General features: G+C 40.0%; 3 protein-coding genes across 4 annotated transcripts; 1 reads left to right on the top strand and 2 right to left on the bottom strand.

The window, feature by feature from the left end:
* Positions 1-1,837: 1,837 nt before the first annotated feature.
* DESI2 (desumoylating isopeptidase 2) lies at positions 1,838-18,464 on the bottom strand. Of its 2 annotated transcripts, none has more exons than XM_062572118.1 (5): positions 18,384-18,464; positions 10,336-10,408; positions 8,393-8,486; positions 7,531-7,672; positions 1,838-5,511 (listed from the first exon to the last, which is right to left on the bottom strand). In XM_062572118.1, exons 1-5 carry the CDS (start codon positions 18,420-18,422, stop codon positions 5,278-5,280), a joined length of 582 nt encoding a protein of 193 aa, XP_062428102.1. In that variant the 5' UTR covers positions 18,423-18,464; the 3' UTR covers positions 1,838-5,277. The 2 variants fall into 2 exon arrangements, with proteins under 2 accessions (XP_062428102.1, XP_062428103.1); XM_062572119.1 differs by lacking the exon at positions 18,384-18,464 and adding an exon at positions 18,056-18,099.
* Positions 18,465-23,595: 5,131 nt separating this feature from the next.
* Positions 23,596-63,820, bottom strand: CATSPERE (catsper channel auxiliary subunit epsilon). Its single transcript, XM_062571396.1, has 22 exons — positions 63,748-63,820; positions 61,773-61,821; positions 57,417-57,486; positions 55,688-55,776; positions 52,992-53,022; positions 51,621-51,698; positions 50,399-50,505; positions 45,435-45,927; positions 44,550-45,021; positions 40,351-40,790; positions 39,068-39,205; positions 37,599-37,657; positions 32,321-32,374; positions 31,577-31,610; positions 31,406-31,485; positions 30,962-31,061; positions 30,154-30,240; positions 28,881-29,002; positions 27,424-27,484; positions 25,953-26,083; positions 24,722-24,775; positions 23,596-23,746 (listed from the first exon to the last, which is right to left on the bottom strand). Exons 4-22 carry the CDS (start codon positions 55,720-55,722, stop codon positions 23,596-23,598), a joined length of 2,727 nt encoding a protein of 908 aa, XP_062427380.1. The 5' UTR covers positions 55,723-55,776; positions 57,417-57,486; positions 61,773-61,821; positions 63,748-63,820.
* Positions 63,821-64,171: 351 nt separating this feature from the next.
* ADSS2 (adenylosuccinate synthase 2) lies at positions 64,172-102,965 on the top strand. The gene is made up of 13 exons (XM_062572120.1): positions 64,172-64,526; positions 80,828-80,930; positions 82,044-82,112; positions 82,873-82,923; positions 85,221-85,287; positions 89,302-89,409; positions 89,638-89,719; positions 91,478-91,604; positions 94,382-94,536; positions 94,966-95,090; positions 96,691-96,788; positions 101,465-101,614; positions 102,404-102,965. Exons 1-13 carry the CDS (start codon positions 64,230-64,232, stop codon positions 102,454-102,456), a joined length of 1,485 nt encoding a protein of 494 aa, XP_062428104.1. The 5' UTR covers positions 64,172-64,229; the 3' UTR covers positions 102,457-102,965.
* Positions 102,966-144,179: the final 41,214 nt, after the last annotated feature.

The raw sequence follows: 144,179 nt of genomic DNA on the forward strand, positions 1-144,179 counted from the left end.
AACCTCCCTCTGGAAGGGGGAGCGGGGAGCAGCCCTCCACCGTCTCGAGGCAAGCTGCAGCTCAGTCAGCACGGGAATCCAGCGTTTCTTCGTGGCCGCATCCTGTTCTGCTTTGTGCTATGCTGATTTTAGCGGACTAGATCATACAAAAAGCGAGGGATTCCTACTAAAAAATGGAGTTACCAGTGGAGTACAGTTGCTTTCTCAAAGCGATGCCCAAGGCTTCCCCGACAACAAGCTAAAGGATATTAGAGAAAGACAGAAACAGTTCAATAGTCATTTTTAGTGCATTATATGAAGCACTGGGGAAGGGCACATTTATTTTGGGGGACAGACATATTAAGGTGCCTCTAGCTGTAAGAAAAGTTGTCCAGTAAGCTGCTCTGCTGAAAAAAATTGCATGCCTGAAGAAATTGTTTTAGAAAAATGAAACTTCATTTGAAAAAAAATGTGTAATTTCTTCAAAAACAGTTCAATAAAAAACTCACTCACCCATTAAATAAAATCAACATGTATTGCTATGTACAGCAAAAGCACAACTTTAAAGAATTCAGAGTAGGAAATCCATAGGCAAAACAGATCTTTATACTCAAATTACTAGCTTTAAGTGATGAACTGCCAAATTCATCAAATTCCACTTCAGTAAATGAGAAGTTTGCTTCAAACTCTCTTGCAGCTTTATTAGTGATTAGGGATCTAATGCCGTTGGAAAAAGGAACACAGTTGTATCTCAGCAGCTTCTCCAGGAAGCCCAGCGCCCAGCCACTCTTCATGATCGGTGTGAACAACGATGCCAGGCTCAGCGCCCGAAGCTTGGCAAAACACCCCCCTCCGGCCGCTGTTGGCAGGGAGGGGGGGAGAGGGGCAGCGCAGCATCTTCTCTGGCAAGGTTTTCCAGTTTGTCAGGGCCCAGAATTTGTAGAGGAATAGCTATCCAGTTAAAACACGTCCCACCCACGTTTTGCAGTCTCTTACAAAATAAAAGCTGGATTCGGGCGACTGAAGCCAAGGGCACGGGGTGCTGACAGCGCCCGCCGCCACAGGCTGCCCGCAGTCTGGGCCGGAGCGCGGGCACGCAGGCCAGCCCCCACGGCTGGCCGCAGAGCTGCCAGGGGTTGTGCAGGCAGCCAGGCTGCTGCCCTCCTGCCAAACTGGTCTGACTGGGGAACAGCCCCACAACGCGTTTAATTTAGGTAAACAGCCAGGGCAGTTTCTCCAGTCTGAGTCAGTGCTGGGCAGCACGGCCGCCGCAGAAGCAGCGGCGTAGCACAGGCAGCAGCGGCTTCGGCTGCTGTTGCCATCGAGCACTTCGGCAGAGCCGAGTCCTTTCCATTCAGCTCGAAGGAATCAGCCAGGCATCCCCGCAGACCCGAGGCTGCTCGCTGCCCACCGCTGTGGGTGACACAACGGCTGTGCTCCGGGGCAGCTCAGTCCCACGCAAATCCAGACTACCGCCCTGGGTCTGCAGATCACGGCACGTCACTTCTGCAACGCAGCCCAAACGCAGCCCTGGTGCCTGGATCCCCCCAGTACCTGCACTTAGCACACCAAACCTGAAAACTTTTTGAAGTTAGTCTGTTAAAAATAATGGCTCTTACCAACGCCTTAAACAAATCAAACTGAATGCAGGTCCGATGCCCAGCCTAGGGTACACTATAGCTTAAGTAGTTATAGTGCAGTTACCCAAATATTTCCTATCCTTTGAATAAAGCATTTTTTCCCCAAGTCAAAAGGTCAGCTTGTGCGGCACTGGCAAAACACAACTATAGGTATCAGAAGAAAAAGCAACACAGCCAGCAGTCTTTTTTTTTTTTTTTTTTTTTTTATAAAAAGTATTTTTAATAAACTGATGGATTTAAGATGATAGACAACTTGTTGCCATGTACAGGTAACAAAAGTCAAAATTCTTTGAATTTTATACAAATACTATGAAGTACAGTAAACTTGAATACAAGTTTACAAAATTGCGTCAGTGAATATTCAGCTTGTAATCAACTTCCAACAGTGAAAATTATCATGTATCAATAGTGATCAGAATTGCATTGCAAGTTTTAGAAATAATCCAACTGTATTTTTTTTTTTTTTACAAAGCCACTCTGAAGTTACTGGTGCACACTGACAGTACATTTTTTTTTTGGCTTGCTGAACAGAAAGTGGCATTTAAAGAAAATGACTGAGTTAAAGAATATAATACATATCAAAAGTCTATCTTACAGAAAATTAAACAAGAATGAGAAAGTAAACAGAGCAGAACCCTGAAGTAGTGAATTATTTTTCTACCCGTTTTGATGGAAAGACTCCGCAGGCGTCCAGCTTTCTCACAGCATTTTGGAGTGTTCTCGTCCTAGCACAGTGTGGTCATCAGTAGACTACAGTAATCCCTGCTTGGCAGTAATGCTGGTGAAAGGTAACTTGCTCTATTGCTAACAGATAGGAGTAACCACTGGCTGGGTGACTTCTTTCAGGCACCCAGCGGAGGCTGGGTTTACAGCCCATGATGGAAGTCACAGTACCGCTCACTTTGCTCCAATACCGAACAGCCTCCAGGGTTCAGGTGTCAGTTTCCTCGTATGATTTACAAATGGGTAGTTTTGAGAAAACAACAACAAAGCATAAGACAGAGTTTTCACCTGTACAGCTATCAATAAAACAAGTATTTTTGTTACAAACTTTCCAGTCTGCTTTATAAAAAATATTCTTAAGTTTTACATCTAAATAAAAACTGTGCTGTGATCTGTCACCGTTTCTTGCATTGTACATGCTGTAGTTGTGTGTGTGTGTGTTAATGAAAGTGTAGAGATTTGTGACCTAGCGCTCTGGATATATTAGAAGCCTATAAAGCTGATTTTGGTACATAAAAGTTAGGTAGCAATGAAAATTAATTCTATTTATTCTTCCTAAAACCTAGGAAAAGCTACAGTACATTGCTAGATCAGTGGCCTCAACCCTGAGCTGAAATAAAGGACCTGCCTTGGCTGAGAGACTTAGTCACATTACTACCACAACTGCACAGCAGAGGCAAAATAACCCATCCATGGCCTGTTGCCTTAGCTGTAACTGGTGCAATATTTAATTCTGTATTAATTAATGCTTGAGAGTCAACTGGAGACCACCTTATTCATTTTCACTACAGGGAAGGAAGAAAAAAAAAAAAAGAGAGAGTGTGAGAGAGAGAAAGAGAGAGAGAGAGAGAGAGAAAGAACTCAAATCCAGAGATTCAAGTGAAAGGGGGAAAAAAAAAAAAAAAAAGAAAAACAGAGAGTCAGTATGTCCACTTTCTGGAGATCAAACAGATACTGTAATTAGCAGCAGACATATCGGTTGATCTCTTTCACTAAGTGGGAAATGAGTATTAGACACATATCAAACTACAGTTAAAGAGACTTTTACTATTATTCCACTCTTCCTAGAGTCTCACTTGATTTTTTTTTCTCCTCCTGTTACTACACTGCATCACAGAAGATCAATGGAAGCTTAGACAGGTTTACGAAGGATTCAACCTAACTGCTAGCAGAAAAGTTTCTGACCATTTCTAACATGAACTGGAGTGGCCATCATAAGAATTCTTACTAGAAAATAGTCTAATGCACCTTTTTGAGGGTTCAATGGCACTGACTACCCAAGGCTAGGAGCATTCGTAGCATTAAGCATTCTTGCCTCCTAAGATCTCCCCCGCTCCCCCTTTTAAATAGCAGAAACTGTAGAGTTAGTATTTCATTCAGTGGAGGGAAAAAAATAAAGCTCCTAAGAATCATTTATACTTCCAGTAATGCACACTTCTTTGTGAGCTGATCAGTTTACAGACGGTGTGGTTTTTGTTATAGTTTAAGGCAGCAAGTCTTAAAAAAAATACACAAGCTCACCTCACTCATGGTTGTGCTACTGTATCCTTATATGCACAACAGAACCTCACTAATTCACACTAATGACTGGAAGAACCATTAATTCTCTTGATAAGTGAACAAGAATAAGGCATTCATTATATATTCTGATCACTAATTATAATTTAGCTCTAATTATAATCTACCAGCAAACATACTTCTGTTTTACAAAATAACATCTCCTACCTTCAGATATAATTGTGTGCAGATTAGTGGGTTCTGCTGTGTAAATATACAGGTGCCTAAGCAATTTTCAGGTTTTTCTTCATTACATCTGACAAGAAACTTAATGCCACAGACAGAGGCAACGGGAAAATAAATTCTGATCTCTGTAATTTGTGTGGGTATGCACAACTGGTTAGTAACTTGTGACCTGTTTTTTGAGCTGTAAGTGTTTACAAACTCAAATGAAGCATAATATCAGCAGAAAGCAAGGCCATTCCCCAACCATAAATGGCTTGTGTATTACACTAGTTTAAACTACATAAGAAAAAAAAACAATCCCACACCTTTGCAAAACACTCCTCCTCCCCCCCAAGTACTAAGTTTCAAACAGCTTTTAAATCAAGTAAAACAAACAATGAAATTTGCTGATGTTTGTAACAGGTGGAATTCACATGTCTAAATCCTGATTGAAGTAGACTGTAAATACCAAGAGAGGATAGGATGCCCATCTGAAACAAGACACCTGCCTGGCTGAGCTAAAAAAACAAAACAAAAAACCCACACCCCACACTTAGGAGTTAATGTGCATTGTAATGAGATTTCCCTTCATATGTGCAAAAATCCACAGTTTCATTAATGTAGAGGTCATACTTCTAATAATAGATCTTAGACAAAATCAGTCTCCCTACATCCTGGAATCTACCTGTTTACATCACCCACTTTAAGTGCGCAGTACCCTGTTCACATATATAGTATTCAGCAGTTTCTGGCATTCTTCAGAAATCTAAAGGTCACCTGCCTCAAATCTTTAAAACAAAAGGGAGAGTTCATCCAGGGTATAACATCACTGCCTTTGAGTTACACCAGCAGTTAATCAAACTTGTATTCTCTCTTCTTTCATCGTGGCAGGGGTCCTTACAGGACTTGTAAACAGCAGTAAACAATACTGTAAACAAATAATTTAAGTTCTGCTTTATACAAGATGTTAAGTAACCCAGGCCTACCAAACAGGTGGAAATGAAAAGGGTGGCTTCACACAAAATCCTTCCCTTTTCTCCCAGCAATTCTTTTCACTACATAAATAATCCTGAGCTGAAACACAGGTTGACGAGAGCCATTTTTGCATATAAAGACAATGTTCTAGAGTCAGCTCTCATGTTCTGTCAGGAAGTCAATTGCCAGAGAGATTAAATTGAAGTATTTCAAACCATTTGTTACTTTGGAGGAGGACTTATAATTTGGTGTGACGTCCAGCTCTAGAACCAGATGCTGAGCTTGCCAAGGAAGCTGATGCCGCTGCATCCTCAGCTTCCTCCAGCTCATCATGAAGCTCCTGGCTAACACTAGACTGGAGCGCTGCAGGAGTTAGCCACTCTTTCGGCAGACAGCTCTGGAGAAAGGGTATGCAAGAGCTGAAGTATGCAAGACGATTCACCCATCGTGGAATATCTTTTCCACACAGAATCTAGGGAGAAAGGAGGAAGAAAGGATTGTATTTGTATTATGGATTCAGCAGCAACAAAACTGCATTGCTGTACAGAATAACAAAGGCTGCAAATTTTTACAATTTGTATTTCACAAACACCAGCACCTAAGTTAACTGCACTAAGACAGCCTCATATTAAGCAGCATCCCATCTCACACACTTATTTTTCACTGTGAGAGTTTGCCAGGTGGCTTTATACTTAGAAGTCCTAAAAATCCCAGGACCTCACACTTTTTTGATATTTTCCTTAAAAAGCACAGAAATAGGAGTTAACAGAAGCTTTGCATTCACAGCTAATTCCTCAGAAACAAAATTTTAAGGAGAAACCTATTGTAAAGAAAGTACCCTGAAATCACACACAGTCAAAAAGACAGTGTCAGTACTAGTTACCTAGAGTTAAGCATACAGTCAGGGACATTCTTTACTGTGAGGGTGACTGAGCACTGGATCACGTTGTGCAACCTCCATCTCTGGAGAATTCAAAAGCCGCCTGGACAGGTCCTGGGCAACATGCTCTAGGAGACCCTACTTGAGCAGGGGGGTTGGACTAGATCTCCAGTGGTACCTCCAACCTCAACCATTCTCTGATTCTGGGACATTTGCTTTCATGGCCTCTGATGACTTTGGATAAGAGGTCAGTATCTTACAGCACACAGGCCAAGCACTCGTATTTAAGTTCACTGGAACAAGAGAAGCTGTACATTGCACAGCTAGTTTCAACCCCTGCTCAAAATACATAGCTGTATTAAAAGCTTGATTTTACCATAGATCAATCATTGTTTTCACTGTCATTATTCAAGGAGTGAGCTATTTTACTTAACATCCTCCATATTCGCATCTGATATTATTTACTCCAGTGTAAAACTGGAGAAAATTCATAGCTACTGGGAACACTACTCTGTTGTAACTGAATAGCATTTAACTTGTAATTATAGCCTTGTTTTTATAGTCAACTTGAACACAAAATAGGACAAGAGATAAAAAGAAACAAGACAATCATGGTTGAAGAGTATGGCAAAAGCCTGGCCCTTTAGGCCAGAATTCATGCCAACTGCAGTTTATTCAGTCTCACCCTACCTACACATTCCAGCATTGCATATGAATCATCATTTCCATGTATTTTTCCAGTACCACTAAGAGATCAAACACAGTCTGTACAAAATGTAGTCTTTTTTTTTGGGGGGGGGGGGGGGGAGGGAGAACAAAAGTTGTACAGACATTTGAGGAAAAAATATCCTTCTTGCTTGAACGAGCATGAGAATAGATTCTGATACACACAGTCGTGCATTTATAAATAAAAATACTACTGCCATTCCCATCTTTGTCCTGGGGTACTTGTTCCTGCCCCTTTCCCTTGTGCAGGTATAAGCATGCGAGTGATCAGGCATTCAATTGTATTGGCAAAAAACAAAGCCCATTCAATTCTACAACTGGATATTTTGCATGACCACAGAGGTGTCTACGTGACCAGGGCACAGTTGTTGGCACAGAAATAACTTGATAAAAGCCTCTCCAACAGAATAGCAAGGTTGTCTGTGAAACTATGATTGCTTTGCTTTTCTTCAACAGTATGATGTAACTCTACAAAACATTTTTAGCTGTGAGGGAATTAGCTGTACAATGTACAGCCAGTTTCTGTGAGGGATTTCTGATAAAATATTAAGATGTAGTTCTGTCTTTGGAAGCGATCTGTGCAGTATCTGAAATGGTTTTGAACACTTGTGTTATGTTAATACTTGCTGTACTAGGTCGCCTGATTAAGAATGCAGCCCTGCTGAAACACAGACTATCTATAACAGCAATATTTAGTTTTCTGGCAGCACAATCTTGCATTTTGAACATAAACACAAATAAAGCTGAAGAAACAGTGATATTTTCCAAAGGTATCAGAGATAGGAAGTTGGAAATTAGGCCAAACATAATCCAAAAGACAGGAAGGAGATGATACTTTGTAGCCACTTGGGAAGCACCTTTCTATAAAACCAGGTGTTTGTTTACCTCAGATAAAGCTGATGAAAAGTGATTGCAGTTTTTGTGCATCAGATGATAGGCATTTCCTTTGAATTCTTTTCCAAGCTCTTCTATTATTTTTTCTACATCATCTTCCATAAAGTCAGTGCTGCCTAGAACCACAGCCTCTCTAAAAAAAGAGAAACACAGTGATTAGAGGATAATCGTGCTTCCGTGAAATAGGTGGATCACTGCTCTCCCATTGCCCCAAATCACCCCACTGTGAGCGGTGAGATCTTTCTGCCCTCCTAGAGTAACAGTTTCCATCTTAGAGCACCACGTTAATCTTCCTCATATGAGATGATTTCCTTGCTGACTGTCTGCCTGAAGCTCACTTGAGTTCTTTGTAACTTAACACCTAGAGTGGTGGATACAGTTTTTCCCTCCTCTCCAAATCATATTCTCTAAGAGACAGTTGAGAACAGAGGAGAGTTGGTAATGCAAAGAAGGGTCACGGCAATCACACTGAGGAAGAGAAAAGGAGACTATGGGAAACCTCAGAGAGCAGGGTTTTTCAACTTTTTCTTTGAATCAAGATTTCACTAGCTTGGGAAAGTTACCTCATCGTATATATTGTATGAATAATGAAAGCTAGCTATAAATCTACATAATTTGTACACATTTAAGGAATCTGATATGCTAAAGACAATATTTTTGCTGTAGACACTTTTCACTACCTCACCGCCTCTTCCCACCTTTTGTTTCTCAGGTAAAAAAAATCACACTAACTTGTCATCAAGTCAGAAATCCTGGCACGCTATTCAATATGTCTACCCTCAAAAAAATAAATGCAATAAATAGCCTTTTTAACATGCCTCCTCCAAAGCAACAAAATAAGTATCTTTCTTACTTAAATTTAAATGTTTCTCCTAGCTCAGAAGCGTTTCCTGGCGAAATTTCAAATATTCCAGAAAAAGGGTAAGGATGACCACCATAAGCAAATTCTGAAAAAGAAAGCTCACATTTAATAAAGCCTGCATAACATAACAGTAAAGAACAGCAGACCTCCATTTACTGGAAGATCACTTTGTAAGAATCTAAAGCTGGAAACTGGACATCTTATTTATATGGGCAAAATATGCAAAGAAGTGTATAGTTTTACTAGCTAACAGTTAACCTATGTAAAAATCTGAGAGACACGTTCTGTGTCAATGTAAAGGTTTAACCATTTTCATTGTGTAAGTGAAGACATACAAATTAAATCAGAAATCCAACCAATGTTCTTTATATAACCAAGCTTTAAGCGTACGCTTACATATTTACAGATTAGGGACTCAAATTACTCCATCTTCAAGGGCCCAACAGCCTTACTATTCAGTGCACACTCCAACTCTAAGTGTGGCAGCTAGCACTGGCCTAATATGTTTTTGAATTTCTTAATTTGTAGGAATTAAGCTGTACTTGTAAGTTCTTTACTACAACAACAAAGTAAACTAGTGTATGGATCTGAAGTCTGCATATAACATCTACTGGCGTAAGTACCAACAGTTTGGGAAAATATCACAGCGTGCTTGAACTTCCTTCTGCGTCTGTAAGATAACACAATGTGCCACACCCACATCATAATAAAAGTTTTAAGGCTAACTTCACACTTTCTTTCCTCAAGGTTTATAATATATCATCATTCAGGCCTAGAGTTCACTTTTGTGGAAATCTCTTTTACAATGGGATAATAAATAAAGTTTGAAGTGCTTAAAAAAAAATGCATGTCACTGTTCTAGCACTGGTATGGCCCACAATATGAAAAAGACATTATAATCTGAACAGGAAGGGAGGTACATGTATTTGGCACAGTTCAAGAACTTGGTTTCAGGCATGACACTCAGGAAGCATTCTGGTTTGGATTAGAAAAAATGCAAATAAGTTTTAGTAACAAGCCCTGTATTTTTGTCAGTTCTCCAATATTTTGATAACACTTGCAAATCCAGTTATAATGCTACTATTATAGTAGCCAAAATATATATATTTTAAGACAGTCTGGTCTTTGGAGCATATGACACTACTTATGCTGCTTCCCCTCATTCCCAACCACATTCCAAGAAAAGAACTCAAGTAGATTTTTCTTTTTTAAAATGGAATACTTTTAGCAACACCATCACCTCAGAGTGTGCCTTTACTGCTGAGTAGTAACACCTCACATCTGAGCTTGTGCTCCATCTCTTCTGGCAACAGTGGGGATTCCAAGGGGCCTAAGCAATCAGAAAGCTGCATTCTCAAACTACAGCCTATTTAGCAAAGTCAAAACATATTGCTCTCTTTATCAGAAGTATATCTTTTGTAAATGCACAGTGTACATGTACAAGAGATCCTCCTTAAAAGAAACTCTCTCTTTAAAACAAACCAACTAATCTACTAGTAAGCATTCAAAATGGACTGTTTTTACTGAGCATCAGGCACTTCCAGGTGCCTCTCTGCAACAGGTTACTGTTTCTACAGTTAAAAATTAACTTCTCATATTACGCGCCAGCAGAATACTGAGGAAACATGATCTAACCATGCTTAATTTGTTTTAACAACAGGTATTTGGAAACCTAAAATAAATATTGCTATGGCTAGCTGAATAAATTGTACACTTCATAGCTGTGTAGCTGTACACAAGAATGCAGGATGATGGCCAAAGTATTGGTATCCAAGGTTTTTTCCCAGAAGCAAAAAAGATGAGAACTTTAAGAAAAAAAAGTGACAGGCAGGTTTTGGGAGCCAGACTTTTCTGAGGGCATACCTGAAAGATGTTTTTAAATAATAATAGCTTAACCAGAACAAAAAGTAAATTTATGCTTTTCTTGTACATACCTCGGCCGTACACCTCTATACCTGAATGGAATACTCCAATTCCAAGGGAAGAAGTATATTCATTCATCCAATACTAGAAGAAAAGGAAAAAGGCTGCAGTTAGTTTCTAATACAGATTTGTCTTCTGATTGCAAACTGATGGATACTTGTCCCTCACATCGAAAGTAAAATAGCTAACTACAAAATGAAACTGCATGAGCTATTTTTTTTTTTTTTTTGAGAACAGAACATGCCAGGAAAACTATCCAACTATACACAGTCAAACAATTCCATTAGGTTTTACTCCAAAACCAGAAAACCAGAACAACTTTGTTTTGCTAGTTACAGCAAGTCACAGCTTATCAAGCTTTCCATCAGGCAGAACAGATACCAGAATCAACTAAAGTTATTTTGTAGGTGCTTTTTTTTATTTTTTGTGGTGGGGGGAATGGAGCATCAGGAGCATCAGAAAGTAGGAATGTAGGATGCACACACTAGTTATCATTTATAGCAATGACTGCACTTTGCTCACAACCAGGTGAGCATAAGACACACTCCTAGATACATGAAAGATGAACTGAAATTACCTTAGTGTATTTTGTCTTTGAATGCTCAATTAACGATCATCATACATAAGACTAAGTGGTCTTCAGGCTCCTGATGCATCTCTCTCCAAACATCAGGTGTAACAGTGTTTTTACAAAGTCTAATATCAGTCTCCAATATATCACTTCTATGACAGCAAAAAGATCAGAGCTGCATTTCAAAAGAAACTAGGAAATGAAAGACTTTTAGCCAACCTTCCCCTTCCAAATCCCTTCCTTGGTATTATCTCTTCCTCACCCAAATAAGCAGCAGCGAGTGCCTATCAGGAGCTAACAATTACTCTCGAGACCATAAAGGCTCGTAGAGTTCTGAAAAGGGAAAAATCTCAAAATTGCTGTCTTTCCTTGGCTGCATCACTAACCTCAGAGTACCAATCTCCAAGCAATAACAAATTCCAAGTAAATCATTTAAAGAGGAATCTCAAACAAAGGCTTCAAAAAGTCTCAGCTGTGTCCTTCTGTTAAGTATCTTAAAACTGAGACAAGCTGGCAAGAAAAGGTCCTTGAAAATACAAGAAAAACATTCCTCCATCAAATTATTACTCCAGAAGGGCTACTTCTCCCCCTCACAACTAATTTGGTCCCAAAGTACACGACCATGAGTTTCTATAAAACAGAATTCAAAGAGGCAGGTTGCGATGAGGATACAGATTTGAGGCAGCATCCTCAGTAAATTAATATTTGTTTAGCAAACAGGAAGAAAAAAAGAAAAAAGCTATCTTATTTAAACAAACCGTTGACATAAGAACTTTCTGATGTGAAGTCACTGTTAAAACAGCACAACTGATGATAAAAATGTAAAAGGCCACAGATGTCATGCTTTGTTTGTACGAGCTAGCTACAGTTTGTACATAATTTACAGGGCCATTACAAACATTATGGCATTCAATGTGCTTTTCTGCAAGCCTTTTTTTCCCCCATTAAAAATGATCGACTAAGCTTCGGACTGAGAAGCTATTCATGAAAATCAAAACAAATTAGTAGGTCTCAGACAAAGAGACCTATTATTTTGTGTGAAATTCTATTCACAACACCTCCATAAACACTGTCCATTGCTGCACATTTTGTAGCTATCCAGGGAAACAAAATAATTGCCCTACTGATGTGAGTTGTTATCGATGTAAAAATCAAGTTACGATCATGAAGATCCATAGGGTACTCCTACACAGAGGAGTAACCAAGTTTCTATTTATTCTCCCTCATGTGGAGTTAAACAAACTCTTGATTTAAAAAACAAAAAACAAACAAACAAACAACAAAAAACATAGGCATACTCAAAGAGTTGGCAAAAAGAGATCAGCCCATAAAGTGCAATTTTTCAGGCACTAGAAAGGAATATACTTGGCTTTTACAGAGTTCTTATTCTAAGTATCTTCAAACCTAAAGCTAACAGTCCCTCAGTTACTAGTAGTAGTCAAAAATCTGCATACCAGGTTTCCAGAGGAAACTTCCAGTTGTGCTAGCAGGCACCGGACACGAATGACTACCTGGATAACAGGATGCTAAGAATTTGATGATCTGTTCTTCAGACATGCCAGTTGCAGGAATTTTTGTCAATACGAATTAACAAAAGTCAGCTTTTGCTCTTCCTACAAAGCTAAGGTCACTGAGATCTGTAGATGACTGCATCATTATAACGCTGGAACAAGTGGGGTTTAGACGATTACACCAAACCACCACCTTCATCTATTTAAATGGCTTACTAATTCTCTCCTTCCTGTGCTCTCCCCAGAAAGCAGCAGAGAGCTGGTCCATACAGAAAGACATATTAAAGAAAAAAAGGGGGGGATGGAGAAGGAAGGACAAAGATTTAAGACTACCTCATTAACAGGCATGTGAGTATAAAAAAAAAGGATTCTGTTCACTGAAGTGAAATCAAGGCCCACATGAAAATGGAAGAACTATTTAAACATAAATCCACTTCAGTTCTGAAGGCTGTACTATTTCACACTTTTCCAGCTATTTCAAAATAGCTTCAGTTTTATAATCAAAGTCATAGGAACACTCAACATTCAGTTTGTTAGTGCAGGAGAAGTATGTTGTCTCATGAGAATATGTATCCAAATAACCTAATCCTTATCACAGCTTTTTGAAAACGGAACAAGAAGGTTACACAGGATGTTCCATAAGCAATGGAAATAAAGCTTCGTTTGTTACTAGGCAGGAATAGAGAAAAATTATTCACACTCCTCCCCTCCTTCCACCTGTGAAATGTAATGCAGGGTACATGGAGACAATAGAAAAGCAGGTCACCAACCTTCCCATCAATTTATGTAGAAAGAGCCTGGTAGGATGAAAAGCTGGTATAACAACGCATTTGGCAAGTTCAGCGTTATTCGGGTATATGGTCGTTACTGCTGTTAGCGCATAAATACATGCGGCTCACTAGACTACAGATAGTGAGCAAAGGTGGTAAATAAAACAAGTGTTAGCAGCTTTAAAAGAAGTGCCTAAAGCAAGACGGCACTTCGTTTAGTGTTTCCAGTAAGAACAGAAGAGGTTAATTGAAGATAAAAAGAATTTCAATAAGGCAGAACTACTTTCCCCCTAGGAACAGTAATTAGATATAATTATTACTTAATCTGGATCAGCTATTGGAAGGTTGGTCACACTTTCTCATTGAACAAAATGTCTTATCTAACTGAAGAAAAAAAATGCAGGACAACTGCAACTTGAAAGTCTTAATTTGGCTATAGCTGAAAGGCTTATGAATAACTTACAAAAAGACTGTAAATTAAGAGACATATATACAGCTTACTGGTTCAGTAATATCCAGAAGTTCTGGAATCCTAAACTGATCCCCAAAATTACTACTTTGCTTCCATTACACAAATGGGATTTCTCTCATTTAATCTTAATATACACTTTACTACAGTAGAATCCGTAAGAGGCACAATTCCACATCCTAAGCATAGTGCAATAAGTCAATCCTGTAAAACGGGAACTCACATTCAATGCAATTATCAGAACAAAAATATTAGAGATGTATTTTCCTATGTGCACAGTAAAGTCACATGCTCCAAAAATACTTTCATTATTTTCTTCAGAGCTTTCATTTATGCTAACACTTCAAACTGTTGCAGGCATATTCGACAGGGGAAAAAAACAGCATGTTACTTTGGACACAAAAAAGCTAGATTCCTAAAAATAGCAGTTAGTTATAATGAAAACAAAGCAAGTTCTTCAGTTCTCAAAGCACAATCTATCAAGGTCTTCAACTACCCTTTTAAATGAGGTATTTTCAAATGCATGAACAGCAGCACAAAAATATGCCCTTAATTTCCTTTCCCACCATAAAGTTAGCAGTACTTGAACTTTTGCACAACACCCCCCTCATCTCCATTTGGTTTTCTGAAAGATTTTCTCCTTTTCAAATGAGAACTAGAGCTAAGGAAAATGGAAAGGTCTCCATTTCAAAACTGACTGACTTAGTTCTGCGAAGAGCTTCACCAGTAGCAAGGTCAGCTAGTATTCCCCCGCATATGTACACAGTTGCGCTTCGGAAGACAGATTCATGAAGCACCATTAGCAGAACCAGTGACAGATTCAGTAACAGCTCAGTCCCTCTGAGAAGAAAGTGGAAACATGCATCAACCTCATCTCTTTTCCTATCAAATTCCACAAAAACATCACCTTATGGGTTCAGTTTGATTCAGAAGAAATCAAGCAATTAGCTACATGAATTTCACCCATAAACTGAGAGAAAAGCTGAGACAGAGAATGCAAGCGGAAGGACTGCCAGTGAGGACAGTGGTAAACTACTGTGGGTTAGGGATCAGACTTTGAGATCCAACCAAAGCAGCCAGATACAAAACTGAAATTCTTTTTTCAGCGCATTTTCCTGATGAGGTCTGCAAATATTCAGTATGAAAATTCTTCTTTTGCTCCAAGTAAGCTGACCCTGAGATATGTAATAGTGTAATTAAAAGTTACATGAGAAAAGAACCTAAACTGCATTGAGCTTTGTAACATGGGGCAGAGGGGGGGAGGGGGAACAAACAAACAAAAAACAGCCCAAACCAAAAATCAGATGTCTTTTATTCTTAGCAAATGCTCACCTTCTGTGCCTGCAGAAGTGGAGCTACAGCTAACATCTTAAAATGAAACCATTCATACAACAGTTGCATTTATAATGTTGATTTCTCCAGCCAGGTGGCTAATGCTGATCCTTCACTCATAAGAAGGAAAGATATATATCCTAATACATCTTCCTCAACAAAAACTAAATCACCTCCAAATGATGTGAAAAAGTCAGGAGGAAGCAGTATATTGAGACGCTAGCAGATATATAATTGGCAGCATTTGATGAACAAACAGAACTACAAAACAGCTTTTATGAAAGGCTCTTCCTTTCTTCCCCCCACTCTTAGGGCCCCAAAGAATATGTTACCATTGATGTCAGTAAGGTTTCTATATGCAGCAATAAAACCACTATGCAACATGAAAGGGAAGCTTCGTTTACGTTCCTGTTTCAAACGTGTTTAACATGGATTCAAACATCATTTAGTAAAAGGGTTCAAAGATGTATGTTGACAGCATCTTTCAGATACCAAAAGAATCCCTGTCTTCCTTCCCGGTTTAAAGGAAATTTGTTTTACTAGTGGTCAAATAACACATTTGTCATTATAAAACAACAGACATAGGCAGGGTATTTGCTTAATAGTCTCAGCTTGCACAATATATAATTTGCGGTGACATGCAACTTCAAGAAGCACCAAAACTACAAGCCAATACACAAAAAGCCATCCTGACACATGATCGAACACCTTCAAATTAAATTTATTTGTTTGCTCCTTCTGGTAAAAAAGCTCTTTGCACAAATAGTGTCTTTAGATACTATTCTATTTATTAATGCAGAGACAGCCCTATTAATCCCAAGAGGACAATAAGCAGAGTCCCCAACATGTCCTAATGAAAAGTACTGACACTATATGAGCACAACCTTCCTGTTGTTGCATTAAAGAAAACGAAACAAAACAACAACCCCTGCCCCTATCCTAAGGTGATGACTGCGTTACCGAAAACCAGGGGGATTTTACCCAAAATCAGTAAAACTGATCACTAATTCAACTCTAGAGAAATAAGAGGGGAAGATACGCATTGCAGCAAGGAGATCTGAAGAGTAAGTGATGAAGGAGAACCATGTGAACACAGGAATACAACATGCTTTTGCATTTTAACAGTCTGAAGTCACAAACCACCCACCAGTTACCCAAAATGCTATCATATCCAAAATGAATTTTCTCAAATGTTTTGTCATATTTCTTTTTAGGCAGGTATTTATCTATGAGACACAGTCCACTCTGCTAGTTTTCACAGCCAGTCTTTAAAATGGGCCCACAGGATACTTCACACAGCTAAGGCAGTGTTCATAAGAAAACTGAATCTTCCATGTTAGTGAGTTAGAAGTGCATCAAGCCTTTGACATTTAAAAAGATAATGTCTTAAGAAAAGTCACTACCCAATCCATGCAATATTTCTATCTTCTGATCATTTAACAAAGCATATTTTCCTCAGGCTGCAGAACTCCTGAAACTGAAGTCCTATTTTCTTTTCTGTATCAATACTGATGATGAATAAATGTAAAACTACCTCTTTTAATGCTACCAGAGTTTCTCCTCTATGTATTTTTAACCTGTAGTCCAAGAAAGTCTTTATATATATATATATATATATATATATATACACACACACATACATACATATACATATATATATATATATATATACACACACACGCATGTGACAGAGCATTCCCCCCCCCCCGCCCCAAGTCTAATATAAACAAGGCATAGTGACTTTTTGTTGTATTGGCATCACATACATGCTAAACCAGGTGGGCAAGGACCTCAAGGTTTTCCTCTCTCAGAGGGAAAAAAAAAGTCACAGTGAAAAGATTGTTTTTCCTTCACTATAAAGAGTGATGGGAGACTGGAGACAGGAACAAAGTAGAAATAACAGGTCTCATCACTGCAGACGGGACTCAGACACCAGGTTGGGGAGCAAAAAAGAAGAAAGGAATTCTTTGACTTCTAGGGCATTTGTTTCCGCAAATATTAGTAAGTGAGAAATAAATTACAAGAATCAGACTAGCTACCTGATATCATATATAATTTTAATTTCATGTAAGACAGCTCCCCATTAATACCATTGATTACCAGCTTGTTACACCAGCACTGGAGCCCAAGTATTCCCAAGCAACAAGCTGCATTTCCTCTCTGCCAGCAATCATTGACTCTACACTATTCAAGTTCAGCCTTTTAACATGCCAAAAGTTCACTTTTAGAACACTGGTAACAGTAAAGCCTATCCAAAATACGATGCACAATGCAAACAATATTACCTGAAACTAGTTGTCAATCTTATCGTCCCTATATCAGTAGACTCAAAATACAGTCAGAAGAGAACTAGTGGTACTTGTTCTAATTTCCAGTGATTGAAACGCATTAACGGATAATATTTTCCTAATGTCACTTATCCATATCTCCTATCCTATGCAGGTTCTTACATCTCATTTGTTACCATGGTATTTGAGCAGCTTCCAGCTGAACTTGAGAGACAATACAACGATTGCCGTTGGTGTCACAGAAAGATTACACAGAAGAGAGGGAAGGTGAGCTCACTGGATTGCACAGCAAGCTGAAGCACTTCATTAATTTCTACCAAGTTGTAGCCATACCAAAGCTGTTCAAGAATTCTGGTCTAGAAAATAAATAACAGTTAAAATACTGACAGAGTACTAAGAACTTTCATCCCTTCAGGGACAGGAGTTATCCCTGGTTATTATCCTGTTGAAAAAATGCCTCAGACACTTTGAATTTGTTTTTTAGAAGCACAAAAGGCAGGGCTTTCCCCCTGCCGAGTCCTGGGAGCAATAAATGAAGAGGAAGCACAACTGAGAGAGAAACCCGCGTTTTCCTAGTATTCTGCTACTCACTAATAGCAGCTGTCAGGTAGAGCTATTTCCATCACTGCACGCGATTAAACGAAAGGGCGCAGATCTGTGCGTGACTGGAGGGACCACAGCAAACTTTTGTCACAGATAATAATGCACTTACAGCAATCGACAGGCTGCCCGAAACTATTCCTCCCTCCTCCCCCCAACCTCAGGTTGCCTGTTTATCCCTCTCTTCTACCTCCTTCCAAGGCAGGGAGCCCGCGGACCGCTGTCCATCTGAGCGGGGCACAAGCGGAGGGAACGAAGGAAAAAGTTTCCCGGCCCGCGGCCCGCAGCCCCGCGCGGGGGCCGCGGCCCCGGCCCGCAGCCACAGGTGCGGCCCCCAACGGCCCCGGCCCGCAGCCACAGGTGCGGCCCCCAACGGCCCCGAGCGGCCGGCGGTGCCGCGCTGCCCGCCCGCCCGTCCGCGGCCGCCCCGCCCCGCCGCGGCCCGGGCAGCCGGGGGGCGCCGCGGGAGCCGGGCCCGGCGGCGGGGCGGAGCGGGCCGGGCCGGGCCGGGCGCTCACCATGTCGTAGACGTTGAGGATCACCAGCTGGTTCGCCATCGCCGGCGGCACGCGGGCGCCCCCCGCCCGCTCCCGCGGCGGCGGCGCTGCTCAGGCCGGCGGCGGGGCGCTGGCGACCCCCGGGGGCCGCTTCCTCCGCGTCCTGCCTGTTGCTGCGGGGCGGCGGGGGGCGGCGGGCACCATGGAGCCGCCGCCGCGGAGCGACGGGGCCTCGACGGGGCCCCCGGAGAGGCGCTCGGGCCGCGGCCGGCTGCGGAGCCGGGCCGGGCCGGGCCGAGCCGGGCCGGGCCGCGGGGCGGCGCGGTGGGGGGCGGGCGCAGGCCCCGCGCCGGCGGCGGCGGCGGAGCGCGGCAATCAGGGCGCGGGCGCGGGCGCGGGGGGGACGCGGGGGGCGGCTCGCGGCGCCGCCGGGGCCCCGGGACCGCCTGGGAGCCCCTCCAATGGGCGCAAAATGGAGCCGCTCGAGCCCGCCCCCATCTTCCGCGAGGCGCGGGGCCCGCGGGGACTACAGCTCCCGGCGTGCAGCGCGGCGGCGGGGGCGGTGGCTCCCGGCGCGCCACCCCCGGCCCGCGCTGGTAGCGCCTTGTGTTACGGCGCGGCGTGTCGCGCCCCGAGGCGGGGCGGCCGCCGGCGGCCCGTGCGGCCCGGAGCGCGCTCCGCTCGGGGGGCGGCGGCGGCGGCGGCGGCGGCGGCGCGCGTCCGGCCGCGGCAGCGTGGCCTCGCCTCGCCTCGCCGCGCCGCGCGCAGCCTGCCCCCGGCGCCGGTAAAGCGGTGGCCGGGGTAACGCCGCTTGCTGCTGGCGGCGAGGGCTGAAATTTTCCCGTATGGTGTCTCGGCGGATGAAGTTGCCATGAATATTCTCGTGTTTTTGTATTTCGCAGGTATTCGGGTGAGCCAAGTTAGCCCTGCGGTCTGGGTATCTACCGAGAAAACAAAGTCTCTTCCGACAGGCCGCAACAGGGACTGTGCAGTCAGGCCGCTCGCTGCCTCGGGGGCAGAAAGCCCAGCTGGGGCAGTCCTGCATGTGCGCTGCAACAGCCGAGCGTACTGCTTCCTAATGCTTTCAGACGGCGGAAGGCTGTATCTGTGTGGCACAGTCTCAAATACGTTAAGCCTGTTAATTTTCAGTGGTAAGAAGTTCACGCCTGGGTCATGTGTGGAGAATCCCCCAAACCCACTGTTTGATACCTCAGTTCAATGAAAAATGGGAATCTGAGCTAGCTTTTGAAATGTAAGTTTTAGTCTTTTGGATTTGCAGATAACCTACAGGTCATTACCGGTGAAGGAATTACTGTTTCTAAGACTGCAAACATCTTCAGTGTGTACAGTACCCCTTCAGCAGGCACAGTACACAACCTTGTCAAGCAATAGAAAAATTAGACTCTGGTAGCTGTGCCTGCAGGAGAAAAGATACTTTTTCAGCAGCTGACCTGAGTTACAGACTCAATTTTGTAAAGACAAAAACTGCCCCTGTTGCAGCTTCTTAGAAAAGATGCTGTTCACAGGAGTCTGCAGATGCGCCTGCAAGAAGACAGATCATATGGGAAGAAAGGCATTTCTCACCTCAGTAGTAGTCTTGCTTCTATTACAATTTCTAGTGGCAGAAATACTGCAAGCACACGCATGTTTGCAAGTGGCGTCCTTTAAAAACATGCCTTTAAGGAACATATCCCATTTCCAGTGAAAAAATTTAAGGGCATCTTCTTTCTCCCTAATTATATCCCTTCATTTATGTTCTCTTAGATGTTTAGCACATCTTTCTTGGCTGAAATTTCTCGGGAACACTAGGGCTGCTGAGCACTGCATCTTGGGCTCTTGCCTGCAGAATAGCTCCATCCCTCCAGTATTGCAGCACAGCACAGCTGATACAGACAGTTTGGAAAGCACCAGCTTATTTCCTACTTTGCAGAGTGACTTTTGGTTAGAGTAAACTAATATTGTTGCAAAAACCTTTCAAAAGTTTGACTACTATTTGTCAGAACATGTAATTCAAATGACAAAGAGACAGATTTGTAAACTTCAGGGTCATCTGAGCTGTGTGAGGACCGTTGGCAGTAATGCCTCATTTCACCTTTAAACCAATAAACACGTGGTCAGGATTTGTATGACTCCTTTGGGTTGTGTTCTTCATCTGATTGCTCCTTCAGCTGGCAGCTTGGAAACAGACTGCCAGTTACTAAACCAGAAAGTTTTGTGAGAAGAAGGTGCTTCTACATCAGGGAATACTGAGGAAAATGTGATCATATCTTAAAAACTGCATGGGACAAAATCCTGAAAAGGAAGAGCTCCATTTCCAATTAACGCTATGCATTAACTGGAAAAGACTAATACAAAGTGCTGCAATGACTTTACTAATCTTCATTCTCTACTGCTAGTTGCCTGCCTAGAAGATGCACTGGGAAAAAAAAGAAGAAAAGGAAAGAAAAATACAAGTTTTAGCCTGTAGTTACAGAAGAGAGAGAAAAATTCATATTTATATGAATATTAAGTTGAAGAGTAAAGCCTCAAAGTGCCATTTATTTGACTTCTGGTATTTTAATACTAAAATTACTATATGGTGTAGTAGCACAATAAATACATCTTGCTCAGTGATGCAGTTTATCTCTTCATGCAGTTACCTGCAAAAGACAGGAAAATCTTCCTTTTGAATAAAAAGACTCAAAGTAAGACTCAAAGTAAGATTAGCTAGATGCCAGATGCAACACTAATCATGTTTGAATGCTATAGAAAGTTATGCCTGACATACTTGGTATATCTCATGGCAGTTTGCATTTATCTTAGTAATTTAGAGAGTGGTTGGAGAGTGGGAAATTACTGTATGGGGATACTCTCAGATGCGTGTGAGGACCATTTGGATTTTTAAATAATAGCAGAGGTCAGCAACATGACTTTCAAGGAGGTCTGGTTTCAGAGTTGTATCAGATCTCCATAGCTTGCCTCTCTAGTGATGGAGACAATGAAACCCTTGGCTTAGTATGGCCACAAACAAGGACATTATTACGGACTCCACAAGAGTGGAAACTATGGGGATATGCACTGTGAGGATGATAAAAGATGCTTTGATCTGTGATACTACAGTATGTGCCACTAAATATAAAAAAAATCTCTTGCCAACATGTAAATCTCTAGCACACTTAGTACCAAAGTAGAAGTGCCACAGAAGTGTCTAGCAGTTTGGAAGTCATGCATGAGGAATCAAGATTTTACTGATAAAGCAGTAGGTACCAGGTTTGAAGGATGTAACTGTACCAGACCCTGTCTCTGTGCTGATGGCACAGAGGAGCTGAAGCTCTTGCTTCTACCTTGACATGCAAAATCAGTGACATCTTGTCTTAGTAACTGTGATGCCCAACATCCTTGAGCTCAAGAGATTTTCTTTTTTTCCTTGAAGATGACTTCTAATCCTAAGTAGTTACAGTTTAAAAAGTCTTCTGAGAAGGACAGGGAGAGGAGGCACACCAGCTCAGCCAGGTGTGGCAATAGTCACATTCAAAGCCAAAGCTGTAGGGGGACTTGCAGCTGCTACTACTTCAGAGTGGTTGGTCAAAATATAGCAGACAGTGCTTAAATTACACCTGGAAGGCATAACTTCCAGGACATCTGAGTCTTTTTAAAAAACCTGCAAGTACTATATTTTTCCTTGGTTTATCCCCTTTTTGGCATCGTAGGTAAGGGGGTAGTAAGCATTAGAAGGCACTGTTACCTCAGAAGGAGTTTAATGTGGATCCAAGTGGAAGCCAACCTGCTTGAGTGCCAGAAAAGAACACAGAAAATCCTTTCAGAGAAAGAACACAAACCTGTACCACTGTCTGATTACTAATTTACATACACCTTATGCCATGAAGTTTTCCTATCTTTGGGAGAAAGCCCCTTAAAGAGCAACATAGTTTCTTGTCTTTATAGAAAATGACATTGCCTTTTTTGTTTTCAAAAGTATAGAAATAGTAAAGAGTAGGGGAACACCAATTTTCAGCAATAAGAGAGAAGACTAAGGCAGCCCAGATTCACAGAGCATCCCAGACAGGTATTGCTACAAAACATGCTCTGTGGCTAGTATACTAGGCATAAACACAGCTCAGGTAGGACACAGATTTCAGGAAGAACAGGGGACTTCTTGGCTCTTACCTGTGTTTCAGCCCATGAGACCATCCTGTACTATTGGGAAGGCAATATCCTTGATGTGCTGTTCAGTAGGAACAGACTGCTTTCACTTCAGGTGAAATTTCAAAATTGATTTCTGATTTTTTTCCAATTTCTGCTTCAGTACCAAATGTACTGAAATAGATAGGATATGAATCATGCAACATGAATCAGTAACAAATGTTTAAAATGTTCATATATTCTTCATGCCAGATTTCCATAGTTTCTATAGTCTTTACAATTTTCATAAACTATGAACGTCAAATGAAATGATTATAAGAAGTTCAACCATCTATTTAAATATGGAACTTAATTAAACTTCTAGTTTTAGGACAAATAGAACAATTGCTACTAACAACATAAATTTTGCAAGGTATCTTATCTTGACAATAAGAAAATTCTGGCTACAAGTGCAAAACTGTCTTCAGCTGGAATTAGAAGATAGAATCAAATACAGTTTTGAACTATTATAACAAATACCACAACACTTAAGGTAGAGAATAAGCTTGTGAGAATGTATAATGACCCAACTACGTATTTTTAATATAGCATATATAGAATTAATATTTATTAAACAGAAATAATAAATGGATTATCAAAAATGTCTTCAAGAATGTCTAATAGTCCTTCTGTGCACTGTACATTATGGGAAATTAATTTGCTGGCTGCATCCCTTGGATAGAATGGAAATTTGCAGTGTTCTATCAGATATTATATGGAAAATATGTTCTAATACCTTAGGTGAGTAATTCAATGAAAGCCATAAAAGGTGAAGCTAACTCAAGCATGAGGCTCACAGCTATAGCTTAGCTTAGTTTGACTTGAAACATGTCTATTAAAAACTGTAAGCCACTACTGACCTGTACACACAAAATCAAAGTTGTACTGAACAGCATGTCCTTTATATTCAAAACTAAATACATGAAACATATATATGTGATATAAAAACTACTTATGAAAACAGACCTTAATAAACAATATTTCAATCGACTAAAATGCCTCCATATTCTGACAATGTGTTATATAGGATGCCATCAGTGTAACAGTAAGATACTAGTCTTTAGGTCTTGCACTAGTCCTCTTGCAGGTCAAGTGATGTTTGTGAATCAGTATAATTGAGCTCTTGAAAAATTTTTTTGTACCTGAAGTAGCTTAAGATGAGGAAGGCCCAAAAAATGCAGAGTATGAGGAATGAATAAAGCAGAACTGTAGATAAATCTGACCTGAAATGCAAATAAAATTGGATTAAAATATAATTACTTTTTAGATTTCTGCCTTAGTCAGGAATATCTCAGATTTCATACTAGCAGTACATTCATATGGTACAGAAATTCATGACAATGTAACTGACTAATCATTAGGTAGTTCTTTTAAAACTTATGGTCATAATAGGAAAACCTAAATTATTTGCTTTGTCAGTCAGTGGCAAGATTCCTTTGATGAGGGATGAAGAATAAAATGTGACTTTATTGGGAATATTTAAAAGTTCATTTTGGTTTTAAAAAGATTCTTGATTCCAGGTATCTTGTGTTCTCAACACAGAAAATAAAATGACACAAAAATTGGAATGAAAACAGTTATTACGCAGGTTTACCCTCAGTCTGCAGGTTGGGATCTGAGTAATACTTCAATATTTTTCATCTAGCTGAGTAAGTGCATAAGCCTAGCTAAAGCAATTCTTTTTAAGTTTCTAGGTATGATGGATGTAAAATACGTTTATTCTAGACTACAGTAGTGGCTTGCTTTAGAAGTGCTAAGGGATAGCGTCCAAGTTTCATTTTCATTTCCATCAGGGCAAATCCTATCTTATTTCTGCAAGAACAACATTAATGGATGGAAATGAATCCAAGCAGTTGCAAGAAAAGCATCCTTTTTTGTGGATCTTGTAAAAGCACTTGTATTACATCATGGAAAACCAAGCTATGTTTGGCATGCTGGCAAACTTCCTGTTTGCTTTCAAATAAGAGATTTTAGAAAAACTACATCAATGAAAACGTGGAGGAATTCTTCTGTCTTTATCTGCAAACTATGTGCATAGAAGAAGAACATGATATCTCATAACTTTGTAACTGTTTTTGTAATCACCTCTGTAATTTTAAGTATATTTTCATACAATTATTGAATAATAAGACAGGAGCATAAAGAAAATTTAATATATTAAATAATGATTAAGTTTAGCAACATCTAATAGCTTTTACCTTTCAATTATACCATATGTACGGACCGCAAAGAATGCTTTTAAATCACAAAAACTGAAATACATAAAAAAGACTTGTTATCTTCACATCTCTAAAGACTTGAGAGCAAAACCAGAGTATCATATAAAACTGTCCAGTACCCAGATTCATCCATCATTGCATATTTATTTAAAAAATTAAGTTATGCATAAGTAGATTAGAATTATTAAATCCCTCTACAATATGTAACACTCACAACGAACTATATTGTCAATTTTTAATACTAGCAATTACAGTTAATTATTGTGCAGTACTGTTGACTTTTGTGAGCATTCAGGCATGTATGTTAGGTCTTTACAGGTTCTCTGCTTTGGAAAAATCACATTCTACAGGAGTCATTCCAGCAGTATCAGTAGGGCTAAAAAGGAGGCAACATGTCTCCATGAAGTTTGGGCTACAAGGGATAAATTATAGCTTTGAGGTAGGCTAGAAATAATGTGAAAAATGTGTTCTATTTCCTATAGGCTTTGTGTAAGCAGGGATTATTGGAGAAACTACAATTTATTAACCAGCCCTCACTATTTTCAGTCTGACCTCTGTGCCGATGTTTCAAGCAAGCAGGTTTGAAAGAAGGGGAGAAGAAAAGCCAGAATTCTCTCCCATGGCAGGACCCTACTTCAGTGTCAGATTAGCTAGCCCAAGTAAGCTACCAGGATGTATCAGTTATTTTCATTGATTTGTTGTTGGTATTTACTGCTCTGTCTACATTTCCAAAATATATGGGATATGTGGTACCACACTGAATATTATATAGGTTAATTTCTTTTTAAAATTTTTGAATGCATAAAAATGTTGACATTCTGAAATTGTTAATTTGAAGGAAAAGGAAAACAAATATTCTTGAATAGAAGCTACGCTCTCAAAAGTTCTTGTAAAACGTAACAACGTGTAACATTTCTAAAGATTTTCAGCTAACCTATATTTATTTACAAATAGTATGATTTTTTCCAAATGCCTTGGATTATTTATTCAGTATTTATGCTGTTGATTAGTTTGAAAAATGGAAAAGTCAAGGATTCTGGGAATCACATTTTAATAATTTTTAAGTTAGATCTAGGCAGAAGGGGAAAATATTGGTAACACCAAAGTCAAAGGAAATCCTGAACAAAAATATTTTCAAAATATCAGTAGTAGGCATTTTATCCATGTTTACCCCACACTACATTTTTTTCACATTAAAAAAGAAAATAACCTGTAGTTTGGGTCTAATATCCTCACTCTGAACACATAAATGCCACTATGACTAGTAGCCCAAACAATGGAATTGGTAGAGGTCATGTTTAAAATCTGATACTGCTCATGCAGTCCTTCATCTGTACTGTTCTGATGAAACACAAAACAGGATCTGTAATTCTGAACAGAAACAATAAAGGAGATATTTATTTTTGAACTAGCTTTGAAAAGCAATCAGACACAAACACACACAGATTTGGTATTTTTTATGTGTGTATAGTGGCTAAAAATGATAAATAGATTCTACTGTGTACAGGTTCAATTAAGTACAAATTAATTCTTCATATGAACATAAATTATCTAATTCAGTCCCCTGATAGTGCTATTAAGAAATTGTCTATAATTTTCCAAACACAATTATCAGTTCTTAAAATAACTGTATTTCTCCTACAGACATCATGTTATTAGGGAACTTGCTGATCTTACCTTTGCAAGTCAGTCTGTATTCGGTCTGTATTGTATTCAGTTTCTAAATACAAGGCTATTATTAGACAAAAGAGACAGAATATAAAATATAGAGAGAAGTTTGAATTTGCCTCAGAATTTATTTTTGATGCCTGAGAAAATACTTTCATCAGTCTCAAAGGGGCGTGAAAATGCTTCATAATTATGATTGAAGTCCAGACAAAAAAGTCCTCGAGAGACAGGACAAAGCATTAGCTCTGTGGATATTATATAACATATTCTGTCTCTTGCCATTCAGCTTGGGTGCTTGAAGGTATTAAAAAAAAAAAAAAAAAGACATGTCATGGTTCATACATTCTCTTTACAGTCTTTCAAACTCATAACACTTGTAGGTTTCTGGCTTGGCTTCCAATGGCAACTTGATCACTCCAAAAGCAAAAAATAAAAACAACTTGCTTATCTGTAGGTGCAATCTCAAGATGTATTGTCTATGTATATGTCTACATTCACACTATCAATATGTATATGTAAGCTCTGCTAGTCAGAAAATTGTCCTGTTAATTTAGATAGATAAGGCACACTAGGGTGTAAAGGGTTGCTTTTGCAAAACAAGAATGAACTTCAGGAAAAAAAGATGCATGCATGGATTTCCTGGGCTAAATAAAAGTCAAAAAACCATCTTGATTAAGAATTTTGTGTGTGTCCTAAAGGTCACATTATCTTCATAAAAAACTGTTAAAAGGTCAAACTTTGAAGATCAAAGGGTCAGCTCTGAAGAATTGACTCTTACCTACACCAAACGGCCAAAATTAATGGTTAATGAAGTGGACAATTTGAGAAAAGACTTGCAGTCACATATTCAAAAGATTTTCTTACTAAAAGTGGCAGAAATTAAATTAAGCTTTATTAAGAGAACAGGAGAGTTGCTGGCGGGAGAATGGAGTCTGCTTCACTCTTTCAAAAGTCTACCAGAAGGAGGGTGGGAAAAGCAGATTAATCTTCAGATAGAATAATCTTTAATTTACCTGTGCAAAGCTAAAGCCTGGTATGAAATCAGCTATTACAGCTATTAGAGCTCTAACAGAGCTAATAGACCAAAATTCTTCAATTTGAATAGACAGTTAAGAGAAACTGCTTGGGAGAGTGGAGAACATTATCTTCAGGAATAGCAAGCTAAAAGAATAGCAAGCTAAAAGCCTGTTCAGCTCTGTGTAGACAGAACTTCTGGATTCCTTTCTCCCTCCCTGTGAAGGGCAAGGTTGTATCAATCCCAGTAGCATCCACATCCAAGCAGTTAGATGAAAAAGCATTTTAGAGGACAAATGTATTGCAAGTTGGTATAATAACAATGGAACTATCCCAGTATTTTGGACTGAAAGACTCAGAAGATCCTGAAGCTGAAGTTGATGATGCAAAATTAGCCTGCTGAGGTCAGCAAAACTGCTTGATCTTCATCCTACCTTACCACGAGAATCTCCTGTGAAAGGCAGGGAAGTGGGGGAAATGTGTACATCAGCCTTTCTACCTGTATGATCAGGAATGTGTCAGATGCTGACCTGAAAACCAAGCCTGGAAACTAGGGCAGACTGGACACATATTATTGATATATTGAAATGATGAACAGAGTTGTTTACTTCTAAGAAAATCCTGTAAAAGCTCTAAAGGCTACAGTGCTGGCAAACCTCACCAGGGATGGGATCTGTGCAGTGTGCTGTGCCCTGTCTAGAGGTCTGTCTAATGCTGTACAACTTGGGGCTCCCAGCATCTGAAGGGACGTAAGAGTATGTTATTCCCCTTCTCCTTCTTGTGTCATCTCCAATAAATGGTATTTTAAACAATACTTTAAGGAGTCTGAGTACCTTTCTTACTGAGATCCATAACAAACATTTGCACTGGTGGTTACAATATTTCCTTTCTATGTCTTCAGACATAACACCAAATGACACTGAGTTTTGGCAGATTAGATGGGCAGGATCTACTGGCAATGACAACTTTGAAGTCAAAGTTTGATGAAAGGTTTTCCATTAAAGATTAAGATGTCTCCAAAAAAAAAAGTCCAAAGGACTATCCAATGAAGATGCCAATTTCTTCATTAAGAATTTATAGTCATCTTGTGCCTAATGGGAGATGCAAGATCTGCCAATACTGAAGGAAGTTCTCTTGAAAGGAGAAATCAGAGAGTCATAGATAGAGAAGTTAGAAGAGAAGGTTCCATCTGTTCAGGCTTCACATTGGATGTCAGAATGTTGAACTTTAGTGATACAGGAAAATGCAAAGGACCCACTTCATGTAGAGTAACAGCTGTCTGGATGGTCAGAAGTAGATGGTTGAGAGTCAGTAAATCAACAATTGAGGAGTATCAAGTTACATACTCTGCTGGTGGTACAAGTTTTTGGTATTCAGATAAACCTTCTTCTCCGTGCTTTCCTTTCCTGGTGACTTGGTAGGTTATAAGAAGTATTCAGAATAGAAATTATTGGACCCTGAATCAGAGGGCTCAGATGTTTCTTTTTCTTTCCTCCTTCCAAAAGCCCTAGACTGTGGCTTTTCCAAAGAGGAAGGATACATTTCATTTGGTTGTTGGGCTGTCTCAGATACAATGATCTATTTGAAAAAAAAAAAAAAAAAAAAAAAGAAAAAAAAGGAAAGAAAGATTTGACAAAGTGGAGAAAAATAGAGTGGATACTGTGCTTAGTCATAACTGCAGGTTACCTGATTTGGGAGCTTGAGACAAATGTCTGCCCAAGTAAATAACTCCAGAGAAGCTGCAGCCTATCTTTTCTGGCTCTGGGTTTAAATGACAAACATTTGGCTGCAGTATGTTCTAGCTAGCATTATATATAGCTACATTACAATAGCTAGTGTTAAAAGTGTCCTTTTCTACTTAAAATAGCTGTATTTAAACCATGTCATGAAGATTTAAAAGTATTTTGCAAAGAAAAATAAATTTATCAATAGTTATGTTTGTGATAAAAATTAGATTCTAGCAACAAGAAGGATACAGATAGGTCAGATTTCTTAAATATAAATTGATGGGTAAAAACAGCATTTTTTGTTTATGAATAATAAAAGTATTTGAACAGACAAATGTAACTGTAGTGATGAAATAGGGGTCAAAAGATTCACCCTAAATTTAACTATAGTTAGGTTTCTACCATGGATGGATTGCTAAAAATGCTTGCCAAATTGTAATTATTTTATTGCCCCTTTAAGCAGAAGCCCACATATGGGGTTCCATGCAACAGTTTTGTTCAGATGGGAAATAAACACTAAAGTTGATCTAACTGCCATTGAAACAATTCCTAAATAAGATATTCTCTAGGATAAGATCCTAGAGAAGTCCTGTCCAAATTGGCATCAGTAATAAAATGATCTCTGCATTTGAGGAAATTTTGGGGGGTTCTAACCTCCCTTTCTGGCCTCCTGTCTACTACTCTTCTTTGTGTTTGGCTATTTCGTATAAAAATACTTCCAGTTATTCCTACTGTTAACCACAAGCAAATAATGCTTTAATGAATGCTTTGCCTTTCTTGCAATATAATAATTGACAATACTAACTAGGTATTTTCAGCATATGAAACCATACTTTCAGAGTATGGTTAGATCAATGCTGTATTGTCATATAAGTTTTATTCAAATGTCAGTATCAATGCTTTGCTATGCCCCCATCCTCCAGGGATACTAGTAATGTAAAAATATGATGTAAATAACTATAGATGGAATAACCAGCTATTTCTAAACTTGTATTTTCATACCTGTGGTCCCCATATTTCATCCAATGTAGAGTTTTTACTTTCATTAAGCATCATGGGCCAAGACTGTGCTTTATACAGGCAACCTTCCTATTAAAAATACAAGTTTAAAACAACAGGTTGAAATATAGATTAAAAATGTGTACTTCAAATGCATATCATTTGAAAATATGAAACACAAGGCTACAGAGGTAATTTTGTTTATCAGGGTTGCTTATAAATAAGAGTTATGTCCACATCTCCATCACAGCTGTATATGCATACATAGAAGGGTATGAAAGAGTTGAAGGAGTTCTTTTATAAACAGTGCTGTCAGAGGATGCTACCAAAGTTCCCATAACACTATATATACATGAAGATTCTCCATAAGTATCCTTTATCTATCTACTGAAAAAAAAGGAAGTTATGTTCTTGTTTTATTATATAGAAATTGGGCAAAATTTGTTTTGATGAGACCAAGTGGATAAGTGGATATAAGTTTTTTTTTTTTTTTTTTTTTTTTTTCCCCCCCCCCCCCCGTTTTGGACAGAAGGCAGTCTGAAATTTCAAAGTGATTTTGGTTTCATTTCCCAAACCATATTCTCCTGGGCAGATTTCTTGTTCTTCTCCTTGTTTACTGTATTGTTTTTATGCTTCTCACATGCTTAATTTTGAACAGTGTACAATGTTAAGACCAACTCATGAAATGTTAAAATGTTATGCAACTAAATGCATCCATTCAGATTAAAGAGGACCACGCATGCATAAAAATAGCCATACTTCATGTAGACCATTGTGCATATTTAAGTTCCATTCTCAGGAGCTGGCTTACTTCTTTCATGGATGAAGTGTACCCATAGTCAGTTCTGCCTTTCAGCTCCCATAATATGAAATTCGTTTCAACCCTTCTAACATATTTATTGCCATCATACCTGTAAAACATATGGAATGTGACAACTCAATAAAACAGCACAAGCACATAAAGAGCATTAGGATTCAGAGCTGTGCAGTGGATCAGTAAGCATATAGAACTGCTGCTGCTGCAGCTATAGGGGAGAGCAAAAAGGTAGGCTGCTTTAAGGTAACTTGGAATTACACCATTGACATGGTGCAGCAATACCCACTGGGACAAAAGCATGTGTGAAAAGGAACATAAAAATTTGGTAATGTTACTCTTGCCATTGGGCTGCGATCCTTTCCTCAGCTTCACATCTCTTCATAATGTTGGTGGAAGAAGTCTTCTTCTTGCCTCACAATGTATCAGCAATTTACTTACATGGAAATAACAGGCTGGAAATACTGTTCGTAATGAAGTTCCATTAGGCAACCATATTTATCCCAGTCATAATAGGCTATCTAAAAAAGAAGTTTTATTCATATATTGAATACTACACTCTGCTTCTCTTTTTACATGCAGCCCCACTACAATGAAAACTATCATGCTCACCTTGTCCTCAGCTGTTGCATTCCACATAAATTTCCTAATGTAAGGAAAAATGATTAACAATCATTTTGGTAAACCTCTTAAAACCTGTCTTAAAAATTTTTCTTTGTCTTGATAAAACACAATTTAAGTTGTTTAGATAGAAAGATTTCAGACTGCCACTCTTCTTTCTGACTTAAAAAAATAAGAAAGCCTTTCTTTTTACTATACAGTTTTAAACTTCCTTACGTTATTAATTTATTTAAAAAGTCAACTTATAAGTAACACTAGTTTCTAAATATTTGTAGCCAATTACTGCTATAAGCATTACCCAGAACTAGTAACTAAGAATTTAGAGGCCAGAACAATTACTGTCCTCAGTTCCTTTCATTGTTAATTCAACACATTTCAGACTGAGTGAAATCCTGAACTATAGCAAATCTCCATTAACTTGTTAGGATCAGGGGCAGATATTGTTTTTGTGGATATTTTAAACAGTAACCTGACAGAAGAAAAAATATTTCAATAGTTCCTGCATTGATTCAATCACACTTCTCTGGCAGAGAATTCTTAGAATACTAGTTTGCTTTAAGTTTGTAGATACTGTGTGTCTGTGCTGTAACTGAAAAGCAAATGATGAAAGGAACATCAATATCAGGAAAGCCTCATTTTATATTAAGTGGTGTATATTTATATAGAGCACTTGACTTTCATAAAACAGTATGTCCAAAATGTCCTAGTCTTTGGACTATTAATACAGTGTCTTACCCGGGTATTCTGTAAGTAGTAAAATTATGCTTTAGGCAGACCACATCTGAAGGTCTAAAAGACAAAAAAAGAAGGAAGAATTTTTTGAAAGACATTAAATATACAGCTACATATATGTATTATACAAATGCCTAAATATTGATCTCCTACAGAAACTATCCTTCAATTACATTTAAGTATGGCTGCAGCGTGTTGTTACTTGAACCAGCAAAACAGAGTTCCTGCGGGTTCCGCTCTTGGACTATTTAACAAATAACCTTATTTTTGCTTAGTTTCATAGAAAAAAACATTTTTTCTTCACTTATTTTTGATAAGATTTTTTTAAGGATATTAATTTTTAAAGAAAATATGAATAACTGGCTTTTGGGGGTGAACACTAGGCTATTTTTTGGTTTGAACACTAATCTATTTGATTTTGACATGAGAGATCTTCTGGATATGCTGTTACTTTCCTAAACGCTCTAATATATATCAGAAGTCTCTATGTGAGAAAGAAGTTGAATTGATAATACTGTACTTCCCATCATGGATGTAAAACGTTAGCTGAGTTATAGGAAAATAAGGCTGAAAGAACTGCAAAAGATCATCTTGTCCATCTCACTGCCCCAAGATACGATCAACTATATCTATATAATTCCATCCTTCCTCAGGAAGATAATGAGAACTGATAATATTATGGAAAGTGAGATTTTTTTTTGCTAGATATTTTTCTCAGAAATTATAAGCTACATAAATCTGTGCATACTTTACAAGCTGTACATACATTTTCAAAGATAAATCTTTTAATTATTTTTATGTATTTATGCAGAGAAAGAAACATTTTATAAATGTAATAAGCCATATATATGAGGCTTAAATATATTTATATTAGCCTTTATTTCAACCGCTATTGTCAAATTGCATAATCCAGAAGTAAAAAAATGATTTAAACTTGCCTCTCAACAATAATACGCCTTCCTGGAGGGCAGCCAACAAAAAAGTGAGATACCTGAAAGTAAACACAAACTTTAGTTTTTCCCAGGAAATCTTCCAGAGACGAACCTCATCCTTGGGCTTTGAGGAGTCTGGTCACTCTTCATGGGAGTAATAGCTACAGTAACTACAGCAGCAGCTTTACATCATGGTTTATCACTATGGCTCCCTTCTTGTCCACAACCTCTTTCACGTCTTGTTCACCTTGGACACTTTTTCATCTATATGGTACTATGAAATTTCCTTTTTCTGCCATTCTACTTAAGCAATGTTTATATGATTTTACATGACATTAGTGAATTGGAATGACATGAACTGGAGTGAAATCTTGGCCATCTTGACCCCTGGCTCCCAGTGGGCCAAGATTTCCTCAAAAGAATCTGAGAAGCATAGTTACTGTATTTTATCCAAATTACCATATCAAGCGACAGTGCCTACCTGACAGCGTAATTTACATGCAGCTTCAAAGACACTAGGCTGCAGTTCAATTGATGTAACACCGCTGGTTAATTCCCTACAAAAGAATCCCCCCCCCCCCAAAAAAAATGCATGTTAGAATTTATTTCAAAATAAATTAGTAGCACCAAACTATTGAACTGCAACCATATCAAAGTAATTTCATTTGGAGATCAGAGGCACTGGTTATTATTATTATTATTATTATTTTATTAGCATATCATCTAAAAGTCAGGTCAGCATTTATTCCCACTGTATAAATATTGGTAATTGTTGTAGTATCACAGATGGATGTTTGAGACACTAAGAATATGTCCTAGTTGTCTGGGTTTTTTAAATGCTTATTGATTTCTGAGGGTCAAATTTGACATTGGACCTCTTGGTTACTTTGTGAACAATAGAGCAACTAGCCAAGGACAGGCTGCGTTCTTCAATATCAGCTAATACTTCTTTTGAAATACTGAAATAAATATTGCTTTGGAAGGATGGATTAATGCTTCCTATGAAATGAGTCTTTAATCCATAGACAAACACAGATCAAAATAAAGCAAGCAAATGCAGACAGCTTTGAAAATGCGAGCAGCGGAAATACTACTTTTTTTCTGAGTTGCCAGACAAACCATGTTGAGGAATGCAAAAAGGTTTGGGTGGGAGGTGATCTCTGTTGTGGAGATTTAGACCTATTTTTGAGGCCATTAACCAATTCAGTGTATCCTGGAATAAGGCAGAGGGGAGTGAGCAGAATTATACAGATCCTATCTGATTTCACCTTTTGCAGAACTCTGGTTTGTGCTGAGGTAAGATGGAAAGCTTAAGAAAAGCCACCTACTGTGGCACTGAATCAGAAATCTATCAAACAGAGACTGTTGATTCAGGCAGTCCCAGAAAAGAATACTCAGCCAGCCTTTTCTACTGTAGCTTTTCATAAAGGGATCAATTTCAAAGTATCTTCAGTCCCTGAAAACAATGTTGAAGACACTTGATTGTATTTCTCACCTGTGATCTGAGATTCTGAAATGGCAAGGATTGCTCACCAGCATATTTAGAACCCCTGGAAGGAGAATTTTAGAGTTGAATTGAAAGCTTGATTCAAAACTTTTAAAGATCAACCACTTCCGACAAAGGAAAAATCAGGCTACCCGTGCTTTGATGCAGAGTATAGTGATGATATCATCAGATGCACATAGAGGTCTTTACGGCTCTATACTTTAACACACTAATGTCAAGACCTTGTCCTTGAATCTTGGACCAAAACCAACTGCATGAATTCTACAACAGGGTGGAATGACATGTCCATGCACACATCTTCAGGGTCCTGCCACCATTACAGGTAAGAGGTGATACTGAAAGAGAAGCTGAACAACATGTTGGTGGGTGGGAGCAGGGAAGAGAAAATCTCTAGGAATAAAACATCCTTTTATGAAGAGCTCAAAGATAGATTTACATCACAAAAGTCACTACAGAAGGCATATGCCTGAAAGCTACCAGATTTGACTGCACAGTGGCTCTTGAACAAGACACAAGCAGAATTATCTGAAAAGCCACAACTAATTTCCATTTATACTTTGCAATGTTGGCCTGAAAAATTTGCTAACCTGAGTTGGAAGTAGACAGAGAAGTATGTGTGCTAACTCAAGGCATCCAGTTCTTTTCGGTCCTTCTCCCTAAGTGCAAGGAGCAACTTTAAAACCTTTTCAGCTGTTAGCTTTCTTATACATCAATGTTACTACCAGTAACAAAGGTGACATAGGTGACTGCTATTGTAGCTGAAGAGAAATTTTGTATTCTCTGCCATGTCCTGATATTTCTGGAGATAGAGGTATTTCACCATTCAGTGTCAAGGTCTGCAATTAAGATTTCTTCATTCATGGACAGTGAGGTCCTCATGAGTGACGTTTGGTGGAAGAATCCAGAAGACTACATGACAGCTTTCCGAAGTATAAAATCTGCTAATTGCTGAAGAAGATTTTAAAATCATCCGGTATCCTAAGGTAATGGTGGACTTCCTCAAGAAAATGAAAGAGGCATGCCCAATGTTTCATTATTCCTGACAAATAAATGAGCATCTAGATGAAAAATAAGAGTTGCCATGCCAGTGATTTTACACTGAATTGCAGCATCACTGATTCAAAAATGAAGTCAAACAAGACTGTCCATTTTGGGTGTTTAGCCTTCTTTGTGGATCATCTGCCAAGATCTCTAGGTGGCCATTTCATCTAACTGAAAATGCAAAAAGCTTGTCTTGGATGGGAAACAAAAGAAGCTATTCAAAACAAGACACACTATTGTTGTCAGACCAATTTAAAGGGACATATTAGAGTGGCAAGACAACTTGGAAAAGATAACAAGTGTATTTATGGAAACAAATACAGGAAAGCTCATAGTGAAACACACAAAACACAATAGTTAGGACTACTAGACACCTAGTCTTGACTTTTGAGTATCTCAGGACATTTTAAGTACATTCAGACTCTTCTAAATTGAGCATAGTAAATTCAGTCAACTAAAGCATTTCAGTCCTTAGGTGACTTTGTTGCATATAAAGGTTTGAAACTGCTGAAATATTAGGGAGTTGTGATTAGTTTTAAACATATGTGCAAGGTCCAACCACCCATACATCTTTAGATGTTGAGGTCAATGACCTCTTTCTCTTATTAAAACAAAGAAAACAAACTGATCATCTTAGGCCTCACACTGTAAAACATTTCCACTCATTGGATCCCTTTTGTGTTCTTCAATTCCTTCTCAGTATTTTTTACATTCCTTTTGATCAGGGAATATCAGAACTAGACACAATATGTTAGTCTCAGCTGTATAAACACTACGTATCAAAGGAAATATATTTTCTTAGTTCTCATTCATATTCTTTCTTTTACATACAAAAATCCCATTAGCTCCTTTGCCAGAGCACTGCATTAAGGCTACATGTCGAAGTGATTATTATGACAGTAGCTGAAGTCATGTCCCACAAAGAATGAAGTGGCTTAGTAACTACAGGCTAGTATTGTGCCACAGTTACCGAACTTTCGTGCATCTTTGTATGAAGAGCTTTTGGTATATATATGTAGCTCTTAGTTTATGTATCTTTTTGGAATATAAGGTTGAGAGTCTGGAAAGGCTCTACACTGACACTTGCAAATAGGCTTACCACTTAAGAAAAAAAAAAAACACATCTTTTAACCTTCAGAAGGCTATCAATTTGCTATTAATTCATTCATGTACAAAAGACAACAGCCTCTTGCTTGTCAAAGGAAAGTGTTTAAATGTCTGGAAGAAGGTCAGAACTGTCTCCTGAGTAACCTGAGGATCAATAACACTTTTGGAAGTGAGAAGATTTGAATAAAGCTGTATGCAAATCTAGGACAAAGGTAAAGATAAAGAGAATTAGGATTGGTCTCCAACCCAAGATCCTCTTCAGGGATGTAGATTTGTTCAACAGCTGGATGCTCACCCAGGAAACTTTGAATTCTGAAAAGCCTGTCAGCTAGAATATAAAGAGTGAAAAGAAACACTGGAATGAACCTAACTCTTTTGTGAAATGTGCATGGTTTTCTGTCAGTTGGACCTTTATAAACCCTTGCAAATGGTTCATCTATTTTACACTTTGTAAATACTTTTATTTGCTTTTCCTAATCTGATTCATGTCCACTTGTAAGTAAGAGAGCTGCATGGCCCTTCTTGAAGTAGTAAAGCAAGAAGCAGTATTCTCCCATTAACAACTCTGTTATTTAATTTGTGTAATAACTTTCATGGCAGTTATTATAGTCCTGATGACACTTATAATTCACACTTGTCAAAATTACATTATCAACTTTATCCTATATTTATCTTTAAATTTCATGATACTTACAATGCTTGTGTATAATTGGATTCTAAAGTATAGTCCATTTCATGATAAAATGTAAATGTCTAAAAGAGATAAAATAAAGAATAAAACTAATTAATACATTTTTTTAAATTATACAAGATAAATTATACAATTATAAAAAGATTAAAATCTTTTTAAACCACAGAGATACCGCTACTGAGATGAAAGGTATCTTCATGATATCTGAAGCACCTGAAAAAATGCCTAATTCCACTTCTGGCGTTCATTTTTTTGTGTGTCCACCACAATATCTATGTTATGTAAAAGGTTGAATCTTTTCTCCACTCTTGTGGTTCTGAGTTGCCCAAAAAGCATAGCTGGGATTATCTACTCTAATTTAGATATCTAAACTATAGGTGGATACATCCAACAAACAAGGAGACTGCATTTAGTTGAGACAGATACCCCAGCACAAAACGTACAACACAAGGGAAGGAACAGCACCTAAAAATATCACAAGTTTCCTTCAATAACATTTCCAAACACAGTAAAAACAAATGATCACGGATGAAGAGCAGCTCTGGCTTTCTGCACTGGCAAACTACATGTGCCTTGTTGATCCAAAACAGTTGCACCTATGACAGGGAGAATCATCTCCTTGAACTGCTCATGGAACCAGTTAACACATTGAAGAATAAATTTGTGAAGGACACCAGCATCAGAGATGCATACTGGAAGAGAACCAGAGTCAACGTATACAATTTTTTGTGGCCATATTTGTTGAGTTCAGAATATTACTTTCTACTGAGTGTCTTGCTGTCACCTGTGCCTATGCTTCATTGTTCCAAGGTTGTCAGAGGCGAATAGTCTGATCTAGTTCCTGGGTCTGTCTGGCTCTCCCACTTTAGGAGGCTGTCTCTTCTTCTGTTTGAGAGGTTGTCCCTTTTATTCGTTTAGATAGTGACAGATCATGCTTAAGGGACACATTTTGGAGAATGCCAGATGCCATTAAGACAGTGTTAACCCAAACTGCATGGTATCCTCAAACTGGCAGAGCCAGTACTATCAGTTTTGGAATACTGAAAATCCACCACAGTCGTAACACTCCTCAGCATGGGCTCTTAAGTTCTCAAAAAGGGGGAAGAGCTAAAGGGGGAGAGAAGAGAACTGTTTTTTTATGGAGAGAGCAGAGAGGAAAACTTTATTAGAATTCAGTGCTCCATGTGTCTGCAGAAGCAAGCCAGATAAGGTACAGCACCTGCACAGAGCCTCTCTCTGCTGTGTTGGTTCAGATGGAAGTGAGTTTTTTTTTGTGCTTACCAAAGCAGTCAGGTCTTGCCAATGTTGCCCAAACTGAAGAGTATGTTGTGGCCTGATGGGATGTTTGCATCATGAACAAACTCAGGCACTTGCAAAGATGTCTATCAAGAGGAGATGCTGAAGATGGTTGTTATAGAAACCCATTGTCTTCATGTAGCTGTTTTACAGGCTAGAAACATATATGCTGGTACTGTTGGTGATTTGCAGATGTTGAAGTTTGTCTCATGATCTGCAGCATTCTCCATCGATCTTAGAATTTGTGTGAACTGATTTTGAGATGATAGGTCCATAGGGGGCTCAATAAACTTGCCCAAGGCATCAACAAGCTTCTTTAGGATCAACAAGCAATGACAACAGACAGTTTTGTCATGAACTGAAAGCTCACAATGCTTAAGGTGTTATCACATTTATCTTGAGGAAGATAGTGATGTCTGTGACATGACTGGAAACAAATCTCTCTCAAGGAAGGTTGCAAAGGTACATCATGGTATTGAGATAGCGCTGGAAACACTTTATCCATTGTTCTCATCAGTGAGGGCAACAATGCTGCATCTAGGAGGAAGTTCAGGAGCATGCCATCTGAATAGCAACAGTTGTTTCTGCCTCCAGCCTCCTCTCATCAGATCCTCTTCATCTACACCATCCCCACTTGGTATTTTCTAGCTCTTTAAGGGCAAGACATGTCCTCAGCCTTGCCAGAACAAGCCTGCATAGCTCAGCATTTTTATACCAGTGGTTTGGCCTCAATTTCAGCCTTCATAAGGAAGCCTTATTTCTAAGAACCCTGGAAAATAGTGAGCCTGCAGAGGGTGATGGAAGGACTTAAACTTTTACAAAACACAAGCTGCTTCACAACATGGTACGATTTTGGTATAGACATCTAAATTAGCAGATTGGTATAGCACAAGAGAGACACTTTCAGTATCTATAGGTCATCAGACATGCAAAAGTTGACACCCATGAAACACAGCAGCAGGAAAATGGGCAGATAAACAAGATGAAATGTTGATACACACTTAAAATGCCTAAAACAATTCTTATGCCTAAATTAGGGCAGATGGTTTCCAGTTTATGTGACTAATTGTCCATCTTTATTAAATTTGCATTCTTAATACTGCAGAATTGTGTAGCTAATTTCCACATTTACACTGCAGACCTGAGATGATGAAACTTAGTTAATGTGGTATTCTAATTCATAGTTAGAAGTACTGGTTTCTCTTACTGAATTATAATCCAGGAAATACATTTAAATAATAGTTCTCTTGGCAAAAAACTAATCTGCATGGATCTCTGTGGGCTGCAAAGTCTTAGTAGTAGTGAATGCATGTGGAAAAAAGCCTTTCCTCACTCCTTCAACATCAAAAAATGACTCTCCCAAATAGCATAGAAATACTGCAGAATATGGAAGTGTATGGCAAAATATAATAGAATAAATTTTAAATTGGACAGAAAGAAACTTTCAAACAAAACTTACCTCGTTTTTTGTACAGATTCCACGAGCAATTTCATATTTGCTGCTTCCTTTTAGTAGTAATAAGTCTGGCCTGTAGACCTTCAGGTATGTACTTATATCCACATTTTCCTCAAAAACTATCTGAGACCAAAATGTGAGTTTATCTCCCTTGTCCAGATAGTAGACATTGAAATCCATGTTGTGCTGAAAAGCTATAATTGAGCAATAAATTTCAGATCTAAATGTAGAACTAAATATTTCAATTTCCAAAGGATAGGTCTGGCGATATATGCTAGAACCATCAATTAATAATATGTATACACTAGCAGATGGATTCAAATAAAGAACCATCTTTTTCATTCTGTTTATCCACACAGGAAGCTGAATTAGTTCTCTCAATTCATTTTTTGTATAAAAGAAAATGTTGTTTTTCATTTTTATCAATATATTCCCAAGGTAGTCTGTAAAAAAAAAACAGAAAGAATATACTTTTGTGTAATTTAAATTTACAAAAGATTATGACTATATTCATTTAGCGTGCCTTTTTCTTACAACTGGTATCTTTTGCATACGGTAGCTACATGTACTCCATTCATATACATCCCATATTAGAAAGAAATCTCTTGACAGCAACGCCCAGTGGCTGACACACGTATCTTTTGTCCTCTCAATCTCACTCCCACAGAAAAAAAGAAAAACACACAGGATCTTTCAGGATCATTTCCTTTGTCATCTGGAATCCTTTTGCTTTAGAATTTTGATATTTGACATGTTTGTTATGTCTTTCCTTGACTATTGCAAAACTCTGTTGCAGGTATCTACCCAATCATCTTTTCTTGGAGGATCACCTTTTATTGTATCTTGTCATCTATAACAGCATGGCTTAAATACTGCTTCTCAAAACAGCTAATGGTGCATTTGTTTAGGTTGACAGTAACTCCAGCACACCATATGGACTGTAGGATGGATGACAGTAGATCTAGATGCATTTTTCAGACTTCAGTGGGAACTATTATTATTATCTGAACATACTGGTGTGTACTGGGCATTGCCTTTCATGTTTTAGTCTATTACCTTCTGAAAATTAGTGGTGGCTTGCTTAAGAGAGTATGATCTGAAAGGGATGGTGAAAATAAACTCATTTCAACGTCTCACTTCAAAGGGATTATGTCCAGTTCTCCAGGTTATCAGTTGTTGCCCCCAATTTAATATAATTCATGAATCTATTGAGGGTGTATTTTGTCCCACTGATGAAGATGTCAAATCATATCAGCCCCTGTTATCAACCTCTGCCAATTAGACTTTGAACTATTGACCCTTTCGGCCCTATAGGTCAGCCAGTTTTCCACCCACCTTGTACACCCCCTGCATATCAAATGCATTGCTAAGGTCAAGGTAAATGAGATCCACTGTTCTCCCTTTGTTCACCATGCCAGTCATCTCATCACTGAAAGTGATCAGATTGGTCAAGCATGATTTTTCCTTGGAAAATTTGAGGTTAGGCTGACTGGCCTGTAGTTCTTCTAGTCCTTCTCTCTTTCTTGGAGTGAGATGCCTGCCTTTTTCCCCTGATCACCACAACTATATATAAGATAATGGGAGAGTGGCCACACAATGACATCAACAAGCTCTCTCAGTACTCTTAGATGCATCTTGTCTGATCCCATGGACTGTGTATGTCCAGCTAGTCTAAACAGTTTCTAATTAAATCCTCCTATACTGTGGATAGTAACTCTCTCCCATAAAATTTGCAAATAGGACTGGAGACCTGGTAAGCCTGAAAGTGGTTTGCCAATGAAGACTGAGGCAGGAAGCATCGATTGCTTCAGCCTTTTCTGTATGCCTAGTCACTAGTCTCTTGCCCAATTGAGCAGGAAGCCCATGTTTTCCTTTTTCTTTCTTTTGCTCCTGATGCACTCACAGAAGCCTTTCTTTTTATCCTTCATACCCCTTGCCAGTTTCAATTCCAGCCAAGCTTAAGCTTTCCCAGTTCTATCCTTTCACATCCAGGCAATGTTTCTGTATTGGTAGCCTATCCCTGCTTCCATCTCCTATACTCTTTGTTTCTGAATTAGAGCTCAAACATTATCTCATGTTGTCATGGCACTGTCGCAAATGTGAAGCATATTGCTGGGCCTGATTTTGGCTCATGTAAATCTGTTTGTAACTAGAGTCACTGGAAGTGCATTACTGTTTCAAATGTCCCACAGTCTCCCAAGAAAAAGGCCAGAGGCTCAGCCTGTCTTTTCATTTGGATAGAGCTGCCTGGAGTTTATGCCAGGGAGAGCAGTGCAACCTTTTTCAGGACCTTAGTCAGAGGCAAGGAAAGTTGCGTGGCTATGAGGCAGAAACTCTTTCTCAATAGAGTCCTAGAAGCTTGATTAACCGGGTTCTCTGTCATGCTTCTCCTTCTTGAGCCATTAGGGAAATGGTACTCAGGTGTAATCTTTCATAAGCCTGACTTACACTTATAAATCCAGGCACTTTCTTTAAAAAGAACCACTAAGAAAATTGTTTCAGTACTATCACTTGGCCTCCTCTCATAAAGACTGTCAATAGACTTGGCCCCTCTATAGACAACTTGAGGTTATTTTAGTAGAAATATTTAGCACGTCCTCTTCAGAAGTCTTCTTGCCAGTCATCTTCTTGCCCTTGGCCTGCCATCTGCACTGTGCTGTAGCTGGCTGGTAGTTCTGCTATGATCTGCCTAGCTTCTTCATGTTCTTTGCAAGTATTCTCTCAGCTTTTGCTGTATTTGCACTGAGGAGCTCGGCTATAAAACCATCACTGCATGTCCTCTTAGGATCCATCTTCTACATCACATTAGATGCATAAGGAAGTAGGATTTTGAGTATGTCATGAGCCTGCTAGCTTCACCTTGTAAGCCTAGTCCCAATAGATATTTACCATGGTCTTTGGAGGTAGCTATTTTTGCCTGAGAGGGCTTTTCTGTATGATACTGCACTTGCAGAAGGGTTTTGTTTGGAACAACAGCTCACAGCTGTAGGATCAGATCTTCCAAGTTTTGGGAACAATTTTGTAGGCTATGGCTGTGGTAGAGTCCAGCATGGATCCACCGAACTTTACATTTTGTAGAGATGGATTCAGATTAGACTTTTGTACATTCAACAGGTGACTCAAGTAATTGAACAGACATACCATTGTCTGTAGAGTGAATGGCACCTGCTTAGTTGAATTCTTCTTTAACTGCCTACTAAAGATGAACAGCTACCATGAGAAGAGACTTGATGAAGTTTCTTAAGGCTGGAATAACAAATGAAAGGACTATGCCTTAATAACAGTGATAGCCTACTTGGTAATCGCAGGTATTGTCAGTATGATGCTGTGATTGTAACGTGAAAGTGGATGCATTAAAAAGCCAAAAAGGTGCAAAATAATCTCTTTGAGGTAGTGAAAAAGTTTTTGCTGCCATGCCATTTTAGTCACCTTTCCTTAAGAAACAGCATTTCATGCCACTAAACTTTCTATCAAGCAGAACAGGACAAAAACAATCATATTCCTAAACAGTCAGACAGTAGATAAAGCTATCCTGCTGTAACAAACACTAAGGCTAAAAGCTGTTCAGTTTTCTTAGTAGAATCATACTGAATGATAGCATTACATGAAGAATAAAGATTTGTTTGATATGCTGTCCATCTAAAGGTAATAATTCTTAGTCTTAATCATAGAATCAGTAAGGTTGGAAGGGACCTCTGGAGATCATCTAATCCAATCTCCCCGCTCAGCAGGGTCACCTAGAGCATGTTAGACACGACTGCATCCAGGCGGGCCTTGATCTGGAGAAGCATCATTTTGTTCCCCCAAAATAACACATCCTTGAGACATTACTTCAACAGTTTCAAGATACATTCTTTTATGCACAGACGTCACCCATGTTCAGGAAGTGAAGCCTTCCACCCATAGGCTAGCAATTCAAATTCAGGATTGCAGTGATAGCAAATATTTAGCAATATAATTCTTTGGTGAATAACATCAATTCAGTGACTTCAGTGCACTTAAAGATAATATCTGCATCATACAAAACACTCTCCTATGGCTTTAATTTCAGTAGAGAAGCTATTAATAAGCCAATTAAATTAATAACTATTATTCTATGACTATTATGTACAAAAAGATTCAGTAATCCCTTCTTAAAATTTTTTACTTTAGCACTTAATTAAAAATTACTTGATAACTACTTAAAATAAAATATACTTAACCAAGAATAATCTGATGAATAGTGCTCCCATTAGACAATTCTGACAGAGACAGATTTGATCCAGCTACTTGAAAAAATCCATTAGTTGTGTTGTTTTTGTAGGTGTAGTAAATGCTTTCATTGTTCCACAGCAGACCACATGATAATGCTGAATTCAGATATATCATCCTCGAAACAGAATTGCGAGCAACAGGTAAATAAAACTCTCTTAAGCCCCAAAATTGTTTGTCTTCACTGTAAAATGCCAGATAAAACAGTTTTGAGGAGCTGCAGCCACTGCAAATCAGCAACATTGTAATTTCAGATGGGACTGAGTCATAACTAACAGTCTCTATAGATAAAGCAGCACTGTCTGGAAAATCTAAGGACTTCACTAAATTTGCTGTATCTGCTATTTTATTAAATATTTCATTATATGCAAGATACAGCTCATTAGATGTCCATGCTACCAAAGTACTTAGTTGTTTTCCATTCTGTTAAGAAAAAAAAGAAAAAAGAACAGAGTGATTAGGTAAACAATACCTTCCCTTAAAATTTACATCAAAGATCTACACTAGGAAATCAAAATGTGTTGTAATCAAAAATCAAAATAGGAAATCAAAGTATCTTCAGCTAATGTCATCAACAGAGCTCCACTGGAATGAATTTACAAATTTAACCTGTGATCCTAGAAATGGTTCGATACGGCTACATGAGCTCATGGAGAGTCACTCATCGTATCCAGATCTTATTTTGAAATGTTCTGAAAGTAAACTTGTTCCTATCTGGTCATTTCTAATTCAACCTAGAATTAAATCAGTAAAAATTACATCTAAAATAGATTCACCCAGATTTCAAAAAGAGCATCTGTATTTTAAATGTTAAATGAGAACTGAAGGTAACCTACCTGCACTGGATAGATAGATGAACACCAGTATCTTGAACGTATTCCAGTTATTTTTGCTTCAGGAAGCTTGTGTTCAGTCCCAAGTTTTAAAAAACGATTAGATTCTCTTTTATAAATAGTGCCATTTATTAAAAATAAGATTCCATTATCTGTTAGAGTCACATCAGTTACATTTTTACTTAGGTCTTGGGTCAAAGCATCTGAAGGAACTTTGATTTCTTGGTAAGTTTGGAATCCATCATTTGTATAGAAAGTTCCAAAATCTGATAATAAAACAGCTGTTGTTGGAAAACATGCAGACCATGTAATGAAGATTTCACTATTATTGGGGGAACAGAGTGAGATATCACCTTCCTTGCTAGAAAATGATTGTTTAGGCCTTGGAATTATAAAGGGAGTATCTAGAACAAAGCATTCCTGAAACGCTACTGCCTTTCCACGTATATTTATTATGATATCTTCTGACAGTGCAGGTACAGTGACTGTCCATAATCTGAAAATGGTAGAAACAACAGATAAACTTGCAAGATGAAACCTTATCATTGATGTCACTCAAACAAATTCAGCTATGTGATTAGATTTATGTCACATTCTTATAAGAACTGTACCTACAATCAAGGTCCTGAAGTAGCTAATTGGGTAGTGGACTTGTTTTCAGGATAGAGAGGCTGCACATCCACAAAAGCGCTCTCTTCCAGCTATAGTGGAACAAAATTATTTCCTAATTTTCTTCTAATTCCAAAAGATAGAATGTGAATAGGGAGAAAAACACCAGAATTTGCCAGTAGTTAAGATTATAACTTCTAAACTTACACAAGCAGGTATATTCCTTATCTCAGCGTTGTCTGGAAACAACATTTCTGAAAGATCTGACTAAGAAAAGCAAGAATATCTGGGCTTAAAAAAAAATGAATGGTTATAATGATATAACTCCATGGAATAATACAGCATTCACTACTACTGAGGCCACCTTCTCCCCTAACTTCCCCATAACCTCCTCTGAGCTACTTAAAATGTCTAGAAGAAAGTTGATCAACAAGAACTAGTATCAAGTCCATAGATATTGCAGATGGTGATCAGGGCCACTGATAATCAGCTAGAGTTTTGCTGATAAGCAATTTGAGAAAATGGGGCTTAAAAGAGAGGGCCTACTTGTAGAATTAGGCTCTTCATAAATTATGCAGACTGGCAAACCTGGTAACAGAAATGATCATGAATTTTGAGATTTTCTAAGTCTTTCTGAAGATGACCTGTTTTGGTGTCAAACAGAAATTGCATTTCATTGCCTTTATCTTTCTCCAGCAAGAAATGGAACAAATCATCTCAACAGAAAAAAACTCTTAATTTCTTACTGACTGAGTGTGTGTGAATGTATGCATCACATTGACAATTACATAAGCATCCCTGGTGCAGAAGTTCAAGCACTGAGAGCAAAACATTTGAGCAGGCTGCTTGGTAAACAACTAGCTTACAGAATCAGATTGAAAAGAAAAAATAAATAATATCATGTAAATCTATATCCTTACACTTACATGTTTCATTTTTCTATGGTCAGTGTATTCCATGGAATCATTAATGAGCTCTATTAATCCATTAATTAATGGATTCCATACAGAGACCAACAACCTGTGTGATTCTCCCAATGATGATTATGTAGTGTATTTGCCTCTGTATTACTGCCATTTTATTAGGATATACTATGATATGAACATATTTCTAGTAGCTCTAGTATATGAAGTCTGGAGCAAGTTTGAAAGTTAAGAGGGTTCCTCCTCAAATCCTCCACAGTGACTGACATTCCCAGGAATCACAGAGTAGATAATGCTAGCTAATCAAGACACAGAAATGATTTTTGTTATTTTAAAATTAATAGTAACTTCATAGCTTTCCAAAAGTAATTCTCTAATTTCAAGTGGCATAATATCACTAGCTGATGAAATACAAAGGATTATAATGAATCAGATGTGGTGCCAAAGGCAAGCCCCTCTGAAGATGATGACATTTTTCAATAAAAGGTTTTTCCCAAAAACAACCAGGGGTATATATGAGAAAATTCAGATTAATCAATAGATTCTCTTCCCTATTTGAAAAAAAAAAGACTTCATTTATGAAGCAGATTTTACTTTCTCTTACTCGATCACTTTGTACTTCAGATATTGAAAAGGAAGCAGCTAATGAGATAAAAAAGTTATACCAGCACTCACATCATTGAGAAAAAAATTACTGACATTGCCAGAATGCATATATTCTCTTTCTTGGGGGAAAAGGGGGGAGGGGGAGATTATTCTAGCTCTTCTGTGAAAAATGTGATAGAAAAGGCCCTTCTCCGGTTACAGTAGCTTTTGATAAGAGATGTTGCTATGCTGCCATCTAGCGATCAAACAGAAATATACAACTGATGGAGCACAAACCGAAGCTACATAATAGCAGCTATTGCCCCTGTTACAAGTCATAATCATTTCTTGCGGAATCATAAATAGTATTAATTACAGGCTAGGAGTAAACTTAGAAAAGAAGGAAAGGTCACAAAACAGCTGTGTTACTTGCTTTAAATGGGTATTCAGAGAGCTTATAAAACAAGGGTAAGTATCTAAGAGACAGATGGTAAATATGTTGCAAGAAACATAGGCAGAAAGAACTCCTCATAAAACATAAACCAGAGTCATTCTCAGTACCTCTGTGCCAAAATTCAGCTCTGATCTATTTGAATTAGCTTCACAAAAGGCTTATGTAGAATAAAATTTTATTCTCACTGATCACAAAACCAGTGACAAATCTATTTGCTACACATACCTCCTCATATGTACATCACTAACATTTAACCATTTACTCTATTATCTGATCAACTCACAATCAAATAAAAAATGAATTTATGTCACCGCAGGGCTGTTGTGTTTTTACTTTACATCGCAAAGCACTGTGTGTAGTAAATACTCTTGGAAAGGAAAAGAAATAATTGTCATAAAATGTAGTAAGCAGTGATAGAAGTAGAGAAACAGACAGCTGGAGAGTCCTTACATTAGAACTAATACTTATTGTTCTAAAATACTAGAAAAAACAGTGCAGAAGTGTTTCTTTATGGGCTCCAGCACTACAGAAAGGTCACTACAGAAAGGACAGGAACTGAAATAGGACGGTATTGTTTCAAGAAGTTCAAGTGTCAGGTTTGTCTGGATACATGAATTGCCTTTTTGTGACTATCCAGACCAACAAAATGTTAACATAATACCTTTATTTATTTATTAGAAAATGGACATAGCTGCCTGTGAAAAGAAATTCATTCATGCTTTGAAATCCTGTACAATACTCTTAAGAAAAGTTCCTATGAATGTCATCCAAGAGTGGATGCTGTAGTATATGAAGGCACTGAGATTTCCTCCTCTTTCTGCTCTCCTTCCAAATACCACTTCCTTGCTTTTCTGTTTCTCATGCAGAACACACCCCTACCCCCACCCCAGCCAGAGCGTGACTGCAAATAAACAAGCATTAAAGGGAGGATTAATACTTTGGATATAACTTTTATCCCATAGACTTAGAATCATATTACCGCTCCATTGCTCCACTACTGCTCATCACCACTCAGAGTTACAGTTAGCTAATCCTTCTTGGAAGGCTGGCAGAGAAGGGCGAACTCTTCAAAGAGGTGAGAGACAATGTCTAACATGTCTAACATTTCACACATACCGTTTCACATAATGAATTAATTAAACTCTGAGCAAGCTAGCAGAGATACTGGAAGCAGTTTAACTGAACCTGATAGTGCACCTGAGTGATCTTACTTCCTTTTTGAAATTAGGCGTGAAATAACAGCGCATAACAGAAAAAAGTGAAACCTCACTTAGAAGTCTAGAGAAGGGTGAAGAGGAGTATCTGCCCAAGCTTTTTTCTTAATGAGGATGATGTGCACAATACCTTACACAATCTTTGAACTTCAGGAGTATAATGCCTGAGCAGGGGTATTTTGAACTTTGAGCTGATACAACTTAACAAGTAAGACTCAAAGACCATTACAGTAAAAAATTCAGTTGATTTCTGAGTTCAGTCTTGGTCCTTATTCTATGGGCTTCTATACATATGAAGTAGAACAATAACATGCAGTGAATTGTACAGACTGAAAGGCCTAGATAAGAAGTGCTTGAATATAAAAAACAACAATAGATATTTAGCTTTGTAAAATAATAAAGTCTATCTTGTGTAAGAGTGGCTACTTAGTTTTAAGTAATGATGAAATGAACAAACGGCAGATAAACCTGGCTATCAGATGACAAGCTCTTTCCTCAAGGAAAAGGAAAAAAAAAAAACAGGTAAAAATGTTACTGAAGCACAAAAGTTATTTCAGTGTAGAAACAGGAGGCCCAGATATGGCCACAGTCAGCCATATGAAGACACTAAGAAAACTTTCAAAGAAAATTTTGAGTTTGAAGTGATCTCATGCTGTACAAGTGCTAAAAGGATATATGGGTCTCCTTGCACTTTCCAAGCCAGGTACTTAAAAGTTGCCCCAAATCTGGAAGTTGTTTCTGATTTCTTATCAACCAACAGAAGTGCTGCGTAACCATAAAAATAGAAAAGACATCTTCTTGCAGAGGTCAAGTTTTTCCCTAAGGGACTCTGAAATGTGCAGGATTGATTCTACCAGTTCCAAGGCTTGGAAGCATCTGTCTTTCTGCAATTATCCTACTCCTTCCACGCTGCAAAATTGTTAGAAAGAAACTCAGAAATTCTTTCAGAACTAGGTCCTTCTTTCTTAAACTGTGTGGTATACAATCCTTATTTATAGCTAAATTAATAGGAATCCTAACACCCTTCCAGTATTTTACAGTGTAATTTTTTTAAAAAAGACCCAACTACTTTATTCAAATGCTATTTCTGTATCTACTTATCAGCAACTGTCTATACAGTCATCATTATAGAATAATTTTAAACAGAATTCCATTAAAATAAATAAATAAGATATACTGTACCCTAAATTTGGATGCTCGTTAGAATAGTATGCGTCTTTTTTCAAATAGGTATGAACAACAGGATCCTGACCCAAGTTCCAGAACAGCTTGCTGAGTTTCTGAGAACTCTGTTTAAATAAAATACAAATTATTATTTATCACATATTTTTCACCCAACTGGTTGCTGTCTGGTCATTTCTAATTTCAAACCCACCATTACATGAATGAATGGCAGATCTAAAATAGATTCAGCTGTTGCTGAGAACCTCTCCCTTTTGAAATTCTGACATTAAAATGAAATTTAGTATTATAAAATACATTTTCAAACAATAACACACTATTAATTTTTAGTCAATCTATTCATTTTAGAATATACTGCATTCAGAGCCAAATTCAATTTTCTTTGCATTCTTTCCATAGCAGCAGATGGAAAACAGACACTTGCCTAACATCTAGCAATCTAATAAAAATGCCTTAGTGATACCATTAATATTGCCATATTAATACTATATAAATACTAAAAGATATAATAATGACAAAATAAAAAAGCAATTTCTAAAATAAATGGTGGTGTTATGCATGCATACCTCATGTCAGGCACCATATCAAAGACTAAATACTTTCTGTCATTCATTTAGATCAGAAACCCATTCCTGACAAAATTTATTGTACACATTAATCCTTACAATTAATCTATGTGGAATAATTCCTTGAATGGTCGCCCTTCACCCTCAAGATCTAGCTGTACAGATGAATTTGTACAATAGGTTGTTAAATTTTTTAGGTCTTAATAAAATCAGTGAGTTACCATCCCCGTTTATCATGTATCAGTACTTCAACAATGCTTTTGCTTAAACATTTTTTCTAAGTTTGCTATGCAGATGCTGAGGAAATCTGGAAAAAAGAGACTGGTAATAATGTGTGGCAACTGAACACCAGTTACAAATTCTGAATGTAATTTTTGCAAAGATCAAAATTTGACTGAATTATTCCACCTTGCTAATTATTCTGTCTCCATAAAACAGGTAACAGATTTTACCTCACTTTTTGTACCTGTGTTACTGCTGCAGTATTAACAGGGCAGAAAATCCTACAAATTTATTTTCCTCAACATAGTAAAGTGAAATAAGTGAAGACATGTATAAGGCAGTGTATTTCAATACAACATTTCCACTTTTGACTGGTAAATTTTCATGAGACATGCATTTTAACTCTTTTCTTAAGTGGCATCATTTCAACATACTTGTGAAGGACGAATTGCAGTGCGGTTCAGCTCAGAAGCATCTGCAGTTTCAGGATCATATACCCATAAAACTAACTCCTAAAAAGTTTAAGAAAAAGAAAGGGAAAAAAAAAAAGAGATGCAAGCTAGCAGTTTACTAACAAACATTAATATTCTGTCATTGTGATAACTTTGCTTCTCATGGCAACACATAAGATAATGTAATAATTATATTAAATCAGGCAATGCCTATGTTGTAAGCTTTTTTTTAAAGCTTTGCTTCCTGTTCGTGTCAACAAGCAACGAAAACTTAAGGGAAGTAGCACCTCCTTTCTCAGAAATAAAGAGGAAATGAGTAAGAGTTCATGCAAAAGATTTTTTTTCCCCTCTGAACCTTTCTTCAGTTCCTCTCATCCACATGGGCTATGCAGATATATACAGCCTATGCTGCCATAGCACAGGACAAAGGATAAGGAGAGGTTACTCCCTGCTAAAAACAATCAGAAATTGTTTTGTCTAGGAAATGTTACAAAGCTTTTATTAAAATATGCATCATATAGCCACCTGTTTGGCAGTCATGGAGGCATATATTACTCTCTCAGTCAGGAAGAGGACAACATACGGCATTTCCATCTCATGGTACATGCAAACGGAATCATCATTCAGCGAGGCACATTCACCACATTTACCACAAAGTACTACAGTATAAGGTTATATCACAAAGCAGCTGACATGCTGAAAGTTCACATCCTACAGTTCACATCCTGTGGTTTTTTAATCATCTACTCAAAAGTAAAAATCTGTCTTTAGAATAGGGCAAGCTAAGTAATCATACAACTGCTTTCTCAGACGTAGCTGACCAGAAGAACTTACACAGGGAGAATACAAGCTTGCTTCCACAGCTGTGGAGTTCAATTAGGTTGTACATTTTCAGTAGACTACACACTCCTTAGGCAGTAGCTCCCTGACTTCAATTTGCAAGTAATAACCCTCTCTCTTCTTTAAAGTTTCCTTAATATGACCACACTCTCTCTTCATAATCTCCTCCACAGTCCAACAAAAAGGGGATGACATAGGAAATAAGTTACGTTATAATCTGTTTACATTAAATTTAGCAGATATTGTGAAATAACAGATTTTACAAAGAAGATGATGGGTCATAGCAGTTTACTGTACCAATGGAACGTTTAATCAGATTCACTGTATGACACACACTTTAAAAATCTCAAACAAGCACACAAATTCAAATAAATGAATAATAGGTTGGCCAAAATCTCCCTTTAATCATCCTGAATTCATGGCAAAATTTTATTTCATGAAAGTAAGAAAAGATTTGGAGACTATCTAGATTAAGATATACAGCCAAAGGACATGGTCAAAACTTAAATTTACCTGGCTTTCATCTACCGAGAGTGAATCTGTTCTACAGAAACAAAATAAATTGCATATTACTTTAATTATCATTAAAAAGTTTTTATCTAATACAATTATTTTACATAATTTAAATTAATCTGCTTGTAGGAAACATATATAGTGTCTATAATATAGTGTGTTTAACGTATTGGCTTTGGGTGATCCACTGCATAAATATTTCAATATTTAAAGTGAGACATCCATATTTGCTGATGTTTCTCATTTGAAACATACTTTATGCAACTTTCATACGCTTTTTAAAAAATAATGTAGCTTTTCCCTTACAAAAATATGTATTATTTAAAGAAGTATGTTCTTCTGTTAAATTTCATCTTATTTGAAATTATCAGATTAAAATAAAATTAGATTGCAAGAAAGGATACCTGCTGTATCAAACTGCACTATGGAGACAATGTTGTGCCCTGTAGCAGGGGAACATTCCCTCTGCCCAATACTGACAGAGGACAGGTCCCTCTTTGTAATTGCACGACAGGGAGCAAAGCACTGCTTGTACTAGAATTAGGGCCTGAGTCTTCTGCATTCTTGCTGCAGCTGGAATGGGTAAGTTCCAAGAGCTGTGGTTTGAGAGGCAGAGGCAGGGCAATTGCTGTGTCTTGGATGCCAGAAATACAATAGTATTAGAATTGCATGAAATCAAACTGCGTTAAACGTCCTGGACAAAACTTTAGTTCTAGTGAAATCAATGATTAAAAAAAAAATATAGCCTTCACAAGAGGTCAAGAATCCACCTACCAGTTTAGGTTGAAAAAAAGAAACTGTAGACAAGGATTAGAATTTATACTGTAGAAACAACTTTAATCGCAGCTCAAGTAAAATGCTAAAAACCTACCAGTTATCTTCAAATTTGCTGAAAGAAATCCCTGCGGCTTCAAAATTAAATTCTCAATTTTCAGGCAAAGACATAAATAATTCTAGCTAGCGTGGCTGAAGTAGAAGAGAAAAAAAAGTTGTCTGGTCTTTAATTCTTTTAGGATGGGAGATACTGTTTGCTGTTGTTACATCTGTCTTTGGCTTCTTGTCAATCACATTTTATTTCAGTTTGATAATTGTATTCAGTGCCTTGCTTCCAGCAAAATAATAAAAAAAACACATTTAATTGCTTCTTTATGCAATAATATCTGGAAACTATAGGCAGATACTTCCAGGCAACATTAACAATAATCAGAACAGAAAACATGCAGGAAAGTTTACCCTGAGATTGACAGGAAAAAAAAAAGAAAAGAAAAAGGAAAGGGAAAGTAAGAGACTGATCAGCCTATTACACAAACAAAAAGAGATTAAAACAGTTCTGTGAGGATAAGCATAGATAAAACTTAGCAGCATACAGGAGTTTACCAAAACAGTTCAAAAATTATGAAATAGCAAGTTATTGCTATTTATTTCTACTATGTTTAAAATAAATTGCTATTTATTTCTACTATCTTTTGTAAGCAAAATATGCCATTAAAAATATTTCTGACTAGCATTACAGGCTTCTCCTCCTAAATAAAGTAAGCTGAATACTAGCAAATTCCACGGGTCAAACAGGTGAAATACAAGTTTCAGCATTAAAAATACTGGTTTTATTCAGAAAAATCTATAAAACTTTTTCTGAGAAGTCTGAAAATAAGTTTTATAATAATAATCTCCCAGTACCTTTGACTGTAAAGTGACTGATTTCTGGTATGGCTTCCTAGACTGACAACCACCAAGGTTGTCTGTTTAGTTAACAGAAACTGTTTAGTTTCTATGTTAAAATACGTCCTCTTAAACTTCACTAATCCTTTTTTTTCTTGATCTGCCTAGCACACTTTAAAATCATAGGCTCTCTGTATGCAACAACTTCACATAAGTGGCACCTTCTGTTCAATTATTTTTTATTCCTATTTTTCTGAGCACACGCTTTCCAGATACAACTTCATTTTAATGTATACTTCTGCATGGACATGTGAGATGGAACAGACATGTTTACTTTATATTGTTTAAAAATCATTACTTTCTTTAGTGAGCATAATAAATACACAATAGAGACAAAAGTCCCTGCCTCATTTTCCTACCTTCTCCTGAACGTTCTTTGGATTCCTGTAGCAGCATCCAAGATATTCTTACTTCTAAATGGACTCCTTCGAAGAAATGTGTACTTCCTTCTGGCCTCTGCAACCAAAATCCTCCTGCTTTCTACACTAGATAGGAGGCTCTTCTTTAACTGTTAGGCCTCTTAGACATATGTCCTTCCAAGTCTACTTCTCTAGGTGAGTAATACACACCTTTCTTTCTAATGTACTGTCCATTAGGACTCTTCTGCAATTCTGTGTTGAAAATCTGCTTTACCTTGGGCAATGGCTACATTTTTGTTCAGTCCTATATCTGAATTGATACTTCAACATTCTTATTTTTTAGACTTGTGCTGAGTACAAAGGCTTTTCTTTTCACTTTCTATAGACTTTTGTTCAACAAAGATGCAAAAGATAGCAAAGAATTCAAATGATAGCAACATACAAAATGGAGTTCTCATTTTGAACCATACATAACACCCAACATTTGCTAAAATCTGTAAATTCTACCCTGACAGATTTTTTATTTCTTCAGACAGATCATTAACAATATCACCCTGTTAGAAAATATTATCATTAAATTATATGTTTCCAAAAATATTCACCAAGAAAAAATATTACCTGCTTGGTTGTGAGGCTGTTGTCACATACCACATGAAACAACTAGAATGGTCAGAAGCAGGCAGATACCTTTCTTTATCCTCAGATGTCTAGAAAACAGAAATATGTTTACTTTCCATATACTGTCTTCCTAATACCACTGGTTTATATTTTACTAATATCTATATATGCATTTATACAATGCTTTATTACTTACAGAAAAAACTTTGATTTATGACTAGCCTAACTGAATTCACCGAGACTATTTACAAACATGCACACATGCTTGGAAACAGGAAGTCTGAAAAGTCTTGGCCAATCATTGCTTATGTAGGTTAAGGTTCATCACAGCATTTGCTACCTCTTGTTCAACCAGTAGTTCAATATATGAGCAGCAGAATCTGTTCTGGAATGGCTCAAGAGATACTGGGGAGAAATGTAAATATCGAAAAGAGAAGAGAGCTTGAACACTTGGGTAAGACTTAAGATCATTTAAATGAAAAGGGCGAGGTAAAACATGAGAGACAGAACTGAGGTTTTGCACTAGGAAGAGTCATGGGGAAAAGAGACAGTTACAGAACACAAATGAATTAGGCAAAAATTAGCTATGATGTTTGTGAAATAACTTGCAGCAATTCCGTATTAGAAAACTTAAGAGAGGTTTCTCACATGATTTTTGTTTTAATGTCTGTATATTAGATCAATTCTCATTAGTATACATTGTATACATGCAGCCTATCTATGTTTATGTGGCACCTTAAATGGAGGTATACAAGGGGATATAGTCCCAATATCATTCACTTCTTTTTAACAGCCTTATCCAATGAATAGAGATTCAACAGCATATTGCAAACTTCCTTAATCCCTTAAAAAGATATTGTGATTCTTTCTGGGCATTTAATTGACAAACTGATTATGCTGAGTTTTGTTAATATATTTTCTTCTCTCCATCATTCTACACGAGCACCTTTAGTTCCAGTCTCCCAACATACTGATTACCCTCTCTACAAAACACTGAAAAAAATACTAGTTAGCCATATCCTAAGATTTTTGTGGTAAACATGATGGTAATCTGTGACAATATTCACATAATATGTGCCACTCCGATGCAAGAGACAGGAAACTCTGTTCTTATTCCAAACATATTTAAAAATGAAGAGTTCTGCTGAACTTCATAACAAAACGAATAGAATCTGCATTATAGTTTCTTATATCTCATTTGAGAATAAAATCATTTAACATTGTTTGATAAGTTTTTTTGCTTTTATCATGCTACAGAATTTGTTACTAAAATACTCAATGGTGGTGAGAAAACCTATTACGAAAAAGCTGAGTTTTTTTACAGCTATATGGGAAGCAGCTGCTTTTTATCACCAGAGAAGATTCAGGAAGCACACAAGTCTGCAGAGCAAGCAGAATGACTGGATGTTTAAGGGATATGTGTTAAATATTTATCATTTCAATAAAATAAAGATACTGATTGCTATCAGTAATCTCAGAACTCATTGATTCAGCCTGCAAGGAAAGAAATCATTACTATCCAAACCCATTCTTATTTGGAAGTTTTTCACCAAAACCTTTACAGATACAGACTTAGGTTATTTTATAATTAGCATATTTAATTCTGGAGCTCCATTACGCAACAAGCTATGGATGCTGTGACGTACCTGTGTCCAAAGACTCAATGATCAGTCATTACACAGTCATCACACCACAATTAATTTTCTCACAATTTCTTTTCACTGCTTACCTCATTTGTTACTTTTGGTTTAATTCTGTAAGTTCCAGGAGTGGGACAATTCAGCGTTGTTGTTGGTGAACTGAAGTTATTTAAAAAATAAACATCATACATGAAACAAAACTTTAACTAATCAACATCACACACACACACAGGCATCCGAGCGATCTACTTAGACTAAATTTTGAAAACTTAAGATTTCAGGGTCATCTTGAAGGCTCTGTGCAAGAAAAGATACCACATTTCTGCTAAACATAAACAGAGAATACAATCTAACAGTTCAGTACTAGGGTGACAGACAATCTACATCTCTAAGACTGAAAGATTATCATTTCTGAGCATTATTTATAAGCACACTGGACCAAATAAAAGACTAAAAAGTAAAAGTGTTAGAGAAACTTGAGACAAGGAGTGTATAAAATATTCATTAAGCTTTTGCCTTGTTTCTCCTTGCATGTATGTGAGACTACCTAGCTGCTGTAGAGTATCAGAGTGACACTTCAGGAAAAGTGAGAACTAGGAGACTACTCTCTCTCAACAGCTGTATAAACAAGCTCCCTAACAATAGCCAACTGGCAGCAAAGTTTCCCAGTCCCCATGCTTTTTAAGTATGCGGTACAGTACGGATCACTCCAGACTGCATATCCTGATCACCTCTCTTTAAGGTCACACTTCACCCTGTTCACTGTTTACTCTTAATCCATCCTGTCCCAAATCACCAGATAAAAGAAAGAAGGACTGATCAGGACTCAGGTATTACAGGTTACAGTTAAACAGATGAAAGAAAGAAGGACTGATCAGGACTCAGGCATTACAGGTTACAGTTAAACAGATAAAACAAAGACATAAGTCTTTATTCTAACCTAAACTAATTCAGGGAACTATTCTGACAAAAAATGGCCCTAGAAGAACAAAAAGTAGTTTTCAGCCTTTCTCAGTAAAATATTGAACAATATTTGGCTTCTTATTTTAATGAACAAAACCAAGAATTCACACATTCATTGTTTGGGGAGGGGGGACAGGACTTCCCCTACGTATCTCTTCATTTCCCCTGCCCCAGAGAGATAAAAACCTGCAAAACATGTATCATCCAAATTATCTAACACTCACACATACTATTAAAACTTTCAATGGACAATGCTGTCAAAGGTATGCTTTGTACACACTTAACATGTTGCAACACTCAGGAACATGGAATTTATTTACATATGCCTTTGAGAGCAAGCTGCTGTCTGGATCACAATAGGCAATAAAATTTAGGGGAACACTGTAATTAAAGTGAATTTGTGACATATATGTCTATTTTCATTTTTAACATTTTCTAAGTAAATATTTAAATTGCAATATAATACAAAACTCAGTTTCAATTCTACTTTGTAAAGGCAGTAATTTATTTGCCATTTCTTTTAGGGAAGAATGAAATATGCAGATTTGAATAACTGACTTCATATTTCTTTACTCTTTTTTCTTTAGTAGTATTACACAACCAAATTGTCTTTGCAAGTCATAATTTAAAAATCTAATTTCAGTGTTGCAGTTCTGACCTTGAAACTTTTCAAAGAACAGAAGATAATATTTTTTTCCGGTGTATCTCTAGTCCTGCAGCTGCTATCTTATTTGCATTTGCATACATTGGTAAAAAAACAAAAGAAAACAAAAAACTCTATAAACGATCGTTGAAATTTCAAAAGTATTCTGTATTACCTTAATTATACACTCACTGAATTCAAAGTCTTACTTCTGTGGTGATGTTTTTCATTTGTGAAACTCTTACCTTTTATTTTTAGCAGTACATACATCAGGAAATTCCCACACAGTAAATGAAGTTCCTTCATATTCTAAATATATCTAACCAAAGAGTTGAGAACACATGCTAGTCTATACAAATGTATTGACTGTGACAACATGTACAAACATTATTTTAAAATTATAAGGTTCTTAATCTAATTTTTATCATGATTAAAAAAGATTAATGTCTTTAAATGTAACAAAAAATAGTTAAGAAAAAAATTAACTGGAATAGCTATTTTAAAAACAGTAATAACCAGCAACAAGTAGATCAACTACATTAAGCACAATGTTCAAATAAAATGATGAGTATCTTACAATACTAGCAAAAAAGCTTTGCAGCTGACGTAAACGATGCAGCTTAACAAAGAATATTTTGTTTAAAGAGACCTTGTTGGCCTTTGGTAAACAACTCCTTAGAATGCAAACTAATGCCTATCTTGCTTTTCTCTTTCTGGGAACCCACCAGGATCTAAATTTTTTCACCATGTGAAAAGATCAGGTACTATAAGGACAAAAGCCACAATAAGTGTGTACTAAACAAAACACAGCATACTAGAAATGTTTTCTTCCCCAAGGAACTTGACATACAAATAAAACCTTGCATCTGCCCAGCATGATACTCTGATATTTGCATCATCATCACAATCAGCTGCTCTTGCTATAGCACTCTAAAGAGTGCTGACGGCACTGTAAATACATTTTTAGGGAAAGAACCATCTATTTTACTCAAAGATATGAAAGGTATTGTATTTTGTAATGCATTTCTTTTCCTATGACTTACAGATTTTTAAAAAGCTTCTTGTATATTATATTTTTGTTTACAACTTAAGTAACACTTTCTTTGTCTTTTGTGTTCTATGAGAGACAATATATCTAATATAACTTCCCTTAGAGAGGCTGAAAGCTTCTATAGGTTTCCTTAAAATATAATCAGTTCCCTTCCTCCCATGGTATCCTGAAGGCATTCTGGAGAGTATGATCTGCTACAGATGCCAATCTTTCCTGGCACAGTGATTCTTAAACTTCTTTGGACTATGGAACACTATCAACACCAAAATTTCTTGGAACCACTGTAACATCAAATTTAAAGCAGGAAAATGTTATTAAAAGGTTGTAAATAATCAGGAAGTAAAATTATCTTACTTCTTATTGAATATTTTAATGAGATCTATGTGATAAATTTCAACATTTTCTTATTCAACATAGATCTATAGAATCCTCAGATTAGCTAACCATGGCCTCGCAGACTGCATTTCTGCAACCACTGTTCTAGAGTAGGAAACATCTTAGTGTAAAATATATGAATGTATCATTGTCATAGACAGAATCACTGCTAATAGAGAATCCATCCCTTGGACTATTTGCCCTGACGTGTTAATTGTCAAGAGCTGTTTCTTCTTCAATCGATACTTTTCCTAAAGGAAACTCAGAAGTTGCTCACAATAGAAAATTTGTACCAGAATGGTATTACAATCCTTCAGTTGTTCTTCATGTTGAATAGAAAATATTACAGAAATGAAGAGGAAATAACACTGTATGACCCGTCAGCCATGCTGAGCATTAGCTAGCAGTCCAGCTGACATTCTTGGCTTTGTTACAGCATTTTCGCTTCATTTGTGCTCATGCTTTATTTTCTGAACTACTGAAGTTCTTACCAAAAATTCTGCTCTAAACAATTTTAGACCGATTTATGTGTTTCATTTTTAAATATATAATCAGAATATGTGGGCTCTTTCAGTAGAACAATTGGAAACATACAGATGAAACAATTTTACAAATCTCATCAGCTTATTTGAATTAAATGCAGAAATTGTGTCACACTGCTGCTGCTGTCTAAGTCTCTTGCAATTTATTGGGAGGCAGAAAACAACAGTCATATGAAAGTCTGAATATACCCAAATTGAAGTGATATATGTGATAAATATAATTGCTTCAGTTATTCACCTCCTATCAATAACACTGAACAATGCAAAAGACAATACAGTCTAAACTTCATCATTTCACACTGCTGCTACAGGTTTAGCTTTACAAAGTCAATGTCATCTAGCAGCTTACTAATGCCAAAAAACATACACTCTTGCCAGTTTGCACCTCTAAACACTTACCTGATCGCTCAGATGGTAGACTCAACATGCCAAACCAGCAAAACAGTTAATAGTTTCCCCTACATGTTAGAGGAAAAAAACACTATTGCTGGTTCTCTTCCTTACAGAAAACAAACCAAAATAAGTGCAATTGGGCACTTCTGCTGTTTTATTGTAATGTCTTATACTACAAAAGAAAAAAAAAAAAGACTTTGACACAGAGCATTAGATGCCAATTGCTTTTTGTACCTTGGTAAAGAGCTAGCTTTTTTTATAACTATGCTGTATATATAGTTATTGAATCATGTTGATTAAGAACATTTAGTATCTTTTAAAGTATTAAAATTAAAGCTTCCATGTCGCAAGGTTCCAGTTTACAAAGAAAAGGAGGAGGGGGAGAAAGAAGGATCCAGAACAGCATATTTGAAATAAAAATTCCAAATCTCCTATTACCAACCAGTATTAATTAGCATGATCTCCATTAAATACTTACAGTTGTTCTAGAAGTAAAGAGCTTATAGTTTTCCTCAGTAGTTCTGTACCTACCAAGAAAGCATACCAAAACATAAATTTCAAAACTCTTCTACTCCAAATAAAAATAGCAGAACAATGAAACTGTGTGTCTGAAATCTATTTGGAAAGTAGCATTAAACTAGTATCACATTGCTAGAATACTGCCCTGATAGGCTAAAGTAGTTTCAAATTTATTTTGAGATTCAAGGGACTATCTGTGTGAAAACTTAAAATCATAAACAAACAAGCTAACTTCAAATAATCTTCAGTTTATTAAAGATTACTGAATTTAAAATGGTATATATATTGTATCTTTATACATAGTAGTGAAATCGTTCTTCGATTTCACTAACAGTGAGTAAATCAGGTTATACAGCTACACCAGAAGTGAGTTGTGCGGTGTTTAAGAGCATAAAGAGTGCAAGATACCCAATAGCTTATGACAAGAGGCAGAAAGTAAGTCAAACGAAACTGTGTAACAAAGGATGCTGGCATAATCATTTTCAAGCTTAAAGAACAGTTTTCCTTCCAGGTTGAGCAAAAACACAACCAAAAAACAAAGATCCTGCTCTTCCTTCCCAAATTTACCTTCTACTGCTCAAAGCTGCATACTTGCACCACTTAACTTCAGCTACTTAGCATGACCATCTGGCCACAAGGTAAACAAATAAATAGTGAAAAATAACTAGGCAAAAAATAGTACTTGTTTCTTTTCTTGCTGTCAGGTTACGGCCTTTTGCCTGTCTGCTACGGCCTTTTGCAAGGGAGGAAGCAAATTGTGCAGCTTGAAGTAGCAGCAGGAAGAAGAAGGGAAACTTTTGCTGGCTACGGTGAGGTGTTAATAGGACTCAGCCATACTGGGAAATCATATCCTAATAAATAAATAAACGCTATTTTTGAGGAAAAGATAGAATCTTGTATGGCCTCAGTTTCACATTTCCTAGCAACTTCACTAGACTAAGTATACTAAAATAAAGTTTGCCACTGTGTTAGTAAATCTGGAGAACTGCACTTCAGCAGTGGCTTGAATGCTGATTTTAGAGAATTCCCACAAGTTCCACCCAGGTGATAAAGAAATCAGGGCCATTCACAAGCACCCAATTAATACTATGGACTACAATGAGTAGCTAATGGACTACTTCCTCTTCAGAACACATATTCACAATTGCCTCACCTACCGTTTGCAATTGCTGAGCATGTCTGTATTAACCACAGCATCTCTTTGCACTGAATTTCAGGCAACTATTTAGACATTTTCAGTTATTCATAAAAAAAAATCTTTCTCTATTGACTTCATAGTTCATTTTCTGTTATATATCCCTAGCTTTTCAAGACATAGTTAAACTTTCTCCAGTGGCTTTTACAGATCCTCAAATTCTTGGTAAGAGCAAACCTGAAAGTGCCAAGCAACGAAAAATCCAATACAAACTCTTTAATCTGCCAGATCTCTGCAGACTGTCAGTGACTCCTCTGCAACTCAAGGTTTTTGAATAACTGTCTTAGCAATAATTACATCATTCAGATTTATAGTTTTTACTAGACAATTTAGGAAAAAAAATCTTTCCTCTAGGGGAGTTGATTCTGTGAATCACAAAAGAATGAAAACAGCCACTGCAACATCAGTTTCATTTCTAAACCTCTCAGGTACGCACAATGAATGCATTTCTCGGCTATGTTTTATTTCCATTCTTTTTTTTTTTTTTTCCCTCATGAATAAGCTGAGGACAACGTCCTGGTATCTGTGGAGCAAGTAGCTTCTCCTGTTTAGCCCCTGGTTCTGCAGACATTGATTTATATCCTTATGCACCCAGGCCTTGGGATGTGGGTCCCAAAGAGGCGCCTCTGGAGTAAAGGAAAGGGATCTGCGGCCACCAAACGCGAAGGCAGAGGAAGGGCCCCACGCGCACAGCCCCGTGGCGCCCGCACCTCCCTTCGCCCGCACCCCCTCCTTCCACCTCCACAACGTGCAGCCCCCAGGCAGCCACAGCAGGACCAAGAGCGCCCGACACCCGGGCAGCGCCATGGCCCTCGTCCGCAGCGCGACGCGGCGCGCCTTTCCCCGCACAGCCGCCGCCGCCTCCCGGCCTGGCCCCAACGGCCGCGGCCTCGCGCCGCCGCGGGGACGCATGGGGCAGCCGCGAGGCAACCGTCCTCCCACAGGTGCGGCCGCGCCGGACTACACGCCCCAGCATGCCCCGCGCCCGGGACCGCGCGGCGCCCTGCGAGGGGCGAGCCGCGCGGCGCGTTGGGCAATGTAGTCCGGGCCGGGAGGCGCGGGGGCGCGGCGCTGGGGCGAGGAGTGGAGAAGCCGCCGGGAGCGGCGAAGATGGCTGTGGGCGGCGGCGAAGGGCGGGAGCGCGCCTGAGGGCAGGGGGCCGCTCGGAGGGGAGCGGCGGGGGAGGCCGCCCTCGCGGGGCCGGTAGGCGGCGGCACCTGGATGCGGCAGCGGCATCATCGGCCCGCCGCGAGGAGGCGGGGGGAGAGGAGCCGCGGAGCGCGCCGCTCCCCTCCTGCCGCATGTGCCTGGAGCGGAGCCGGAGCCGGAGCGGAGCGGGCTGCGGGAGCCATGGCGGCGCCCGGCGCCTCGGCGCCCGCCATCCCCAACGGCGAGTGCGCCGCGCGCCTCCCCGGCAACAAGGTGACCGTGGTGCTGGGGGCCCAGTGGGGCGACGAGGGCAAAGGCAAGGTGGTGGACCTGCTGGCGCAGGACGCCGACATCGTCTGCAGGTGCCAGGTGAGGAGGCGAGGCGGCGCGAGGCAGCCCGGAGTGTCACCTTGAGGCGGGCGGGCGGGCGGGCGGCCCCCAACGGCCGAGCCAGCGGGAGCCGCCGCTCGGAGGGAGGAGGAGGAGGAGGAGGAGGAAGGCGCCCGGGGCCCTTTCCGCCCGCTGCGGCCGCGCTCTTTGTCTGGGAGGCGCGGGGGAAGGGGCCGGCGGCGCCCGCAGCATCGCCCCGCCGAGTGGAGCCGCCGGCCCGGCCCGGCCCGGCCCGGCCCGGCGCGGCGCGGCCGCCTGCGAGCGGCCTCCGCCGTGTGCGGGCGGGACGGTCGCAGCCCCCCGCGGCGCCTCGCGTGGCGGGATGCGCGGGAGCGCGCGTGTAGTCCTCAGCCACTTAGTCACCGCCGCGTAAAAACGAGCCTTTAAGGGAGAACTCGCCTCCCCTCGATGTCCGGTCGCTGCTGTGTCTGCGAAGGCCCGTTTTGCTTTCTTTACGTTTTTCTTTTTCTTCCGTGTTGCTGTATGGAGGCCCAGTTCCAGCCAAAGCGAAGGCTCTTTGATCAAGAGAAGTGAGTCTAGCCTGCAGGCGTATTACTCCTAAATGCCTAGGTTAAAACTACCGGCACTTGAGGCGAGATCTTCTTCTCTTAACCGTTCTTTTAGTAATCCTGTGGCACACAACGTTACAAACTAAAGTACGTTCTTTCTTGAAGTTAGAGATATAACAGCTTAAAACACCTGGGTGTATCACAGTATTATAGACTTTGATAAGTTTTGTTATCACTACACTTCTGTTGAATGTATAAATGAAATTTGCTTTAAAATATATTTATTTTAGAAGAGAGTACTGTTTTCCTAAGACTGCGAGTATTGAAGCATTGTATTATTTAATAAGACCTACGGCTAAAACTGGTGTTGTCCAAGCTGAGTTAATTGCGAAAAACTTGATCTTTGGAGACTTCAATTTTGAAATAAATAAATGTTCTTATTAGATAGCTGGTTTTGAAAATGAATGACTTTTCCCCATGTGCCCTCTTTAAAAAAGAGATCTGATATAGGGCTGTAGCATGGTTGCCTGGTTTTGTGGGTTAAAGAGCACAGTGACTTAGTTGGTCCTTCACAACTTCATTCTTGAAACTTGGAGGGCATCTGGGTGAATGTGCGTGTTTAATGCTAAGAAGTTTTGGGGGGGGAGAGAGAGGCCAACAGTGAATTTTTGTTTGTGTTTGAGTATGTTTGTATCTTCTCCAATTAACTTGAGGAAGAGTCAAGAAAAGGGAAAAATTATGGTGTTATCTCAGGCTGCAATTTCAGGGCCTGTTCTACCATTCTAACAGTTTTCTGTTCCTGCGGTAGGAAGGAGTTTCCTTTCCTTCCTTCTTCCCCTTCCTGTTGATGGCTATGTTGTCTGGCCTCTTCCCTCTGGTGCTTGAACTCACTCCTGAGAGTTGATTTTAATTCACCAAAATGGCAGGAAACTTTTTATTCAATTTATTTTCCACCATTTTAGTAAATTAAGCTGAATGTACTTAGCTCGGAGGAACAGCATGAACAAAAAAAAGGCTCGGTCAGGGAAAGCACAATTTCTCAAAATGAGAGGAAAAATAGGAGTATTCCCTTTCAGTGGTACTGTGCTATGAAGTCATCTTGCTATATATTGTGCAAATGTACTCTTGATGTTTTTGTTATTGCTGGTCAACCAGAGCATGAAAATCACACTTGCACTTTGTGTACCAGTGCTGGTCCTGAAGGAAAGATCATAACTCCCTTAGCCTGCACTGCACTAATATTGCTTGGCAATCTCTGCTTCAGTTCCTTATTTCAACATTATTCATTCTAGGATGGTTCTTTCTGATCTTCATACCATAGAGTTGCTAGAACACATGTGGATGAGACCAACTCTTTCTAGCATGGCTGTTGCAAAAGCATAACTTCCCATCAGTCTATATAAAAATGTAATATTGCAAAAAAAATTTAATACAGCTGCTTTCTTGAAGGACTTGGTTGTTGTAGTAGGTCTAAGATGGCTTAGAAAATTGTGCTGTATTTGCAGCGAAACTCGGGGAGCTGTCATTTCATTGTACTTCGTTCTGTGCAGATACAGAACAAAAGTGGTCCTTTCCCAGAACTGAGAACTGATGATCACTTACTTGTACAATGTCTGTAAAGGCATTTTAAGGGGTTATGTTCTGAAATCTGTAGTTGTACCTTCTTGGTTACTGGGCAGTAGATGTCCTAATGACTTCAGTCATTTGTCTGACTGGCTGATGATGGCATCTGGAATGAGGTACTGGTACAGTTAGACAAACTGGTGTATCAGGAATAAGCTGTACTACAGCTTCTAAATACCTATTCTAAAGCATTGTATCTTAAGTATGGAAGTTATTGGAAAGATGCACTCAGAGCGAGAGTAGGGGATTTTATTTTCAGGAGAGAGTTTCATACTGGTCAAAAGCAGTATTACAGTTTCAAAAACAAGTGATCTTGTTTGTGACTAAAATAAAGAAGCATGCAGGAGCAGCATGTATGTAGTTGCTAATGCAGCTGCGTTGGCAACTGTGACTGTTTTATGAGGGCACTGCTAGTATAGATTTCGTATATACTTAATACAGACATGTCTAGACTATGACAGGCATAATGTATGCTCATTCTTCCCATGTCAAATATGAACTGATGTTAATTTATTTCTAGGAGGTATCTGGTAAAATGGTACTTTTGATAAAGCATGTGCATCTGTGATAGTTCTGCATTTAAAGCTATGTCTAGTCTTTGGTGACTTACAGAGGTGGCTTATGGGTCTGTTTACCTGTTATCAAATAAATCATAGTCCAGACAATAAAACAGTGCAAGAATTAGGCTGAGATTCTGGAGTAGTTGCTAGAAAAACTGATTCTTGTGGTTTTGATTGACACACTTTCCTCTTAGTAAGTGTTTAGTCTTGCTACCCTCAAACGACAATCTAAAAAAAGCATATGTTGTATTTTTGTCACTTTATGGGTAAAGGAAATTGTTTCTCCTTCTGGTTAAGGGACTTCCCACTTTGCAAAATGGAACCAAATTAGTGAATTTAATTACTGGAATTTCTTTAGTGGATAAAGAATAGCAAATTAATGCATGCAGGTGACTTTGGGTGATCTTTTATCAAAACAAGTACAGTACAAGAATACACTGTGCATGACTGTTATGAAAGACTTGAACTGACTGGTGTATGCAGTGCAAAAAAAGTTTTAATCTTTGCTACATGATTCAGTGTTAACTTATTTCGTCAGCAAATCTGTTGGTTAATCTGCTCTTATTGCTAGAAGTAGCTGGTTTATTCACAGCAGGGTGTATAATTCGCACAAGCGGATAAGACTGCAGAGCCCTCAAATTATTATTAAGCTATGCTCTTTATGCTAAAAACAAACAAAAAAACCCCTCCCTGCTTCTTCAGTTCTATTGTACATCTTATTACTACTCCAGAACAGAGCTGCAGCTTCTTACCATGTGCTGCAGGGTGACGGAGTTCTTCTCTCTGAACTGCTAATAGTCCCCAGACCAGTGCTGCCTAATACATCTTTATCTCCATACTGCATATATCTGCCTTTTTTCCCCTTTTTTCTTTTTTTAACTGGAATTCCCGTAGCCTTCACCTACCAAACTCTCTCTCTCTCTCTCTTTTTTTTTTTTCCTAAATATTCTCACTCAAAAAGGTATTTTAAATGCAGACCCTGAAAAATTGGGAATAGCAGAACTGGTAGCTATAGCAACTGGTGCTTTTTCAGCCGCTAAGGCATTTGATATGTGACGTCTGACTAGAGCTCTCATTTTATTTAAATGCTAGGTGCACTTTTGGACCTTGTAGTGGTTGGCAGCATGCCAATAATGTGCTCTGGTGAGGAAAGCGAGGTCAGTAAAATGAGTTCTTTGGCCTGCTACCTTACTCTAGTAAAAGAAATTTACTGAGTAATATGCTTTACAGACCTGCTTTAGAGTATCGCTGGCAGAGGTGATCTCCTGTTATTGTAAACAGTCAAACAATGCCAAAATTATTTCAAATAGAGGAGTAGTTGAAATAATTTAACAAGTTGTGCTGTTAACAGTGGAGGTTTTAATAGCACTAAAGAGCAAATTGCACCTTGGTTTAGCAGTCCTTTTTTTACTTGGTTTCTTCATGGTGCAAGCTTCCATAGTAGTTCATTAACATTTCACATACGTTTATACTTTCTCCTGTACTGCCCCACACATCTAGAAAAGGCTCTCTGTAAATATTCCCACAGCCATTTTTGTTCTTTATAGCCCTTCTTAACTATTGTTGTGAAACATAGCAAAAACTAGTGGGTTCTTGTGCACTGAAGCAACATAGCACTCAGCTAATCTGTGTTTTCAGCTTTTTTCTTGTTTCATAGCTGCCTATCTCATTTGGTTTCTTTTATCTATTAGGGATAGAATTGGTCTTTATGGCTTGGATGAAGATTTGCATAAAGAATTCTGCTGCCTACCTAACACAGGTAGATGTTCCTGCCCTATAAGGTCTTCCAGATCATGTGAAACTAAGCTGAAACTAGTTCTAAGAGTCTGAGTATTGTGATCCTACAGCAGTTCTTCAGAGGAAGCTCTGTTGATATAGAGAAACCTGTAAAGTTTTTGATGATTTACACTTTCTCCTGTTTTCTCCTAAAAATAAAAGCAAGCATTAAAAACATAATCTGCTTATTCCTTTGTGTTCCCCCACAAGCCACACTGTTGATCTTGTTCTGATCCAGTGTAGTTCTTGCACTACTCATTTAAAAGTCTCTGAAGTCTAGCAAAAATTTTAGGCACTGTTAGTTAAAGTGTGTAACCTGACAGCTCCTTGAACTATGTTCAGCTATTATAAACATGAATGGATTGGAATGAATAAATACCAAAGAAGAAAATTGCTAGCTGCTGAACTTGTTTAATACTGAAAACCAAAAGTAGGTTGTACTGTACAGTTTGCTAACTGATAATTCATTCTGAGAGAGAAAGAAAAGCAAGAAATTTATCATAAAGATTTGCAGTGTGAGAGAATGTATTTGTTACCAGCTCCTTGGTAAATGAGAGTTTAGCATACTGAAGTTCAAACTTGTTTTTTGGCAGCATAGATTGAAGAGAGAAGCAAACAGCCTGCCTGCAAAACTATGTGGTGTTAGAGAATATAGTAGTTATTCAGGTATCTGCCTCTTCAGTAGACTGAAGAGCTTGTTGAAGATGAGTTCAGCATTCTTAGAAGCTGCCTTCAGGAAGGAAGGAATGTATTTGTTGTAATGCTAATACCCAGTTTTCTTGATGCATTTTTTGGCTTTCAATTTAAGAGTTAAATGGAAATGTTTACAACCACATGATGCCAAAACAACATTGACTTTCTTCTTCCCCAACTTGGCAGTCACTTGTATAACTAGTTCAAAAACAACTGTGGTTGCCGTGAGCAAAAAATGAATGCTGGAAAGTGGTAGCAATAAAAGCAAACCATAAAAAATATATGCGTGTACACACACACGTCTGATGGGGAGAACTGAAGAGAGCGCATGACTTGTCTAGATAAAGAGATGTTCTCTTCCTTAACATAGACATAAGATAACTAATTTCTGTTCTAGAAGAGATGCCTCAAAAGACTCTTTGCTTTACCCTGGGGCATCCTGTTTTTGAAATAGACACTTGGCATTATCATGTCGTAAGAAAAAGCAGTAATTTTTGGGCAGATAGCTCTCTTAAATGTATGTTCATTCTTTCAGAGCTGTTTCAAATACTTTTGTATTTAGTATCTGTAGAAAGAGCCGTTTACAGTATAGGCAAGGCATCAGGGTTTGAACTACTTTCTTGACTAGTTCATAACAAATTTAAATGTTGTAGTTACTACACTAACACACAGCCTGCCCTTGCTTAGTGAGGCTGTGCTCTGGGAATACAATGGATGTTTTCAACCTAAGTAGATCTAAAATGGAGAAACTATGCTTTTGTTCCTCCATCTTAGTTTTAAATACATTGTATTTCTCACACTTTCCTCCAGTACATTCTTACTTGCAAGTTCTACTTGTGAACATGCAAATGTGCCTCGTGCTTAAGCTTCCTTGGCTAGCACACGTAGCATACATTTAGTCTCACTCTGTGCGCTTAACACCTAGAGTGTAAAAAAACCAGGCAGTAAGACTTCCTCTATCTTTTAAGAGAAGTAGTATTTCGTATTTATTAACAACACTGCTTTCAGTTTTAGTTTGCTAGTTACATAAGTTGGTATTTTAAGGCTTCCTATTAGACCATTTCTACTTAAATTTCAAAAAAAGAAGAAATTACTTTGAAACTGGAATAAACTTTTAAAGCCTACAAATGGGGCTTTTTCAGTGAATGATAAATATTTTACACGTGCATGTCTTTTTCCTGGGAGAATCTTTTGTGCAGTGAAAATGCAGCAACTGCAAATCCTTCTCCCTTAAACTGGAAGGGCACGTGGTAAAGGGCATATTGCCTTTGCTTATTTTCAGGTAGATCAATGAGATCAGTTGAAAATCTAGGAGCATGGAGCTCTTGAACAAGCTCATTAGGGAAACAGTTCAAGTTCAGGATTTCCTTAAAAGTATTTGAATATGGCTTTATATCATTTTCAGCGTCTTTCTGGAAAGTGAGATTCCATGCTTCCTCAATGCTTGGCTTCACTTGGCTTCAGATGAGCTCAGTTATCAGGCATTGCATATAAAATATAGCAGAGCTTAAAACTCACAATTTAATTTTTCATTCCAAATTTTATGTCCTTGATACAAATATCATTGCAGTAGAGTAATGGAAAGCCAAATAAGTTACTCTTGAATAAAAAGCTTCTTAGGAAACTTTGTAGTTGTACCTTCATATTCAGTGAACAAACACAAAACTGGAAACAACCAGTTGTTATTTCAAGTTTAGTGTTTTGTTAACTGAATTTTGGAAACGTAATGTCTGATTCAGCACTGTAAAACTGACTCAAGTCATAACTGGTGATTTTCATTCTGAATTAAAACAATGCACTAAAATTTATCTTTTTATGGAGTAAAAAGATCTCTTTTTAATCCTGCGTGGCTTTAATTCTGACAGTGGAGGTTATGATGCAAAAAGATTGGTCTAGTAGTCTTCAATTTGTCTTTTTGAAGACAAGCATAAGTCACTGTAGTTTGGTCAAACTTTAACTTGATTAAATTATCAAGACCTTGACAAAACTACAAAAAATGATTGATTGTAATTTGTTATGTCATCTGGATTCCTCAGACACTAGTAGTCTTTAAGAATCATAGAATTGGTAGGGTTGGAAGGGACCTGGAGATCAGCCCCCAAACAAGTGACCCGTACAGGCATCGGACCTGTGACCTTGGCATTATTAGCACCACACTCTAACCAACTGAGCTAACTGGCCCATAAATGGTTAATCAGCTCAATATGTACTCCAGAAAAAGTTTGCATGGAAGGGTGTTACGAATGCTCCTTCTCCTTGCTTTGTACCTGATCTGCAAGCTGTTATCCATAGACTGAGCGTGAGATATTAAAGAGCTCTTGTGCTACAGGAAGGCTCCAAGTGAGACTGTCTTGCTTAGAACTTGTTCGTAGATTCTTTTAAGTGCGCTAGTTTGGTTCCTAGCGTTGTCCAGAATACATTTCTTCTTACCGCTCTTAAAGAGTTAAACTTTTGTCTTCAGAGCTGTAAGGGAAACATCATAAAACTATAGTCATGTAATTATGTTACTATTGTTCATATTATGTGTTAGGACTACATTCAGTCAATATGTTGGAAGTGTAGTCCTCCTTGACGCTTTTAATTTTCAGTATGTTTTTTGACATTCTTGTCTTGACCATGGTATCATGCTTTTGTTAGTTGTAAATTTTGTCTTCCAGTGCTTTGATAGTGGTTTTTGGCTAGCAGGAGTCACTTGTTTGATTTGTTGAAATTTGAAGTTTGTTTCCAGTAAAATGTCAGCTAGCAGATAACGACTCATGCCCTTCCAAATTAATATTTTCAGTCACTCAAAACTATTGTAGAAAGGGTGTTTCTGAAGAATGTTTATCAAATGGCCTCCAGATGTGCAACACTTTTAGCTGGCTTTGCTATCTCATACCCCCTCTGTGCATACGTAACAGATTCTGTGCACATTTGCCAGGATAGGGATGTATTAGAACAGTGTCTAGTTTTGTGTATGGTAATGGCCAGCATATCTCAATTGAATATATGGATGCAAATTCTTGGGTGTGGTGCTTAGCCTAAAATCCTTCTCCATGTAAGAGAGGTACAGTAGTGTATTTAATCTCATTTAGCGATAGCTGGCGGAGGGGGGGAAGGGAATACAAACCTACTCTGTTCCAAAAAAAGGGGGGGGATGGAGTCTCTCTGAGCAGTTTTCCATTGTAACAGGAATATTTCAAAAGTGGTATTTCATGGAGAATATTTTTGAAATGAGGCTACTAGAAAGTGGGTAAATCTAGATCTTTTTTACTATGATTATTGTCATTCTAGCAGCACTTGTGTGATAATTTGTCTATTAGTATGCACTTTTCCATCAGAGTTCTGTGTACTTAGCTGTTCCACATGTTGAATAGCTTGGATATTACAGGATTACCAACTAGTGGCCGGGGATCATACGCTGTTTCAAGGAAGTGATTTAAGCATACTGCATTAGTGAAACTGGAATAATGCTTTTTTTTTTTTTTTTTTAAAAAAAAATCTTCTTCATTAGTTACCTTGCAACAACAGTTTTTGCTTAAAATATTATGGATTGGATAGTGATCTTATACCTGATCGTATTTTTACAATTTCATTTATACTTAATGACTTAATACCCAGAGCATCAAACTAAAAAGACCCTAAACTAAATCTACATTTTGAAATGCATAGAATGATGCTTTTTCATGATGACTTTCACATTGCCTCTCCAAATGAATGCCTTTCTCCAAGGAAACTTTTCATTCTTACTCAGCTGGCATCCTTTTGAGATTGATATGTTTGGAAGCTTAAAAAATCCAACTTTTCCAAGAATATTAGGAAACTTTAATGGCTGAGTCCTCTTTTTCTTTTCCCCTGCATCTAAAGCATGCTTGAAAGTGCTGTTTCCAAGATTCCCAACTGCGTAGTTTCATGAACTGCTCAGACAGACTTTGTTGCAAGAAGAGGTGGTCAATTCTCCTTTCGCTGTGAGCAAGCTCATGCTTTCCTTTGCATCAGCATAAATACTCAGTGAAGTTATGGTGGCAGTTGTGGTTTCAGAATCCTCTGCAGCAGTAGAGGTGGCTACTGCTAAATTGAAAACCAGAGATGGGATCCAGTCATGAAGCTAACTGGTCTAACTTTGGTACGTTCAAAAGTCTAAGGAGCAACGGTGGGACTAGGTACAAGGACCTCAAAAGTTAAGGAATGACATTGTATTGGGAAGTCCATATTTGTGGCAGCTCTCAAGGTTGAAGATATTCTATTAGTGACATAACTTAACATTATTTGTAACTGGGTATAGCTTCAGGCTGCTGAAAAGGGCAGTCCCTTCCTTCCTGAAGCATTCTTAAGGGGAGCAGAGAGAAGTGTTTTCCAAATACTGAAGTGAAAGGTATGAGGAGGAAAAGTAAGTGCAAGGAAAGCAGAAAGGACAAGCTAAATTGAATGCTTTTAACTTTTCTAACCCCTCTTTCCCTTATGAAATTTTAATTTTGGAAACCCTGGAGTATGCTAAAAATGTACAGTGCAGTGCTTTGGTAGAGGTACAAACATAAATGATATTTCTATGCAAAATACGTTTGAGGCTTCTGAAGTAGTAACCTGTGTTAGCCTCTCAATAGGAGTCACTTCTGCAGTTGCCTTACTAGTGCTTACCGCTCCGTTTTATGGGGTAGCTGCTTTGTTGTTAGATGAAAAATCTGTTTTATATTCTGTTTTTTAACAAGGCATGCACCAATATATCCTATATACTCATTTTTTCATGATGAAATGAGCACAAATCCAGCACTGTTTTCCTAATGTAAGGAAGACTAAAATGAGAGCATTTTTTAAATAACTCACTAAGTAAACTGTATTAAACATCAAGGAGAAGATGGTTTATATTCTCACCTGAATAGCATAGTAAACCTAATCTAGACAGTTATTTCAATATATAATGAACAAATGTTAAAATACAGCATTATGCATATTACATTTTTGAACAATTTAGTTTCTGGTGTAATATTAACAGGAACTGACTTGTGATCTATTCAAGCTACATACTTCCAGTTCATGGCATTTGAATGCTAGATGACAGCCTTTCAGGCAGTAAACACCTGTTTTTGTGTTGTTTTTTGCCTCCCTTTGGCATGTTTCAGAGAAGATGCCTTATTAAGAAACTGTTCAGTTAGATAGCAAATACCGTTTTATAATTAGAAGACTTAAAATCAGAAAGTTTACAATATTTTAGGTTCTGTCTATTGAAATGAGAAGCTCAAGGTATGTAAGGATTCTGCTTCATGCATCTGAACTCGAAGTACATGTGTAGGGGTGTTCTTAAGTGTGCAAAATGTAGCGTAGCTCCTCCAAAGTATTTGTGAGAGGAGAAGCGCAGTTCTTAAATGACTTATTTAGGTTCAAAATTTTGATTATACTGTTTTGGTAGATGACGTAAGGGTTTAATATAATATATCTGGTATTGTAACGTCCAGTGAAATGCAGCAATGAATAAAGAAAACTATGTTCACAAAATGTATTTTGATTAAACGCTTACAGAAACGAATGTGTGTTTTTTTTCATTACATTTTGGAGGTGTTAGGTTCTGAATTACTCTTAAAACAGCGGTAACAGAACATGGAAAACTTATGGAAGCAGAGAAAGAACAAAAGTTTATGAAAAAAGTTCAATGTGATTTTTTTGATTCTGTTTAGTAGGAGACTTGATCTTGGAACTTCTCTTCTGGTCTTGTGAATACTGCCTATTCTAAGCTGCTTTGCATTTTTTTTTTTTTTAAGAGCTTACTTTTTTCTTAAAAGTACTTTTTTCTTTCTTTCTTTCTTTCCTTTTTTTTTTTTTTTTTTTTTTTTTTTGCATTAGATAGTTGTCTTTCAGGATCCCTCTCTTTTGCATAATTTTGAAACTAAGTATTGTTTTGCAATACCAAGCAGGTGGAGTTTTTGAGTCTGAGACATTGAGCATGTCATGCTGCATGCTGTTTCTTCTTCCTCCTTCCTTTCTCTCTCTCTCTCTTTTTTTTTTTTTTTTTTGGTTTTCTTTTTAACTACACAATTTTCTTTCCCTTACGATGGCAGACAGCTACCTGACCTCCTTGACAGCCTCCATTCCAACTTCCACGGGTGCTTCCTGTGCCACCTTTCTGCTTAACTCAGATGCTTCCTACCCACAGTGAACAGAGCACCACAGGTACTTTACTGTACCTCTCATATACAAGAAATTTACTAGGGAAATGTCTTTTCCTTCCTCTTCTCAACCCATCTGTGCAGTCCATGTATTTGTAGCTGAATCCAGGGCTGCCTTGCCCTAATGAGTGGATCTGGGTTCCTCCAGAAAGCAGAAACTGGGCTTTTGGTACGTTGGCCGTGGCAGACGTGCATGACTCGGCTGATGGAGATTTTCCCTTTTTCCATGCAGAATGGTAAGAGGAAGTAGCTGCTGCTACGTGCACATATGTTTTCCAGCTGGAGTAAGAGCAGGTTTTGCTTTTGCTCTGCACTTAGCCTCTGCCTGTGTTGGCCCAAGGTAGGTGTTTCAGTTTTCATGTGGCCATAAGAGAGAGAACTCTGCTGGGGCTTCTTGTGTTCCCACAGTTTGAGAACCTCAAGGATTACTTAGATGTGGTAGACAGACTACTGTATCTAGTTACTTAACTAGGAAGCATTGCCAGCCCCAAGAAATGACTTCTATATCTTCATTTCCCTCTGGCAAAAGCTTTATGCAATGTATTGAAGATCATTTGAGCATGAACTTTGCTTAACTAATGGTGAAAATACATTCTAGAGTTCTCCATTAATAACGTTTAAACATTTGAATCAAGGGAGTGTCAGATTGAATGACCTAAGTGATCCCGTTTGGTTTAGTGCAGTGTGGGAGGAGTGAGAAATCGGATGGAAAGGACTGAAGCCAAAAGTGATTTAATTGGTTTCTACCTTGAATTACACCTGGAGGCAATAATTGCCTGCAGTACAAAGATGTTGGCATTGTCATAAATTTCTGGAAAAAACAAACAAAAAAACCCAACAACAAAAATCAGTAGAACTGAGTTCAAGTTTTTGTCATTAGGATTGTATATCAAACCTGTGCTGTGCAGTGTCTGAGCATACATGTGTAAACTTTTAAAAATAGTTTGCTGTAAGTGTATAATATGAATCAATCTCATCTTAATATATTACAATTAATGCTTGTGCAGCTGTACACTTGCACTTCTGTTAGGTTAGAGCTCACTTGTAAATAAAGAACAGAATTTTGAAAATGCTGTTTTCAGTCTTTCAGATCATTTCAAAATCAAATGCTGTTGTTCTAGTGCTCTCTTAATACCGTTTGAAATCAAAAATACTTTTCAAAATGAAACATTCTTAAAGCAGGTTGTTGTTACACCAGCCGTTTGATATCAATAGCAGTTTGGGATTAAATCTTGTCATATGGTAGTTGTTTGTAATAGTACAGTACCTAAAATCTGGGATTCAGATTTGAGTATAATCTGTAAACAATCGTTTAGAAACCTTGAGGTATTATTATGGTATATGATGTGTATTCATCACATGTTATACTGAGTTTCTTTGGTCTGTGGAAAAATCCCTTAAAGTATGACTTCTAACAGTACACAGAGGCACATGGCAGGAAGCTGTAGCAGAAACTAATATAATGCATCTTTTCAAAGATTTATCACAAGCCCAACTCACATTTTGGGAAATAATGTTATGATAATAGGACAATATGGACTTAACAGAATTTAGCTATTTAGTAAAAAATGAAAGATGATAGATCATAGGTAAATAAACATACCAATAAACAATTACCATAGGTAAATAAACAAGATTACAATCTGAAAATTTTGGAGAACACTGAAGTCAAGAACCAGTAATGAAAGAATGAATTCTCAGAGGGTCTGTTCAAAGTTTTGAGGCCATCAAAAAGGTGTGGATTTTTTGCTGTTTTAATAAAGTTCTTTACACAGGTCTGAGGTCTTCTAGCATGATTTACTGAATTCCTTTAATATAGCACCTTGGTGAAGCTCATATAATTCTAATATTGCTAAAAAATAAATGTAGTGATCCCATGGGAGTAGTATTTTAAAAAAATGTGAAATAAACAAAACATGGCTTTCACTTGAAGTTTTCCTTTATTTCATGTATTTGGCATAACTTACGAACATGGGCAATTGAGGAAAACCCAGTGAAGGTATTTCCAGCACTACTGTATTGTCCAGGATTTCTATTTAGTTTTAAAAATAGAAGAACTTGATCTATGTGGTAGGGCTTATTTTTCAGCTTAATGGATTGTATTCTAAAGCTTGAAAATATTAGAGACTGCTTCTGCCTATTGTAACTGTCTTCTGAAGTATGAGTTGGGCTATGCATATAGCTCAGGATTTAGAATAAAATGCCAGCCATGCATGGAATGAGCATGGAAACAACACACTTGTCTGTTGTGGTATTGTTCAGCAGTGCAAGGGAAATCTGGACACCACCAAAAGTTCTCGTGATTAGTACAGGCTGAGCCTGTATGTCGTACACCCTACTCAAGCAGATGTGACCACTGAACATTAGGATACTGTATGTGAATGGCACCAGTAGCCTGGCAAACTTTAAAAGACTAAGAATTTGTAACCATGATCTAACCTCTCTAATTGCCAATTTTTATTCCTCTTTCTTTGAATAGATTCTTGATAGTAGAAAACTATTTGCTTGAAATAACTTGTTAAATAAAATATGAAATTAAATTGGCCATTGAATCTCTTGGGGATTTCAAGTTACTAACTGATCTGAATATTGCTCGTGGGTTAGTCCTGCTGATTTATACTGCAGCAGGATAGTTTGGACTCTCTCGCATCCTTCTTCCTAGTTGCAAAATGCTCCTACTTGAGTACTTTAGCATTGTACTGAGACCTACTGAACTTTTGTCTAAAACACTTTAGTAATCGTTAAATTTGGTTTTACTGATATTACTAATGGATCTGATGAAGAGGAAGAAAATGAAGGCCCGTGATGAGGAAGGAAATGAGCGTTTTCAGCAGATATGCTTGACTGTAAATGCTACTTTTATATATAGCTGTGTTTTCTCTCCTTCTGCCCCAAGAAAGGATTCTTTCCTAGATTCTCAAACATTTTAAATCAAGAGCAAAATTTGTATCTTTTCATGGATACTAAAAAAGCTTTCAAATTTTATGTTTGTATATAACTTAACAGTTCTTATTACATGGTTTTGGAATAACTTGCAGTAGCTCAAGAGCATCAACAATGCATTTACAAAATAGTAATCATGTAACCTGCTAATGCAACTTTTTAGCATTCTTTTAAATCAAAGGTACAGCTGTGGAGTCAGTAGACCACTAAGTAGTCTTTCTGAAAATATAAGAATAACTTGAAAGGCTTGCATTATTTATGCAGTCAATGTGTTTTAATTTAACATGTTGTGAATGGCAAGTTTGACCTTTTCTGGTTAAGTCAGATTTCTTCTAATGAAAAGTATCTGTTTCCGGAAACCTTTACAACCTTCTAAAAGTACTGTTTGCTACATGAAAAACAACAAAACCCCCTCTTCTTAGTACATCTGTATGTACATAGTACAATATATAATACATTTTATTACAAATTTATTTTAACTTTTCTTAAATTCAGACATTTTCTTTGTTGGGTTAATGGATCTTCTCTCAGCTTCCAAAGAAGGTAGGAATGGTGTAAAAGTAAGTCCTCAGATGAATGATGCTGAAGACAAGAGAGGTCTTGTTACTAACCTCACTAACATGAGGCTTTTACCTGTGGCATATGTGTTTATATACTGGCACAAATGTGTTTGATATGCAAGAATATTCTTTGTATAATGTCTGCTATCTGTAAACTACAATGTACAGACTATATACACTAGATTTATAGTATACTATGTATACTGTATGTACTATATTGTGCAATATATTCATGCTCTGTAAAGTTTTAGAAGTATTGAGCTGCCGAGTCCATCACTTAGAAAATACTTTCTGGTATAAACTCCTGGAAAAGTTTTAGGTTTATAATTCTGTGGATTAATATCTTGTAAAATTTATTTTGGAAAGTTATTTCCAGTTTGTCTTGTACTGAAAAAGATGTTAATTTTTACGTCTTTATTTCTGTGAAGCAGTTTACTGGATTTCTAGTGCTGGCTGCCTCTAAATGCTGTTCCTATAATTATCACAAACAGAACCATTTTGTATATAACCTTGTCTTGCACAAATGACTCAATCATGAGAGCATGTAAGCTCATTTTCAGAAATACAGCAAACAAGAAATGGAGATATTTGGTAACCACTTCATAATCTTTTAAGTTCCATAAGCTTATTTTGATCTTTCTTAAGACTTGGACACAGACTTCTTTTTGTATTTTAGCCACGTTCCACAATTGAATGAATCTTAATAGTCTTGTACTTCATGGTAATGAAAAAAATGGGAATGCTGAGTGCCGCGTTGTAAATGGGTTTCCTGTAATTTAGCAAAACCATGATTGCATTTGTTGCCTTAGATTCGCTCCTTAACAGCACTGTTCAGCTGCGAATGTGCTGTACCATTTAACAGGCCTCTCTTCTGTCTGAAGAAGTATAGAATGGACTAGTCAACTTTGCTGATTGACATTCATAGAAAAATATCCAAGAACCCCATATGCAGAACAACAAGTTTGCATGTTGCAGAACAGGCTGAGCTGATTTGCACTAGCATCTCTGTTTTTGTACTCCATTTAACTGGTGATTTTTTTGTCTTTGAGTTTGCAGTCTAACTTTAGTATTTATGGTCCCTAAGTGTAATAGGAATTTAGTAAAACTGTTGGATTTTTTTTTTCTTTTTTTAAGAAATGTTCTAGAATATGTGTGCTTCTGTCCAGTAACTCTTAGTAACATCAAAAAAAAAAAAAAAAAAAAAAAAAAATCTTGTTCCAAAGATTTTGTACCTTTGCTAAACCAAAGTAGTGCCCAAGGTCTATATGGTAGAAAATACTGATGCTGAAATTTTCAATTTAGACAAAATAAGTTTGGCTGATTTCTTAGGGAGAAGCAGATCTGTTATAGATCTTCTGTCTATAACAGAAATATAAGCTGCAGAATTGGAGGTGGATGCAGTTTACTGCATCTCTGTAGTGTTATGTTTATGTGTCTTAAATATCAAAAACTATAAACTTATTTTTTTTTCCCCAGGGAGGCAATAATGCAGGGCATACAGTTGTTGTGGATTCTGTGGAGTATGACTTTCATCTTTTGCCAAGTGGAATCATCAATCCAAAAGTTACAGCATTCATTGGTAAGAGGGACATCTCTAAAATAGAAATAGACAATAATGCAGCTCTTGATATCTTAAAATAACAACGCAAAATATATCTGAAAACATATAGGATAAGGATTTTTCTGCATCAAGCTTATATGGATCTGGGCTCCAGTAGCGAAGCTTCTTTACTACCTTCGTAATGTTGTCTGAACTAAATTGTGAAGCTTGGATTCTGGGTATTTCTTTTGCTTTATTGTGTTGCATAGTCTATCTTTGTTCTTATCTGTCCTGTCACTGCAGCCATTTTCCATTGCACAGTGAAATGAATGAATACTGAATCTGAGAGGATTTCTGCACTACATAGGTTCTTGTTAAATGGTTGTCTTAAGATGGTACGGTAGAAGACTTTAGTGCAATGTCAGTACTATATGATGTCAGGATCTATAATGCTGGGTAGATATTATCTCACTGACAGCTTCAGGACTGCTGATTTTGGCATGACCTTTAAGATAGTTCAGTTTTGATGTATGGATATGCTTGTTCTTAAACCATTCAGTGATGCTGGTTGTGTGAACTGCTAGCTTTTTTTCTGAGTATTATGATGGTGGCAAATCTAAGTTTCCTGTAGGAAAACGAGCTTGTTTGGTAGAGCTTTTTCCTCTGTTCTTTTTGCTAGTCTGGTAACAGCACCACCTCTGTTTACACAGTATTCTGTAGTTACTTACCCAGGAGAGTGCCTGAGGGATACTAATGTGATAATGCTAGAAATGAGCTGAGCTTTTAAAAAACAATTATGCTACTAAAATGGAATACAAAAAGGGAAGTTAATTTTAGAAATGAGGAAGAAGCTGTATTCCAGACTATCCCACAATATTATTACTGATCTAAACTGTAAGTTTATTAAGTGTTTTTTTTTTTTTTTTTTTTAAGAGATGAATGTTTGTAGTTAAGACTCGTACTTTAACTGTAGGTCAGTCTTCTACAGATAGATTCCAAAGAATGAAAACTGTAACGTATTAAATGTTTAAAAACTTAAATGAAATACTCTTCATACAAAGCATGATATGTCTCTGAATTGACTGGAACATTATTTCCATGTTCAGCATAATGTGTTAAACTTTTTGTAATGGTATTTTGTAATTTCATCAGGAAATGGTGTAGTAATTCATTTGCCAGGACTCTTTGAAGAAGCTGAAAAAAATCTGAAGAAAGGAAAAGGTGAGAATGTTTTAAGATACTATTTTTAAAAAAGTGTGTGGGGCCTTCCTCAGAAGATCTAGGTAGAGGATGCCTTTGCAAAGGTCATAATATGTTCTAAAATTCTATTTACCTGATAGCTTTCTGGCAGGAGTCTTGCTAAAAGTCTCAGTGCTCTAATGGGCAGTAGAAGCACAAAAGGAATCTTTGTACCATTTCAGAGCAAAATATCATCTAGACGTAAATTATCTGCAGATACTGTTTTGTTGCCTATAGCAGTGGAATTATTAATTAAAATAACTTCTGTGTTACCTCTTTTTAACTGTTAAACATCTTGCAATACTAGCATACAATTTTATGTATGTTGATGCAAACAAATACGATTGGAATCACTTGCTTTTTTTGGGGGGGGGGATACTCATTTTTTTGATAGTTGATGTTATGTATATAGCCATATCTGGCAGTAATGTGCTGGAAGTGAGGTAAATCAACTGTCTAAATTATTCAAATGGAAAAAGTACTACTTGGTTGCTGAAATTGAGAAACAAGCAAAATATATAGAATTTTTTCATCTGGATAATAAGCCTGATTTTCTTAACTTCACAGGCTGATGTTGGGTTTTAATTATTGAAATGTACTTGTTTTCCCTAGGAGGTGTTTGCTTATCCTTTAAATATACTCACTGGAGAAACATGAAAAGCATTTCTCCATTAAACACTAGAAGAGAAAAAGTGCTACATAAAACAAAACATAACTTGAACTATCTTACTTTCATTTTAAGGGCTAGAAGGCTGGGAAAAAAGGCTGATAATTTCCGACCGAGCTCATATCGGTAAGTTACCCAATTCTATTTTATTTTTACTTTTTCTGAATTTTCCATGACGTTAAATAGGTGAAAGTGTTTAGCCATGTCTTTACATTGGTTTGAAAAATGTTTGGATTAAGCCTCCATGTGTTTTTGGTGTTGTAGCTGCCTTGGTTTGTTGAAGATCCTGGAAAAAACCTCTTGATTGCTTAAGACTCTCTTGGGTTTATATTCTAGTGACTCTTTAATCAGAAGCATATCCTAGTCAGGTTCACGTTCCAAGCCAAAAACTAGATATGAAAAGCAGTCAAAAAGCACTTTGTAAGTTAATTGACTGGAGGATTCATTTCCCTCTTATTATGGTAAGTGGTGTTGCTTTTCTTTCCTGAAATTTAGCAGCTTTTCTGGTGGGAAGCCGTGTGAGTGTCCATGGCTTCCAAACTAGTGAATTATCTCTCAACTAAATTGCCATATACTTCAGAAAAGAGACTTTATGGGAGTGGCTATGAGAGAGACTTTATAGGGATCAAGAGAATGACTTTTCCTCTGTGAAACTCTCCGATAGGAGCCTATAAGAGTCAAGCTTTGATCTCAACTTACATTCCATACAACTGTTCAGTTTAGAGCCTGGAGTAAAAACATGTTTAGAGTCCAAACCACCACAAGAAAACTTCTATGGTAGAGGCTTTTCTTGTATCACCTCTAGGTCATCTTAATTGCCTAAATTCGTCCTTTAAATTAGATATTGGGACATAATTGTTGACTAACTGCATGCATTAGGAAATGGGGTTTTTTATTAATGTGGTGGTTATCTTCTAAAGATGCAAACTTTTCAGGTTTTAATCAGATAAAAGCTTATGACACTTTTTTTTTAAAAAAAAAAAACTATGTGGAGATCTGGACTAGCTTTGTGAGTGAACATGCTACGTCAGAATAAATCTGTTTTTTAATTTGGGGTAATTACTCTGTTTGGTTTGAAACAGTTGAATAACTGTTCCTAAATTACTAAAACTCTTTTTTTTTTTGGGGGGGGGGGGGCACGAGGGAACATCACTGCAAGCAAATTATTTAGAAATGACTAGATTATTAGAAAAGTTCTTGTGCAATGATTATATTACAGTGGCAATACTGTGAAGTTTTTAATGGGTAAAGAGATCCTGAATAAAAAGGACCAGTTACTGACTGTCACCTGTAATCATTCAACCTCTTAGAAACAACCAGAGAGTTCATTAATGCTATTTAAAAGATTTTGAAGATGATCTGGAGATCTATTACCATTATAGATACCTTGTCTAAAATGGGCTTTGGCATTTTGTGAATTTTATTGTTAGTCTATAACAAAAGATCAACCAAAATTTAGTTCAAGCTGCTAGGGAGGATCTAATCCTTGAAATTATGGGAAAATGTGGAAATAAACACAAAAATAACTTGATAAGGAAAGTGAGGAAAATGACTCTTCTTTTAGAGAGACTGATCTTACTGAACGAGTCAGTTTCTTGCAAGTTTTCTGTCTTTCCTGTGTAATGAGCAGATCAGTTGTTGAACTTCCAGGACATAGTGCTTAAGAAAAATAAGTTGGTAACCTGCAAATGACTATTTTCTGTTAACCTGCAAACTGCTACAGCACTGTTTATATTTGCCATGAGTCTTGTTGTATTTTATTGTCAAACAAAGAATTGTTGTAGGGATTGTTTTGCATAAACTTTGCTGCTGATACTTTGCAATACTTAAACGAACAAACAAACAAACCCAAAGGAACCCCCCCCCCGCCAAAATCCCCACAAAAACCAATGCAGTACAAGATGAAGATAGAAGTCATCTTCACAAGCAGTGCATTTATGTAATCAGCATTGGAAGATTTTATCCAACTCTATATTGACTGATGCTGTCTTGTTAAAATTAATGTGATCTAGGACGTCTTTAGAATGAATGAGAACATTCTTAAAGTCTCTACCTCAGATTTCATCAGTATGACTATTTATTATAACCTGTTTTCCAGAGTTTCTTACAGTTATGCATTTTCTTCCTATTTGTGGTCTGTACTTTATTTTGGGCCATTACTAGACTTAAATGGTTTAATTATTCTATGGGAGATGTATACGCAGCCTGTAAGTATCCACAAAATAAACATTAAAAAAGTCTCTCAATCACCTCAGAACACTTTACTGTGAAAAAGCACAACTTGTAAAAGAATTTAAAACGGCTCTCTTCTGTGTATATGTTTTTGTTTTCCACAGTGATCAGTAGGCTTAGAATGAGTTTGAATACAGGCTATTCATTACATGCAAATTTTCTACTTAAGGAAATTTTTTTTGTTTTCATAGTATTTGACTTCCACCAAGCTGCTGATGGAATCCAAGAACAGCAAAGAGAAGAACAAGCAGGAAAGAAGTATGTATTTTTATTGCATCAAACATGAGAAACCTACGTGACTTAGTAAACTGGATTTTCTTTATTCTTTGTCGTCATATTTAAAACTATATTAATTGTTCCTTGCAAGTCTTTAGTGTGAAGTATGCAGGTAGCATTTCCTACACTTTTTGTCCTCCAGTGGCAAGAAAAAAATGTATTTGTAGTGAAAAGGTTGTATCTTGACTTTTTTTTTTTGCCACATGACAAGAGTTCCAGCTGCTAATTTGCTGTGTGAAAAGGATTGCTGCTTCTCAATATTTAAATTGTTTACTAGAGGAAATATGTTTATATATGTATATATAAAGGAATTCTATTCATAAAGATTTAAGGACCACTTCGTCATCTCCAAATACCATATTAGTTCTATCAGACTTTAGTTATCTAGTGACTTTTTTTCAGAAGTGCATGGAAAGGTTCACGCTGTCTGTTACATGCTGTTGCTGACCTTATGAAAATTTTGTAAGTTCCAAAAACTAGGTGTTGTGTTTCTAATTTGTGATTTCTAAGTAGCTTGCCAGTTCTTGGGGATGGGGAAGGAACTGGCAGAATTAACAGCATAACACATCTACAGTTGGAAAGTAATGAAGCACTATAGATCTATAGATTTGAGATTAAAAACTTCAACTCCTGGGGAAGGTTGTGTATGTGGATGGAAATTCAGTATTCCCTACTGAGATTTCAGATAACAGGTATCATCCGTGACTATAACCTTTAAGAGAATGTCTGATTTTGGCAAAATACTTGTTTCACATAGGTTGTTATTGCATGCTATCTTTTCAAAAACTTTAAAGAAACAAATAAGAAGTTTTGTCTTTTTTTTAATGAGTCAGTATCTGTATATTAGCTATTCTTGAAGAATGTATGTGGAGTACAGAATAAAACTGATATATGGCAGTATTTGTGATTAAAAACATTAGGTCACTTGGCTACTTGTGAGAGGAAAATACTTTATTAGTCAATGTTAAAGACTGTAAGAGAATGCCCAATAAAGAAAATAACCACTTTCCTCCATTTAATTTGGTTTAAGGAAACCCAGATTTTTTTTTTTTCGTGTAATTCAAAATTAAAAAGTTTAAATCATTCTTAAGTTTTGTGTCTGTTCTTTCTGTGGTGTTTTATTATATGGTTGAAGTTTTGCAGCAGCCGTAGAGTTCTCAAGCTTGGTAAAACTTCTAAGGGATTAAAAATACTAAGCTGTACATATTTCCCCCTAAAATTTTAAGGGGAGCTAAATGACTAGAGCATTGGAAGTGCTACTACAGATTGGCTAAGCACAGGAAATCAGAAATTGACTATAAAAAAACTATCTTTGTTGAAGGCCCTGAGACAGTTTCTTTTGCAAACAGGAAATAGAAGTAGCCTGGTAGCATGCTAAAGTGTAGATTTGACTGTTTAGTATATTTTGTATCAAACTTCTGTGTGTAATGCTTTAAAGTTGATCAGTATAAATAAGCAATAGCTTTAATTTTAACTGAACTGAATGCTTTTCTGTTCAAATGTGGCTCAAGAGTAACTGCAGATAAGAATCATACAGCTCTCCTTGTAGAAACAGTATAGAGAATAACGATCTGATGTAAAAGGATAATATGCTTATACTGCTGTTTTAACATCTATAGTCTACTGATTGAGAACTTAATTGCTTTATGAATTGATGTGTCTTACAAAATAAAATTCTTAAAAAAATCTCTGTGAAAGGTATGAATTTGGATAGGTTAGAATCAATTTAAGCCACAAACTCCTAGTTAGTGAGGAGCCTCGTTCTGCTTTTGTTAAATGATACTGTTCTATATAAGGCAGACATACCTTATAGAAAATAAGATCTATAAAGTTAAGTGCAAAACTAAGTATAGCAGTGTACAGCAAACTTCTGAAAATACTGCACAACTGTTAGTTTCTCCTTTAAAAAATACTTGAATTTTGAAAGAGATGGGGAGATGTTCGACGAGTTGATTATGATGAATGCAGTTTAGCTCCATTTTGACAGCTGTTCAGCAAAGCTCTGGTGGAAATGACTTCCTCATTTTTTAAAAGCTAGCAGTGTTATACATATATGTATGTATAATACTTCTAAAGCCTTCCAGTGCCTGACTTTATGTTGCAGCCACTTCAACTTTGTCTCTGTGTTTTGTAAACTCAATTTCTGCCTCCTTATGACCAGTGCTGTTTCTAACTTTTTCTTTCTGATTTCAAATAGCTGCTACACTACTTTTTCTTGTAGGGTCTCCTTTCTTGAGTTAGGGGCTTTGAAAATCTAGTAGAGCCCTGGGGTGGTTTCTTTTTTTCTTTTTTTTTTCTTTTTTTTTCCCCCTACAGAGAACCCTCCAACTTCGGAAAATGGCCTTTTGTTGTATAACTGTTTTGCTGAGACAACCATCTGTTGAGACCACAGTGATCACTGGGATGATCAGTTTAGTCTCTTTACACTTCTTCATGCTGATGCATAGATTTGTTTCATGGACTGTCCCTTTTTGTATTTGTAAAATAGTTGATAAAAGGTCAGTAGCCCATACCTTAGACTCCAGAAACTGAAAATAATAGAAATAAAATGTAATTGTGTCTCTGCTACTGATAGGTCGTTATTTATTCTCTGACTAGAGTGATAATGTTTTGCAGCCTCTTGACATATTTACGTAGTTTTGAAATCCAAAGAACAGTCACCCTCATTTTCTGTCCTATGCCCTGCTACCACTCTAATTTTTTAGTGTATGGGATCATTCTTCACTCTCCATCAGTCTTAACCTTTTACTCTTAGGTGTTCTGCCTTCTCTTAATCTTATACTGCAGCTCTTTAATGATTTGAGTATGTATTTGCTAGAGTTTCTTTTTTGAATGAAAATATAAAATCAGTATATTAACTCTGAAATGTTAGTTAATGTTAGCTGTTAATGTCCCTATCAAGTTAACTTATTAGCACTGTTCTGGGATTTGGTATTGCAGTCCTACAACTTGTATGTTGTGACTGGATTATTACCTTAGCTTCTCTAGATTAGGTGTAGGCAATGACTCTTTTTTAATCAACTTTATTAGTGGGAAGAGTGAGACAAATCAATTGTGAAATTTAGAATAGCAGGTAAAGTCCAGGTAGAGGAGTGTTAAAATCTCTATTGAAATGATCCAGTTCTGGCAAAATCTGAATGGAATCTGACAAGCTTCCTGCACCATATCAGCTGAAAAGGTCCATTTAGTATTGAACAGTTTAAAAAATTAAAAGAGAGTTAATGTGTTGTCTTTGAAAATATAATTTCATGGGTATATGACAGTGTTGCTCACATTATGCAGATTAGTTTTATTGCTTATTGTATCATTCTGCTTAACAAGGCTAAGTCTAGCTGTACTTTTCTGACAGTAAATTGTATCTTGTGATATCACTGGCTTAAGCTAAAAGGTATTCAGTTCTGTCTGCTTGTCAGGAAAAAAAGATAGGTAGAGGTAAAAACAGTAATTCGTGTTTTCAGAATTAGCTGCAGTAAAAATGTATTCCTGAACTGCTGCTTATGCGCATTTTGAGCATCAAAGTCACTTTTAGATTTTGGCCAGTGTTTATATTCTCCTGGCTCAAACTAAGGCTTTCAGTATTAAATGAAAGATTTCTTGCGTACAAACTTGAAATCCGTACTGTCTGTTCTGCTTTATCAAGGACTTTCTTATCTTCTTTCTAAGAAGGTGTTCAGGTAGTTTCAGTTCGTACTGTCAGAGGATGTTGTCTTGGCATTCAGGTCCTTAAGTGTAAAATTAGAGAAAATTATCATTTGAGCTTTTTGTAGAAAAACATTTCACTAGAATGTGAAAGGTTATTGCTTTAAAAACAGAAGTGTGTGGAAGGTGTGTCCATAAACTAACAAACATAAAGACATTCTGAAATTAAGTTGCATACTAAACATATCTTGTGCATCAGTAGCATTTGATTTTATGCTAAATGTGTTTTAGCTTTTAAGAAAGAACAACAACTTGATTTTTATATTAAGAATAACTTGTATTATTATCTTTTGAAAGTTTGGGAACTACCAAAAAAGGGATTGGTCCAGTATATTCTTCAAAAGCTGCTCGAAGTGGACTCAGAATGTGTGATCTCGTTTCTGATTTTGATGAATTTTCTGAGAGGTAATTTCTATATTTTAATGCACAATTTCAAGCTTAGTTTTCAGTTTCTGAGTAGGTCCATGTGAACCTGGCTGCTAATACAGATTTTTTTTTTTTTTTTGGTGTGCTGTTCTGCTTAAAAAAAATATTTGATCACAAAATAGTTGTAGACATGTAACCAATAGAAGATAAGGTGGGGAAGGGAAACAAACAAACAAAAAACCCGAGTGAAAAATGTTTGCCTTTCAGGTTCAAAGTGTTAGCCAATCAGTACAAAGCTGTATATCCTACCTTAGAGATAGACATTGAAGGGGAGCTGAAAAAGCTGAAGGTAAGCCTGCTTCTGTCTTTCAATGATGTGATCGCTCTCTGCAGTTACTGACACACAAACCTCTAGCCTCTTAAATGCTTCTATGAGGAGTCGATACATATCTCATGGGAGATTGATATGTACTGATTTTTTTAAAGAGTCTGACTCCTTATGGACTCTTGATGCTTCTTTATGCAGCATTTGAAAACCTAGTTTCAGGACAGCTATTTGTAGACTTTAAGAGAAAGTCATATGTAGGGAGAATTCTTCTTGCCTTTGCACTTGCTCAAACATACTGGCTGAAAAAGAAGATCGTAATTGGGGGTGGGATGTCTTCATTGTAACGCAGAGTATGAGTTCCTTTTGTTTGAACCTTGGGAATTGTATTATATTACTATTCTAAAAAGCTAGCTTACTTTTTTCTGTACTGGTAAGCAGTAACCTGATAGCAGCAGAACTAATGAAGGCTGATTGTGAACAAACTAGTCTTGTGGTTAATTATGAATTCTGATTTGAAGTTTTCTCTAACTGGAGCACTTGTGAGATTTTTTTTCCCTAGTGTTGATTTCTTATGCTTCATAGTACAAGTTTGCAGTGCAAGCCAAGTTCATACCTGGAAAACTGTCCGGTGCCTTACCTTTACTCAGCCTTCTCCCCCCCTCAGTGCATTTTATAGAAACTTAACTCTTTGAAGCTTTCTGAAGGGTAAAAATCTCAACCAAATTTGACAAATGGGTTAAAAACATTAAGGTATGTGTGCAACAGGGGAAGGAACACACAGTTACATATGCTGAATTATTTTAGAAGATCAGACCAAAGAAAATCATCTTCCTTTTATCTTTATTTGCCACTAAACTCAGTTTGTCAACTCTAGAAAGCAATATATGGGAATTCTTAGCATTTCTGCTTGGCTTACTGTAAATGATGTCACTTACACATGTCAAATTGTAGAACTTTTATCAATATGTAGACCTAAAAATCAGTTATAGCAGAATGTTTTATAATCCTTTTCAGTTTCCTTCAATACACATCCTGACTACAGAATATCAGAAATTCATTGTTAGGGTGAAAACATAATATGTAGTGTAGCCTTGGGAAAATTACTTGCACTTAATGTTTGTTTTATGCTAATGTAGTTCATTAAATTCTGAAAGAGTAAAGCTGCTATATTTCATGTGAAGTGAATCATTAGTATGAGAACTTCCATATGTTCTCATGAGAAAAAGGGGCTGTGTGCCAACTGCTAATTGGAACATTATTGGGTTCTTATACCCAGTTCCTCAAAAGTATTTAGGTAACTTGCCCTTAATTCCAATAAATAACTTAAAAAATTAAAAACAAGTGAATGCTATTTTACAGCTGCATGTGTTTGTTGGCTTCAGATGGCTAGCAGTGGAGTTTTAGAGATGCTGGTTTTAGAGAAGAAGTTTTGAGTACTTGTAAATGAAATGCTGAATACAGTAAAATACTGTGATTATACTCAAGCTTGAATCTTTCTGAAACATTCAAAATACTTAAGCAGCTTGGATTTGAATTTTTTTCTTCTTTTTAGGAAGAGCCTACATGTCTACTGTATAAATCTGAACCTAATGTTTCTCCTTTCCTTGCCCACATATTGGTACACATTTATTTAGCATTTCTTTGTTTGCTTTCCTTTTCCAAAAGGATTAAGACCCTTGTTATGAGAGGGGAGTAACACTTAAACATTTGCCTGCAACAGTTCTCTGGCTGTCTCTTACAGTAAAACTATAGTAGACATTAATCTTCTGTATTACTCAGGGCTACATGGAGAAAATAAAACCAATGGTAAGGGATGGTGTCTATTTCATGTATGAGGCTTTGCATGGATCGCCAAAGAAAATCTTAGTAGAAGGTGCAAATGCAGCGCTACTGGACATTGATTTTGGTAGGTATAGCCTCTTGAGAAACATGTTGCTATAAATTTATGCTGTGAAAAGAGAAATTAATACACTCTCTGTACATACTTGTTTTTGTGAAAGAACTTCTGCGTTTTGGGAGAACAGTATTCTCTGTGATTAGCAAATAATCTAAGAATTAAAGAAATTAATGTTTTAATTACATTCTTCTAAAAAGCTTAGACTTTTCCGAGATTAATCTTTTGGATGACAGTAAGGATTAAGTAACTGAGCTACTTGTCTTAGAGTGTAATTACTACAGACTTTAGTGTCTATAAACTTCATATGAAATAATTCACAGTTGTATATATCTGTGGAAAATATTTCAGAATAAAAATTGTTAGCTTTTTAATGCTTTATAACAGAGTGGCAAAATATATGTGCAAAATATTTGACTTTTGAGGAATATGCTTGCATTTTTAACCCCCTTTTTGTAACTTAGAATTTCACTGTTTTACAGTACAAGGAAAGATGACTGGAAACTGGATTGTTAATTAGGCAAGAACAGAAAAATTATCGCAAACAACTTGAAATTATAAATGGTGCTGTTATTCTTACAGTACTGCAGATTTGCTAATGGGGAGTTTCTTGGTAGAAACAGCTTTTTCTATTGTGAAATTGGGATCATTATATTCTGAGGAACAGACAAATTGCTGTACCTCTATGTAAGCATAAGAGACCTATACAAGTGGCTTCTATGGTCTGCCACATTTATTTTTCTTCAATCTCCCCAGTATTGTAGCTTCATCATTTTTCTTTTTAGAAAGATGCTTAAGCCTGAAACTGAGACCCATGGGAACTACTGTCAAGTGAACACAAATTGTAACACACGCTACTTTCAACTAATAAGAGTTCTGATATTGAGAGTTTTTAAACATGCAGGTTCAGTGCCTTCTTTTAAGAGCTTATTTTCACTTCTTCCTTTAAGAGGAAGATACTTTTAAGAATAATCCCTATAAAGTGTGGGCACCAAGTTTTCCTGCAATAACATGAATGTTCCCTTTTTAACAAGTCAGGAAAAAAGAGGAAAGAAGTCTTAAAATAGATCTATCACAGGAAAATGTTTTGATGCAAAATTGTGAGATATCTGCAGTAAACTCTAGCTTTACGTTTTAAGGATTTTGGTTTTCACAAAACCATAGAAAATGTGAATCACATCTAAAAATCATCTATGTCTAATGTGTATAGAGTTCATTGGGTCACTTGGATTTTCTCCTGCCTGTATTTTGAGAAAAATCGATGCAGAAATCTCTACTCTCCCTGGGTAGATACTGTCTCAGTTGGTGGAATACTTAGGCTAGCAACAGACAAATCCTGGCCAAAGACAAGGCAATGCCAAATTTAATTGTTGAGTATACTGAATAAGGCACAGAAATCTTAATGCTGAAGTGAGTTTTAAGAATACATGTCTGTCGACACCGAAGATACTAAATCCAAAGTGTCTTATGTTCCATGCTGCTTTTGGGGGCAGGCATTAAAGCTCTCTTTTGTGAATGTGTTTGGTTTCTTCTGGTTTTCTTTTAAACACTGGATGAGGGTAGACCAGTGTCAGTATAGCAGCCTGGAGGCTGAAAATGAGTAAGAATTGTCTCATTGACTCCCTTTGACATCCCCTATTTATTCTACCTGCCAGAAGAGATAAATCTAACTACTGTTTTGGAAGAAATGTAAAGCCTTAACCAGTACTTACTACCTATAAATCTATATCTTTCTTTTGAGCGATTGAATTAGGCAATGCTACCTAAAGCTAGGCTTCAAAACCTCAGTGTAAAAGTCTCTGAAAGATTATGACTTTAAGTTGTCTACTACTTTCAGTTACTTTTATCTCGGCTGTTCCTTTCTTACTCATCTCTCTGACTCCCACACTAAGAAAGAAAAGAAATTTGAAGCATGAGGAAGTCTGGCTTATATGCAGTTACTGTGTCCCTGGAGCAGTCGTTCAAGATTCATGTTGGAATTGTGAGGACTGGCTTACTGTGTTTAATCTTCCATTATTTAAACAAAGAAGTGTGAAACTAAACATTTTTAGCTATTTAACCCTTTAGCTGCCTTTAGTATCCAGGCTATTCTTTAAATGAGGACTTTTTTAATTATTAACATTATTGTTGTTATTATTTATTTTTTAATTTTATCCATGGAAAAACTCACATCACTAAGGAACTACACTGTATTTCAGAACTCTTTTTTTTTCCGTTTATTTTGCTTGTGTAAATCAGTCTTTTCATTCGATAATGTAAGCAAAGCTTGTCTTTCCAGAATTTTACGTTTCTATGCTGTTTCTTACGCTTATATATTGTTCACCAGTTTGCTTCAGCTGATGTTTTTTCTCCTAAATGAAAAATGATAAACATCTATATTCTAAACTGTTAATACTATTTTCTTAACAATCTCTTTTCATATATTTACTTAGAGCAAAGTGTAAATATATTTTATATAGTAGAGCAAGGCATGTTTTTATGGTGCCTCATTCTAATTTTTGACTTGTATGACCATTGAGAATTGTTATGGGGTCAGAGTTTGCTTCTGTACCAGTTGAAGTAAGTGATAAAGTTTCTGCTCCCTTAGTAAAGAAGGATCAGACAATGTAGGTGTGAACCAAGAGCTCATTAAATGTGATTGACTGTGAAATGCATGTATTGTTGTGTTTCTTTTGCCGAAGTGCAATGTAGATGTACTCTTTGTCTGATGAGATTTCTTTTAATAGCTTAAGAATAGAGAGTTTTAAAAAATGATTCTTTTTTTGTTTGCTTGTTTTATTTTTAAATAGGCACATATCCTTTTGTGACTTCATCGAACTGTACAGTGGGAGGTGTTTGTACAGGTTTGGGCATGCCACCGCAGAACGTTGGGGAAGTGTATGGAGTTGTGAAAGCATATACAACCAGAGTTGGCATTGGTGCCTTTCCTACAGAACAAAATAATGTAAGCGTTATCTACGCTAATGTGACCTGTAACTGGATAAAATTGCTTGATGTTTGTCTTTTATGTTAAGTCAGTATTACTGGTTAAATAGAAGCAGATGACAATGGGTTGGATGTGTCATTCTTCTGATTCTAAACTGAATTTACAGGACTACTGGATCTGATTGTTGACTTGTCAGATCTTCCTGTAGAGTAGAAGCCCTAGAGGAGGAACAACTTTTGAGAGAGTTGCTCAAAAAGCATTCTCTTAAATTAGCAGTAGCGTTTTGTATTTTTATTTTCATCTTGATTGACAGATTTGTAAAATATAGGAGGGAGAAGAAATCTTAAGGTAATTTACAATTTACATTTTTGCTGTAAATGGTGTAAAATATGTGATGCAGATGTATACTGCAAATATGAAAATGCTAATAATACTACTCTTTGTTAGGATATTGGAGAATTACTGCAAACGCGAGGTAAAGAGTTTGGTGTGACAACTGGTAGAAAGAGAAGATGTGGCTGGCTGGATCTTGTGTTACTCCGATATGCCTACATGATTAATGGATTTACTGCGTGAGTTATTTGTGATATATTTGCTGACGACTTTAAATCATGATATGCAACAGATCATTGTACATGGTACATGTGCTAGTCAGTAACGTTCATACTGTCCGTATGGACGGAAAATGGACTTTTTATAAAGATTTGATTGCCTATAGAATTCCATAGCTAGAAATGAAAACTTTTCCTTCCTGAATGGACAAATATTTTCAAAAGGTACAACAATTAGGTTTAGATTTAGTCTGTAATTGTGGGTATTTTGTCTGAAAGCTAGATAGTAGTCTTAAATAAGACTTTTTTCACTCAGAGAGAGAGCGTAGCACTAGAATATGTTCCCGGATGTGGTGCAATCTCCTGGCAATTGCTTCTGCCTCAGTCAGGAAGTTGGACTAAGTGACTCTCAGATGGTTGTTATCAGATGGTTAGTTGTTTCCTACCAACATTTCTGTTTCTATTATTCAAAAGCAATCCTAATGTCATAGAGGAGACTAGAAACTGAACACATCTCATGATTTAAAGTTAGTGTTATGATTTTTATAAAGTTGCTTGACAAGGATATTCATTATTCTGAATGTATCTTTCATTCTTCTCTTTTTGATAAATTAACTGCCCCTCTTTTTTCCTAACAGTAAATATATATATTTTTTTTAATTTCTGTATGCCTAAATTCTTTCCTTTATACAAGTGATATACTACAAGTAAAAAGATCCAAGAACTGCTATGGCTCAAAGTACTTGATACTTCAAGCTATTGCCCCCCTCTTCTCCCAGTCAAATACAATACAAGGGCCTTAAAACCTGGCATAATTCTTTTTTTTTGTTGTTGTTGTTCTTCATTCCCCCCCCCCCACCAAGACAGACAGGAAGCTATTGCTATCTTTAGCAGTATATGTAAATATAGAAGACTTGAATGTGACTTTCTCTGAGATTTCAGTTAAAATGAAAGATAAGAACCTGAAACAAAACTTGTATAAAATTTCTAGTAGATCCATCAGTGTAAATATTTTCTTTACTTAAATGTTCTCATTTTCCTTGTCCTTTGTATCTTTCATTTAAAATAATACGATTGAGAATGCGGGTGGGTATCTATAGAGCCAGTACTTGGTTATTTTGCTGCCCTCACAGTGGGGCAGGAATATTTGGCAGAAGAGCAGACAGCAACAGGCATCATGCTATAAAACCATCTCATATGAATGGTCATAGATGTCTTGACATCACCTTGACCAATAAAATTCTACCACTTAAAACTGGAGATTAGTCACTTTGAGGCATACCTGTTCTTTGAATTTTGCCCTTTTCCTATAGTGCCAGATCTAAGTGCCAATACAAGGACAGTTTAAGTTAAAAACAAAAACAAACACAAACAAACAAATAAAACCAACCCTCCCCTCCAAAATCCACAAAACACCACACAAAAAACTCCACAAAAACAACAACAAAAACCCTAGATAAACTGAACAGTGCCCTACCAGCTGTTTTTCTCAGGAAAAAAAAAAAGATGAGTTGTAATGTGCAGGAATCTGTTTTTGTTTGGTTGGATTTTAGTATTTCTTAAATGTGAGGAGAATTGAGAGTTATTAAACATGTTTAAACAGAGTAATGTTTCTTTATAGCTTGGCTCTTACCAAGTTGGATATCTTGGATGTATTTCCCGAAATCAAAGTTGGTGTTGCATACAAACTAGATGGTGAAATCATACCTCATTTTCCTGGTAAGACTGCATGTTTATAATTGCTATTTTAGATTTTGGTGAAATGTAATCTGGTACTTAAATCACAGGAACTTGTTACTTTAGCATCAAGCCATTCTGCTGATATGCACCAGAGACCCATACTGTATAAAAGACACGTGCACCCCATAGTATCATTTGTCTACCATAAAGATGCAAAATGCTTTATAAAGCTTCAAATTTTTTAACCTAAATGTTATTACTGCGTTATCCCTTTTCTTTAATACAAGCTGAGTTATCATCAGGCTAAATTTGAAACACTTATTTCACACTCTAAACCCAGTGTCCTATTCCCCCTACTCTATTCATGCTTTGTTGTAGCAGGACAGGTCTTTATTTAACTGTCAAGTGAACCAGATGCAGGAACTGATCCTGCTGAAAGTCATTTTTTTCCCTCCTGGTATTAATTTTTGAATAGGTCTGTTCCCTTTAATGGTTTACAGAGCAGCCAAAAACCAATGGAAATGATGAGGGAGTGAAGAGAATGAGCAGCTAGTTTAGGAGAACGTAAGAACGCATGTTTCAGTGGCAGAAGCAGCATACGTCTGAATAGCATTATAGAAACTGTAGTCCCTCGCTGAGGGAGGAACGTGGTCATTTTAGGAGATTTACCAGAAAAAATATACCTGCATGTTTAAAATAGTGATTTCATGGGTAATGCTTTTTTTTTTCCTTTTTTTTTCTTTTCAGTTTGCTGTAGTTATATAGTCTAGGAATAGGAAGAACATCAACCACTATTGAAAATTAGGCTTTCTGATTTGCAAATGGGTCTCTGATCCATGCTCGTTGCCATTTGAAGGTTTGAGGTGACTTGCAGGTTATGATGTTTTATGGTAACACTAGCAGAGAATTTTTTTGTGGGTGAAGAGAGCAATTGTAATAAATATGATTCATAACAGGATTTACAAAATACAGAGATGTAATTATGTATAAAGGAATAATTGATAAATTTTGTCAGTTACCAAAACTTGTCTTTTAAGGGAAATTCATAAGGAATTAACTAAAGATCTTTTGGTTTTTTGTATGCTTAGGTATTCTCTAAGTTACTTTACCCTCCAGTATCTTCAAACAAAAGTACCAACTGCTATCTGGATGTGTATTAGTTGACATGGCATGTCTTAACTTTTATTTAAGAAGTGTAGTGCTCATCTTTCACTAAGTCAGGGAATGCTTTTCCCTCTTTTTAAAATTCAAATATTCCCACCCTGTTTGATATCCTTACTAAAATGTTAAGGAAATGGTAGAATCTACTTCAAATATCCTTTGAACATAATGGAGAATGCAAGTTTGAATTGAGGATTCTACACTGAATATCTGTATTCAGATATGTTATCCGTAGCCCTCTCATCTAACCTGAGTGCTATCTGAACTGTCTTTTGCTTAAGCCAGGAGGACTTTATTTGACAGTCTGTCATTAAAGATGGCATACTTAGGTCCTCATATTTTCTAGTGCTGAAGTCTTATTTCAGTGATCTGTCCAGCCCAATGTGGCTCTTGGAAGGGACCAGAATCTTCTTGTGACTCTTGAGGGCAGACTTTGGTCCCTGTGTATGCCCAGGTGACAGATGGCTGACCTTTGGTCATAGCTGCACAACATGGCTTATCCACCAAACTGCATTTTTCTTTATTGAATTAACAATTAAGAATTCCAGTAGGAAGTCAGTAGAAGTTGTTGCCTTTTCTGTTGACTGGTTGTCTTGCTTAAGTGTCAGACAGGAATCTGAGCTGAACTTTCAGCAAACTGGAAGCTGCTGTCTGTCCGAGATGTGTTCCACATCTCTCTGCTGTGCTGCCCAACACTTGGCTGTGCTTTTGGCATGTATACTACAGATCGTTGTTCTTGGGTACTACAGGTAGAGATGTATATATTTATTTTTTTTATTTTTGTTTTAATGCCACTTCTTTATTGACATGTTGATTTTGGAATTAATTTAGAAGGATTCTAATCTGGGAATCTTTTACTGCCAGAGTGTTTCTCCCTCTTCCCCTCACTCCCTTTCTCTTGGAGAAGTTATTGAGTAAACCTTTTGGTGAGATGGCTGTCTCTATAATAGAAACACTCAGAGTGCCCATTATCTCAAGAAAAAATAAAAGCCATATTTCATATATTGTTCCTTTTTCCATCTGGATCTCAGAATCATAGGTGTGTCACTCAGTTTTTTCAGCCTAAAGTTCCATGCAAGCTTCATTTCTGTTAAGAAAGAACACTTTATAGCTGGTCTTGGTATCGTAGAGGCTCTACTCTTTTGCTGTGGAGCTGGACAGGATCTTTTTGCCAACTGTGTTCAATCCTATGAGATTATGAAAGAAAGGCAGAAATCCCTACCAGTCTTGAGCTGATCCAGATGAAGAGGAATGTGAAAGCCATGGTTTAGTCCTGCCAGTATCTCAGTACAGGTTTGGTCAACAGGTGATCTCCGTGCAGAAGAGCGCAACCTCTAGCTCAGGAAATCTTGAAACTACAAATTCTTAGGAAGCTGTGAGAGTGTTTTGGAAAAGCTTCACTTTATGAAAAGTGTGTTTACCTTTTTCTTATGCTTTTCCTTGGCCTACTGTTGGTCACAGAGCCAAGAAACTGCTAAATGCATCTCTGGTCTGATCTGTATAACTGTTTGTGTGTTCAGTTTCTGGAATTTGCTGGAGGATCTTGCATGCTGAGATCTTTTCATGATAAAATCTCAAATTTCAAATATTCTTTTTGAATCGGAAGTAATGTCACCCAGCTTGCTCTCCAAATTATGTACCAGACTACCAGGTATCATTACATTTGCTTTCTCCTTTATCTAATACAGCTGTTAATGACGAATGTTCCAGAAAGCCTAAAAGATAAACCCCTAAAGCAGGAGCTCAAAGACATCTAGAAAATAATGACATTTTTCTCCTACACTGAGCTCAGTTCATGGCTTGTATTTATCATCCTCTGTTACCACACTAATTGGAGCAAGAAGAGAGAATCACTTGAAACTTCAAGAAATATATTCCTTCTGTCTTCCTTTTGGGAAGCAGGGAGCTGAACTAGTACAGAATAATGGAAGTTTATAAACAAGATTAGTCTGTTTAGGTGCAAGTCCTTTTAATTTTCAGTTTTTCCAAGCTAACTTCATCAGAGAGGCCACAAAGTAAAATTGAATTGCTCACAGACTTCCAAGATGGAGTGTTCAGTCCCTCTTTCCCCTCAGAGAGAGGGAGACTGGCATCTTATTATGGGCCACCTACAGTGCTTGCGGATTAATTTGTGATTTTGCACTTTCAAGATACTGAGGTTGTTGATATTTGCCTTAACCTATGAACACCTCAATTCAAAAATTGTGGGTTTTTTTCCACTGTTACAGGCTTTGAAGTCAGTATAGCGTAGCCTTACTCAAAGCATCCAATTCATAAAGGCCATCCTTACAGCTTTGCTACTATGGTACTCTTATCTTCACCAGGACAAATTATTCAGTATTCTGAGTTTTTTGACTACACATGTGCCAGGGAGATTAGTTGCGATGCTATATTTGCAGGAGTGATTTGAGCAGGATAGCTGAGACAGAGCTTAAATAACGTTAATTATTGTGCCTTTAGTAGAACTGCCTTTCTCAGGAGGATGAGAATGCCAAATGCCTTCCTATTTTTCTTTGTGTGGATGTCTTTCACCCATCTTCAGGCTTGAAGCTTCTGTTTCACTGTCCAAGGTTGTCCCAAGACTAATATTCCGATGATTGGTGGAATGATTCAATTCCAAAGGAATTGTGCTTAGCTGTTTTTCCAGTACTTGAGAGCATCATAGGATTCGGAGTTGGTGGACAACACCATAGCAAGCTATTTTATAAAGGATAAGATGGAATATACTCATTGCTTCCATTCTGAGAAGTAATTGGAATGGACTCTGTTCATACATCATATGTGACTCCATATTTTCAGGTCTGTAGAACCAACTGAATGGACCAACTCTGTCCCTGTACTGTGGACTCTCATGATAGTTGCTTAAAGACTTTATTTTATGCATCTTCCATGTGTGATTCTATCCAAGAATAGACCATCTGATGTCTGATCAAGATGAACATTGCAGATTCTGCTCTGTAGGGAAGAAGGCTTATTATAATGCAGTATCCAGGTATCCTGTAGCTGAAGACCTGGAGAGATAGTGAGCTACAGACAAACAAGAGTCTGTTCTAGAGTTCTGGAGCAATGGATTCATGGCCATCAGAAGTAGATTATGTATAAACAGTACATCTTGTGATTACATTTGTTTAGTAAAAAATACATTTGTATGCCATTGTAAAATGCATGTTATTCTTTGACACTTGCAATCTGGTACATAGCTTTAGTTTCATATTATCCAAATTCCCTTGTAAAGGGAGAGTTAAATTCTTGATATTTGTACAGAAAAACAAAAAACCTGGGAATTAAATTTCCTGAAAAATGCAGGTTGTGGTTTAAGCAAAATGTATGCCTGTGTCTGTTGAATACCAGAATTCCTGAAGTCCAAGTCCTGATGGTTGCTGAGTTTTGTTTTCTCCATTTACATTAATAAAAAGGGAAACTAGTGCTAGTATTACCTGCCAAACAAACTTCTTCATGTAGGTCAAGAATAAAAAGCTTGCAGCTACGTGATCAGTGGTTGAGAATGTATCAGTGTTTTGGACATAATAGTTTTGTTTCTATTTGCTTCTCAGCCAACCAGGAAGTCTTAAATAAAGTAGAGGTTCAGTATGAGACACTCCCAGGATGGGATACAGACATATCAAATGCAAGGACATTTGATGAGCTGCCTGTAAACGCACAGAACTATGTTCGCTTTATAGAAATGGAGCTAGGTGTTCCTGGTAAGTAAACCAGACTTTTTTCCTCCCCTCCTCCATGAAACTTGTCTTTTTTTGTATTCTCCCTTAATGAACATCCAAAATATTGAAAATTAGATTTTTTTTTTTTTTTTTTTTTTAGCTATGCTTATTCTGAAGTACCTCGTGATTCTTAAAGCTACTGTTTTACATCTCCTTTTTACCTATCTGTTTAGCTGTTGAATTGGAAGTTCTCAGAAGTTTCAGTATGTGTCCTTTCTGTGGCTTGTACTATAGTTCATGTTGACCTGAGATTTTAAAAGTTGCTTGCTTATTTATTTATTTATTCCCCCTAGATCAGTTGCAGTAGGGGTTTAGTTCTGCTGCAATTAAGGAGGACTAGCAGGACTACTGGTATACTAACGTGATATTAAATATACATGACAGGAGAAGATTCTAAACCAATCAACTGCTCTTATGCTCCCTCATATTTTCTTGTGGCTCTATCCAAAGATGAGAATTAAAAGATGATGCAAATTTTTACTTTTCTGATAGATGCTATGTATTTTTTTTCGTGTATCTGGAAAACTGATATATCTCTTCAGGCATTCAAGACTACTCCTACTTTTTAAAATTAGCAGTGCACTCTTTCTTTCAGAGCAATGCACGTAGTTATCATTTCTTACTATACTAACAGTCTATAGTGTGTTTTTCTTCATAGACCATAGCACTTAAGATCTTAAGCACTTAAGAAGATAAGCTTGTATCTTATCTTAAGATACAATAAGATCTTGCTTTGGATTATTTATAACAGTTTGCTTTTCTCTCCTGCAGTTAAATGGATTGGAGTAGGGAAATCCAGGGAATCAATGATCCAGCTGTTTTAAAGATTTCAGATGCATGGAAGAAAGCACACTCCTCAAAAGACTGCTCACTCTTAAATGCATTAGTAGCCCGCAAAGCAAAGATGTTGGAAAGATAGATTTTTGCATGGAAAGGAATGCTAGAGTTGATATCCCCAAATCGATCACTACTCCTGAAAGACTTTAACATGAACTTGTATCAGTTCATGGTCAACTGGCGATTTCCAGGACATTTGTTGTCTTTGTTGTTCATGGTGCCATCAGATTTTTTTTTCTTTACCTAGTACTTACTTCATAATGTAATTTTTGTTTGAAAATCTAAGGTAGCGTTACTTTCATGACTGTTTGTCTTTGTTACCGTGTCTCTGCTTTTGGCGGTGTTACTTCCCTGAAATTTTAGAAAGTAAAAATAATGCAGTTTTGCACAGATAGTTTTACATCCTCATTATTTGTATTCCTAAAGCTGTTGTATTCTTTATGGCTGCTCTTGTACGTGATTAAAGAGAGGGATTCTGATTTTATAATGCTATAAATGCTGTCTAAATTATTGTGCGATCTGTTTTTCTTTTTTTTAAAAAAAGGTGTGATGCCAAGGTGTTGAGTAATGTCCAAGGGTTTTTTAGCTGTACAGCACAGAAAACTTGTTCTTTGTCAGTCATAGAGGACACTCAAGTGCTTACCAGAAAGTGTGCGCAAAAAGTTAGAAACTTGATATTGTAAAAAGTTAATTTGCAATCATTAAAGAACAATTCTGATTTTGAGTTAAATGCTTTATATTTTTTTCTAATATAATTTTCTGGGAGGTGATGGGCATGGGGGATCCAGTTTTGCTCTCAGCCTTACAGTTTGGGAGAGGACCAAATCATCCCTCCCTAGCTAAGGGGAATCTTAAATTACAAAGCTGTCCTGAATTCCCTGATGGAGAGAGAGAGAGAGAGAAGTATAACTATGTGATACATAATTTACAAAATTCCTTTAGAAAGTAAAAGCAATATTAATATTTTCCAGGAGATTGGACTTAGCCCTTCAGTGTGAACAAAAATAATAGCTAAATATTATCTTCCATGGAACTGTAGGGAAAAACTGAGGGATTTTGTGCTATAAATGAAGCCAAAGGCTGGGGAACTAGCTGGTTCAAGGAGTGAATAAATAAATGAGGGAATGCTGTGTTTTTAAAATGAGTAAATAAATGAAGGCTACATACATGTCTCACTTCTGGTAAGCAGAGACCTTCAAGTTCAAGGCCTGCCTCAATTTTTCCAGTGTTTCATGAACCATACCTTATTTTTCAGTTGGTGAATTCAGACTCCTAGATGTGAGAAGATTTCTAAGAAACATAGCTATAGACTAAAATGATACAAAGTACTTGTGCAACTAAAGAAACGAGCCAGAATTCTGGCTTGGATGTATAGTGATTTACACTCTTCTGCTTTCTTTTAAGTTCAGCTGTGATTTTTCTTTGATTCTTCCATTAAAGTACAGCTCTGGAAAGCTGAGCAACTTCCTATTAACAGTATTTGTCCAGATGGTAAGTGGTCCAGGATCTGTTGCTGGTGTGTATTTATTCTCGTGACCTGGAATTAAGATTTTTTTCCTCTTTAAATATCAGATGGTTAAACTTGGCATTTTTAAAGCTTATTATGTTGTCCCTGAATGCCAGTTTTTCATCAGCCATGCTAGAGTAAATTATTGGGAGCAATGCACTATGACTTTCTTGGGGTGAAAGAATGTTTATATCCTACCTAATTTTTTACTTTTTTTTAAATGCTGCTTTTCCTGTCCCTTTTTTATTTGTACGTGTGGTGAGATGGGTCTTTTGGTGAAGCTGGGATGCGTTATCACCTATCTGAACACTGAAAACAAATGTTAAAAGCTATGGAGATTGTTTCAAGCTTTGTGTGGTCTGCTTTTGAATTCATGTTGTGCTCAACTGCAGAAGCAAGGAGGAGAAAGAGTTGTCATGGAACAGCCTGATGCTCTTAAGCAGTGGCTGAAGTTAAATGGCTTTGAAGGCTCTTATGGTTTCTTCTCTAGCCAAAATTTACTGTCCTGCTTTTTTCCCCTTAATGAGTCAAGTATCTTTTGGCCACAAAAGAATTGCCACATTCACTGGCAAAAGGCTTTCAGTTGTCTGTCACGGACTACACAACAAGTAAGCTGCAATAAAAGGGAAACTTTTGTACTTTTTTCTTTTCTTTTTTTTTTTTTTTTTTTTTTTCCAGTGACAGTCGTGTATTTCTCAGGCCCTTTCTGTTTGCTTCTTTCCTACTGGCCTGAAGTCTCTTCTGTTCCTAGCTCTAAGCAGATCGGATGGCAATATGGGATAGCAGCTGAAATTGATTCTCTGCCAAGCGTCCGCTCCTGCTAATGGGGTGTTTGGAGGAGGCACAGGCACCTGTGAGAGCTGAGCAAGCTGATGACAGGCAAGGTATTCTGATCTTATGCCACTCTTGCTGCTGCTTAAATATTTACTAGGTTGATACTCCTAGGCTTGTGCTGCACTGCAGCATTTAATAGCCCTTATGTCCCTATGGTTTAGTGAGTCTGCTTTATTAACCTAATAGGAGAGGAAGTGAGGGATACTTCTGCTGCCTTAGCCTTTCCATTTGTAATCCACATGTAATTGAGTTTTGGCATGCTGCTAATGGACAAAGCCTTCAGATAAAGTGGCAGACAGACATGCTGATGTAATGCATGACAGCTGCTTTTGCGTATCATCATTCTGGAAATGTACTTTCTAATAAAGATCAGCATTTCCGTTCTCTGTCACAGACAGTCCCCTTAACAAAACAAATAATCAAAAGTTTAGCTGGTTCAGAAAAATACGGCAAAGTTACTGGGAATAAGGGATGCAGGAGTCTAGTGATCTCCCTCCCCCACCCCACACACATCTTTTACTGCTCCTGGCCTCTAAAATAATGAAACTGTAACCTAATGCTATACTAATTAAGCACACTTCTTTTCATGCATAACAGCTTTACCTATTTAAGGTAGACTGCTGTGTATACATAACTAACATATGCTTATACAGATGATGCATTAGTTCCAGAAACTCAGATTTTTATACCATTTTTTGTTCTGAATGTAATCTCATTTGACATCTCATCTTTAAAGTATCTTGCAATGAATACACATTTAAAGGCTTCAAATAGATGATGTCAGGTTAAATCCTAATGTTCTTCACTGCCACTTTAGAACTATTAAATCAAATGCATCAAATCAGTGCATTTTCTTACGCTATATACATATTTTCAGTGATGAATCAATGTTTTCATACATCTAGGTATTCACCATTTAGCTCTTTCTATACACACTACTGGAATTATCTACTGTATATTTGAGAAACTGCTCTATTTTTAGAGATAGCAATCTGTGTGAATATAAATAGTTTGTCGTCTTCTGGTTCATTGGGAGCCTTCTGCATATTACGTAGGGAACTGTGATACCCTGGAAGTTTTTGGTGGGGGAAGAGTATAGTTTTGGGGGACAGGTTGCAGCTCTTCTGGAAGAAGTGAAACAAGACTTTATTCACTTTTTTCTCAAAGCAGTGTAAGATTATTTGGTTAACTTCACTCAGATGAACTTCCCTAGTCTGTCCTCATACCCTCCTCTCCAAGAAAAGGAGTATTGTGTGCAGAATGGCATAGTTAACTTACGTATATTGAGAAATGGCAAATCAAATGCTGCTTTGTAGAAGTTTTCTTATACCAGTAAATGGCGGTCTTTTTTGTTGTCTTTTGAAAATAAACATATTGTCTGAGAGTTGAATTGTCAAAGTTGGGTTGGAAAGTTTCAGCTTTGTAGTTTCCTGGAGCTGGTTGCAGTTGACTGAAAGGTTAGGCAGAAAGCATATATCATTCTGTAATCTCATGCTAACATATAGTCCACTATCAACCTAAAGGGTAGCCAACATAAATGTACTTTCTAATCTCTTGCTGAAACGAGCACTCAGTATGATGCAGCTGTAATTTAGTAGATATTAACAGCCTGAGTATATACAGTAAGACCCTAATAATTCAGTATTGTTTACTTGGCTCCATCTGATTGCTGCAACTAGCGTGAAAAAAGAATGTATTTCTTGCAGATAAGCAATTAATTATGCTAGTTTAATTTTACTAGAACTATTAAAGGCTTGGGTTCCCAACAGAAGTAGCCTACAATCCATAAATAAAACATGTTTCGAAGTTAATATGCAGTACAACAAATTTTCTTAGGGAAAAGAATTAACACTACTTAAGGCAATTTCCTTTCTGGATTCTCAGATGCCTAGTGAACTCAGGACACACAGCACTCCTGGTATGGCCAAAAGCCTTTGAATGTAGTTTTGGTTTACTCTGTCTGGGTTCTCATGTTCCTCCTTTAGGCCAAAGTCATAAAAAAATCATTAGGAATTGTTGGAATGTTGTCCATGATAGGCATAAATGAGAACGGCTTCTTCCAAAGTTCTTTCAGGTTTCATTTGACACACTGGCCTCGCCCTGGAGCTCCTTTGCATGCGTGTGCCTTATGTACACGTCCTACTTGCCCAGGATAGAATCTGTAGACATCCTTTCCAAGACGAATAACTGGGCTGATAAAGCAGGCAGACAAAAGAGACATTTATGGTGATAAAAGCAGGACCCTAGAGAACAGGACTATCACCTGTATTGTGGAAAAGCAATTTTTTTATATGGCAATTGTGAAAAGGGGAGTGAAGGTATATTTTTGTCTCAGTAGTCAGCTTATTAGCAAACAAGAAAATGACTTTAATAACAGCAAGTTCTTGCATCCCTTGGGGAGAAAAAAAGCTCAGATGAAAGCATTGCTTTTTAGAAGCGCTAAAAATCAGGCAGACTTTTCTTCACAAAATTATAAGAACTCTTAAGCAGATTTCTTGTATGATTGACTGATAAACTGGCTGGTATGCATAATGTGTGCTGTGTGTTTCCAGAGGCTCACCCTGGTGGCTAGATTGGTGCAGGATCCATAAACTGCCTTAGTCTGATCACTGTGTATGACATGACAAATCCCTACAAACAATGATATAAAATGTTAAGTTGCTGCCAAGAAGCTACTGATAGATTGCTTGCAAGATAACTTGCTTATGTGGTTGAATGTATTGGTCTCCATTTTGACACCAAGAACATCTATAGAGTAGCATACCTGTTAGGACTCTTCCAGGAAATGATTAGAAGAATTAAAGCAGCAGTATATGCATGTAAAAATAAAGATTCTAAAAAATGTTAAATTTGGCAGAAATATGGAGATTCTTAGATGTGTTGCACAATATCAGTAGCAGGTCTTGCAGTAAAAACAAATGCAGAAAACAGTTAACTTTTTAAATGGGACTTCCTAAGTCAGGACTACATTGTGCTGTTCTGTTACTCAAAGCACAGTTTCTTTGCAGATTGATTACCCAGGGGCCTGATGATCTACTCATTTGTCTTAATTAAGTAGTAATTAATTTTACCTCCTGAGGAAAGAAATTTGGCTGATTTATATAAAACAGTGACTCACTAATATTTGGAAAACAGAGTAGATGTTTTCTGTAGTTTGTTGCCCGTCAGAGTTGGTGAATTGTGTTTTGGCCACTCCATGGCAACTACTTCACTGGAGTGTGAATTAATACTGCAGCTTGAGGAGCTAGATGTTAAAATCAGTTTTTACCAGAGATATTAGTCACAGACTGATTATTTTTAACAGTATCATGAAGCTGCTGTCTAAAACTCCTTGAATACATCCATAATTTGATCTCTTCTTTTCTTTTTTTTGCTAAAACTAAGAGCATTATATCTTTCACTTAGTTGTGCAGCACTGTGTAAAAACTTTCTATCCAATTTAGTCTACAAAAGAATGTATTTTCAAGCTTTAGATAATTTCAGTCAATCTTGGAAAATGTAGCTATACAACATACAAAAGTGACAACTCCAACACTCGCACACAATATGAGCTGTTGAGAATCACTGTTATATTTACCAACATTTCCATATCCCTGTCAGCCAGCTCTGTACAACTGTTGTCCTCATCCTTGTCAGCAGCACCAACAAAGATTGCTCTCCTTTCCCCTACTTCTCCCCATGGGGGATTATTATTCTCCAGTTTTATTCTTAATGCCTTCAGTAGGAAGCATTCCTCATGTTCTTGTCCTTGGGAAATTGGAAAAGTTGCATCTTCCTTCCTTCAACAGAAATTATTTATCAGGCTGCCAAACAGTTAACTTGGCTAGTGCCAATGTGTACCACAAATTTAACAGTCTTGCTTCCAAACCTCAAGTTGCTTAACTATCGCCTGGTGTACAATCTAAAGGCCCTCTTCTCAAAATATTTCCTCCATCCTGGATGCATCTAGGAACACTTTATATATTATATATAATATATATTTATACATGTATATATAAATGTATATCAATAAAACAAATAACTTCAATGACTAGGTTACAGCTTTCTCTTGTAACTGCACATAAAACTGCTGCCACAAGTCTCGGAAGCCTCTGAGACATGATGTGTTTAAAAAAACCTCAGCAGGCCGTGAGCTAAAGTAGCTTTGGCCTAAATAGACAAGGCACATACAGCACACTAGAAAGGAGCAAACCGTAAGACACAGATTAAATGATTCATTTAAGGGCTGCAGGAAGTCTGAGAGACATAAGGGAAGCTAGTACATCCAAATGCTGGAGCCATACAATTAAAATTATAGTGTGCCCTGTAATCTACCTGCTCTACCGGAACCATCTAGCTGCTCATGTTAACACATAAAAATTCTCTGTTCCTGTTTTTGAAGCTATTATCTAACTAGTTAACAGCGAAAGAGGCTTTTTTTTCCAGGGTAAAATTCATTCTGCTTTCCAAAAGTGAGAAAGCCCATACCAATAAAGTTTATTTTACTAAGGAGTGTTTCTGTTTACCAAGTGGGTGCAGTTGGAGACTGTTATATGAGTTTACCTTCTTAGTTCACGCTCAGTGAGTCTGCAGATTTAGATAAATTGCCAAAGGAAGATGAGAGAGGGCTGCATAGTGAGGGCCTGCCTGGGCACGCTTCCTTTCCCTCGCTAGGACCGTGGGGACAAATCCCTTCGCCTCACTAGCTGGGGCGTTGTGATGTTCCCGCCTTCCCTCGTGGGCACGGGAAAGCAGCTCCCCCTTGGCCTTGGGCCAGTCCAGAAGCTTTACCCAGCCAGAGGCATTTCTGAACACTATTTGAGCAGGTTTGCTAGCAATATTGTAGTCGACTACGTACAGAATAAAAAGAGCAGGGGCTGTCATACTGAAGATGTGGATATGAGGAGGCCAGGAGCTAGGAAGGGGAGGGAAGAGTCTTGATATATCAGCAAATCACTGGGATATGAATGTCCACGTACTCCAGAACGAACATCCTGAATACTGCTGTGCTCGGGTACAAAGTGCAGTGTGGTGTCTTTTGCTAGTCCTTGGGTCGCGTATGTTATATTACTTCTGGATCTGAATGTAGGAGCATCTCATGACTACAGTAAAACTTAAAGAAGAAATTCAAAGTGGGAGAAAACAAAAAGATCTGACAAAGGAATAATGACTTCAGGGCTCGATCTCTATGGGGTAAACCTTCTTCTTATGTTTTGTTGGATGTACTCTCCAGTACATCTTACTTGCTGGAGGCAGAAGATGAAGCTTTATTTAACCTTTCTGGAATTAAAACTATAGGTGTAATCTGAGCCTGGATTTTCTTGTGCAACTTTGTCATATGAGCTACAACCTACATCTCAGCATTGAAATAGGGAGACTTCAGAGCAGTCAAATGGAGCAAGGAAGAAGGAAGAGCTGTGTTTGCTTTCTGAGACACAGGCCCCTGGAACCAAGAAGGACCTGAGAAGTCCTCTAGTCTGTGGGGCCTTGGGTAGGAGAAGGGACTCTGCCTTTGCTGATCCAGGCAGATGTGTTATGAGGCTCCTGGTATGAGACATTATAACCTCGCAGGCAATCTGCTGTGATACTTCACCATCAGAATGTTTCTCCTAACATCCGCTCAAATCCTTCCTGCTGCAATTTAGGCTTGCTGTTTTGTGTTGTGTTTGCTGTGGGCATGAAGTGCAGCTTATTCCCTTTCTCTCTGAGGCAGTTTTTGTGCATTCATTCAGGTCCAGTCATCTTTTGCTCAGACTAGTCAGTTCTAATTCACTAAAGCTTTACTTGTAGGATTTTTTTTGAGATCTTTGAGTCTATTTTTTATTCTTTTATTTCTTTTTTGTAGTTGTTACTGGCAGTTGGGATTTGAAAATGCTCACCATTTGTTCACTAATTCTTGCAGTGCTGAGTAGATGACATCATGTATCTTGCACCAAAAATTCCAAATTCCAATTATGGATTCTAGTATGATAGTTTCCCTCTTTCCGATGGCATAGCTTTGCTGATTTATGTTTCATTCTATTTTGTATTTGCCTTTTTTTTTTTTTTTTTCCTTCTTACATGTAGAATCTTGCTCGTAGTCTGACTGGGTTGCAGCTTATTTTTCTCGGTTCATTTCTCCATTCTTTTAAAATAATTTTGAATTCTTATCCTGTTCCGTAGTATACTTGCAGTTCCTCTCAGCTTTGTGTTACCTGCAGATTTATTAAGTATGTTATCTATTTCATCACTGAGTTCATTAATGAAAATTTTGAGTAGTGTGAAACCGGGACCCATTCATTGAATACATCTTGCTGTTTTGATGGTGAACCACTTTCCAAAGTGGTTTGATTTGTTTTTTTTTGTTCGTTTGTTTTGCTAACCAGTTCTACACCAACCGCACAGCAGTTTTATCTAGATAACATTTCTTTGTTTGTTTATGAAAACATCGTGCAAGGCTGAGCATGTCACCGTTTGAGCTGATACCAGCAGCTTGCTAATGCTGTGAAGAAACTGTCCTAAGCTTCACCTTGAGATTGTTGAGCCTTGTGCCAGACCCATTCACCTTGCTAAACAGGTGGAAAACGAACCAGCAAAAAATAAGTGAAAAAGTTTCTGCAGGTTTAGCAGGCTGACTTGGCTCCCGGAAGAGTCCAGCAAGTAGCAGAGGTGCCACAAGGGAGGAGAGGACACTGCAGCCCTTGAGTGGGGCAGAAGTGGGACATGCCTCTTTGCATAAGTAAATTGCCTCAACTACAGTATGTAACTTCAACCTAAGCCAGTGTCAGGGCCTTACTGAGACTTAAATGAAATGTTTACTACATCTCCTGAGAAGAAAGTTTGCTTGTTGAATATGAATCAGGGGGCAAATACAAATAGCATTTTCATTAATTTTTGGAACTAATACTTAAGTCTAAGGTGATCTTGGGTGCTCTTCTTTAATTAGATGATTTTTTTGTGCCACTTTTTCACGTGTAAACACCCTGAATATACTCGTTCAGTCAACACTAATGCATTAATTAGTATGGATGACAGCTGTCTACTGAATCACGGAGAAGCGATTCAAAAAATGACATTGTCTCATACATGTTGTCTCATGCTCACTTCAGTATCAGACTTGTTCTGCAACAGGATTAAAAGATGGATTTTCTCCTGCCATCCAGCTCATTCAAGGCTTCAGTCATTCCTGAGAAACACCAGTTTAGTTCTCATCCAGAAACAGACTACGGACATTAGATTTGGACCTGGCATTATGCAACCCTTTAGTCTTCAGTTCTCCCCCCCCCCCCCAAACAAAACTATAATTTTAAACCCAGTAATCTTGGCATACATAGAGACTCCTTGGAAGAGCAACCAGGAGGCAGCACAGGAACGGAGAGACCAGATGCGGCTGCGTCCCGCCGCATGCGCTCTAGGCTGGAGGGGAAGGCTCTGAAGTTTGCTGCGTTGGAAGAGTGTTTTTTTTTTTTTGTTTTTTTTTTTTAAATAAATTCAGCACAGTCAGGAAGCAAATTAGGCACAGTGAATGAAGAAACCTAGAAAGTTGTTTGGGGGCCCTTGGGGATAGAACCGGACTTTAAAGGCCCCTCAGCGGTGGCACCAGTCCTGCTTGTGGCCATGTTCTGCACGTGGTAGTAGCCATGTGAGAAGTTTCATTCCTTCCTCTAACAAATCTCATTCGCGTCCTCTTTTCCTTTTCGGTATCTTTTTCCCTTTCCCAGCGCTGCCCTCCCGTTAAAGCAGCCCGAGCCCCCGCCGCCCCGCTCTAAATGTTTCTCCCGCGCGCCGTGCCCGCGCAGGCCTCTCGGAGGCTGGCGAGACCCACGGGAGACGTTGGCCCCCTCGGCGGCAGGAAAGCGGGGGCCGAGGCGCCGGCCTCGGGCTGGGAGGGGGCGGCTCGGCCGGGGCCGGGCGCTGGCGTGCTTCGGCCCGCTCGCGAGCCGAGAGCGCGCTTTGCCCCTGCCTTTGGCACCTGAGCCCGGGCGCGGGCGACTCCGCGTTTGCGAGGAGACAAGGAGAGAAGCAGCCGAGCTGTGCCGAGGCTCGACTCGCCGGAAGAAACCTAACAATTCTTATTTACCAAATTGACAAAATCCTATCATTGCAATTAAGGCGATATGTAATTAACTGTGTCTTAATTACAGCAGCTGCCACTTCATCTGAATGCGGCAATTTGCAGAGAGGCCGGGGGAGCCGCTTTCGACGGGCGCCTGCAAACAGCGGCAGCGCGACCGGCTCCAAGCGCGCGGCTCCCGGCGGCCGGGGCGCCGCGGGCCCGGCCGGCCCTCCGGAAGCCGCCCGGCGGGCAGAGCTTCGCGAAGTCCTCTCAGGAGCCCGCTGCCCGAGGGCTTGTCGGGCGCCTCGCTCCATCCGGCTCGCTCTCCTCCGCCGCGGCGCTCGCCGTCGGTCAACGTCGTGGGGGCGTCGGGGCGCGAAAGCTTTGGCGGGCGCTTCGCGTGGCTGGCGTTTGTGACGAGCCATAGGGAGCGGGGTATGTTTCCTTTTAATCCCCGCCGCGCGCTTTCACGGCTTTATCATTCGCGGCAGGTGCCCGGCTGGCAGAAGCGAATTACGCGGGTGGGCCGATAGCGGACGCTCCTGCAGCGCGTTTTCTTTACGTCTTGTGACCTGACGTACCGTAAGAGGGAACGCGTTAACCAGGTCCAGCTTCGGAGAAGGCCGGCTTCACTTCTGAACTACGTTTTCAAAGCTGGGCGCTCGTCCCTGCTGCAGCCTTTCCTGACCCGCGTGACTGGTGTCCAGGGAGCTGCTGTGGACTTCCAAAGCGGATGAGTTTTCCCTATTGAATCACCGAGAAGGTTTTGTTCTTTGCAGAGCCACGTGGGTACAAGCCGCCTGGGTTTCATCTCCTTTCCTGCCTGACTCGGGGGCTGCTGGCTCCCGCTTGCTGCGTGCGGTCGGGCTTTGGTGACCGCGTTGGTTCGCTGGCTTTGGGTAGTGAGTCGTGATGGGGTGGACGTGCTTCTTCCACCCCCGGAGAGTCGGTGTCAGGTGCCCCGTTAGCCTCGGGCAAGAGCGGCAGGTAGCGCCAGGGTCCCGGGCTGCCGAGCCCTGCTCGCTGGCAGCCGCTGGCGCAGGGGATGGGGCTCAGGAGCCACTTTATACCTCTGTGGCTTAGTTTACTCCTTTCTAAGCTGGCTCAGAGAAGTCGCTCGACCTCTGCAAACAGCATCGGAGCATCGGTTATAGCTCACAAATACAGAGTTAAAAAATGCTTCTTGCTGAGCTGCAGCTCGGAAGGAGCTGTGCCCCCCTCCCCGGCCCCACTGCTAGTAAGCGGGACTTATGCTCCTAGGCTGCAGACTGTGCCTGCTGAAGTCACCAGACATCATTTGGGCTCCGTAGATCAGCTGCATTTATTTGTTCCTTACGTTTCACAGGTGAAATAAAGCTGCTCTCTACTGAATCAGGCCAGGCAGCATATGCTGTTCTGCAGCAGGCACGCTCCTCTGACTCGCTAACTGAAACTTAAACCATTTTCTGCGCATTTTGCAACCTTGCTTTGTCAAAAAAAGATTGGCTTATTAATATGCACATCAAGAACAGGAAAAGACAGGGTGACATCCCATCGCTATTTAAATGACTGCGCAAGTTCCCGTGGATGCTCGTGTGACCAAAATTTCACCAACAGATAGCACTTAGCTGTTAAAAGCTATCTTCACATCACACTGCAGGACTCTAGACTGCAGCTGATGGCACCTTAAGGAAATGAAGACAGTTAAAACTTGTCCATATTAATCTCTTTAAAAGCACTTATTTTGAGTAGATTTACATACTGAATAGTGCTTCATGGAAAACTTTGTAAGCACCTTTCTCCTTCTGTCTTATTTGGGATGGGCCTCTGTGCACCAGTTGTATTTAATATCAGATATATTTGCATGTATTCATGCTCTTTATTTCATTGATCTTTGAGTTTTGCTGCCTACGTATTTTTAAAGATAAAATAATAGAATATTCTGATGTAGCTATTTCCACAGCAACTGTCTGTGGTGTCACTGACTGTGCTTTGGGTACGGTCATAGCAGAAGAAATTAAATTAAAAAAAAAAAGAAAAAAAGCAAGCCATCCTCCCCCCGGTTTGCTTAACCAAAGCAGGGCTTCTAGGCAGAAACGATACAATTTTCATAGACACTGAGTGCTTGAGCTTTCACTGATGTTTTTTGTGGGCTCCAGCATGGGTGCTGGGCAATTAACTTCTGATAACAAGATTTAGAAGCACCACCCAGAGCTTCCGTTGTGTCCAAGTGCCGGTAGCCACAACAACAAAGAAATACAGAAAATACGAGACACCAGAGGGATGGTTTTTTTCTTCAAGTTTCTTATGCGACTGCCGTAGGGTTTTGCTGTGTCCGATTGACAGTACAGTCTTCATAGACTGACATACAGAAAATGCTGTGAGCAAAGCAGTCTTTTGAAGACCCTTCTCTACCCTTCCTTAGGTAAATGAACTACGTTTACTCTCCCACCCGAGAGGCAAATCTGCAGTTGGTCACGCACAGTTTAGATTCAAACATCTGTTGTGCAGTTAAAAATGTTCTTTCAACATGAAGTTGTTTGACAGCAGCTAACGTTTGGTGTCTGTGAAGTGATGTGACAACGCTGTCCAGCTATAAAAATGCTTCCTCACTGCTGCTTCAGTTGTTTATGGGCTGTGAAGAGAAATGGGCTAAAATCCCTGGATTAGAAGAACTTCCCGGTTTTTGTTAATGTGCCTCACACCCGACCCAGAGCATCTATTTTGGGTATCCAGACGCTGGGGCTCTCTCTGCACTAGGCAGCAGCAGTGCCGACCCAGGGACTGTGAACAAAGGGCTGCGAGGAGCTGGGATGAGATCACCAAATCCATTTGACTTTATTCAGGATTTGAGCCTAGGTCTTCAGAGTGAAAGTGAGTGTGTTAACCCATTGTGGGAGTTAATTCCTTGCCTAGTAATTATTCAGGCATCATTAAAGCACGCATTGTGCTAGAGGTCAAATCAGATTACTCTAAAGAATTTGGAATGGGAAAAATGTTGGGTTTTTTTTCATTGGTCTAACTGTTTAGTTATCTCAGTGTTTAGCTATTTATATTGTGCCTGTCACTGTGGCATGTCACTGTATAAACAAAGAGATTCTCTAAATCTCTTATTATTCTAATGGCATTAATGTTCTTCATCTGGAGAAAAAGGAAAATAATTTCTCCCTGGAAGATAATCGAATAAGTGGTTTAAAGTAAACAGCAGCTCTGGGAAAATTGCTCTTACAGACTCACCCAGGCAGAACAGTAGCGCAGCTCTGCATTAGCTAGCCCCAGCAGCCACCCAGTTGCACCTGGAGACGTTGCTACCCACACACTCTCCTAAGGCTAGAAACAAGCCATGGACTCCAGTGAGAAAGGCTACCCTGAAATGGCGAAATGCAAAGGCGAATGACAGTCTAGATCTATTTCTTTTGCACCAACATTTACAGAGAGAAAGAGGAGCAACAACATTGCGTTACTGTAATCTCTCATGCATGAATGTCATCCTCAGCAGAACTCTCCTCTACAGAGATAAGCTGGATGCTGCCTTTAAATCATATATTCTGGCAGCAGATGGGAGAAGCAACACGTGGTTTGGGTTTAGGGGTATTCATCTTTTGGTGATTCACAAAGATGCAACTTGTAATTGCAGATCCAGAAACATGCTGTCCTTCTAGCTGAAAAAGAAAATGTGAGGATAACATCACCATGTTGGGAGGGGAGCAGTGAGGGCAGAAGCAAATTAGGAGCACAAAAAGTCAGCTCCTGGCTGGCTTTCCTGTTGCAGCAGCAAGGGGAGAGGAACTGGAGACTGGAAGCAACCTGAAAACAGAGCAGATTGGGCTATAATTGTTTAATAAGATGATAGTCCCTCTTGGGAAGACATGATGGCTAGGGAGGAAGTCTAAATACTGAGACTATTTCAGTGCTTAAAGGCAATGCTTGGGGAGTCTTGGTGTCTGGCATGCTTCTGCGGTATTAAACCGTTCTGTGAGGAACAGAGGGAGAGGGTGAGAGCACGAATTGGCCTTATCAGGGACAACTGGTAAAGGGAATCTTAAAAAAGCCTCCATAAATTTTACCTTATGTTATTTTTTTAGCCTAGTTTCATGTAAGGCCTAGGTGATCACCCTGTCAGCCCCCTTCAAAAGACTTTTGAACTTTCTGACTGGCTTGAATGAAAGTGATGGTCTCAAAAACGTTCAGTTCCTACAGCTCAGTTCCTTTGTTTAAAAGAAACATCTGGGATGAAAAGATAAATTCAAACCTGCAGTAGTTCAAGTACACTATTAGCGAGGTGCCATGCAGAAAAGAGGTATTATGAGCACCCCAGCTGCAAACAAAGCATTGTAGAAGCAAAAAGAATTGCTAATGAGAGTGGGGTGCAATCCAGGTGTAAAGCACACAGCCATAGGGATCCGAAATTCATACATTCAGTGGCCCAACAGTAACTATTCATAGTCCATTTCAAATTGAATCTGAATTTTCTACAAACTTTTCCATCCGGGGACTGCACATGCTTGCGTACTTTGAAACCCACAAGGAGAGATGTGTCCTGAGCATAGGACTCTACACAAGCTCCATACCTGAGTGGTTTAGGGGATGTCAGAAATGTATGGAGCTGCGCTGCTTTTGCCAGATGATGCGGGAGAGTAGGACCGAGTGGCTCACGGGCCTGAAACCAGAAGCTTCCTCCTTCCATCTTTGCCATTCTTCACTTGTGAGGGGTGAGATGGACGAAAAGACCTCTTGAGGCAACTTTCAGCCCCACTGGAAGTGGGAGTTAGGAGCCTGCCATATAACTGAAAACAAAATGTCTTTGTTGTTGGCCAGTAATGCTCTCTGGCAGAGAGCACTAAACACCAGACAAGGGTCTAATCAGCATCATTCATGTTTCAACCAGGCACACAGGGGACTGAATCTGCACATTAAACAAGTGACACAAAGAGCTCCCTGCACCTAAACATCCTGATTTGGGTCTTGTCTTTACTCTGCAGCAAAGGATCCTTGAAACACAGAGTAATAACATCTCCTAAGTAGGAAACAACTCTGAACTTGGAGACGTAATGGCAAAAAACATTTTATGCAGTGTCAGGGATGGTTCTGCTTTTGCACACATCTGGATTTTGCCAAAGGGAAAAGGGCTGATCTGTGCCCCAAGCTGGAACAGGAACCATTTAGCAGCTGTCTCCTAACTACTGCAACATGCAAAACTCAGAGGAGCTGTGTACTGACCAAATTCTCAGAAACTTGGATAGCCTGAAAAAGTGTCCTCCATGACTTCTTTTGCCATCTCCCAAGATTCATCTAGACTGATTCCGCATTCATTGACCTAATGGCCTTAAACATTCTCTGCAGTGCTTGGGTAGGATACTGAAGGGAGTCACTTAGTCTATCAACTTCTTCCCTGCCGTATGTGGTAGCACACCAGGCCGACCTGCACAGGTCGGGGGAGAGGACAGTTGTGAGCATACAAATCTCTTTGGGGCAGGATCACTGATGTGCAAACACCTGCTGATCAGCATGACTTTTTTTTCCTAGTAGCACAGATTCATTTTACAAGGTAAACTAGGATTATTGCACTTGTATGCCATCCAGTCTACCTCCTTTGGCTACCTGTTGCAACCTGGCAGATAGGTGAGGTCCTGAACTAGGCAGTCATCGGATAGCTTGGTGGCAACTGTAGGAGCATGAGCATTGGAGTCGCTGTCCCTTGCTGCCCATAAGGTGAGATTGCCTGAGAGGGACCCAAATGCGCTTGACACTGGCTGGGTGCATGCATGAGTACATGAAAACCAAGATCCTGCTGTAAGGCTGCCTTGCTGCTGTAGCATTGTTGGACAATTCACTGTTTTTCAGTGTTAAAGAAATATTACAGAAGAATTACACCAGGACTTGGTAATTCAACCTTTGATGGAGCCTTTGAAGGATACTTACCTCTTGTTCTCCAGCAGATACAGTATCCAGTGATATCTTTTAAAAGATAACTGGGGCAGAAATGATGCTCATGCTGTGAAATAGGTCAAACATGATGTGACACCTTATCCGTTAGCTGTGAACCCCACCATTGCTACTCTGCCTCCATATTGATTATCTGACAGTTTAAAAATGGCCCTGAAACCCTTGCTTGTCGTCTTGTATAATTGCATTAAGGAGCTGGCACTGAAGTGGCCCTGTGCCCTTTTAGCTTGGAGATCCAATTATTGCTTCTCATTTCTGTAATATGGGAAAACAGAGAGGGCAATCCTAATGCACAGATGGCCAGTGATTTACATCAGGAGCCATGGGGTTAGAAATGTCCCAACAGAAAAATCACACTAGCCTTTCTTTTATTGAATTGTCTTCAAATGATGTATAAAGTCAAAATCCTGGCCACCTGTGGCCACTAAAGATTGAGTGGTGCTTTTTGCAGAACTGGTAGCACCCATGTCCTGAGCAAATTCAAGGAAGGGTATGTGTGTGTGGAAATACACTCCAGCTTCTTAAATTTTTCTTCCTGATTAACATGTACAAAAGAGGCATTATTTTCTTCCTGCCCTGAGTTTTCCTATAATGTTATTAAACCATAGGCAATCAAATAGTTACTAGATGTTGCCCCAGAGCTGGGAGCATTTCAGCTACGAATTCAAGAGATCCAAATGTTTCAGTTTGTAAAGTGCCTGGGAAAGGTAGTAACTGCCTTGAGAAGAGCTCTTCAGTCCTGGAGGCATTTTTACGAGTCTTTAAAATGTCCCCAAGTCTGCTAAAGACTGAAATACTAGCAAAACAAAAATTGAATGCACTGTTAAACTTCTCTTTAAATCACTGGATTCATATGAAAGATTAAAAGACTGAAATACTAGCAAAACAAAAATTGAATGCACTGTTAAACTTCTCTTTAAATCACTGGATTCATATGAAAGATTAAAACAGCCACTTAGGAGCTGGTCTGTTAGCAAGAGGACTCAACTCTGACAAGAGTAATGGTGAATTACTGGCAGTGCAGTCATCTTATGATTAGGTGTTTTGTGGTGGTGTGTGGAAAAGGCTGCAAGAGACACGAAACACACTCAGCCTTGTTCTTCCCCTAATTACATGACTTTTATTGAGGAGTACACAAAATGAGCGCTTAAAATTAGACACTGAGAGCTCTTGCTTAAGCTAAGAGACTGTCAATATTTGCATAGCAGTGCTTGGACTCACCCAGACAGTATCTGAGTGCGCTGCACTTGAATGGCTGAATAAATGGAGCACTCTCTTCACTTTCTCTGCCTAATAAAAGGCAAAATGGGAAGAGCCTGATTTTGCTTTTCAAATTCTTTATGTTCACATTTGTTCCAGATGCTCCTAAACCTGAGCAGACTCAGCACAGTCACATGTCCTGGCCTAAGACTATATGAAACACAAAACAGAAGAAACAAAAGGCCCTTTTCAAACATTGTAGTATTCTGCCTCTCTAATCTCTCTTTCCCCCTGGACAGTTAGACGAAATACCAAGTGCAGACATTGATTGGTTCTGGAAGCAGAGCAGTAATATGTTGCCTCAAGGCTGAATTAAATTGTAGCACTGTGTGTGATCTTGCCAGAATATCTGGGTAAAGCCTCCCACACAACACCCTCTCCTCTTGCACTTTTATCACAAACAAATCATAATTTTGACGCCGATGGGCATTAGTGTCCCAAGTGACTTGCATTTTTCCATGAAATTCTTTATTATACTTTACCAGAATAGCAGGACATGTGTCTACTCCTTGGCAATTTAATGCTTCTCAGGTAGGGTCAAATTGTTGATTCTGTAGTGCTGCAAGCTCAAAGTAACCACAGCGAAGGTTTCTGCCCTCTAATCCTTCTACGTTCAAAGCATTTCTTTTCTGTCGCTGAGCCTGGGTCCCCATGGCACCTCTGGCTTTTGCAGACAGATTGCTGCCCTTGCCTGTAAAATCCTCTCTGCTCTCCTTGTCTCCCAGGCCCGAGGGAGCCTGATTCCCACTAAAGAGGGTGCAAAGTTGTGTGCTCCACGGCAAACAAGGCTGCTCCCCTGCCCTGATATATCCATCACCGTGTATGTGCTTTGTTCAGTACCTGGGCTGGGAGCAGCAAGAACACGGATACAATTCACGTAACAGTAATTCCCACCATTTCCCTCTGGATCTCCACTTAATAAGAGTCTTGTAGGCCTCGGAGTACTTTATAAAGCAGGCTGAGTATTATTATCTTCCCCATACAGCTGGGGAAACTTCATCTCAGATACCTTGCTAAAGGTCATACTACATGAGGACATAGGTGTCCAGATTTCTAAACTAATGTCCCGGACATGGCATCATGCTGCACTTCTCAGTGCCTTTATTTCTTCAGATAGCAGGTCCACAAATACAAGGAGACAGCTGGCACCCAGCTAGGAGGGCAAATGCTCGGAAATACGGGCTGGTCCATACCTGAGGTCAGGGTCTATAATTTCCAACCACAATTTCCTGGAACAAATCATCCATAGAAGCATAAATGTCTGACAAAGTTGGTCTGGCACAGACTGTTCAGTGCAAATCTTAATGCAAATAAGAAAAATGTCAGTGCTAAAAGAAAAAGAGTATTTTCGAAAAAAGTCATGTGCTGTTTTGTGGCATTTGTGCATAAAATAATGAGACCAAATATATCACCATCAAATTTATGCCAGATAAGTTTGTAACATCTAATCCAGTTGGTGGATCATGACTCTGTTCATTATTTAAAGTAATGCTGTGGGAAAAGAGATACAGAAAAACTAACAAGATGGTTCTTGAGCTGCCATACTCCTGGCAGCTGAACAAATGCAACATGCACTTTCTCGCACCAGCAGGGAAAGAAAAGGAAAACGTGTAGCTAACAACAAGCCCAGCCTCTCCTCATAGCTCAGGCTGAGCCTCACCACACATTTCCATCTTCTTGCCAGTTTGATTCTATATGTTTTAACTGTCCATGTTTCCCCATGTCCCTTTACCATAGTCTTGGTTTTGTAACAACAAACTAGGAGAAGGGCGATACTGGAGCAGAGCTATCCAGCCAGCCTTGCACCCAGTAGGGGCCAAAGCAGATGCCTCGAGAGCCAAGCACCTAGCAATGCTTCCCCTAAATAGACTCCCAGCCTTCAGAGATTTGCATCTGGGGGACTAAGCCAGAGGTAGTAACTTTGTGTGTTAACAGTTCTTCAGTGAGTTATTTCCTTCCATTTATCCAGTCGCTTTCTGAACTCATGCAAAATTTTTAGATCATGTCATTGGTATGGAGATCATTTTCTAGCCTAAGTTTTCTTTTGCTTGTTTTGCACCCCTCGTTAGCCTCGTGACTACGGCCTGTGATGAAGCAGAAGTGATCTGGACAGAAATCCCAGCGTGGGCACAGCTTTCTTACACAGAGGCATTGCTTGGTCTCTTTCTGCCACTGGTGCTCTACGGAAGAGAGTCCTGCTCTCCTACTCTGATTGTAATCCCTTGAGAGCAGGAACAACATGGGCACAGCGATGCCCTGATTTTATCTCCATCCTCCGTGTGCTGCTCTAATGTAAGAAATAAAGGCAATTGGTCACATCCTTTGGGAGCACCCTCAGTAGCTCTTCTCCTTTCCCGGTCTTTGCTTGCTTGAGCCTCCTCCATGATTCAGTTGAGGGGCCACCAGTTTGGGGCACTGTTAATTCGGGGGCTCTGTCAGGCTCTGCCCTGGCCACCCGCACCAGCTCCGTTAATTACCGGGGGACGCGGGGAAGAAGGTGCTTTCTCAGAAAATGAGTCACAAACGAAAGAACCGCCCTCCCCCCCAGAACGGAGAGACGCTTCTCCAGTTGCTCATCCGGTCACCTTCCCCTTCCCTCCATGCAGGCAGGTTTGTCACTGGGGTACCACCAGCTTGCCACCCCCATCGGGGGTCCCCTCCTGCCGGCAGAAGTCCCGCCGGCCGCGCTGCGGGATGCTGCTGGTGCTCAGGGCCTCGTTGCCCCAAGGCTGGCTCCTTCCCTGCCCTCCGGCCGGCATGGTGCTACCCTCACTCAGGCACCGTCTCTGCTCTTCGTGGTCTGTGTTGAAAGTGGCTTCCTATGGGGCGGGGGAAGATACCCTTACTTGGTTACTCATTGTATATAGATGGGAGGACAAAGCATTTTTTTGCTTTTCTAGATAAAATAAAAACACATACGTGTACACCTCAGCCACATCCTGTGCTCTTGCTCCACGGTCTCCCTTGCAGGAATGCTGACTCTTGTCTCGGGGAGCTTGCACGGTGCCTCGGAGAGCCTGGCCATGCCAGCACAGGGTCTGACTGATCAGTGGGAAAGATGGTCTTGTCTCTCCAGCATCTCCCAAACACATGAGCGACGCAGGGGCAAACAAAAATTCGAAGCACAACCAGACCTACAAAAATACGATTAAGTAACTTTGCTGCAAATCTGTTTTTGCCTCCTCTGTTCCTACCGTTTCTCAGCCTGGCAGGTGCCTCGGCCACTTCAGGCCATTCAGTTTTCCAGGAAAGAAAAAAAATGGGCAAGACAAACTCTGCTTTCTAAGACAGGAAAATAAACGAAGCCCTGTTTCGATCTTGAGTAAACGTTTCTGGTGCTCCTTCGCATGAAACACCGAACACGGACGTTATCCACCTATTTGCACATCAACACCTGAGTTTTTTTAGTTCCAAGGACAGGAGAGAAGTAGTAGGAGGGAGAAACAGTTTTTTTCAAGCGCTCGGTGCTTCAGCACGTGGGTCAAGAGCGAGGAAGGCGAGAGGCTGCTGAAGGGGACGAGCAAGGCCGGGAGCTGGGCGCGGGGCGGGTGGCAGGCGCTCGGCCGCCGTTCCCGGAGGCCGAACCCCGGCTCTCCACGGCTGCGCCGGGGCCGGCGAGAGCGAAGCAGGGGGCCGTGGGGGGCTGCGGGGGCCGGGCCGGCCGCGGAGCAGCTGGCCGAGGGGCCGCCCAGCCTTCGCTTTCCCGCCACTTGCGCGGCACCACGCAGCATCCGGCGTGCCCAGAGCTGCCGCCGGCAGGCGGCTGCGGCAGGAGCCGGGACGGGGACGGGGATGGGGACGGAATTTTTTTTTCTTTTTTTTTAATTTTTTAGTGTTTATTTTGGCTCGTCGTTTCCTGTCGACGACCAAAGTGCGTTAGAGCGCGGCGCCGGGGGCCGCGGGCGTGCGGCGCGCCGGCAGCAGAGGGTGCAGCAGCCCCAGGCTCGGCGGGCGCCGGTGGGCGCCGGCGACGCTAGAGGTCTCCAAGCGTTCGCCAGCCGCTCGCTCGCGCGGAGCAGCGCCGGCGAAGCGCCTCTGAGCGGCCCAGGCCCCGCTGGGCCCCGCGGCCTCCAGCTCGGAGGCCAGGGCCGGGGGCTGGCGCAGCGGCGGGGAGGTTTCCAGGCCGCCGCGGGGCCGGCTGGCGTCGGTGTCGCCGCGGTGGGTGCGGGCAGGGCTCCCCGCGGCGCCGCCGGACGGGCAAACCAGCTTGGATCGGTTTGGAAGGGGACTGCACTTTGCTAGCGGATTGCAGGACTTTGATATCAGAGTCTAAAGGATAAAACCTGACACCAAGACCTGAATGACAATCGGGAATTGGGAGCACAGGAGCTTTTTTCTTTTTCTTTCTTTTTTTTTCCCTTTTCTTCTTTTTTTTTCCCCCTTTTTTTTCTTCTTTTCTCCCCCCTGAGAATCTGGGTTTTGTTTCAGAAACTTCATAGGCGTAGGAGCTGGCTGAAAAGGTTGATCCAAATCTCGTCCAAGTTTTATCTGCTTCACAAAAGTCATTTTGGCAGCCAGGAAGCCGACAAGACCAGAATCCAAAACCCAACAGAAGTTCCGTGTTAGAAACTTTAGAGAAGGAGAATGTCTAGCACTTACAAACAATGTAGGTTTCCATGGGAGTCTCTCGGAGAAGCTGCAAGTCGGTAGAAAGTTCTTGGATGAAGCGCTGTTTATTAACCTTGCAGACTGCCGTCAGCCCGGCATCCGCTCCCTGACATGGACCGTCTGTACGAGCGTGCAAAACTGGCTTCTAGCGCGCACGTGTGCGTGGCACCAGTACAAAAACCCCGCGACAAGTCGCCGAATGAAGCCGACGCTTTTCCTACCAGAGTGCATCTAAGGCCGTCCCTGTTCTCCCCGGAAACGTGACACTTTCCTGGCCCCTTACGAGATGCGGTCCCTCCTAGACGAGCGGGTGTCCCGTCCCCCTGCAGGGAGGCAGCACGGCCCTGCCCGAGGGCTGGCCTCCGGCGAAAAGCAGGGAGACGAAAACGCTTCGCCTTGCGCGTGCGGCGCTTCTGCCGGACGCGGTTCAGACCGCTGAGCCGCCGGAGCCGTCCCGCAGCCGCCCGCCCGCGGGCACCCGAGCGGCAGCGCCCCGAGGGCGCCGGGCGCCGCGACCCGCGCCGCCCCGCCGGGCCCCTCGCAGCCCTCCTCCGTCCCGCTGAGGGCCGGGCCGGCGGCGGCGCAGAGCGGAGGTCGCGTGGCAGGAGTCGGTAAGGAGAGGCGCCGGCCGCGCGGGGCCGCGAGGCCTCGGGGAGCGACACCTGGGAGCTGTTAGGCTTCGTACCAACAGTTGCCGGAGCTGCCGCAGGAAGGAGGGCAGCGTAAACTAACAGGAACCTTCAGCGTACCTATTCCATGGCTGTCTGGACACGGCAGCTCGTACAGGAACATCCTGACCTCAGAAAGGTGTTTCACCTAGCGAATTAAAACATCCTCACGCGTGACCCTACGGCACGCGGGATAGCGGAAGAGTTTGTCCGCGCAGCGATCCCAGACTTGAGGCTGAGAAAGTCTCATTCCAGGGCCCGTTTAACGGTACATTTTTACTGCCTACATGCGCTCCACAGAGACATTTTAATCAGGGCTTTCGGTAGATGTTTCTGGTCCTGGTCTGAGAAGCCGCATCTGCATCCTGTTTCAGCTGTCCATCTCGCCCTGTCCAGCAGTCATTGTGTGGCAGGGTTTAGGTATGAAAGCAGGAAAAAAAGCAGGAAAACTGTTCGGACAGATTGCCTAGAAACTTTCTGGAAGCAGGATCAAGGCAGACACATAACTTCTTTGATGACTTTTATATTTAAGTCTTTTCCTCCTCTGCTTTATTTCTGGGTTCACATCAACAAAGCTTTCTTGTTTAACTACTTCTGCTCTCAGGGCTGCTATTTAATTTTCTGCTTTCCTGTAACACGCATCTGGAAGCGCTGCAGTTTCTTTCCTCCATACTGCAGCGCGTGTGATTTGTTTTCTTGCTCTCCAGCTGCACGGTGCTTTTTCACAGGCAGAGTTTCACTTGAGAGGGAGCGTGTTCCTGAAGGGAACATCCTCCCAGTCCAGGAAACCGTTCTCATTCTACGTGTAAAACATCTTGAAGCCAGTCCAGGCAGTAAGAAGTAATAGACATTTCCTCCGTGTTTGATGCCATGCCACTGTCCGGCGTCCTAGGGGCGTCGGGGTGCTCGTCCCTCTGCGCGCTGGGAAAGCGCACCAGGGCCGACCACCGCAGCGTTTCCGCTGCCCGCTCCCAAAGGTGCAATTGAATTTTAAGGCAAGGAATCTCTTCACTGCAGTTGTTTGGAGAAGTTGTGAAAATTTGCTGATGTTAGAGCCATTTTTTTCCTTTTAAAGCTTTTCTTTGAGACTTGCACCGGGGCAGTACGTGCTGAAGATGAAACGTGAACTCAGTCAGTTTTCAGGGATATGCTGGTGCATTTCTATTCCAAAGCTGCACCAAAGGGGCAACCCGTTTGCGTAACTTTTTCACACCCCTGGTCTTGAAAAGGCTGCAGGAGTCAGGCCTGTGATCTGAGGACTAATGGTCTGACCATTGACATTTTGCTGCCGGGGAAGAAAGGAGGAAATGTCTTTGAAAATGTGCATCACATAAACAGGGGGAGCCAGTCAATGAATGGTGGAAATATTCAATTGTGTTACAGTTTTGGTGTTTACTGTGGTTTCTCTATGTGAAATGCAGTGGAATTATTGTGAAGACGTGTTGTTTAAATATTAAACGTTAATGTTCTTCTTTTGATAGTTAAGCCAGTATTAAAACCATCAATTTTTCATCAAAGCGCCTAAAGCCAAATTTGTTTAAACTCTCCAATTGCTGTCATCGTCCTAGTAGGAAACATAAAGTAAAAGCTGCTGTAGACCTGAGAATAGGAGGAAAACGTGGGAGACCGCTACAGGCTTCCTTGCACCGGGGAGGCATGAGGAGAGGGCACAGGGGGAGGAGAGAAGGAGCCGGAGGGGATGGACAAGGCAAAGCGGCACGGGGAAGAGAGGAAGAGGGAGGAAAGGATGAGCATGTACAGAGCAATGGGAAAGGACGCGCAAGTATTAGATACCTCAAAAGACAACGCAGCTTCCTGGCAAATTTTGGCCCCAGGGGCGCTGTTGTAGCTCAGCATTAGGATGAGATTGCCCCAGCATGTAAGGTAACTATCGCTCGCGGTTCCCAACACTGCAGACTGCAGCGGTAACAGGAGACACCCATGAACTGGCATCCAAGCAGGACCTGCACCTTCCCTGCTGTTTTGTGACCATCAGCAAGGGCCGGCAGAGGGAACACTCAAGGGAAGTGTCTGCGGGTGGTGCTCTGGAGCACAAGTGATTTTAAGCTGCGGTTGGCGGGTAAAGTAGTGGCTGGGCAGGGAGATGGGAGAAGAAGCGCTGGATGAGGCTGCATTTGCCAAGCGGGGAGCAGGATTTTGCAGTAACTGAGATGTGAAAAGCTGAGAGTCTTGACAAGAGTTTTAGCTGTACAGATGGATAAGGAAGGCCGTATCGCGGAGATGTTATGCAGAAGGAATCTGCAAGCGGCAGAGAGTGAGCTTGGACGTGAGCCCAGGGGAGGCACGGCGGAGCCGCTGCCCAGGTGACTTCGCGGAGCGGCAGTGCAGAGGGCTGCGGGGAGGGAGCAAGGAGAAACGGAGGGAGAACTAGAGGCGGAGGCGAGACGAACAGCGGTGGTTTAGCTTTGCCGGGTGTGAGCTGATGGCTAGTTGTCAGCCCAAGAAGCTGAAAAACGTCGTATTTTAATGCAAAGAGGCAACAGGTAAAGCCTTTTCCTTGGGAGACAAAGCAATATGCCCCCCAACCAGCATCGGTGAGAGCTTGAAGGCCTTTGTGATTCTGGGGACAGGAGGACCCATCTGACTCTTTGCTAGGCCAGGCATGGCCTGGGACGTGCAGGGCTGATGGTTCTTCCTCTTCATGCCCCTGCGCAGATGTACTAGCTGGTCTTGTATGACTGACTAAGGACTGGCACAGCATCCTTCTTTCAGTGAGAATTCTCAGTTATACGTAAGACCAAAGAGCAGCCTATTAATATTTAATTTAGACTATTTTATTAGAATAACAGGAAAAACAACCCATATTTAACTATGGTTATTGAACTTTTTTCTTAACACTACCTCTTTTTTTTTTTTTTTTTTTAAAAAAAAAAAAAAAAAAAACAATCCAGTGAACCCTTAGGGAAAAGTCCCATCAGATTTAATTTTTTAAGGATAATGTTAACAAGGACCTATAGATAGCTGTAGAATTCTATATGGATTACTCCAAAATCCAGGAAGTCCTGGTCCACGAATGGTGTAAAATGAGCTGTCAGCACAACAGCACTGGAGTAAGCAGAGTGACCACAGACTCTGCAGCAGCGGGATGGTCCAGCCAAAGGACAGGGCAATGAGCAAGCAGTACTACCTTCTGCTGGACTGCACAGGGCTGCTCAGAAAATGACATCTGTCTTGTTGGTCATAGTTTGCCCCTGAATTATTTAAGTCCTTTCCTGCTAGGACTGTCTCTGGGTATTTCTCTCCTTCACTCTGTCTTTCCCTTTCTCTGTTTTCTTCCCTCTCTCCCTTAGGTGACTGGCTCATTTTGAACATTTCTGCTGCAATCCTGCAGATATTCATTTTCACTTTTTTCACTGAAAAATCAAAATCTTTGGAATTACAAGCTCCCAATACTGAATTTTCCATAGCAGGTGAAAATTACACACTGCATGACAATGAGGAGCAGGATGCACTGAGCTCGGAGCATGATGACGTGGGTGCCAATGAGCTGATGTTTGGACCACGTTGGACAATCGGGGCAAATGCTAAAAAAAAAAAAAAGAAAAGAAAAGCAAAAGTAATTTGGGAAGTGCAGCAGAGAAAACTGGGGAAGGAAGTTTCCCCCTTGGAGGAGGCATTGTGGGAGGAAAAATTTTCCTGCTGTTCGAGTCCAAAGCAAACGCGGAAGAGGGGTGCAAAGTTTCTGCGCCATGGCTATATTTGCAAAAACCATCAGGGACTTGAGGGTTCCTGGCTGGGGGCAAACAACTTCATCACCGCTGCTCTGGCTGCTCCCAGCCTAACTCAGCCATCCTTCCCGGGCAATGTGGTCCTGCAGACCCCGCGGGGGATGGGGGACGGCGGTGGCGGGTGAACCCCTCTGCTGCAGCTGCTCTCTTGATAAAATCTTCTGTCGCTGGACCGTCGCAGATGCACCAGCAGCGACGCCGGCAGCCTCGCGGGCACTTAGCGTTTGTTTAAGTGCCACCGAGACTGGCCGGGAGCGGGGTGAAGCAAGGCCATGGTGGCACCGCCAGTGCGCCCGGTGACCCATCACCAAGGCTCTCGGCCTGGCGTCTGCATCTTGCTTTTCCTTGTCTTGCTTTTCGGTTGGTATCGCCAGACGTGCAGAAGCAGGAGTCAGATGAGTAGGGAGGCAGGCACAGAGCTGCTGCAAAGCTCGTTTGGATGATGCCTGGGAAGGGAAGAGAGCAGGCAAGAGGGTTTCCTTACGCCTTCAGTGAAATCAGGAGACGTTTTGCCACTAACTCCCCCAGACCACTCGTCCTCAAACACTGTTTCATTTCCTGCTGAACCACTGTTGGGATGGAGGCTTTGGAGAGCCGACAAATTACGTAGGTCTGAATTTCCAGCTGGTGAGAGATCAGATTAAATCAGCAGGGCTACATTTTGTTTCTCCCCCTACAGCCCAAACCTCCCTGCAGCCTGGCACAGTTCCCTGCACGGTCTCAGGGAGCTTTGCAGCTTGCACCAACAGCCCCGGGCACGCAGCACACTGCTCCCAGCACACGCTGAGCGCCCGCGACGTACACGGTGGTGTAGAGGCCAGCAGCGAGGACCTCGGTGGTGCGAGGGGCTCGCGTGGGTCCCTGCTGTCACGGCGTGGGGATGCCCCTGCCCAAGGTTCTCCGTTGCCATTCCTCAGGCGGATGCGGACACGGACCCTTGCAGCATTGGGAAAGCCAGTCTTGTAATTCAGATGGCGCTGAGGCCGTCGCAGAGGGGGTCGGTGTGATCTGCCGTCTTGATGGGCACAGAAGTTAATCCTGGAAATAAAAATTTGCCGTTGCTTGGGCACGAAATGATCGTGACCTCATTTAGTTTGTGCAAAAAAAGCAAATTAGAGGCTAGTGGTAATTAGCAATATCCTGTGCTTGTGTGGCTAGAGATTATGGGCCAGACAACCTGGGAGAAAGCACCTAACTGCGTAACGGTGCATGTGTCAGTACTGGTGTCGCCCAACCCACGTACGCCGGTGGAAGGAAGGAAGTCAGTTGCAATGGATTTTATTTACAAGCTAAGAACTGTAAAGATTGCTAAAATCGAAAATAATGGGTTATTATTACATAAAGTCACAGTGAAAGGCAATAAATGCGAGTTTTTAAAGCGCATTAGTAGCAGAGGGGAGCTGAATAACAACATGTCACCAAATGGAAGTCATAAACGTTACACAAAATGGTTTTCTATGCTTTTCCGAGTAAAATCGCCTGTGCCCGTTTGCGGGGGGCTTATTTCAGCAAGCCGGGTCTGCGCAGGCGCCGGCGGCGGCCCCCGGGCATGGCGGGGTCCCCGCTTCGGGCGGCCGCCCCGCGCTGCCCCTCGCCTGACGGCTGCGGCGCGGATCCAAGTGGCTCCCCGCGCCGACCCGGCGCCTGCGGGAACCTCCGCAGGCGGCGTTTGCCAGAGGCAAAAGTTCCCGAGAGTCACGGCAAGGTCGCCAGGGCAGGCCGCGCGCGCCAGAGCCTCCGTGGGCTCAGCCGGCGCAGCCGGGAGCCGTGGCGGGAAACCCTCAGGGCCGCCGGAGGGGCTGGGGGCTGAGCCGCCGAGACCGGGGCCGCCGGGGCGCGCGGGCGGCTCGCACCGCGCCGTCGGGCTCTCTCGTCCGGACGAGCCCCCCGCGCCCGGCTGGGCACGGCAGGCAGGCGGCCGGCCGGCGCTGGCTGCAGCGACTGCGACCTCCCAGCACGGTGTCAGACTTCAACTGGAGCGAAACGGCAAGCTTTAAACAGCGCAGCTTTAAAAATAACGCGAGAGGTTTGGCTTTAAGACATGCAACCTCTCGCTTTTCCCTGCGCCTGCAGAGCTGCGGCAAGAAGGTCTGTGCTGAGGCACCCGGCTTTGCCAGGGCTGCGGCGGGTGGGCAGACGCACCGAGCTCTTCCCGGAGCCGGCGGGAATTTTCCTGAGGACCTCGGGCACACCAGGACCCGGCCTGGGGTATTTAAAATTATTGCCGGCTTTGGAAAGGCCCCTTTGGTTAGTCCAGTAGGGAGGATCAAGAATAAAACTTCATCTTTCCCTATTTCTGCTCTTTTTTCACGGCGGTGGCTTGCAGCCGGTGGGGGATCCGCGCCCGCCGTGCCGCTCCGCTCCGCTCCGAGGGCCCCGGGCCTGGCACCGCTGCCAGGGCGCGAGCTCGCAGCACCGGAGGGCCGCCGGCTGCCAAATCCCCGCGCAGCAGGCTCGGCTCGGCTCGGCGCGAGCGAAACGAAAACTCTGTAGGACCCTCCGTTTTGGAAGAGAGCTAGCAAGGTCTGGCACTTGGGATTCTTGGCACCCACGAGTGTCTTCACTCTTTCTTATCCCCTCCTGTTCCCAGTCGATTTTGCATCCTTTACAATGGATAAATTATACATGCAGAGTTTACTCTCCTACCCGAGCTTCGAGAATACCCCAGTGCCAGCCAAGGGAACTGGTGCACGGGGGAATAGCCAGGAATGTTTAAAATAGTCTGGCCATGTGATTTTGGAGATTAAAAAAAAAAAAAAAAAAAACACCCTTCCTCCAGTGCATTAAAAAAAATGCAAGTGAACTTTTTTGTGGAAAGAGCCCTGAACTGCATACGAGTCACAAGCCGGGAGCTCCGGGTTTCCTCCCAGCTGCGCTAATGACTGTCTGGGCCTTGTGCAACACGTGCAGAGCCGGAGTGTGAACGGAGCAGGAAAATCACATGCATGGCTAGAGCTAACCTAGGCTGAGGTGGAAGCAGTCGGTGCATGGAAATTGAGAAGACGGCAAAACATTTCGGTTCCTCCCTCTTTGGCTCGTGCTGAAAGATTAACGTGAAGAGAGACTGTACCTGTGCGTGTACATACAGATTATTCCCTGTCAGCTCTTTGTAAGGAGAAAAAAATAGCAGCGAAAAGGAAGACAGACGCAAGAGATGTAAATCTGCGTTTGCACCAGGAACCAGCTCAGATAAGTGAGAAATTCATGCTCACGAGCAAGCCCCGTGCATTTCTTTCCCCCGGCCGGCTCCCGCGAGGCTCCCGTGCCCAGGGTGCCCGTCGCACCCAGCCCGGGACCCTGCTGTGCTCCCCACTGCAGCCGGCGACAGCCCTCGCCGGGGGCCAGTGGTGTTGCCGTATTAACGAACCTCTTAATTATGGCGACAGGCTTGTACTACAAGCATCTGATTCTCATTTGAATTCAGGCAACTTTAAACTCTTTTGGCAGTATAAAAGGGCCTTAAAGTGGATTCCAGTCACATGTGCACTTGCTTTTAGACTCCAGTGTGTTGCCAGTGTGATGTAAAGGGGCCTCCGTGAGCTGGAGAATCAGGCCCTGCATATTTTACACTCTTTTGTAGCTTGCTGTGACTCTGCTTATCTCTAACAGTTAAAAACTGAGTGCCAATGGTCTACACGCTGGATACGTATCATGCAAAACCAAATATAGCACGGCTCAAGAACACTCTTTGCATAATGTACATATGTATTTCATTTATTTTTGTAAAAATTCTGCTTAAGCATATGGAAGGGAAGGAGTGATAACACTGCCTAGAGGCAGATATAATGTGGTCAGGCAATGTGCAAGCTTCCTCACACAGCTCGAGGAATGTGCCTGAGTTTGAAGTTGCTACATGAGTCCTGGACAATTCCTAAGCAGAGAGAAGCAAGTAGGTCATACAGATGATTTTGTAACAGGGGTCTTCCTTTGCACCCAATGGTAGAAAGCCTTCAAGCGCATTTCACCTGGTGCTTCTGTTTTCTAACCCAGAACTAGGGATGTGCAAGACTCTGGCTGAAAATAACCATGCACATCCATATTTAGGAGCCTGCATGCATGGATTTTTCTTAAAACTTTTGGCTTGCCACATAGACGCTGTCCTACAAGTACTTCTACAAACCCTGTATTTTACATTGCATGTCAGAACCACTGCAGCCAGTTGCAGAAAAAAAGGCAAGTCGCCGACAGAAAAATAAGTATAGTTAATATAATTTGAAGCTCCTCTTTCGTCGTCCTCCTCGAGCGGGGCCAGCCGGGCTGGACTGACCACGGGGCCTGGCCCTGACAGATGCTGGGCTCTTGCCAGTGCTTCAAACGAGACTTCAGCTTTGTTCGTCTCCAAACGTGCCTCTGTCCATGATGCTTTATTTCTATTTCCCTTGTATGCACATTCAAATATATTTTTAAAAAAGAGAGAGGCGGCTGCCGCTAGAGCATTGCGGTAAACTGCACGTTCGCACCGAATAGCAAATTCGCTTCGAACCGTGGCAAGAGCCGGGATCTATCAGACATGGTTTTTACCCGTACCGGCTTGCTTGTCCGAAGCCGGCTGGCGGCCTCAGGGACTCGAGGCCCGAAGGAGGCCGCGCCGGCTCGGCTGACTCGGCGCCCGGCAAGCGGGGGAGCTCGGGGCGCTGCAGCTGGCTGCAATCCCGGTTAGCCCAGCCCCGCAGCAGTCACCCGCACTGGGCTTTCCCGGATTTACCTCTGATTTTTACAAGCGTAAATGACGCAGGCGACCCAAGCACCAAGCACCACCTTATTTCGGCGGCCCCACCGCTGACCCTGTTTTGAAGCCAGCGTACCCGAGGTGTCTGCCTGCGCGGAGGAACACACCCTTTCAGGACCTGATCTTTCCAGCGTATTGGACCTCGAGTAGGCAAAGTGCTTGAACACCACCTTGAGCTTGCGTTGAAGTCCATGTCGGTCATGAAAGTACCGAAGGACGTAGTTAGCTGTCGTGTATGACATGGTTCATTAAAAGCATTCATTAAAAGCAATGCTTCCCTGAACAGGGACTTCAAGAATACAGCTAAGCTACACCAAAGTCGATGAGTTTTATTTCTGAATAACTTTAACTATTGGCCAGGGCAGGACCAACAGGATCAAGGTGCGAATGGCTTGGCAGAGGGGAAGGGTGACAAAACAGAGAGCATGGAAATACCAGCGTGTGGCTGCTCACAGGCATAGGCTTGGTTTAACTTGTAGACGCAGGTTTTACATGTGAGTTTGTTTAGATTTTAGCTGACGGGCTTTGTGGCGGATATTGGGGGTCTCCTGGGCATGGTGTTATCTTTCTGGCATACAAACGCTTTCTGTTGAGAGGCTGTTTTGCAGAAGCAGTTAGAAAGACTGATCTGAATGAGAAGAGGTTGGAGCAGAGAAATTTGAAGGGGACAAAGAGCTGTCAGGGCAAGAAGATATGTCACAGAGGCACCAGCATCCAGCAACAAAATACCCTTTTCTGTGTCATGCTCTCCCTTTCTATCCAGCGCCAGATTTTAATCTAATTTTTACTGGTACAAATCGATTTGCTTAATATAGTCTCAGGCAGCTGGAACTGAGAATAAAATTAGATCTTGGTCTGCTAATTGGGGCCCCGGCCCAGAGGAGCAGCTAAGCACACGCTTAGCATGGCGTATGCGAGCCGTTCCACCAAGGTCGGGGGGCCACTCCCAAGCTTAAGGTTAAGCATCTTTTCCAAGTATTTGGAGCATCTGGTTCACAAGAGCTGGTATCTAACCTCCTTCCATTTCTGCTTACATTTGTCAACCCCTCACAACATCTTCACATTAATGTAGTGAGTGTTTCAAAGGGAATTATTACCGTTTTTTTGCCTTCCCCAGAGGAAAACTGGCATCCAAATTAAGGGGTGAACTTCATTTTAGGAGAACTGCAAGAGTAGAGACGAAGATGTCTCTGCATTACTTCTCTCATCCCTGTCATGTTGGTTGTGCTTGGTTGTGCATGCAGTGGAGGGATTAGAGCACAGGTATTTGTAGGAGAATCTGTGGTTCACTGGCTAGCAGAGTGTGCTAGGGAGGAGGACTGGGTTTTCATTTAATCTATTCATTGAAGGAAGAATTAAAACAAAAAGCAGGTGAAGATTTATTTGTCCAGAAAACTCTGAAATGTCTTCTATTTTTAGAATGCTCTGCAAATGCTTTTCATGCAAATGTATACACATGTATACATACATACGTATATCTATGTCATGTAAATCAGCCCTGGTTTCTTATTCGCTCTGTTAACAAGCTTTGAAAAGGCTTTGGCGTTTCCTTTTTTGTGAAGGGGTTTTGTTTTGTAAAAAAACAATTACACACGCATATCATAAAGGTATTTTTGTGCAGCCAGACTCTGACACCTGCATTCGTACTAAATACAACCTTACGGTGCAAGCAGTCCACCAAAGTACTTCACTGAATACCAACAAACTTGTAACTGCTCGCTTCATATTAAGCAAATGCTTAAGTGCCTCACTGAGCTGAGGCCTTACCCTGTAATCTGCAGCATTGGGCTGACATCCCAGGGAGTCAGTCAAGCCCCCAGTGTTTTGGCAGCCGATGCCAGGTGAGAATTAAGCCTTCTCTTTTTATCCCAGTCCTTTACTCAATGGGACTCTACTGACAGTGTTCAAAAACGATAACTTTCTGAAGAGCTGTGTTCTTCAGATGAGATGGATGCCCTATTTTATTCCAAAGTCCGTGCACAGGCACGAGCCAGACTAGCAAGGCAAGTGTTTTGCATGATTTAACTGCGTGTTTCCCTGCAAACAGGGCACTTAGGGGCGGGAGGGGGGTGATGATGTACCAGGAATTTGCTCACTCTCTCCCTGCCAAAAGCACCGTTTGGGCCCTTTGAGGCACAGGGGCAGCCATCACCGGTGACATATGGTCACACTGAATCTTGAGTCCTTGGTACGCCTGCTCTCACAGCTGCAATTCAGCGACACCAGCCCCGGCTGCACTGGGTGGGTGACTGCGGCCGTCCTGGCTATGTGAGGAGCCAGCGCCTGCTTGGGAAGCCTAACTTTTCCAATGAAAAGTCTGTTCTTCAGGCCACCTCATAGGAGGTGACTATTGCAGACCTCTTCAGTGCAAAACCACCTCTTATAATGTCACCCAAACCCAGAGGGAAGCCAAGAATACCTCTGGCTTGATCATATCCTGTAGTGTCCAGTAAGCAAATATATATGTTATTCATATGCCTTAGATGGAAACAGGAGTTGGTGCTTACTTCCAGTGCTCCAATAGTAGCAGCCAGCACATCCTTTCTGGAGCTCATGCTAGTCCATGCTAGTCTCCCATGCACCTGGCAATACTCAACCAGGAGCAAAGGTAGGAGACGGGTCCCAACCTACAGATGCTGCAGCCACTGCAAAAGAGCAGCCAGTCTGGGTTCAAACTGGAGAAAGTCTGCAAAGAGAGTGACTGGGTTCTAGTGTGAAGACTAAAACACGCGGTGTTTAGGAAACATCTTGGCAAATTAGATGTTTTCTACAAGTAGAAGGATGTTTCTTAATAGCATCTCCTGTCCATGTCTGTCAGCTGCTTTGTATGACTTTCCTTTTCACTTTATGTGGACTGTACTGAGTGCGAAAAGAAATGAGAAGGGATTATTTTACACCCAAGTCATATATCCCATAAGAAAGGGGGCATCCTGCTGTGTGAGGTAGTTTCCATACAGTGGCAATGCATAGAAAACAGATACTGACTTTGAAAAGCAAAACCCTCCAGGGGATCACTGCTCTCCCTGAGAAAATATCATTTACTGTGTGCCAGCTCCATTTGCTCAAGGGACATTTCTAACATACCTCCTGGATTTTAATTCCGTTCAGGTTGTTGCATCACACCAAGCACTGAGCTGTCTTCAGTGGGTAAGAACCACTGGCTCAAAGGAGTGGGCTTTGCTGGTTATAAATACTGCTTATTTATGAAGATTAATGAAGGGGCAGCCAGTGTGAAGCACAGTAAGGTGCCCAGCTGCAAGATGAGGTGGAGTGCTGCCGTCCCTTCTCCACGGGCCAGCTGTCCTGGCATCCTTGAACTGAGTGCAGGAAGAACGACTGCCCCAGGTCTTGCTTTGCGCTGGGGTTTCAGCACCGGCCTCCAGTCTGAGAGGTGAAAATGAGCAGTTTCCATGTCATCTGCATTCTCTGAATATTCATTCCTCTTACTCAAAAAAAAGAAAAAAAGAAAAAAGAAAAGAAAAGAAAAGAAAAGAAAAGAAAAGAAAAGAAAAGAAAAGAAAAGAAAAGAAAAAAGAAAAGAAAAAAGAAAAGAAAGAAGAAAGCAAGCCTCACATTTTCTGTGGCATCTCAAGCTGGGGGGAAAGGCCGAGATAAATGGATACTTTCAAGGTCATTAGCTTGTCGAGCTCACAGTTTGTATCACTCTGCCAGAGCTCTGCTTGGAGAGGTTATAAATGTTTTTTCGGCTGGAGCAGGGAGCTCATTGTTGGAGTTTGGATCCTCTGCTTGGCTGACAGTGAAAAATCCAAATTCTGCTGGAGCGAGCCCCCCCCTCCCCCCCCCGCCTCTTCTGGAAGGTCTTTTGTCTATTCATCTCAAAAAGAAAACACAATGAATTTGATGTGCAATTGAAGATATTGCGATGCCTCACCAGTACAGATATCATTGCCATAAACGCTTCTGGGCAGCTGATCTTCCTTTGGCCCACCAAAAAAAAAAAAAAAAAAAAAAAAAAAAAAAAAAAAAAAAAGAAGGCAAGGTCCTGCATTGCTTATTATCTAAGGAAATTTCCTGAAAATGATGGTTGAGCCATGTACAGTATGGTCAATAGGCAACCCCACAATCTAAGGAGAGAAAGAGGAAGGAAGGAGTCAGAGAGCAGAGGGCTGCAGCAGCGTTTCTCACCTCTTGCTCAGAGAGTGGATTTCAGCACTGCGTTCTCATGCTCCCAGTTGACACCTTGAGCCCAGGTGCTGGTGAGGCAGCTCTGTCGCAGCCTTTAAAACCTTTAAAAGGGGAGCTGGAGTCACTCTGCCTTACCGTGCACATTTCTCCTGCCTTTTCCTACTACTTTGCAACCCAGCAGCACAGCTAGGCTAGGGTAGCGGATGTTTGACGGCAGCCAACAAATAACCTGGTCATCCACAAGTAGCCTTGGAGCTTTTGATCCAGGCTGGCACCCATCAGTCTTGGCTGAAAGTTCCTGTATCATGTTACCTAAGATCAGAAAGCCTTCCTTCAAAATCTGAATTTGTCCCCTCATCCAGGTGCGAGCTGGGTTTACTTGGCAAATCTACTCTACCCCTGACATCTCGGGCTCCATGGGCTCCAAGTGATTCAGAAATGCTGCAGATAAATTGCTGTTTGGGGTCAATGCCACAGATGGAAATGGATAGAAAATTCCAGCTATTTGGTGCACAGTCAGGCCAGATGTTTTATAGCCTCTGGTGGAATATCAGTAGATGTATTTCACAGCGGTAAAGGTCAAAGATGGACTCTAAAATAAGTGGAGCCAGCATTTTTGATGGCTCTTAGATTAAAGGAATATTTAGTGGCAGATAATAGCAGCAGAACAAGAACTTCTAGGTCAAGAACTGGAGAAAATTTTTAGCAATGGCAGGGAAAGCCCATGATGTCTCCCTAAATCTTGGATTTAAATGCAGTGCCCACAGCACTGCTGTGGGCTGAGCAGGGGACAGGTTTAGCTCAGCTGGTTAGAGCGTGGTGCTGCTAATGCTAAGGTCGTGGGTTCAGTCCCCGTATGGGGCTATGCTGAGGGTTCGACTAGATGATCTCCAGAGGTCCCTTCCAACCTTACGATTCCAGAGCACGAAGGGCACCCTAAAAAAGAGACCCACGCCCCTGTGCTGCTGGATTGCACAGAACTGACATGACTCCTTCACCCGCTAAAACTGCAGGGATTTGTCTTCAGCATTTCCCAGCGCTGAAATGAAGCGCGGGGAACCTGGCGGCTGCAACAGCAGGGCTGTCCGTAGTGGCTCCTTCCAGCATGCCGTCAGCTCCAGGCGGCCCAGCTCCTCTGCCACCTCGGCCTCCTGGTTAGCTGTGTGGGAGACGCCTTTCCCAGCTCTCCCTCACTGTCACCTCCAGAGCCGAAGTCTCAAGAGTCTTCAAAAAGCTGCTGCTATGTAGAGATGCCTCAGCACTGAGGAAATAATATTTATTCCCATTTATTCACAGCAGGCTTTGCAAGACGGCCAGTCAGATCTGCCATATAACTGCCAGGTACAGGTCCATTTCACTGTCTGAATTTATCTCCAAGACAATCTTCTGTGGAAGCTTTACTTTATATAAAGATCTGTCCCCAAGCCTATAAACTAGAAGCTGCAATACAATTTGGAGGTGGACAGAGCATGAATTAACAGTGCTCTTTTATAGATATTTCTTAAATGGCACACAAAAACACTGAGAAATGAGAACTGAGCAGCTATATTGCTTCTGGAGGACAAAAATGGGTCAAACCTTATAGCAGAGTTTCTGACTGCCACATAGGCTCTATTGTTCTATATTTCTCAGGATGAGACAGGTAAACATTGTCTCTCCTGGTCCAGTTGTCTAGGGCTCCTGGTATAGTTCCTCTTCTAAAATGTTATTGAAGCAGCACTGATGTGCCTGAGAGGAAGATCTGGTTTTCTATCTTTGATACTTTCATTTTCAGAAAATAAATGATCTCCAAATCTAAATCAGACACAAGCATAAAAAAATCAAGCCCAGATGTTACCATCCTAGGAAGGAGAATTTGGGGAGAAAACAGATCTTACAAAACACGGGTCACGTCCAAGCAATTGTGAATGCACTGGATGAGATTTCACCATAAGGTAGCAGCCTAGGGAGAAGGCAGATCCCTGGACCCGTCCAACACCAGGTGCATCATTTAGATCAAGAGGTAGGTTGTGCCTGGAGCACAGCAAGCGCCAACTTTGGCTGTGATGAAATGAATGGATCCTCATAAGACATCCGTAGGGCTCTCTGACAGATAGTCCAGACCAAAATGTGATGCCTCCATGCAGGACTGACCCTGTTTGTCACTGTCCTGTGATGACCTGCAAACCGAACAGCTTCAAGCTGGCTCAACAGCTGGAGAACAGTGTGCAGCATCTCTGACAAATATTTTACCTTCACCTTAACATGTTCAGTTTGGTTAGCAGAAAATTACGGCTCAAGGTTTTTATAAAGTTTGTTCTTGTCTGAAGTAATAATTTCCTGTTATGGAGGGTCTTCTGAAGAATTGCCTTCAAGTCATCTGACAGTTGCTGGAAAATGACATTTTCCTAAGTTGCAATGCTTAAAAGACACAGTCACTTTCTCTGCATATCACCCAGATATGTGTCATTCTGCACTGACTGTAGGCATTAATAAGTCACTCTCTAGCTGTTGTAGCATCGGAGTTATAAGAAAGGGAAAAAGTAGGCATAGGCAGCATGTCTATATTCCCTGCTAGCAGGCCTCCAAGACAGCAAGAAGGAGTGAAGTTTTGACCCCGATGAAGTCATCAGCAAAAGTCCTCCCACCTCCCCACAGAGCCAGGATTTCTGCTCCTGAATCCAAGGGACAAAAGCAGCCGGTGCAGAAGGCTGTGGCAATGCCCACGTGGAGCTGGATCACTGGGCTCCTGCCGGTGCCAGAGTCATCAGCTGATCACTCCTGGCCAGCTTGTACATGAATGGCACTTTTGGGAGAATCATTTCCACAGCAACAAGGGACACAATAACAGGAATGCACCCACGCTGGGACCAAGGAGGTCCTAAGTCGAAACAGGTTATCACACTCAGAATCATGTCACTGCATTTGCTAGTACCAGTGAAACCTTACTGGTTTTAATGCTTTAAATAAACTGACCTAAAATATCCTATCTAGTCAAAAAAAATGTCAAAAAATGGTGGGAAGGCAGCAAACAACACAAAATAATCCAGACATTTAAAACCATTTGTATTTCATGGCAGTTCTTTATTAATAGGCACTGGAATTAAATAGTGTTTGGTTGTTCTTCTCAGACGAGATTGTTTTGCTTTGCAAGAACACCAGCTCCCCAAAGGATAAATGGAGGTAACACATGGCAAACCTTCACCCTTGCTCAGGCTTTTGTTGAAAGGTTTAAATGACTTTTGACTCTCCTTCTGGACTATTACCTGCCTGAGAAGTTAAGAAAAAGTGTTTTGTGGGTGTGTGAGGTGTCAAGAGGCTCACCACTATCCTGGACTATGGTAAGAGAGGCAGCATAGTTATGCCTCGGTGACAGGCAATTAAGTAGACTTAAGAAGGCTTTGGGTCCCACCTTGTCCTAAAAAAACAGCGGAGGGAGGTGATGCCGGGCTCTGAGTGTTTTGGTGGAATAGAAGTTGGATGCACTCCCTACTAGGTCGAGAGGAACGGAAATTAAACTTCATGAACTTGAACAAAAGACTAATGGCTGGGAAGGATGACGGAAGGGGAACAGAGAGGAACCACCGACAATTAGTACTCTAGAGGCTCTGACAGAGCCATTAATGAGGGATAATATCCAATTAAGGAGGAGGATGGAAAATCTGGGGAATGCTTGTATGTATTCCAATCTGCAGCCAGTGAATTGCATGCGGCTCCTCCCTATTCCCCTCCTCCAACTCTGATGATCATTTAAATGGCAAAAAATGTTCAAGTGAAATATAGTTGAGGGAAGTATTTGGACCTTACAGGTAGGTGGCTTGCTTCCCGGATGTTCTGGGAGTGCATCCCTGGTCACACATCTGATCAGAAGTGCATGCGTTGAGGGTGGATAAGAGGGAGCTTAAAAGGGTCTGGCAAGGATTTGACTCAATTAAAGGCTATGGGAGAGTTCAGCTTCACATCATGAGGCAAACTTAGGATGAGTAACTGATATAAAACTAAAAGCCATTTAACCTATGTCTTTTGTCTTTAGGATGGCAGAAGGTGGATAATGTTCCTGCACAGACACGGTAAGGCTGAAGCTTTAGAGACGTCGTAAAGCATTAGGGCTCTTTTTCTGTTGTCGTCAAAAAGGTCATCAGCAGCTTGGAAATGCAGATTTCCTTCCAATAGGAAGTCTTTTTTTTTTCTTTTTTTTTTTTTTAAAAAAAAACTTTCTACCCATCTCAGCATTTCTTTAAATGGAACTGTTAGTCCTGTTGATGTGACCTAAATCAGCAATGTCCTGCATAAGAAAGAGAAATAACTCACAGTCGCCAGTGTCTCAGAAACACTTGTCTGGATTGACAGAGGAAGAGACTGTTTCCAGAGAGTATCCTGTAAAAATAGCTGGTAGACATTTTCAGAATTTTGAATTTTATGGGTTTTTTTTCCTGATAGTTTTATTTTTAAGGCAGGAAAAACAAAACATCACAGTTGTCAGTGGTATTGTTGTTCTTCAGCACCTCTCTTAAAATGATTGCCAAAGAAGTTCTTGGAGTAAAGCTAAGTTAATTTGTCTAAATCTTAGCACATACTATATAGTAGGAGAGCTGGAAGAAATTCTAAATTTTTCAGATTCAGAGCTTCTTTGAAAACTAGTAAGTCCCTTTTCCCCCTCAAGCTTTATGATTAAATGCTCTCTCCACTGTTGCTATAAGGAATAGAAACCTCACATATTTACATTTAAAAATGGGTTATAAACAGCATAATCACTGAGTTCTCAAAGGTCTTATTAATGGGACTTTACTTATTCTCACTGTCCTTTTTTTTTTTTTTTTTTTTTTTTTTTTCCATAGAGATGTGTATACCTAATCCCTTTCAGGCATAGTGTATACAGCCAGTGGTTATTGCTTCAGGGAAAGTTACAGATACCATTTTTCCCAGGGCAGGATCCTTCGTTTACACAAAGGCACAATACAAGGAAGATTAATATCAGCTTCTGCTTTGCCATTCCAAGCCCTTGCTAACTGTAAATAATATTTTAGCAAAGATCTTGATGCATCATGATCTATTGTGTTGCAGTGATGATGCTGCTTGTTATGTCTTTAGCAGTGATTTATCATCCTCTGCAATGACACAAATCACGGATGGCTCATGACACTCCAGGATGTACTATCTCTTAGTGGTGGCAGTGATGAATTTTGCGCTTAGATCATAACATTTTGAAACCTGGGATGTGGAGCTGCTCTTTCACTTTTTATTTTTAAAAGGTACCTAAAGCAATAAAATCCTCTCTTTGCTAACAATGCGTCAAGTAACACATCTCTCTCTTTCATGATGGCTTGATACAGTTAATTTTGGCTAAGCCTCAAATGGTTATCAGGCAACTCCAGATTACTCATTCCTTGTGCTTTTCCCCTACTACCTTCTAACCTTTAATGTCCTCCTCCTGCATTCTGGTCCCAGGGACATATTTTGAAATTCTGCTGCATGTATAATGAGTATAAAATGTTCCTCTAGGAGCTGGAGTAAGCTCAGATGTTTGGGTACAGTAGGCCCATTCCGACACAACAAGCCTACGCTCAAGCTGTGATCCCAACAGAGAAGAAAGCTTTTCAGGTCTGAGCAGCTCTCATCCAGGGAGCTAGCACCGTATCAGCTCTGCTCTGAGGAAGTGGAAGTACTTGCTTTTATTTATTTCTATCCCGTGGCACCAAAAACCTCAGGCATGAGAGGGCAGACTGAGGCAGGGGGGAGTTGAAAGATTCTCCGTCTTCACTGCTGGGTCCTTGCTGCAAAGACAATGTGGCTTTTAGGAAATGCATGAATTATTGCAAGAATGCAGGTTTTCTGGTTGTAGCATTGAAGAAATAGATGTTAATGTCAAAGGCAAGAAAAAAATCTCCAAATAAATCATAAGAGGCCACATCCTGTCCTCAGTGAAAAGCATCCAAGGAGTTACACTGGCTGAAGTGAGGACACACTTCAGGCCACCTTTAGCCTTTGGTATGGTTTGAAATCTAAAACTGAGTGAACGCTCTGTTCTCCCCCTGCGATAAACCCAGAAGGGCTCATTGCATCATCGAGCCCCTTGGTCTCAGACTAAATTGAAGGAGACCCTCCTAGCACCAGCCCCGACTGCTCTACCCCTTCCCAGAAGCTATCATGAAAGCACCACCGACGCCTGAAGGCAAAGGGCCCTGGCCACTGTTGCTTTCCTTGGTGGTCGGGGCTGTAAAGCAGCTGGACACAATATTGAAGTCATGAGCTAGCCGTTCTCTGTGGGCTGCAGGGGGGGATCACGGCTGC

Source organism: Rhea pennata, chromosome 3, assembly GCF_028389875.1.
Source record: "Rhea pennata isolate bPtePen1 chromosome 3, bPtePen1.pri, whole genome shotgun sequence".
Taxonomy (NCBI): Eukaryota; Metazoa; Chordata; class Aves; order Rheiformes; family Rheidae; genus Rhea; species Rhea pennata.

Excerpts from the sequence above, each read along its gene's own strand:
- DESI2 (XM_062572118.1), bottom strand. The coding sequence starts at position 18,422 with ATGGCGAACCAGCTGGTGATCCTCAACGTCTACGACATG. Across the intron at positions 8,487-10,335 it reads TATAGAGGTGTACGGCCGAG|AATTTGCTTATGGTGGTCAT; the intron begins GTATGTACAAGA and ends TTTCTTTTTCAG. Across the intron at positions 5,512-7,530 it reads TTTCATCAGCTTTATCTGAG|ATTCTGTGTGGAAAAGATAT; the intron begins GTAAACAAACAC and ends CTTTCTCCCTAG.
- CATSPERE (XM_062571396.1), bottom strand. The coding sequence starts at position 55,722 with ATGTGGTATGTGACAACAGCCTCACAACCAAGCAG. Across the intron at positions 37,658-39,067 it reads ACATCTGCAAATCACCAACA|ACATTTACATTTTATCATGA; the intron begins GTACCAGCATAT and ends TATCTCTTTTAG. Across the intron at positions 31,062-31,405 it reads TTCCAGCCTGTTATTTCCAT|GTATGATGGCAATAAATATG; the intron begins GTAAGTAAATTG and ends TATGTTTTACAG.
- ADSS2 (XM_062572120.1), top strand. The coding sequence starts at position 64,230 with ATGCGGCAGCGGCATCATCGGCCCGCCGCGAGGAGGCGGGGGGAGAGG. Across the intron at positions 80,931-82,043 it reads AAAAGTTACAGCATTCATTG|GAAATGGTGTAGTAATTCAT; the intron begins GTAAGAGGGACA and ends TAATTTCATCAG. Across the intron at positions 89,410-89,637 it reads TTTGATGAATTTTCTGAGAG|GTTCAAAGTGTTAGCCAATC; the intron begins GTAATTTCTATA and ends TTTGCCTTTCAG.